A 144,179-nucleotide genomic window follows, 5' to 3' on the forward strand; every position below is an offset into this window, starting at 1 on the left:
CTGTCTAAAGGTTTTACTCACATCGGCTGCGGAGAGCGTGATCACACAGTCTTCCGGTACAGCTGGTGCTCTCATGCATGTTTCAGTGTTATTTGTCCCGTTGGTAGTTTAATCTTCCCTGTAACTCATTGATTTTATTGTCCAAAGATTGCATGTTTGCTAGCAGAATTGAGGGAAGGTGGGGGTTTATTCGATCGCCTCCGAATTCTCCGAAGGCAGCCCGCTCTCCGGCCTCTCTTTCTCAGCCTCCTCTTCACGCAGATCACGGGGTTCGGGCCTGTTCCCAAGGGAGCCGTATATCCTCCACCTCGGGCAAGAAGAAAAATAATTATGCTAGTCCGTGATGAGTTATCGCAGTCCTGATGTCTAGAAGTTATTTTAGGTCATTATGTACAAAATGAGTAAAATTATAAGTTACAAACAACGCAGATAAACAAACAAAAAAACACAATCGGTTGGGGGCAAGTAAAACGTCTGCCTTCTGGTCCGGCACCATCTTACAACATGAACAATGTCTACACTGTATTTCTGATCAATTTTATTTTAATGGACCAAAAATTTGCTTTTCTTTCAAAAACAAGAACATTTCTAAGTGACCCCAAACTTTTTAACGGTAGTGTATGTATATGAAAATCAGCTGCTGGACCAAAGCGAGAGTGGAGGTTGTTGTCCATTTTGAACTACTCTGGTCATGGCGTAGCTATTTTTCTGTTGCTAAAATTATACTAAATTGAGTAAATCGAGCTCACAGACAAATGCTTAAAGGGGAATTTCACCCTGGGGGAATCTGGCCTTGTTTAAATCATTTCTGAGGCATAATTATCCAGGGGAAAGATAGGTCAGGGCTTTGAGCTCTGAATGATACACCATATGATGGCTTCTGGTGTATTGATGGGGGGGGGTCTTAAACTAGTAGTCCTGCTTTGTGGCATTTACTGAAGGATCTATGTTATACTGATTGTACTACACGTTGTTTGTGGTTGTTGATATGGTTGTCCTAGTTCGTTAGAGCCATTGGACGTCTTTAGTGATGTTCCTTTTGGCGGATTCATTGCTATATATACAAGCAGACACATTTTTTCCAGTCTCTGAAAGACTACAACTTCTGTTGGGTGGTGCTTCATGATCTTGCCTCCGTCCTTCCCCCAAGGTGAGCTTTTTTGGCAAGTGATTCACACAAATTTGACATTACATTTACATTTCAGTCATTTAGCAGACGCTCTTATCCAGAGCGACTTACAGTAGAGTGCATACATTTTATTACATTTTTTTAAATTTTTAAATTTTTATTATTATTATTATACATACTGAGACAAGGATATCCCTACCGGCCAAGAGCAGACGCTCTTATCCAGAGCGACTTACAGTAGAGTGCATACATTTTATTACATTTTTACATACTGAGACAAGGATATCCCTACCGGCCAAACCCTCCCTACCGGCCAAACCCTCCCTAACCCGGACAACGCTATGCCAATTGTGCGTCGCCCCACGGATCTCCTGGTTGCGGCCGGCTGCGACAGAGCCTGGGCGCGAACCCAGCCCAGCCTGGGCGCGAACCCAGAGACTCTGGTGGCCTAGACCACTGCGCCACCCGGGAGATGATATGGGGCATCTAAACTCAGCAAAAAAAGTGCAACTGCATTTATTTTCAGCAAACTTAACATGTGTAAATACTTGTATGAACATAACAAGACTCAACAACTGAGACATGAACTGAACAAGTTCCACAGACATGTGACTAACAGAAATGGAATAAGGTGTCCCTGAACAAAGGGGGGGTCAAAAGTAACAGTCAGTATCTGGTATGGCCACCAGCTGCATTAAGTACTTCTTGCTGTGAGATGTCACCCCACTCTTCTACCAAGGCACCTGCAAGTTCCCGGACATTCTTATTTTCTTTACCTTTATTTAACTAGGCAAGTCAGTTAAGAACAAATTCTTATTTTCAATGACAGCCTAGGAACAGTGGGTTAACTGCCTTGTTCAGTGACAGAACAACAATTTGTACCTTATCAGCTCGGGGATTCGAACTTGCAACATTTTGGTTACTAGCCCAACGCTCTGACCACCAGCCTACCCTGCCGCTCCATTTCTTGGGGGAATGGCCCTAGACCTCACCCTCCGATTCAACAGGTCCCAGACGTGCTCAATGGGATTGAGATCCGGGCTCTTCGCTGGCCATGGCAGAATACTGACATTCCTGTCTTGCAGGAAATCACGCACAGAACGAGCAGTATGGCTGGTGGCATTATCATGCTGGAGGGTCATGTCAGGATGAGCCTGCAAGAAGGGTACCACATGAGGGAGGGGGATGTCTTCCCTGTAACACACAGCGTTGAGATTGCCTGCAATGACAACAAGCTCAGTCCGATGATGCTGTGACACACCGCCCCAGACCATGACAGACCCTCCACCTCCAAATCAATCCCGCTCCAGAGTACAGGCCTCGGTGTAACGCTCATTCCTTCGACGATAAACGCGAATCCGACCATCACCCCCAGTGAGGCAAAACTGCGACTCGTCAGTGAAGAGCACTTTTTGCCAGTCCTGTCTGGTCCAGCGACGGTGGGTTTGTGCCCATAGGCGATGTTGTTGCCAGTGATGTCTGGTGAGATCCTGCCTTACAACAGGCCTACAAGCCCTCAGTCCAGCCTCTCTCAGCCTATCGCGGACAGTCTGAGCACTGATGGAGGGATTGTGCATTCCTGGTGTAACTAGGGCTGTTGTTGTTGCCATCCTGTACCTATCCCGCAAGTGTGATGTTCGGATGTACCGATCCTGTGCAGGTGTTATTACACGTGGTCTGCCACTGCGAGGATGATCAGCTGTCTCCCTGTAGCGCTGTCTTAGGCATCTCACAGTACAGACATTGCAATTTATTGCCCTGGCCACATCTGCAGTCCTCATGCCTCCTTGCAGCATGCCTAAGGCACGTTCAGGCAGATGAGCAGGGACCCTGGGCATCTTTCTTTTGGTGTTTTTCAGAGTCAGTAGAAAGGCCTCTTTTGTGTCCTAAGTTTTCTTAACTGTGACCTTAATTGCCTACTTTCTGTAAGGTGTTAGTGTCTTAACGAACGTTCCACAGGTGCATGATCTTAACCTGTCTAGGATGAGAGTGGCGCTAGCGGCACTCCCCCCCCACCCCCACTGAAAAACCAGTGCCGCGAAATTCAAAAAAAAATTTTTTTTTAAATATTTAACTTTCACACATTAAAGTCCAATACAGCTAATGAAAGACGCAGATCTTGTGAATCCAGTCAACATGTCCGATTTTTTAAATGTTTTACAGGGAAGACACAATATGTAAAGATGTACACATTAGCACCTAAAAACACATTAGCATAATCCACCATCTTTTATTTGTCCACCAACACCAGTAGCTATCACCAATTCGGCTAAACTAAGATATTTATAGCCCCTAACCAAGAAAAAAACTAATCAGATGACAGTCTGATAACATATTTATGGTATGGGATAGGTTTTGTTAGAAAAAAGTGCATATTTCAGGTAGATGGCATCGGTTACAATTGCACCCACCGTCACAAATGGAATAGACAAACTACTTAGAGCAACGTGTTTACCTACTTACTAATCATCAAACATTTCGTAAAAATACACAGCATACACGAATCGAAAGACACAGATCCTGTGAATACAGACAATATTTCAGATTTTCTAAGTGTCTTACAGCGAAAACACAATAAATCGTTATATTAGCATAGCACATAGCACATAGCAGCCCAGCATTGATTCTAGCCAAAGTGAGCGATAAAAGTAAACATCGCCAAAATATATTAATTTTTTCACTAACCTTCTCAGAATTCTTCAGATGACACTCCTGTAACATCATATTACACAATCCATATAGAGTTTGATCGAAAATGTTTATATTTAGCCACCAAAATCATGGTTAGACAATGTGGAATGTAGCTCAGCTGGTCAGAAAAAGTCTGTGCGCCACTTAGACAGTGATCTACTCTTATACATAAATACTCATAAACGTGACTAAAAAATATAGGGTGGACAGGGATTGATAGACAATTTAATTCTTAATACAATCGCGGAATTACATTTTTTAAATTATCCTTACTTTTCAATACAGCTTGCGCCAAGCGATGCTACGTCAAAAAACATGGCGTCCGAAGCCACTAAAATGTTTCGACAGAAACACGATTTATCATAATAAAAATGTCCTACCTTGAGCTGTTCTTCCATCAGTATCTTGGGCAAAGGATCCTTTCTTGGGAGAAATCGTCTTTTGGTGGAAAGCTGTCCTCTTGCCATGTGGAAATGTCAACTGCGTTCGGGATGAACTGAAAAGCGTGCCCAACTTTTCACATCGTTGCAAAAATAAATGTCCCAAAATCGCACTAAACGGATATAAATTGCTATAAAACGCTTTAAATTAACTACCTTATGATGTTTTTAACTCCTATAACGAGTGAAAAGATGACCGGAGAAATATAACAGGCTAAACTAACGCTTGGAACAGGTGCGCGCCGGTGTCCTCTAGGCTCATGACGCAGCTCCCAAAGAATGACTAGCTTCAGGGTTTTTTCATTTGTAGGTCCTGTGAACGTGCAATCGACCCCGTTGGAATCGTCATCACGTAAAGGCATCCAGGGGAAGACGTAAGAAGTGTCCGTATAGTCATAGCAAAATCAGTGCCCTTTTAACTGACGTCAGAACAGTGGCCAACATTTCTGAAATCTGAATCCATGTCAGGGAAATTGCTGTAGAATGGGCTCTGTTCCACTTAGAGACAAAATTTCAACTCCTATAGAAACTATAGACTGTTTTCTATCCAATAATAATAATAATATGCATATTGTACGATCAAGGATTTTGTGGGAAGCCGTTTAAAAAATTAGCCAAGTTAGCATAAATAGTCTAAACAGCGCCCCCATCCCCAACAGTTTAATTGTTTATGGTTCATTGAACAAGCATGGGAAACAGTGTTTAAACCTTTTACAATGAAGATCTGTGAAGTTATTTGGATTTTTACGAATTATCTTTGAAAGACAGTGTCCTGAAAAAGGGATGTTTATTTTTTTGCTGAGTTTATTAGCTACATGATGACATTCAACCATGCATGTTTCAACCGGAAAATATAGTGAAGAGCATTCGAAACAAAGAGTTGGATTTAGCTAACGTTAGAAGCTCAGTTAAAGCCGATACAAGCACCAAGAGGGCAGATCACATATACAGTTCCTAGCTAAGTAAGTTATTTTTCCTATAAGATGTCGGCAAAAATCGTTGGATAAATCAGATTATCTGGTGTAACAATCTGGAGCTAGTAATCTCTGTACTTGTGTGTCTCTACACCTGAGACACACTCGGACACACTGAACTGTACTACACTGTTCATATAATTTTTGTTTGTTTGTTACTTTTACCATATAACATTGTTATTGAATACACAGTTCTCTTGAGTTAGCATTAAATAATGTACAATCTCCTGTATTTTAGTTTTGACAAATAAAAAAACATTATTTGGATATTTGAATGTCTGTCACGCAAGCATCCCACATGGCCAACATCCAGTGAAAATGCAGAGCGCCAAATTCAAATAAATTACTCTAAAAATAAACTTTAATGAAATCAAACATGCAATACACCAAATTAAAGCTACACTTGTTGTGTATCCAGCCAACGTGTCATATTTCAAAAAGCACACCAAACGATTATGTTAGGTCAGTACATAGTCACAGAAAAAGACAGCCATTTTTCCAGCCAAAGAGAGGAGTCACAAAAACCAGAAATAGAGATAAAAGGAATCACTAACCTTTTATGATCTTCATCAGATGACACTCATAGAACTTCATGTTACACAATACATGTATGTTTTGTTCGATAAAGTTCATATTTATATCCAAAAATCTCAGTTTACATTGGCGCGTTACGTTCAGTAATGTTTTGCTTCCAAAACATCCGGTGATTTTGCAGAGAGCCACATCAATTTACAGAAATACTCATCATAAATGTTGATGAAATTACGACTGTTATGCATGGAAGTTTAGATAAACTTCTCCTTAATGCAACCACTGCGTCATATTTCAAAAAAGCACACCATGCAATAATCTGAGTACAGCGCTAAGAGCCTAAACAAGCCATACAGATATCCGCCATGTTGTGGAGTCAACAAAGTCAGAAATAGCATTATAAATATTCACTTACCTTTGATGATCTTCATCAGAATACACTCCCAGGAATCCCAGTTCCACAATAAATGTTTGATTTGTTCGATAAAGTCCATCATTTATGTCCAAATACCTCCTTTTTGTTCGCGCGTTTAGTAAACAATCCAAACTGATGACGCGCGGGCAGGTCCAGGCGAAAGTTCAGACGAAAAGTCATATTACAGTTCGTAGAAACATGTCAAACTAAGTATAGAATCAATCTTTAGGATGTTTTTATCATAAATCTTCAATAATGTTCCAACCGGAGAAGTCCTTTGTCTGTAGAATTGCAATGGAACGCAAGCTACCTCTCACGTGGACAAGCGTGACCAGCTCATGGCACTCTGCCAGACCTCTGACTGATTCAGCTCCCATTCCGCCCTCCTTTACAGTAGAAGCATCAAACAAGGTTCTAAAGACTGTTGACATATAGTGGAAGCCTTAGGAAGTGCAATATGACCCCATTTCCACTGTATCTTGGATAGGCAAAGAGTTGAAAAACGACAAACCTCAGATTTCCCACTTCCTGGTTGGATTTTTTCTTAGGTTTTTGCCTGCCATATGAGTTCTGTTATACTCACAGACATCATTCAAACAGTTTTAGAAACTTCAGAGTGTTTACCATCCACATTTACCAATTATATGCATATTCTAGCTTTTAGGACTGAGTAGCAGACAGTTTACTCTGGGCACCTTTTTATCCAAGCTACTCAATACTGCCCCCCTGTCCCAAAGAAGTTAATGCTACCCCTGTACAGCTTTTATAAATATATTCTGTGAATCCATAAGGTCAAGTCAAATTTAGAAGATTAATAGAAAAGATCCATATTTATTTTATGGTGGTTCTACATCAGGGCTCTCCAACCCTGTTCCTGGAGAGCTACTGTCCTGTAGGTTTTCACTCCAACCTGATTCAAATAATTAGCTTATTTATAAGCTTAACCAGGTTAGTTACAACTGGGGTTGGAGCAAAAATCTACAGGAGGGTAGCTCTCCAGGAACAGGTTGAAGACACCTGTTCTACATGATCTTATGGTGAGCAGCCATAGTCCTTTATCCGGCTTCGGTACACTGGCAATGGTGGGCTGGGGAAGCTGAGACTATTTGTGTTTATGGCGATGGGCCTGTCTGCGGTTAACGGCCAGCTGGATAAGATTGTGACTGTAGTGGTGTAGAGCTTCTTAAAACCTTTACAGGCCCGGCGTTCCGCTAGCGGAACTCCTCCCACATTCCACTGAAAAGGCAGAGCGCGAAATTCAACAAATATTTTTTTGAAATATTTAACTTTCACACATTAACAAGTCCAATACAGCTAATGAAAGATACACATCTTGTGAATCCAGCCAACATGTCAATTTTTTTAAATGTTTTACAGGGAAAACACCACGTATATTTATGTTAGCTCACCTCCAAATAGAAAAAAAGCACAGACATTTTTCACAGCACAGGTAGCATGCACAAAACCAACCAAACTAACCTAGAACCAACCAAACTAACCAAGAAACAACTTCATCAGATGACAGTCTTATAACATGTTATTCAATAAATCTATGTTTTGTTCGAAAAATGAGCATATTTGAGGTATAAATCAGTTTTACATTGCAGCTACCATCACAGCTACCGTCAAAAATAGCACTGAAGCAGCCAGAGTAATTATAGAGACCAATGTGAATTACCTAAATACTCATCATAAAACTTTTCTGAAAAATCGATGGTGTACAGCAAATTAAAGACAAACATCTTGTGAATCCAGCCAATATTTCCGATTTTTTAAGTGTTTTACAGCGAAAACACAATATAGCATTATATTAGCTTACTACAATAGCCTACCACACTACCGCATTCATTCATCAAGGCACGTTAGCGATAGCAATAGGCACGTTAGCGTTAGCGAATAAACCAGCAAAAGATATTAAATTTCACTAACTTTCATAAACCTTCCTCAGATGACAGTCCTATAACATCAGGTTATACATACACTTATGTTTTGTTCGAAAATGTGCATATTTAGAGCTGAAATCCGTGGTTATACAATGTGCTAACATAGCATATTTTTCCCAGAATGTGCGGATATTTCTATTAGACTCTCACCTATTCTGACCAAATAGCTATTCATAAACATTACAAAAAAATACATGTTGTATAGGAAACGATAGATCCATTAGTTCTTAATGCAATCGCAGTGTTAGAATTCTAAAAATATCTTCATTACGACATAAGACTTAGTTATGGTAAGGGAATAACCAAAACCTGAGCGCAAAGCTACTAGTACACAGTTCGACAGATATATGAAATAGCATCACAAAATGGTTCCTACTTTTGCTGATCTTCCATCAAACAAAGACGGTCCTTTGTCCAGAACCGTCTTTGTTTGGATTCAGAACGTCGTTTTTCCCTCTTGAATTAGCAAGCACACTGGCCAAGTGGTGCTAAGCTCTCCTTCGTGAACAAACGCAAACAACGCAACACGCCTAACGTCCCGAATAAATTTCAATATTCTAATAAAACTATATTGAAAAAACATACTTTACGATGATATTGTGACATGTATCAAATAAAATCAAAGCCGGAGATAGTATTCGCCCATAACGACAGCTTTCCAGTAGGCAATAACAGGTCCCTCCACGCGCCTTGCAGAAAACAGAAAATGGCGTACACGTCGTTCCAAGAGGGTTTATTCCACCTCAGACCGAGATAATCAACTAATTTCTTCTCTCACTTCCTCTTGACATCTAGGGGAAGGTGTATGACGTGCACGTATAGTCATACGTATCACGCCCATTTTTAAGCAGGCCCTTGAACACAGCATCGATTTCAGACTTTCCACTTCCTGGTCAGAAAGTGTGCTGCCAAATGAGTTCTGTTTTACCCACAGACAAAATTCAAACGGTTTTAGAAACTAGAGAGTGTTTTCTATCCAATAGTAATAATAATATGCATATTGTACGAGCAAGAATTGAGTACGAGGCCGTTTAAATTGGGTACGATTTTCCCCCAAAGTGAAAACAGCGCCCTCTGGTCCTCATCAGGTTAACCACCAACTGTTTGGTCCTCTTGCAGAAGGTTTACTGGTACTGTGCATCTCCTGGAAAGACATGGTTGTGGTGTTAGCATTTTACACTTCTGGTGGAAGAGACGTAGGGCAACACACCTTTGTTGGTAAAGGTATCAACCAGCGTATTGCTTAGGGACAGTGTGGGAGCTGCTTTTGAGAGGAAAGATCAGTCAACAAAGTGAATGGGCTGGGGGGTTAAAGAAGGTGTGAAACGTTTTAGGAAGGCACCGTATGAATTGTTGTGTATGGGAGATTGAGGAGAAATGGCACCTCAATTGCTCTCATACAGCAATTAAATGTATGGTCTAAGCACAACCCTGCACAACCAACACCCTTTTCCTCACCTCAAAGTACTGTCTAAACCTCCCCCAGCTCACTGACTATGACAGTGTCTCTTGCTGGTTTCTGTTCCACAATCATGGTGTGCTCCATAACCGCAAGGTGTGTCCGCTCCCTCATGCTTGTGTACCCAAAATGCCCCCACTTTGGGGAATTTGTCATCAGGGCACTGTGGAATGACTCCAGATAACCTGAGTTTTACAAAAGGAAAAGGTAAAAAGAGAAGAGGGGTAGACCATTATTACATGGTCTGGAAGGTACTTTGTGGTCCTCAGGCTACCTCTAACCACCTGTAAACCCATTACACAAACGCAAACCATACAAACACTACCTAATTAATGATTATACCATGCTTACTGTAAATGTAGCTACAGTATTCTTAGCCGTCAGCTTGTAAATATTTGAATCTTGTGCAGAGCTAGGGGTTGGAAGTACATGTTGGTGGAATCACATACAACAAAATATACAACAATACGCAATTTAACTAATTGTATTGATCTCTATTAGACTGGCTAGCTAAGCATATCTAACATGAACATTTCAATATCGTCAGCTTGCTGTTAGCTAACTAGCATCACTAAATTGGCAGCAAGATTGCTAGCCAGCTGAGAACCAACCATAGGCAATTAATACAGGGAGGCAGGTAGCCTAGTCGTTAGAGTGTTGGGCCAGTAACCGAAAGGTTGTTAGATCAAATCCCTGAGCTGGCAAGGTAAAGATCTGTCTTTCTGCCCCTGAACAAGGCAGTTAACCCACTGCTCCTAGGCCATATATTTTACCCTTGTTTTCCAAACAAGGGTAAAATAGATGGCTACCAAATTTAGATAAAATTTTTTGGTAACATTAGCTAGCTTATGTTAGCTAATGTCAGTCAAACTTAGAACAAACAAACATGTTTACTCTGCTGAAGGTAGCTACCAGTCTAGCAGTGACTACCACGGCATAGGCAAAATTGATTGAAAGTGTGAAAACCAAAAGATAGCTATATGATTTAGCTGATGGCTTTCAGAGTTCAATACAGGACGGTAAAGTTAGCTAAGATAGCCGCAAGCCATTGGCAGAATCGGTTGAATCTCTGGCACGTAGAATGGTGGTAGATAACTCATTATCACACTTGTTTGTAATCAGCACAGCCAGGCATAGAACACCACACGGGCATGATGACAGTGAAAAACCAATGTTTTCCAAAAAATCTTTCCTAGAGAAATTCTGAGATTACTTGTCGTTTGAAGTAAACAATGCCATTATTCAAGTTTTTGAGCACACCCGCTCTAGTTAGCGGGCTATATCAGCATTCTCTATGACTGCCGGACTTTGTGGTTCACTATGAGCAGACAATTAACTTCCCGATTCTACCAGTGAAATGAAAATGTGCTAGTTCTAGCTTGTGGTTTGGATAATTGTGATGTTCATATTAAAATATAATATTATATTTAATATAATAATGACTATTTTCAGTGTCGTTTTTAATCAACTCTCTTGCCATTTTAGACTTTTCTGTGTTGTTTTGAATTAACAATCAACTCCAGCAGAGCACTTTCACTTTAATTACTTTGAGTTCTAAGGCTGTAAAGCTTTATTTGAATGTTTCTTAATGTGTCACATTATTGTGCTTTGAAATATGATTCCCAATCTCTTTTAGATCCAACTTGCAGGAAGATATCCATCACTTTCACATTAGCCCCAAACTTCCATTTAGAATGCCTGTCAGAGTAGAGAAGAAAAAAAGGAAAATAATCACCGAAACCCTAATTTATATTTACTGGAATAACTATCTCACTAACGGTTGCTATAAATTAAAGTACTTCCAGATTGGATTAATTTATAAAACTCTATGTTTCTCATTTTGGTGTAGCATAAGATCAAAAACAGTCAATGTACCTGCGAAAACAGAGATTTGAAAGAAACAATTTGAAATATCAACCTACAACAAAGCATGCTGGGTAAAATTGAAAATGAGGCCCCTCCCACATCTGTGGTTAACTCCATGAATGTATTTCCCCATCTCTCGTTACTCTTAATGGAGATAAAAGTACACTATCCCAATGATCTCCATTTATCAACACTAACTCCAGGGAGCGTATTACTCTCTTGAGGGTTAAGCTAACTCCCAGTAGAGTCAATATAACCCTAATATTTTTAACACTGTAATTTAAACTATCCTTGATATACTGTGTATGAATTATTTCGAGAAAGTAATTGATCTTTCTATTTCAGAATGCATAAGAAATACAGTGAAGAATAAATGGAGGAGAATATGAGAAATGGAGAGAGAGCGCTGGAGAGATTGTGCAGTTTCAGAGAGGGTTTTCTCGACATTGCCTATGTAATTTATCCCTTCAATCAAATGGCTGTGACAGGCCTATCTCACTCTTTTTGACAGCTTTAGGAGGGTGGATTTGACTTCCAAAACTCAAGTCTAACAAGGTTTCTCAATCATTTCCCTGAACTGCATCATTTTGGTTCCAACTCAGCACAAGCTCACCTGATTCAACCAGATATGCTTGTTTAGTTTAGTTTATTTGTATATTCAATCCGTGACAAGCACAGTTAAAGTGATAGATCGAAATCTTGGCATTTAAAACCCTTTTTTCTAGCTACCCAGTGATTGCGCTAACGTTACTTAGCAAGACCTCCAGTGCGTCTCCACAGTCCAGTACGTCCTGTGCCTCTGCCCCGCACTCGCCCTGAGGTGCGTGTCACCAGCCCGGTGCCACCTGTACCAGCCCCACGCATCAGGCCTCCAGTGCGCCTCCCCAGTCCAGAGCTTCCGGCGACAGTTCCCAGTCCAGCGCTTCCGGCGACAGTTCCCAGTCCAGAGCTTCCGGCGACAGTTCCCAGTCCAGAGCTTCCGGCGACGTTTCAAAGTCCGGAACCTCCAACGACGGTCCACAGTCCGGAACCTCCTACGACGGTCCACAGTCCGGAACCTCCAACGATAGTCCACTGTCCGGAACCTCCTGAGACGGTCAACGGTCCGGAACCACCAGTGACGGTTGGCGGTCCAGAGCCTCCAGCGACGGTCTGCGGTCCAGAGCCTCCAGTGACAATCTGCGGTCCGGAGCCTCCGGCAACGATCTACGGTCCGGTTCCTCCGGCAACGATCCACGGTCCGGAGCCCCCGGCGATGATCCACGGTCCGGAGCCCCCGGCGACGATCCACGGTCTGGAGCCCCCGGCGACGATCTACGGTCCGGAGTACCCAGCGACGATCCCCGGCACCGGAGCCGCATCCGACGGTAGATGTCCACCCGGACCCTCCCCTATTGAGTCAGGTTTTGCGGTCGGAGTCCACACCTTTGGGAGGGGGTACTGTCACGCCCTGACCATAGAGAGCTGTTTATTCTCTATGTTGGTTGGGGCATGACAGTGACTAGGGTGGGTTATCTTGGTGATTAATTATCTATGTTGGCCTGGTATGGTTCCCAATCAGAGGCAGCTGTTTATCATTGTCTCTGATTGGGGATCTTATTTAGGCAGCCATTTCCCCATTGTGCTTTGTGGGATCTTGTCTAGGTATAGTTGCCTGCGAGCACTACTTTGAGCTTCCCGTTTCGTTTTTTTCGCTTTATTGTGTTTTCCTTTGAGTTTCTCTTCCAAATAAAAAGGATGGAAACATACCACGCTGCATCTTGATCCACTCCTTATAACGATCGTGATAATAGCTCCAGAAACTACCTTCAACTTCCTTCATACTGCACACAGAGACATAAAAATGGTATACATGATTTCATCTGCGTAAGTAGAAAAAGGGGCCTGATTGGCAAAATCGTGAAAAATCTCTTTAAATCAGATGTGATCGTGTTGGACGAGAGAAAATATGTGAAATGTGTGTGTACTCGAGTCATGGACTGGGGAGGAGAAGGGAATTACTATTTTGAACACACAAGAGACCAAAATGTTACCATAAAAAGAAGCATGCAACAATGTACATGCACACAGGGGTGGAAAGCATACTGAAATATCCTAATACTGTTACTTTAATTAAGTTTTACTCAAGTACAAATAAAACTGCTGGTGTAAAAAATTACTCATGTAAAACTAAAAAGTAGGTTCATTTAAAAAGTACTCAAGAGTAAAAGTAATATAGTTACTTCTCCCCCCCAAATATGTTGCTAAGGTTACCTGGACGTTGTTACACAATTACTTTGTACCCCTGCACATCGACTTGGTACTGGTACCATGCGTGTAAGTATTATTTGTGTTATTATATATATATTTTTTAAATTCTCTCTGCATTGTTGGGAAGGGCCCGTAAGTACGTTTTTCACTGTTAGTCTACACCTGTTGTTTATGAAGCGTGTGACAAATACATTGGGATTTTATTTGAAGAAAGAACAGAGGAAATTAATGTACAGAAGGGGTCTCCTACCTTTCCTACCATGAGAGCTACTTGTAAAAAATGTAACATGTAGCGAGCTACACATTTTTGTCTAGCTTTCAAATGGGCACATTCTCCTCTCCTCTGCAACTCTTCCCCGGGTCCTTAGTGTTCAAGAGAAAGTAATGCACTATGTGTTCTATCAATATACTGTACTTGGTAAAATAATGGTTAATAAACTATTCTAAAGGGGGCCCTATAATATCTGGGATTTTTTCCCCCTGAATTATGTTTTATATTTTCCCAAATTATGCTTTCTTAGTTTACATTTTTCCTGGTTTCAGATATTTTTTTTTACTCTCAAAATAACAATTGTTCATGTAGAAGCAACGGGATTGGATGTTCTGAGTCCATGTTAATGTTAATCAAATCATAAGGCAGACTTTTTTTCTCGTTCTTGAACAAAACCAACAATTTAGATTGAGTGTAATTTCCCTTTAATTGAGCATCTGGCCATTTAATTGTGCATCTAACAAGTGACGCATGTGCCGTCTAATGTGCCAGTCTAGTGATTGGTGTACTGCTGCTGCTCATTTTATGGCAAAGTTTGCAAATAACAAATAATAGACTCAAATAATATACTGGACTTACTCATGATATAATGTACTTCTGTAGTAAACATTTAATTGAAAAGGTTATGGGGGAAAGTATTTATGTCAACCCAAGACTGTTATCACATCAACTGGCTTTCCCTAGCCCTCCTGGTTTTGACCCTTGCCTGTCCTGACGCCACATCTGCCTGCCTCACCACTATGCCTGTTCTGACCTCAAGCCTGCCTTTCCCATTGTTTTCTTTGGACTCGGACCTAGTTTATGAACTCTCGCCTGTCCCCGACCTGCCTTTTGCCTTCCACTTTGGTTATAATAAATATCGAAGCTCAACCATCTGCCTCCTGTGTCTGCATTTGGGTCTCGCCTTGTGCCGATATAAATGTTGCACTGTTCAGATTATAGCCGGGAACTTGCGGTGTCGTACTTGTGAAATTTGTGAAATTTGTTTGCGGTGGAACACGTGACAATTGCATGTACTTTCAGTTGTTTGTCGTGTTACTGATAGGTGGGAGGCCAGCTACTGGTAGCTCGCGATCGAGCTGTTAGAGACCCCTGATGTACAGTATGAACTACGTTCATTTATTGTTTAAGTTGCAGCAAAGCACTTCTGTAAATAAAAAAATGAAGAATTTGTCAATACTATTAATATTTGAAAATAAATTAAATATTCCAAGCTATTAAAATATATTGAATTATAACCAAATTTTCTATTTCTTAAGTAGTGTTCCTTAAGCAAAAGCAGTTATGTTCTAATGCTTTCACTTCTCTCTGAATTTGCTGTTCAGTTTCAGCAGGCGCTGATTTTCAAAGAGAATCTAGTCTATCCTGGCTCGCTTTGCAGTGAAGAGTAGTCCAACACAGCTAAAAAGACGCTCACGGGTGGCAGAGGCAGATAGGCCTGTGTTGATTTTGAGGGTCAGCTCCTTTATGTATGGCAAAGAAATGAAGCAAGTGTATCTTGTCTGACTCACAGGCAAGGTACCCATCCAGCTCCCCTGTATCTCATGACCTTTTGGGCATCAGTGATGAGGAGAAATCCTCTTCATCAGATGAATGCTGCCTCTGTTGCTTTGTCTCGTCACCTGTTGCTGTGTCAAGATGAGGCTTCAGGTAGACAACTTGTATAGTGGCAAATACACAACATACACATATTGAATATTTCTGCTAATTATGCTATCTGTGGCAACTTTGTTCATCATATCACTGAAATTACAATATCCTGAACACAGACCTAGAGCACCATTAAATCCATTATTAAAAAATGGAAAGAATATGGCACCACAACTAACCTGCCAAGAGAGGGCAGCCCCCCAAAACCTCACAGACCAGGCAAGGTGGGCATTAATCAGAGAAACAACAAAGTGACCAAAGATAACCCTGAAGGAGCTGCAAAGCTCCACAGCAGAGATTGGAGTATCTCTCCATAGGACAGCTTTAAGCCGTACACTCCACAGAGCTAGGCTTTACGGAAGAGTGGCCAGAAAAAAGCCATAAGCAAACACATTTGGTGTTCGCCAAAAGACATGTGGGAGAATCCCCAAACATATGGAAGAAGGGGTAGTCTGATCAGATGAGACTAAAATTGAGCTTTTTGGCCATCAAGGAAAACTCTATGTCTGGCACAAACCCAACAACTCTCATCACCCCGAGAACATCATCCTCAGTGAAGCATGGTGGTGGCAACATCATGCTGTGGGGATGTTTTTTCATCATCAGGGACTGGGAAACTGGTCAGAATTGAAGGAATGATGAATGGTGCTAAATACAGGGCAATTCTTGAGGGAAACCTGTTTCAGTCTTCCAGAAATGTGAGACTGGGACGGAGGTTCACCTTCCAGCAGGACAAGGACCCTAAGCATACTGCTAAAGCAACACTAGATGTGCCAAGCTTATAGAGACATACCCCAAGAGACTTGCAGCTGTAATTGCTGCAAAAGGTGGCTCTACAAAGTATTGACTTAGTTATGCACACTCAAGTTTTCAGTTTTTTTGTCTAATTTCTTGTTTGTCTCACAAGAAAACATATTTTGCATCTTCAAAGTGGTAGACATGTTATGTAAATAATATGATACAAACCCCCCCCCAAAATCCATTTTAATTCTAGGTTGTAAGGCAACAAAAAATGAAAAGGAAAAATGCCAATGGTGGTGAATACTTTCGCAAGCCACTGTAAGTTAGAATATTAGATAGCTTGCTATACTAGCTTCTAAAGCCATCCATAGCTAAATAATTTTAGCTTGTTATCTTACCTCTACAATGTTTCCTCCAGTTTGCGGCAGAGTTTTCATACACTGCCACCTCTGCCATCCTGGGGAAGCAAAGCTTGCATTGCATCACCGCTTTGAAAAAAAACGTTCCTCTCTTTCACGATACTTCTAGAACTAAACTAGCTGAATTAGTTTTACCTGAAAAATCTTCTCACCATTATTGTTCAGTTTGTGTGCACAGCTTGATTTGATTGGACTGTATTGGGAAAATGCGTGAAATTTGATTTGATTGGTCACTGACTAAACAATGATGACCATTTTTTTAATGGTTCCGAGGGGCTCTCGCAAACTTTCTGTGCTCTTAGATTTACTATTATGGATAGCCTACAAAATTGTAATGCATGGTTTAAAAATGTAGCGAAGTGCAATACTTCATTCAAAACAAACTTAAGTAAAAGTAATAATACTCAGCAAAAGTACAAGTTGTCACGTTCCTGACCTTGTTTTCTTTTTGTATTGTTGTGTTTAGTGGGTCAGGACGTGAGATGGGTGGGCAGTCTGTGTTGTTTGTTCTATGTTAAGTGTCAGGTTTAATTGACCTTGTATGGCTCTCAATCAGAAGCAGGTGTTTTCGTTTTCCTCTGATTGAGAGACATACATAGGGAGGTTGTTTCACATTGTTTGTCGTGGGTGGTTGTCTCCTGTGTCTGTATGTATGTTCGTGCCACACGGGACTGTAGCGTTTGTTTGTAGTCGTGTACCTGTTCGTGCGTTCTTCACGTTATATGTAAGTTCGTGTCCAGGTCTGTTTTCATCGGTTATTTGTTTTGTAGTTTATTCAAGTATAGTTCGTTTTCTGTCTTCGTTGTTTTGTCGTGTCTTAAATAAATCATGTCATCATACCTCGCTGCACATTGGTCTTCAGATCCCTCTCTCCTCTCCTCGTCTGAGGAGGAGGAGGATTTAGAGTATCGTTACAGAACCACCCACCAAATTACCAGATCCAAGCAGCGGGGAAAAGGGAGAGCTCAACAGAGCAACCAGGACTTGTGAACTTGGGAGGACGAGTTGAACGGGGAAGGACCCTGGGCACAGGCTGGGGAGTATCGCCGCCCCAAAGCTGAGCTGGAGGAAGCGAAAGCTGAGCGGCGGCGATATGAGGAGGCAGCACGGCAGCGGGACAGGTACGAGAGGCAACCCCAGAATTTTTTTGGGGGGGGCTAGAGAGGAGTGTGGCTAAGCCAGGTAGCAGACCTGAGCGCACTCCTCGTGCTTATTATAAGCAACGCGTCACTGGTCAGGCACCGTGTTATGCGGTTAAGCGCACGGTGTCGCCAGTGCGTGCCCATAGCCCGGTGCGCTATAGGGCAGCCCCCCGAAAGTGTCAAGTGAGTGTGGGCATCCAGCCGGGGCGTATTGTGCCTGCTCAGCGCGTCTGGTCTCCGGTACGCAGTTTCGGTCCAGGGTATCCTGCGCCGGCTCTGCGTGCTGTGTCTCCGGAGCGCTGGGAGGGTGCAGTGCGTCCTATGCCTACGCTCCGCTCGTACCGGGCAAATGTGGTAGTGGAGCCTAAGAGAGAAGTGTGCGTAGTAGGCACTAGATCTCCAGTGCTCATCCACAGCCCGGTTCAACCTGTGCCTGCACTCTGGAGGGTACGGGCTGGTGTAGTATTCCAGCCTGGGGGAGTGGTGCCAAGGCTGCGCACCAGAGCTCCAGTACTCCCCCACAGCCCGGTCCTTCAGGTGCCTCTTAACATCAAGCCTCCTGTAGGTCTCTCCAGCCTGGTGGGTCCTGTGGCAGCCCCACGCACCAGGCTGTCTCTCCGTCTCCTCCCTACAGGTGTGCCCGTCTGCCCAGCGGCGTCTGAACTGCCCGTCTGCCCAGCGGCGTCTGAACTGCCCGTCTGCCCAACGGCGCCTGAACTGCCAGTCTGCCCAACGGCGCCTGAACTGCCCGTCTGCCATGAGCCTGCAAAGCCGCCCGTCTGCCATGAGCCTGCAAAGCCGCCCGTCTGCCATGAGCCTACAGAGCCGTCCGCCAGACAGGAGCCGCTAGAGCCTTCCTCCAGACCGGATCAGCCAGAGCCTTCCGCCAGACCGGATCAGCCAGAGCCTTCCGCCAGACCGGATCAGCCAGAGCCTTCCGCCAGACCGGATCAGCCAGAGCCTTCCGCCAGACCGGATCAGCCAGAGCCTTCCGCCAGACCGGATCAGCCAGAGCCTTCCGCCAGACCGGATCAGCCAGAGCCTTCCGCCAGACAGGACCTGCCAGAGCCGTCCAGTCATGACCAGCCAGAGCCGTCCAGCCAGGACCAGCCAGAGCCGTCCAGCCAGGAGCTGCCAGAGCCGTCCAGCCAGGACCAGCCAGAGCCGTCCAGCCAGGACCAGCCAGAGCCGTCCAGCCAGGGCCAGCCAGAGCCGTCCAGCCAGGACCAGCCAGAGCCGTCCAGCCAGGACCAGCCAGAGCCAGCCAGCCAGGATCCGCCAGCCAGTCCGGTGTTGTCCCTCAGTCCGGAGCTGCCGTCCCTCAGTCCGGGGCTGCCCCTAAATCCAGCGGGACCCATGTCTAGGGTTCCCAGTCCAAGGTCGGTGGCGAGGGTCGCCACCTTGAGGAGGCCACAGAAGCGGGGATTTATTATGGTGGGATGGGATCCACGTCCTGCGCCAGAGCCGCCGCCGCGGACAGATGCCCACCCAGACCCTCCCCTAGACTTTTTTATGGTGCGTCCGGAGTTCGCACCTTAAGGGGGGGGTTCTGTCACGTTCCTGACCTTGTTTTCTTTTTGTATTGTTGTGTTTAGTGGGTCAGGACGTGAGATGGGTGGGCAGTCTGTGTTGTTTGTTCTATGTTAAGTGTCAGGTTTAATTGACCTTGTATGGCTCTCAATCAGAGGCAGGTGTTTTCGTTTTCCTCTGATTGAGAGACATACATAGGGAGGTTGTTTCACATTGTTTGTCGTGGGTGGTTGTCTCCTGTGTCTGTATGTATGTTCGTGCCACACGGGACTGTAGCGTTTGTTTGTAGTCGTGTACCTGTTCGTGCGTTCTTCACGTTATATGTAAGTTCGTGTCCAGGTCTGTTTTCATCGTTTATTTGTTTTGTAGTTTATTCAAGTATAGTTCGTTTTCTGTCTTCGTTGTTTTGTCGTGTCTTAAATAAATCATGTCATCATACCTCGCTGCACATTGGTCTTCAGATCCCTCCCTCCTCTCCTCGTCTGAGGAGGAGGAGGATTTAGAGTATCGTTACACAAGTACTTTTAACTGGGTTACTTCCACCCCTGCATGCACAACAGACCAGTAAACTCATAAGGGGGCAAACTGACCCTGGAAGAGAAATTAGCAACTATGTAAACTATAGCTTGCATTTTCCATAGCTGCAAAACAACATTATAGACATTGGAGTTTATGATTTCTATGAATATTTCATTCTATCTACAGTATATTAAAAACATTTAAACATTTGGTGGACTCTGTTGGCCTGTATAGCACATTAGGTCAAGTGGTAGGTTACGCACAGATGCCTTCAGAAAGTATTCACACCCCTTGCCTTTTACACATTTTGTTGTGTTACAAAGTGGGATTACAATTGATTTAATTGAGGGAAAAAATTGTCAACGATCTACACAAAATACTCTGTATGTGAAAGTGGAGGGAAAAAATGTATTTGTTGAAAAATTATGGAAAATAAAGCACTATTATATACATGTTAGAATTGCAGTGATTACAGCTATGAGTCTTTCTGAGTAAGTCTCTAAGAGCTTTGCACACCTGTATTGTACAATATTTGCCCATTATTCTTTAAAACATTTTCAAGCTCTGTCAACTTGGTTGTTGTGCATTGTTAGACAGCCATTTTCTAGTCTTGCCATAGATTTTCAAGCTGATTTAAATCACAACTGTAAGTAGGCCCCTTAGGAACATTCAATGTCATCTTGGCCTTGTGTTTTGGGTATTTGTCCTGTTGGAAGGTGTTTTTGTACCCCAGTGTCTGTTGCAAACTTGACTGAACCAAGTTTTCTTCTAGGATTTTTCCTGAGTTTAGCTCTATTCTGTTTCTTTTTATCCTAAAAAACTACCTTGCCAATGACAAGCATACCCATAACATGATGCAGCCACCACCATCCTTGAAAATATGAATAGTGGTACTCAGTGATATGTTTGGGGCCAATCCAACACAACACTTTGCATTTAGGACAAAACATGAATTTCTTTACCACATGTTTTGCCGTATTACTTTAGTGCCTTATTGCAAACTGGATGCATGTTTTGGAATATTTTATTCTGTAAAAGCTTCCTACTTTTCACTCTGTCATTTATGTTGTGGGGTAACTACAATGTATTTGATCCATTCTCAGATATTTCCTATCACAGCCATTATTAAACTCTGCAACTGTTTTAAAATCCCCATTGGCCTTATGGTGAAATCCCTGAGTGTTTTCTGTCATCCAGCAACTGAGTTAGGAATGGCACCTGTATCTTTGTAGTGATTGTGTGTATTGATACACCAACCAAAGTGTAACTTCTAACTACACCATACTCATAGTGATATTCAATATCTGCTTTTTTTACCTTTCCAATAAGTGCCTTCCTTTGCAAACCATTGGAAAACCTATCTGGTCTTTGTGGTTGAATCTGTGCTTAACATTCACTGCTCGACAGAGGGACCTTACAGATAATTGTATGTGAGGGGTACAGAGATGAGGTAGTCATTTAAAAATCATATCATCTTAAACACTGTTATTGCACACAGAATGAGTCCATGCAACTTATTATGTGAATTGCTGAGCACATTTGAACTTATTTAGACTTGCCATAAGAAAAGGGTTGAAACTTATTGAATCAAGACATTTCAGCTTTTCACTTTTAATTAATTTGTAAAGATAAAAAAAAAAAAAAAATCCACTTTGACGTTATGGAATATTGTGTGTAGATCAGTGACACAACATTTAAATGTTATATTTTTTTGATTCAGGCTGTAACACAACAAAATGTGGAAAAAGTCAAGAGGTATGAATACTTTATTAAGGCACTGGACAATATGTCTCTGCTGAGTTAGCCATGTCTCTAGTGTACTTCTATGTTCTCTGTATTTAGCTTCTGCTGCATTTTTGAATGACAAAAGCTTTCTCAAGACAAACGCCCCTTCCATCCACACCTACACACACTTCCTGTTGCTAAGAAACTTAACCTGCTACTTATTTATCTCTCCAATTGCTAAGCAACCACTCAGCATTGTCAATTTATGGACGTGATGTTTGAGTGGGAGAGTTTAAGAAATCTTTACTAGTTTGGCTTAGAATGCAGTACTCCAGTCATTTGACTGAGATGATTTTGACCGAGATGGATCTGATTGAGATGGATTTATATTGGAGTGAGACTGTGTTAACGAGCCTATAGTAATTACCCAATTAGATATCTGCTATGAAAGACAAAAAAAGGTCCTAATTGGAATGCAAATGCAATACAAAAATCTAAAGCTTGACAGTCCAAAAATCTTTTACACACATTATGTACAGTTGAAGTCGGAAGTTTACATACACCTTAGCCAAATACATTTAAACTCAGTTTTCTCAATTCCTGACATTTAATCCTAGTAAAAATTCCCTGTATTAGGTCAGATAGGATCACCACTTTATTTTAAGAATGTGAAATGTTAGAATATTAGTAGAGAGAATGATTTATTTCAGCTTTTATTTCTTTCACCTCATTCCCAGTGGGTCAGAAGTTTACATACACTCAATTAGTATTTGGTAGCATTGCCTTTAAATTGTTTAACTTGGGTCAAACGTTTCAGGTAGTCTTCCACAAGCTCCCCACAATAAGTTGGGTCAATTTTGGCCCATTCCTCCTGACAGAGCTGGTGTAACTGAGTCAGGTGTTTAGGCCTCCTTGCTCGCACATGCTTTTTCAGTTCTGCCCACAAATGTTCTATGGGATTGAGGTCAGGGCTTTGTGATGGCCACTCCAATACCTTGAGTTTGTTGTCCTTAAGCCATTTTGCCACAACTTTGGAAGTATGCTTGGGGTCATTGTCCGTTTGGAAGACCCATTTGCGACCAAGCTTTAACTTCCTGACTGATGTCTTGAGATGTTGCTTCAATATATCCACATAATGTTCCCACCTCACGATGCCATCTATTTTGTGAAGTGCTCCTGCAGCAAAGCACCCCCACAACATGATGTTGCCACCCCCGTGCTTCACAGTTGGGATGGTGTTCTTCGGCTTGCAAGCTTCCCCCTTTTCATCCAAACATAACGATGGTCATTATATCCAAACAGTTCTATTTTTGTTTCATCAGACCAGAGGACATTTCTCCAAAAAGTACAATCTTTTTCCCCATGTGCAGTTGCAAGCCATAGTCTGGCTTTTTAAATTTTTACATTTACATTTAAGTCATTTAGCAGACGCTCTTATGCAGAGCAACTTACAAATTGGAAAGTTCATACATATTCATCCCGGTCCCCCCGTGGGGAATGAACCCACAACCCTGGCGTTGCAAGCGCCATGCTCTACCAACTGAGCCACACGGGACCACGTGTTAATCGCGGTTTTGGAGCAGTAGCTTATTTCTTGCTGAGCGTCCTTTCAGGTTATGTTGATATAGGACTCGTTTTACTGTGGATATAGATACTTTTGTACCTGTTTCCTCCAGCATCTTCACAAGGTCCTTTGCTGTTGTTCTGGGATTGATTTGCACTTTTCGCACCAAAGTACATTCATCTCTAGGAAACAGAACGTGTCTCCTTCCTGAGCGGTATGACTACTGCGTGGTCCCATGGTGTTTATACTTGCGTACTATTTTTTGTACAGATGAACGTGGTACCTTCAGGTGTTTGGAAATTGCTACCATGGATGAACCAGACTTGTGGAGGTCTACAATTTTTTTTCTGAGGTCTTGGCTGATTTTTTTAGATTTTCCCATGATGACAAGCAAAGAGGCTCTGAGTTTGAAGGTAGGCCTTGAAATACAACCACAGGTACACCTCCAATTGACTCAAATGATGCCAATAAGCCTATCAGAAGCTTCGGAAGCCATGACGTCATTTTCTGGAATTTTCCAAGCTGTTTAAAGGCACAGTCAATTTAGTGCATGTGAACTTCTGACCCACTGGAATTGAGATACAGTGAATTATAATTGAAATAATCTGTATGTAAACATTTGTTGGAAAAATTACTTGTGTCATGCACAAAGTAGATGTCCTAACCGACTTGTCAAAACTATAGTTTATTAACAAGAAATTTGTGGAGTGGTTGAAAAACAAGTTTTAACTTCTTATGGCTGCAGGGGCAGTATTGAGTAGCTTGGATGAAAGGTGCACAGAAGTGCCCAGAGTAAACGTCCTGGTCCTCAGTAATAGTTGCTAATATATGCATATTATTAGTAGTATTGGATAGAAAACACTCTGAAGTTTCTAAAACTGTTTGAATTATGTCTGTGAGTATAACAGAACTCATATGGCAGGCAAAAACCTGAGAAGTTCCACTTCCTGTTTGGATTTTTTCTGAGGCTGGTCATTTTTCAACCAAGCTCCCATTGAAATTACAGCGAGATATGGATGAGTTTTCACTTCCTACGGCTTCCACTAGATGTCAACAGTCAATAGAACTTTGTCTGATGACTCTACTGTGAAGGGGGGCCGAAGGAGACAGGAATGAGTCACCACTGCCATGAGGCGACCATGCTTTGACCACGCGGGTTCACGTGAGAGGCAGCTCCGTTCCATCGCTCATCTGAAGTCAATGTAATTCCCTGGTTGGAACGTTATTCAAGATGTATGTTAACAACATTCTAAAGATTGATTCAATACATCGTTTGATATGTTTCTACTGACTGTTACGGAACTTTTGGACATTTCGTCACGTTTTAGTGAACGCGCTTTGTGACTTTGGAATTGTTTACCAAACGCGCTAACCAAAGTAGCTAATTGGACATAAATAACGGACATTATCGAACAAATCAAGCATTTATTGTGGACCTGGGATTCCTGGGAGTGCATTCTGATGAAGATCATCAAAGGTAAGGGAATATTTATCATGTAATTTCTGGTTTCTGTTGACTCCAACATGGCGGCTAATTTGACTCTTGTTCTGAGCTCCGTCTCAGATTATTGAATGGTTTGCTTTTTCCGTAACGTTTTTTTGAAATCTGACACAGCGGTTGCATTAAGGAGAGGTATATCTATAATTCCATGTGTATAACTTGTATTATCATCTACATTTATGATGAGTATTTCTGTTGAAACGATGTGGCTATGCACTATCACTGGATGTTTTTGGAACTAGTGATTGTAACGCGCCAATGTAAACTCCGATTCTTTTATATAAATATAAACTTTATCAAACAAAACATGCATTTATTGTGTAACATGAAGTCCTATGAGTGTCATCTGTTGAAGATCATCATAGGTTAGTGATTAATTTTAGCTATATTTCTGCTTTTTGTGACTGCTATCTTTCGCTGGAAAAATTGCTGTGCTTATTGTGGTTTGGTGTGACCTAACATAATCGTTTGTAGTGCTTTCGCTGAAAAGCATATTTGAAATCGGACACTTTGGTGGGATTAACAACAAGATTACCTTTAAAATGGTATAAGAAACATGTATGTCTGAGGAATTGTAATTGTGAGATTTCTGTTGTTTTGAATTTGGCGCCCTGCACTTTCACTGGCTGTTGTCACATCATCCCGTTACCGGGATTGCAGCCATAAGACTCCAACATAAGTGTATGTCAAATTCCGACTTCAACTGTGTATGCTCTATCCATCTGATATGACCTGCCTTCCATAGGTTGAGTCTTAGATGGGAATTTTAGCACACATGCACACACACATTTATTATTCTATCCTCGTGGGGGATCTAAAATTGATTTCCATTCACAATCCAATTTTCTCTAACCCTAACCCTTAAGTTTAAAATAGCCTTACATACATCCCTTGAAACCTAATTTACCAATAGCTTCAAACCAAGGCATGTTTTGACTAAACTATTTTGTATGTACATACAGTACCTGTACATACCTGTACATACCAGAAACATTTTCATTGATTTCCTATCCCTGTGGGAACTTTGGGGATTTCCTATCCCTGTGGGAACTTTGGGGATTTCCTATCCCTGTGGGAACTTTGGGGATTTCCTATCCCTGTGGGAACTTTGGGGATTTCCTATCCCTGTGGGGACTTTGGGGATTTCAGGTCCCCACGAGGATAGAAGAATAAGGACACATTAATCAGCGTTATTCTGTGAGTTGAGTGGACTTCAAAGTGACAAGAATTTGAGCTAATGTGTTAAAGTTTACTCAACAAACTCTGCTTGAAACTTATTCCAGTGCCTGCCTGCTGAAAATCTTTACTTGCGTAGGCTACCTGTCCCTCCCCTACAAAGCATAATCTAGTAGCCTACTGACTTTACAAGCGTCATTCAGAAATTAGGGAGAGAGTTTTCTAATTAGAGTAGAATGGATTAGCCTTTTCAATGCTGGTTAAGCAAACTATAGTTATCACATTTCACTTTGGATTTATTAACTACAAAAAAGTAAGATGTGTTTTTTATTTAATTATGGTGCCTGTCTGCACACACAACTTGCTATTTAGCTAGCGGGTCCAACGTTAAGCCAACTCTCTGAAGTTCAAAGATATTCAAAGTTCCTTCAGAGATCGCTCCTCCGTAGGTATAATTCAGAAGGCCTAATTCAGATAATGCATATCATAACAACAAGATGCCCAACGCTTTAAGCCAAGCCTTCTCCTCTACCCTCTCTTGCTCTCTCCCTACCCGCAAAATTTCAATTACATCTCGCGCCCTATACTTGTCTGTCCAATGCATGCAAATAGCTTACCCGCTCCATAGCGATCTGCTCTATCCCCACTGATTGGAGAAGTAATTTAAAATTGATTTCAGAGGTTTAAAAAGGAAAAAAAAGAAACCATATAAACTGTTACCTTTTTTGAGTTCCAACCTGTTCAGAACTTTATTTTTCTGGACGGAAAAGCGTGGGGGGAAAAAATGGTTACGTTCAGAACGAAACGATAGGAAAATGATTTAGGTTTCAAACCCTAATCAAAACCCCTCAAAACCACACCCATCATTATAATCAGAAGGCTCTATTGCAGGTCAAATAAATGCTCTATGATATTTGACTCGTTTCAGGAAACTAGGCATATGTCGTGCATCACTACTTCACAGGAAAGCCATTTGAATGTAAACTTTTGAAGAAATGCCTCCTGGAACATGTGAACTTTCATGTGCCTTAAAAACAAAAGGGTATGCCATCTGTAAATACGAATACAATTGTTAAATTATGCGCCTAGTTGGTTTAACCACAGAAAAAGGAAGTAACCTTCCCGCTAGCCATGATTGGCTGAGATAATGGATGGGCTGGACATACCGAGAGATAAGTTCAGATTGGTCTGCCATGTAGTATGGTTCTGTCTATGACATGAGCTGGTCAGTATGTGTAGGTAATCCTTTCTAACGCAGGTTTTTTGAAAGATGTCATGTAGTAGAACTGGAAAAGTGTTGCTCTCCACTTTCTGGAGAACCGAGTTTTGAAATCAGTGGAGTGTCCAGTGGAACTGGAGTATGATAGCTGAGGAGATGGAGAAAATTCTGTCTGTCAATTGATTGCAAATATGCAGAGGGAGTTGAAAAGAGAACACACAGAAGGCTATTGAACAAAACACCTGTCTCCGGATTACATTTTCAAACTAAGGGCAATTATGGCATCCGTGACAGAGAGGGAGAAGCGTCCATCCTTGTAAGATAGACTGGCTAGCTACTTTTCCAGATATGACCCGTTTCTAATTTTGTCAAAGTCGTTTTCATTTCAAGTTAAAGCGTACTGTTAGCTATCTAGCTAACCTTAGCTGGCTGGCTAGCTAAAGTTATGTGTAATTTGTGTAGTAATATTATTCGTAGCTCAGAGCCATTTGTATTGCTAGTTCTAGCCTAATGTTAGTTAGCTAACATTGAAACTGGTTGGTTAGCTACCTGCAGATTAATGCAGGGGGTTAACGTTATGAGTTGGGATCATGGTTCATTGTTTAGCTAGTTAGCTAGCTACATGTCTAAACAAGAGACTCCACTATGCAAGTAACCACATCAATAGAATGTTCATGATGTCACTGCAACAACTGTCGATAGACGTAGTTGGTAAATTCGCTCAGGCTATCTTCTCCTATTTCAGAGCACTCTCGTCTGAGTGTGCCAGAGCGCAGAATAACTGACAAATTTATGAACGCTCAACACCCGTTGAATATGGCCGGTGTCAGTAAGCGTTGGCTAAAAAGCGTAATTAAATTGTTACCAGCAGCACAGTTAGTCACCAACACCCTGGATAACATAAAAACAGCCTAACCATCTCTGCTAGGGTGAGTAAAATGGTCAGAGTGAGCTGTTCTCTCAATTGTGTTTGGAAATAGCTAGCAAGCTAGTCAACGTTAGCCAGTCAGCTTGGGTGCTTGACTGCTGTTGTTTGGTCAGAACGCTCGGATCAACCCAGCTCCCCTGCCAGAGCTTCCAGTGTAAGTTCTGAATGTTCCAAGAGCGAAACATTCTGAATTTAGGAATGCCCAGAGCGCACTCTGAGCGCACTCTGGCACACCCATAGTATAAACCAGCCTGAAGTCTTGAAATCTTTGTATGTTAAGTACATGGCCTCACATGTGAATCCTTGAAGAGATGGGTGGGACTAAGGCTTAAGCAACAATGCTGAACGGGTGTAGACAAAGAAGAACTCTCCAGTAGGTTTACCAAAACATTAAAAGGCAATTTTCTCAAAAGTGTGTTACAAGTTATCCACTTTCCAAGCATAATTACTTTCCCATTGTTCCTCAACTGTAGTGTATGATATACAATTCTCTAGTTCTGAGTCTCTACCTTTATCTACAATTTCAATTTTTTTCTACATCAGACCGAATCGTACCAGTCGGTCACAGTGCCTTCGGAAAGTATTCAGACTCAGAATTATTATTATTATTATTTTTCCCGCTCATCAATCAACACACAATACCCCATAATGACAAAGCAAAAACATATTTTTGGAAATTTTTGCTAATTTATTAAATATAAAAACTGAAATAATACATTTGCATACAGTACCAGTCAAAAGACTGAACACACCTTTTTCTTTATTTTTAATATTTTCTGCATTGTGGAATAATAGTGAAGACATCAAAACAATGAAAAATCACATATGGATTCATGAAGTAACCAAAAAACTATGAAATAACACATATGGAATCATGTAGTTACCAAAAAAGTGTTAAACAAATCAAAATATGATATATTTTAGGTTCTTCAAAGCAGCCACCATTTGCCTTGATGACAGCTTTGCACAATCTTGGGGTTCTCTCAACCAGCTTCATGATGCATTTCAATTAACAGGTGTGCCTTGTCAAAAGTTCATTTGTGTAATTTCTTTCCTTCTTAATGTGTTTGAGCCAATCAGTTGTGTTGTGACAAGGTAGGGGTGGTATATAGAAGATAGCCCTATTTGGTAAAAGACCAAATCCATATTATGGCAAGAACAACTCAAATAAGCAAAGAGAAATGACAGTCTATCATTACCTTAAGACCTGAAGACATGAACATTTTAACAGTGGAGTCGCAAAAACCATCAAGTGCTATGATGAAACTGGCTCTCATGAGGACCGCCACAGGAAAAGAAGACCCAGAATTACCTCTGCTGCAGAGCAAAGTTCATTAGAGTTAATTGCACCGCAGATTGCAGCCCAAATAAATGCTTCACAGAGTTTAAGTAACAGACATGTCACAACATCAACAGTTCAGAGGAGACTGCGGAAATCAGGCCTTCATGGTTGAATGCTGCAAAGAAACCAATACTAAAGGACACCAATAGGAAGAAGAGACTTGCTTGGACCAAGAAACACGAGCAATGGACATTAGACCGGTGGAAATCTGTCCTTTGGTCTGATGAGTCCAAATTTTAGATTTGTGGTTCCAACTGCCATGTCTTTGTGAGACGCAGAGCAGTTGAATGGATGTTCTTCGCATGTGTGGTTCCCACCGTGAAGCATAGAGGAGAAGGAGGTGTGATGGTGTGGGGGTGCTTTGCTGGTGACACTGTCAGTGATTTATTTAGAATTCAAGGCACACTTAACCAGCATGGCTACCACAGCATTCTGCAGCGATGCACCATCCCGTCTGGTTTGCGCTTAGTGGGACTATAATTTGATTTTCAACAGGACAATGACCGAAAACACACCTCCAGGCTGTGTAAGGGCTATTTGACCAAGAAGGAGAGTGATGGAGTGCATAAGATGACCTGGCCTCCACAATCACAAGTTGGGATGATTTGTGACCGTAGAGTGAAGTAAAAGCAGCCAACAAGTGATCAGCATATGTGGGAAGTGTTTAACACTTTTTTGGTTGCTACAAGATTCCATATGTGTTATTTCATAGTTTTGATGTCTTCATTATTGTTCTACAATGTAGAAAATATTGAACATAAATAAAAACCCTTGAATGAGTAGGTATGTCCAAACTTTTGACTGGTAGTGTACATTTCAACTTGAGAATGTATGTTGGTTCAGCTATATGCCCAAATGTTGAGAAAACTCACAATTCTATTGCAGCTGGTAGCCTTACATGTATGTTGAATCAACTTTTTTTTTTTTTTTTACAGTGCACACACACACACATTCACACACCACCAGCACCACTGTGGTATTGGGAATAAAATACACATTTTGTGGTCAACATAGATACAAAATGACTCACCATTACACTGATGGGTTATGATTTATAAACTTGAAATATCCTTCATCAAGTCACTAAGGGAGAGAGGGGATTGCACAACGTTTACGTTCTGGCAGAACATGTTATTGTTAGACATCAGGTATCCTATGGAAAGAAAATGGCCACAGTCTTGTTTCATTGTTGGGTTGTAATTTGAAATACTTGCTACACCAGAAGTTAATGGTTATGGAGGAATTTATATGGTGGGGTCAATAAAGGTTTGATATGAGCCAGGGGCTTGGAATGTTACTGAGTAAGGGAAAGGCAATCACATGTTTGAGGTCATTGATAATGGTGGAGAGCTGTGGATTAGTGAGGAATGGGGACCGAGGTCAGGTCAGGTCAGCACCCTGCCTAGCAATAAATATGTAATATTTAGAGTAGAGGAGGAGACTTTACCTAAAGTGGGGTATATATACTTGTGATGGTGGGAACATGTCTTTGTCTGTTCAGCTGTCTGACCCATTGGGTGAATATTCTTGATTTGAGCTTTTCATAGTTGTCCGTCAGTTTTTACTCTGTTATTTAGAACCTAACAACACATATGAAAACTACACACAATTACCTCTGCACACAGTTACCTACACACAATTACCTCTGCATGTTGTCACCATTATGACATACTGCCATTTCTTTGGCAGATAGAGCTTCCGTATGCCTGATGTTTCTTCCTACACTTCCTGTATTATTCACCATAAATCAGTTGAATGTATTCTATGAATAGTGAGGGAAGTATCCCTGATTATGTATATGACCTTGTAAAAGGAGTAAGGGACAGGTGCGCAGATAAAGATTATTTCTTTTTTTTATCATTCCTTTAAAAATCTATAATTTTCCATCCTTCTGGTAACCGAGGTGATTTGTGACAGATGCTGGCTAATGCTAACGTTTACGGTAGCACCGGTGATTCAGCTGTCGAACTCTGATTGAAGTTTGTACCTGAGAGAGAAGGCACGTCGCTAGGCAGGCACCCAGGTGTCACACCCCACCACCAGCTGTTCTCCATTGTCAAGGAGATGTTTCCTTTTCAGTTGCAGCGTGACGTCTCTCTCAACACCTGCTGTCCTGTTAGAGTTACACATCTCTCAGCCATCGCTGCTCTCAGCCAATAATGTTAGACTGTCACTACAGAGTACAACTACAGTAGACTAGACATTATAACTTTTATAAGGTTTCTATAGTCAACCAGCGCTGATCTTATCCAATAATGATACAAGAAAATAGTTGTATCTACAGTATCACTACAGAATTCATCCACTGCAGGCTGTACAATACTATGTGTCAGCGGGGGTCGACCCTCCTCCAGGAGAGCTACTGTTTTTGCAGGCTTTTGATCCAGCTCTGCACAAACACACCTGATTCACCCAATCAAAGTCTCAAGGACCTTGTTGATTAATCGAATCAGGTGTGTTAGAAAATGCTGCAGGAGGGTAGCTCTCCATGAGGAGGGTAGGACACCCTTGCTTACAGTATACTGTACGTACCTACAGTAGTGTCTGTATGCCTACTATTGAATGTAGGGTTGTATGTCATCCTGACTGCAAACTACATTTCCCTATCGGACTATAAACATTGAGTTGACTGCAGTAATCTTAGACAGATGAGTTTGAATCCTCTCAAGCAATCTACAGTATTTTGATAATAGAACCGTCACTTTCTCTACCACATTGACAGAGTGAAGATATCTTGAGTGACATTTAATGATAAGACGTTGTCGAAGTCTTATAGTGTTGATGTTCAGTTGGAAATGCTTCTTATTGTCACTGAGTGGAAAATTATTTCTCATGCAGTTTGAAGAGAGTATACACTTAAAAAAAATACTGGTTTGCTTGGATGATCCAACTGATGTGTTGCAGACATTGGGTCAATTAGTTGGGTTGTTTTCTTTAAAAACTGCTGGGTTATTGATGCTGGATTATTGATGCTGGGTTATTGAGATATGACCCAGTGGGTCAGATAAGAAGCCTGAGTAGGGACGTGGCTTTCAGATAGTTATTTTTGGCCACCAGTGAGAGTTAATCTGTTCTGTTGCATTGGCATAATATGTTAAAGGTCCCAAATAGTCATTCTGATTCCCATGTAAAATAGACTTTTAAGTGACTAAAACCCATTATATTTTTGGAGGATAGAAATGCTCAAAAATTGAGAAAAAGTACTTTTGGTCTCATGGCTAACTACTAAGTATTTTGAAAAAACAGGCTATGGGCAGGGAGCTAATATTCATGAGCTCGCATTGACTGACAACTCTTTGAAACACCGGTCAAGAAACTTGGATGCAGTGAGCAAGCAATGTTGCAGTAAAGTTAACTCAAGCTAATTTGTGACTAGTTTCAGGAAACTAGGTGTATGTCGCGCGTCACTACTTCACATGGCAGAGGTGAGGAAGGTGTTTGATTCTCTGGTATCCGGGAGAGAGGCGGCCAGTAAACTTATTGAATTACATCAAGACTCCCGTAGTGTGGCAGTCTACACTGTTGACTATCGCACGTTGGATGCCGAGAGTGTCTAGAATCCGTAGTCCCTTTTCGATACCTTCCTTCACGGACTATTTGAGGTGATAAAGGATGAGCTAGCTACTCGGTAATTACAGGTGGACCTCGATTCCCTCATCGCCTTCACCATTAGAATTGATGAACAGCTAAGGGAACGCAGGAGTGAGAGAAGGTCTGGCCTGGGTCACACTCGTTCATCCGCGGTGGCTCGCTCATCTTCGAAGAAATCCGGAAGTCCCCAAAGGTTTTTTCAGAGGATCCGAAGCCACCCGAGCTTCCTCGAGAATCATCGATGACGGGTAAGCCTGATACACCAGAACGTATGCAACTGGGAAGGGCTAGGTTATCGCCTAGGGAACGTTCCCGCAGGCTAAGCTCCAATTGTTGTCTGTGTTGTGGAGCTATAGGGCATTACATAGCCACGTGCCCAGTTATGAGACCTGAAGCCTTAGTAGGTACAAATAATCTGGTGAGTCTGACTGGGAATCCTCTCAGTCCCATTACCCAATCTCATTTTTATGTGATCTTGCTGTGGGGAGACCAGTCTAAGTGCTTATTGAGTCTGGAGCAGATGAGTTTCATGGATGCTACCCTGGTATCAGAACTAAGTATCCCTACTCAACTCCTCTCTGTTCCTATAGATGACAGGGCACTGGACGGCCGCTTCATTGGTAGAGTCACGCACAGCACAGTTCCCATTAATATGCGGGCATCTGGAAACCACATTGAGTCAATTCAGCTCCTCCTCATTGAGTCCCCCCACATACCTGTTTTGGGTTTTTCTTGGCTCCAAAAACACAACCCAGATATTGACTGGACTACGGGTTCCATTCTGGGTTGGAGCTCATTTTGCCATTCACACTGGGTAAAGGCGGCACAGCCATCTCCAAAACATCTGTCTCCAGGATTAAGTATGGCCTCGGATCTCTCTGCCGTTGTCACGTTCCTGACCTTATTTCCTTTGTTTAGTCTTGTTTAGTTGGTCAGGACGTGAGCTGGGTGGGCATTCTATGTTATGTGTTTCTATGTTGGGTTGTCAACTAGCCTGATATGGTTCTCAATCAGGGGCAGGTGTTTTACGTTTCCTCTGATTGAGAACCATATTAAGGTAGGCTGTTCTCACTGTTTGTTTGTGGGTGATTGTTCCTGTGTCAGTGTTTGTGCCACACGGGACTGTTTCGTTTCGTTCGTTCGTGTGTTCCTTCCTGTTCGTGCGTTCATGTTGTATGTTCTCAAGTTCAGGTCTGTTCACGTCGCTTTGTTATTTTGTATTTTGTCAAGTGTTTTGCGTGTTCGTCTTTCTTTAATAAATCATTATGTATTCACACTACACTGCGCTTTGGTCCGATCCTTGCTCCTCCTCAGACGAGGAGGAAGACGAGCGTTACAGCCGTGCCCGCAGAGTATTATGACCTCCTGGAGATTTTCAGCAAGGCTCGTGCTACCTCCCTTCCTCCACATCATCCTTACGATTGTGCTACTGACCTATTTCTGGGCACCACAACGCCTCGAGGCCGGCTATATCCCATATCTGGTCCTGAGACCAAGGCCATGGAGGAGTACATCGAGGACCCACTGGCTGTTGGGAGAATTCGCCCTTCTGCCTCTCCTGCTGGTGCAAAATTCTTCTCTGTGGGGAAGAAGGACAAGACCCTGCGTCCATGTATTGCTTACCGGGGCATCAATGATATTACGATTAAAAATCGGTACCCTCTACCACTCCTCTCCTCAGCTTTCGAACCTCTCCAGGGGGCTACTATATTTTCCAAACTGGACCTTCGGAATGCCTACCACCTTGTGCGGATATGCGAAGGAGACGAGTGGAAGACAGCTTTCAACACTGCCAGTGGACACTATGAGTACCTGGTTATGCCATTTGGACCCACCAACGCACCTGCTGTCTTCCAAGCTCTGTTCAACGATGTGCTCTGTGTCACGATCGTCTTGCGGTGAGAGAGAGGACCAAGGCGCAGCGTGTGAAAAATACATCTTCTCTTTATTTTAGAAGATGAACAAACAAAACAAAACAACAAACAGACGAACGTGAAGCTAAGAAAGAACTAAGTGCACACATGCAACATAGAACATAGACAATTACCCACAAAACCCAAATGCCTATGGCTGCCTTAAATATGGCTCTCAATCAGAGACAATAAACCTCAGCTGCCTCTAATTGAGAACCAATCTAGGCAGCCATAGACATACAAACACCTAGACAAGACGATAACGATTGACAGCTGTCTCTGATTGAGAATCATACCAGGCCGAACAGAAAATCCCAACATAGAAAATCAAACCTAGACCAACCCACCCAACTCACGCCCTGACCAACTAAAACAAATACAAAACAAAGGAAAACAGGTCAGGAACGTGACAGTCCTTCAGCGCCTCTTGGAGAATCAGTTGTTTGTAAAGGCTGAGAAGTGTGAGTTCCACCGCTCCAATATCTCCTTTCTGGGATACATTATTGCTGAGGGGAATGTACAGATTGATCCGGAGAAGTTGAGAGCGGTGATGGATTGGCCCCAACCCACGTCCAGGGTGCAGCTCCAACGGTTTCTGGGTTTTTCAAATGTATACCACCATTTCATTCGGGGCTACATCAACTTGGCGGCTCCCCTCTCTGCACTCACCTCTCCCAAGGTACCATTCACATGCTCTCCAGCAGCGGACAAAGCTTTTGGGGCTCTAAAGCAGTAATTTACTACTGCTCCCATCCTCATCTATTAGGAACCAACTCGTCCGTTTGTGGTGGAGGTGGAGGCTTCCTACGTGGGAGTAGGGGCCATTCTTTCCCAGCGACCATTCCAGGACCAAAAGCTTAATCCCTGTGCCTTCATGTCCAATCGTCTCAACTCTGTGGAGAGGAACTATGATGTTGGGAACCGGGAACTGGTAGCACATTTGATGTGGGGATGTTTTTCAGCGTCAGGGATAGAGACTAGTCAGGATCGAGGGAAAGATGAACAGAGCAAAGGACAGAGAGATCCTTAATGAAAACCTGCTCCAGATCTCTCAGGACCTCAGACTGGGGCGAAGGTTCACCTTCCAACAGGACAACACAGGGGTGGCTCCGGGACAAGTCTCTGAATGTCCTTGAGTGGCCCAGCCAGAGCCCGGACTTCAACCTGATCGAACATCTGTGGAGACCTGAAAATTGCTGTGCAGCGACGCTACACATCCAACTTGACAGAGCTTGAGAGGATCCGCAGAGAAGAATGGGAGAAACTCCCCAAATACAGGTGAACCAAGCTTATAGCCTCATACCCAAGAATAATCGAGGCTTTAATCGCTGCCAAAGGTGCTTCAACAAAGTATTGTTTAAAGGGTCTGAATACTTTCGTAAATGTGATATCAGTTTTTTATTTGTAATACATTTGCAAAACAAAAAAAAAAAAATTGCTTTGTCTTTATGGGGTATTGTGTGTAGATTGATGAGGGGAAAAAATTATTTAATCCATTTTAGAATAAAGCTGTAACGTAACAAAATGTGGAAAAGGTCAAGGGGTCTGAATACTTTCAAAATGCACACTATTCTATCTAATAGAATGCATTCCATTCCAAAACTGGCATCTCCCACTCTGACTGCCCTTGTCCACTTTTCTTTCAGGGTAGAAACCTTTTGGAATGAAACACAGGGCCTCACTGTTTGACAGTTTAGTTGAGTAGTTTCAAAACTGTCTTGATCAAATGACTACCTCCCATATTGACTAGCTGTTGTTCCTTCAATCTTCTTAACAAATAAGCCATGTTGGCTGACCTACTATAGACCCAGTTTATAAACCCACCTGACCCCTAGAATCTGATTCAAGATCAGAGAGACCCTTCTAGTCAATACCTTCTTAATCTGTTTTTTTTTTCAAATCTGACCCCAGGCCAGATTGACCAAATGTTAAACAAACAGCAGGTACCCAAAGAACGCTTAGGAAGTACATAGGAAGCAGCATGTGATCGATAGAGTTAATCATGTGATCAATCATATAGGTCTTCACAAGCATGGTGACAAGCACACAACATTATATCTGTGTGTGTGTGTGTGTGTGTGTGTGTGTGTGTGTGTGTGTGTGTGTGTGTGTGTGTGTGTGTGTGTGTGTGTGTGTGTGTGTGTGTGTGTGTGTGTGTGTGTGTGTGTGTGTGTGTGTGCGCTCACCTCTTTGGCTCTCTGCACAGCATCGCTAGAGGGGTTTCTGATCTGGGGGGAGGACTTGGTGTTGATCTTGTCGTAAAGCTGAAACAACACGACACACAACACTGAACAACAATGAATGGCTCATGGTGAATCATTTCAATGGCTGAATGATACATTTTGTTCCTTCTCTCTGTACTCAGAATGACCGGTTGTCTTTAGTGCCAGGCTCTCGTCAATGTGGACAATTGCTTGCTTTCATTTAAGCATTACAGAAGATTTACAATGTAGGGAACATGTATTATATAGTTTCTGATGCACAGAAGATTTACAATGTAGGGACATGTATTATATAGTTTCTGATGCAGACTGAAAGAGGAGCAACACTTTGGTTCTGTTTGCAATGAACCAGCTGGCTATACAAGATCAACTGTTGAGGTTGTGTGTATGAATCAGTGTGGAAAACACAATGTACACACAGTGAGTAGTCTCCACTAACCAACCAAGACAAGCAGAGGAGTTGTGTGTAAGACACAAAGAAAAGTCTGGTTCATTGTTCACACTATTGAGAGGAGGAAAAGAGAGCTCGGTTGAAGAGTCAGTGATAAAATAACTTAGGATAGAAAAATTTAACTCATGATCTTCATAAGAATGTGTGTTGGATAATGTACGAATTTTTCTGGACATCAAAGGAGAGCAGCTGACATCATGAGACAGCACGTACATGTACAGGTGCACACACACACACACACACACACACACACACACACACACACACACACACACACACACACACACACACACACACACACACACACACACACACACACACACACACACACACACACACACACACACATTTCCCCATAGCTCATGACCAGAGACACAAGGCAGACCAATAGTACTACCACAAGTAGCATAGTTCTCAGCCACTGGTTTAGGCAACAATCAGAAACATGGTATGAAAACAGCTAACAGTGAAGCAGCTAACATTTAGTTAATGTGTATTTCTCATTTAGAAGTCGAAACTACAGCTGGGAACAGTCCCGTTTTTCTAGAAATGTACATTCTGTGGCTATCCTTCCGTGAACTTATTTGACTAAATATGTGTGTTATTTGTATGAACACTAACACAGTGATATTCAGACAGTATTATCATGCTAAGTCTGCTGTGTGTGTCATTCCTGAGTATGTGATGGGAAAAGGAGGAGTGGAGACTGGCTGGACGTGGCGGAACATCCATTTCTGGTATGGACGGATCATAAGAATTTAGAATACCTCCGCACTGCCAAGCGCCTCAACCTAAGGCAAGCTTGTTGGGCTCTGTTATTTACCAGGTTCAATTTCACCATGTCCTACCGCCCAGGGTCAAAAAACGTAAAGCCGGACACTCTATCCCGTTAACCTCTAACGAGTCACAACCCCGGATCCGGGATCCCCCCCATCAAAAAAGCTGACTAGCATAGCCTAGCCTAAAGCCACAGGGATATCATATAATCAAATGTTCATGAAATCACAAGTCCAAGACACCAAATGAAAGATATAGATCTTGTGAATCCAGCCATCATTTCCGATTTTTTTAACGTTTTACAGGGAAGACACAATATGTAAATCTATTAGCTAACCACGATAGCAAAAGACACAACTTTTTTTTCTCCACCATTTTTTTCCTGCATGGGCAGCTATCACAATTTCGATTAAATAAAGATATATATAGCCACTAACCAAGAAACAACTTCATAAGATGACAGTCTGATAACATATTTATGGTATAGCATATGTTTTTTTAGAAAAATGTGCATATTTCAGGTATAAATCACAGTTCTACATTGCAGCTGCAATCTGAAATAGCGTTGGAAGCAGCCGGAATAATTACAGAGACCGACGTCAATTACCAAAATACTCAACCTAAAACATTTATGAAAAATACACAGCATACAGCAAATGAAAGCCCAACATCTTGTGAATCCAGCCATCATTTCTGATTTTTAAAATGTTTTACAGGGAAGACACAATATGTAAATCTATTAGCTAACCACGTTAGCAAAATACACCACTTTTTTTACTCCACCAGTTTTTTACTCCATCAGTAGCTATCACTAATTCGACTAAATAAAGATATATATAGCCACTAACCAAGAAACAACTTCATAAGATGACAGTCTGATAACATATTTATGGTATAGCATATGTTTTTTTAGAAAAATTTGCATTTTTCAGGTATAAATCACAGGTTACCATTGCAGCCACTATCACAAAACTCACCCAAAGCGACTAGAATAACTACAGAGAGCAACGTGTATTACCTAATTACTCATCTTAAAACATTTCTGAAAAATACACAGCGTACAGCAAATGAAAGCCCAACATCTTGTGAATCCAGACAATATTTCAGATTTTCTAAGTGTTTTACAGCGAAAACACAATATATCGTTATATTAGCATACCACATGAGCTAACATCACCCCAGCATTGATTCAAGGCAAAAAGCGCGATAACGTTATCACCACCAAAATATATAAATTTTTTCACTAACCTTCTCAGAATTCTTCAGATGACAGTCCTGTAACATCATATTACACAATGCATATAGAGTTTGTTCGAAAATGTGCATATTTAGCATCACAAATTGTGGTTATGCTATGTAATCAGTCAAAACATGGCATGCATTCTGGCCGGCGCCATCTTGGAAGGGCACCTAAGTTTACGATTATTTATCGATTAGATTGACTAAAAAAATACAGGTTGGACAGCTAATGAAAGATGCATTGGTTATTAATGCAACCGCTGATTTAGATTTTTAAAATTAACGTTACTAGACATACAGCCAGACTAGTGCCGCAATAATGGCCGAAAAATGCGTTTACATTTTTCCACATAAATACGGAATAAAATCATAAATAGCTCTTACTTTTGGACGAGCTTCCATCAGAATCTTGGGCAAGGTGTCCTTTTGTCCAAAAGAATCGTTGCTTTGTTGTAAAACGTCCACTTCAACTTCGGAACTAGCAGCTAACAGTAGCTACATGGCACACACATGTCCAAATCCTCAAACGCAATACGAAAATTCGAAAATAGCAATATACTCGCATAAACTGATATAAATCGGTTTCAAATAACTTCGTTATGATGTTTCTAACACCTATACCGAATTAAATTACAGACGGACATATCTAAGGCCGATAACTGAGCGTTTCAAAATGCTATCCTGAGATCTTGCGTTGCGTAATGGCGGAAGTCGAAAAGAGAGCGCACCTCGTTCCTTGCCCTTTTATAAGCTCTGAGAAATACGTAGAAACACCATTCCACTTCTCATTGGTTACTGACATCCAGGGGAAGGCGGGTGCAGTTCATTTCGATCCATAGGGCACACACAGAGCTTTAAACTGATCCGAGATCAGAGCCTAGTTTTCAGACCTTCGCATGTCCTGTCATGATTTTCGCTGTAGAAAGAGTTCTGGTTCACCCACAGACATAATTCAAACGGTTTTAGAAACTAGAGATTGTTTTCTATCCAATAGTAATAATAATATGCATATTGTACGAGCAAGAATTGAGTACGAGGCAGTTTAATTTGGAGACGCAAAATGTCGAAGTTGAAACAGCACCCCCTGTAGTGACAAGAAGTTAATACAGTTTCACTGCCACTCCCTCTGAATCTGAGACCATCCTCCCTGCCTCTTGTTTGGCGGCTTCTGTTGTATGGGGAATTGAGGCTCTGGTCCGCAAGGCACAGCTTTCCCAGTCGGACCCTAGGGGGGGCCAGGCTAACCGTCTGTTTGTTCCTGATTCGGTCCGGTCTCAGGTCCTGGATTGGGCTCACTCTTCCAGGCTTACCTGTCATCCTGGTACTTATTGAACTCTGGCTTTCCTTCTTCAACGCCGCATACATGGTGTGAGCGCAAAGCAAGACTCCGCGTTAAGCTCCATCTGGCCTCCTACAGCCACTCCCTGTCCCTCATCGCCCCTGTTCTCATATTTCCCTGGATTTTGTTACTGGGCTTCCTCCGTCAGATGGCAACACCACCATCTTGACGGTGGATGACCGACTGTCCAAGGCCGCCCATTTCATCCCTCTTCCGAAGTTACCTTCAACCAAGGAGACGGCCCAGCTTATGGTACAGCATGTCTTCCGAATCCATGGACTCCCGGTTGACATTGTCTCGGACCTGGGTCCTCAGTTCTCTTCACAATTCTGGAAGGCATTCTGCACTCTTATCAGGTCATCAGCCAGCCTGTCATCTGGGTTTCATCCCCAAACGAACTGCCAGTCGGAGCGAGCCAATCAAGATATGGAGACGGTACTCCGGTGACTTGTTGACAGTAACCCCACCACCTGGAGTCAGCAACGGGTCTGGGTGGAATATGCCAGGAACACTCTCCCCTGCTCGGCTACTGGACTATCACTCCATGGTGCATTCGAAGGGGATCAGCCCCCACTCTTCCCACAGCAAAAAGTTGAGGTCAACATACCTTCAGGCCAGATGTTCGTGCACCGCTGTCGGCGTACCTGGAGAAGAGCTCGGACAGCTCTTCTCAAGACCACCTCCAGGTATCGTCGACAAGCGACCGCCACCGGACTCCTCGCTGTCGGGCAGAGGGTATGGTGGTCCACTCGGGACCTGCCTCTTCGGGTAGAGTCCCGCAAACTGTCCCCCCGTTTCATTGATCCGTTTCCCATCTCTAGAGTCACTAGTCCCACTGCTGTCCGCCTGCTGTTGCCTCGTACTTTCCGTGTTCACCCTACTTTTCATGTTTCCAGGATTAAGCCCTTGTCTCACAGTCCTATGTCTTCTGTTTTCTAGGCCCATCCCTCCCCCCATGTCATCGTTGGCCAGCCAGCGTATACAGTGAGACGCCTCCTGAGGGTTTAACCACGGGGCAGGGGTTTCCAGTACCTGGTTGACTGGAAGGGTTCTGGCCCGGAGGAGAGGTGTTTGGTTCCTGCTAAAGACATCCTGGACCTGGTCCTCATCTCCGGTTTTCACCGCCGACACCCCGGTCAGCCAGGTATGCGCCCAGGTAGGACGCCTAGAGGAGGGGGGTTACTGTCACGCCCTGATCTGTTTCACCTGTCCTTGTGATTGTCTCCACCCTCTCCAGGTGTCACTTATTTTCCCCGGTGTATTTATCCCTGTGTTTCCTGTCTCTCTGTGCCAGTTTGTCTTGTCAACCAGTGTGTTTTCCCGTACTCTGGCTTTTTCTATTCTCTTTTACTAGTCCTCACATTTTTTACCCTTGCCTGTTTCTGGACTCTACCCACCTGCCTGACGTTTCTGCCTGCCATGACCTCGAGCTTGCCTGCCACACTGTACCTCCTGGACTCTGAACTGGTTTTGACCTTTTGCCTGTCCACGACCATTCTCTTGCCTACCATTTTGGAATATAATAAATATCAAAGACTCAAACCATCTGCCACCTGTGGCTGTGCCTTGTGCCCTTATAAGGTGAGCGAGTGTCGGAGACCTTAGGTTGGCAAGGGGAGAAATGTCACTTTGGACAATTTCATAACTTCACAAGGGGGGCATTGAGTTCTCAATATTAGTCAGGTACATCAGAAGATCATCAGCAAATAAGTTTAGATGTATGTTTAGTTTATATGTTTACTGACACTTGTTATGTTTACTTTTTTAAATTTTACTAGGCAAGCCAGTTAAGAACAAATTCTTATTTACAATGTCGTAGCTGAATCAGAATTAGTTAGGTAACATAGATAAATAAGATGTTTTATTTACTTTCATAATATGCTTATGTGAGATACTTGTCATTAGAATGTCTCTTTTTGACTATACTGTCGGCAGTTGCATTTTCCTTTCTTCTCTAGGGAAAAGTCACTTGGAGCCCAGAGAGGGGAGAGGTCAGGCTTGTCTTTTACATGTCTGGTAATATGCAGAATATCAGAATGGAACATTGTCTTCATATGTGAACAGGTTTGAACATTGTCTTCATATGTGAATGTATCTGTTGAACCATGTGAAGGGCTCCACAATGTCTGTACGCCAGTCACCCTCCTTTTCCCATTGGGGGGAGGAGTATGGCAGTGTCTGGAACCACTGTGTTACCCCTCTGATGTTGAACTTATCTTGACCTAGTATATGACCTAGAGGCTCACTCCCCTCAGTGAGCTTGTCCAGGAGGGTGTGTATTTGAGATGGGAGAATCTAAAGTTGAAAATTGATATACGCCATTGGATGAGGTAATGTTTTGGTACTATAAAGTACCAAGAACGAGAAGTAGAACCTCGTCTTACAGAGCAAACTGAACGATAATTTATAGCTTATGCTATCTGGCTATGGGATACTCCTCTCTCAAGTAAAAGGCCCTTTGTGAAGTTTCTGAGATCTGTGGTTCGTCATGTAAGTTGAGAGGGGTGTATCTTGGCTATAAAATATCTTTGTATTCTCTTATAGGCACTCTCAGAATTCATTTATAGACACTGAATTGATCTGAGAGTCAAAGGGCTATGGTGAAGCTCATTTGATTAAAGATGGAGTTTAAATATAACTCTGACTTGTGTGTGGTTTGTAAACTCTCCTCATTTAGTAACAGGAAATTACCACAACAACAATGACGGCCAAACCCTAACCCGGACGACGCTGGTCCATTTGCGCGCCCCCCTATGGGACTCCCAATCACGGCCAGTTGTGATGCAGCCTGGAATCAAACCAGGGTCTGTAGTGACACCTCTAGCACTGAGATGCAGTGCCTTAGACCGCTGCACCACTCAGGAGGTCCTGTCTATTTAATTCTGAAAGCGGTTCAATTGCCAGTGCAAACAGGAGAGGGGAGAGAACATCCCTGTCTTGTGCCCCTTTCTAAAGCAGATTCATCACATATATTACACATGTATTATTTGTGTGAATATTTGCTTTAGGATATTTATATAATATTTTTAAATGATAAGGCCATTACTACTGAATAGTGTTTGTTCCAGGTGCGTAGGACCCGCACACTGTCGCAAAAAGGAATAAACCCAAAACGTATAGTTTTATGAAATGTATTATTTTGGCTGGAAAGTTGAAGACTTCCAAATTTGGATAAAAAAAAACATTCAAGATGATCAAAAGCCTTTTCTGCATCAACAGCCCTTTTAAATAAATCTACATCTTGTTTTTTAGTGTCTATTTAGAGGTGTAGTGTCTATTTTTAATAAACCATGTTCTATTTAATATGAATCAATTCTGGTAATACTTTTGACATTCTGTTTATGAGTTTTGTTATTTTATTGTCGCTATTTATTAAACTGAAGGGTCTGTAATATGCAGGGGACTCTCAAGATTTTCCTGGTTTTAATATAACTGAGATAAATGTTTGATAAATGGAACTAGGACGCGTTGAATTGAGTGACGTGTGTTGTCATTTGAGTAAATAGGGTCGCTACTTTGTCCCAGAAGGATTAACAAAGTTCTATGGGGAAGCCATATCTGGTGCTTTTCTCCGCACAAATATTTTGAGTGTCTAATATTTTTTCTGCTGATAATTGCTTCAGGATTGAGTCAAATGTTGTTTGAGTCTGATTTATATAGATTTTAATAGAAGCTTTGAAAATTGTCATTATTACTCCCAACAACCCAACATGTTGGATTATTCACGCAACCCAACTGGCACAATACCAAATAACCCAAATTGGGTTGTTTTCAGCCCATCATTTTTTTGACTGTACAAGACCACAGATGGCTCAACTCTTTCCAGACGAGCGTGCAGACACACACGCTTACACGCGCGTGCACACACATGCACACAATAAATGATGGGACACCCATGGGGTTCCTCTAATCTGGGTTCAATAGTTCCTCTCCTTCACTCTACCAGTCTATAGTAGGCTTATGACGTTAACCAAATAAAAATTGATTTGTCACATGCGCCGAATACAACAGGTGTAGTTGACCTAACCGTGAAATTTTTACAAAAACATTGAAAATAAGATAACAAAAACGAGGCTATATGCAGGGGTACAGGTTAGTCAAGGTAATTTGTACATGTAGGTAGAGGTAAAGTGACTATGGATAGATAAACAACGAGTTGCAGCAGTGTAAAAACAGGGGGGGGGGGTCAATGTAAATAGTCCTGGTGGTACCAAGTCTATGACTTGGGTGACTGGAGTCTTTGACAATATTTTGGGGCCTTCCTCTGACACCACCTAGTATATAGGTCCTGGATGGCAGGACGTTTGGCCCCAGTGATGTACTGGGCCATACGCACTACCTTCTGTAGCGCCTTACAGCCGGATGCCAAGCAGTTGCCATACCAGGCGTTGATGCAACCGGTCAGGATGCTCTTGCCAAAAATGTTCATTCTCCTGAGGGGGGAAATATGTTGTCGTACCCTCTTCAGGACTGTCTTGGTGTGTTTGGATCATGATAGTTTGTTGGTGATGTGGACACCAAGGAACTTGAAACTCTCGACCCTGTCCACTACAGCCCCGTCGATGTTAATGGGGGCCTGTTCGGCCCGCCTTTTCCTGTAGTCCACGATCAGCTCCTTTGTCTTGCTCACATTGAGGGAGAGGTTGAGGTCCTGGCACCACACTGCCAGGTCTCTGACCTCCTCCCTATAGACTCTCATTGTTGTTGGTGATCAGACTGTTGTGTCATCAGCAAACTTAATGATGGTGTTGGAGTTGTGTTTGCCACACAGTCGTGGGTGAACATGGAGTACAGGAGGGGACTAAGCACACACCCCTGAGGGTAGCAGCGTGGCAGACGTGTTGCTGCCCACCCTTACCACCTGGGTGCGACCCATCAAGAAGTCCAGGATCCAGTTGCAGAGAGAGGTGTTTAGTCCCAGGGTCCTTAGCTTAGTGATGAGCTTTGTGGGTACTATGGTGTTGAACGCTGAGCTGTAGTCAATAAAAGGCATTCTCACATAGGTATTCCTTTTTTCCAGGTGGGAAAGGGCAGTGTGGAGTGTGATTGAGATTGTGTCATCTGTGGATTTGTTGGGGCGGTATGCGAATTGGAGTGGGTCTAGGGTCTCCGGGATGATGGTGTTGATGTGAGTCATGACCATTCTTTCAAAGCACTTCATGGCTCCCGACGTGAGTACTACGGGGTGGTAGTCATTTAGGTAAGTCAGGGAGAGGTTGGAAATGTCAATGAAGACACTTGCCAGTTGGTCCGCGCATGCTCTAATTACACGTCCTGGTAATCCATCTGGCCCCGCAACCTTGTGAATGTTGGCCTGTTTAAAGGGCTTGCTCACATCGGCTAAGGAGAGTGTGATCACACAGTCATCCGGAACAGCTGGTGCTCTCATGCATTCTTCAGTGTTGCTTGCCTCGAAGCGAGCATAAAAGGAATTTAGCTCGTCTAGTAGGCTTGCGTCACTGGGCAGCTCACGGCTGGGTTTCCCTTTGTAGTCCATAGTAGTTTGCAAGCCCTGCTACATTCGTATTGCATCAGTGTAGTAGGTGTAGTAGAATTCAATATTAGTCCTGTATTGACGCTTTGCCTGTTTGATGGTTCGTCTGAGGGCATAGCGGGGTTTCTTATAAGCGTCCGGATTAGTGTCCCTCTCCTTGAAAGCGGCAGATCTAGCCTTTAGCTAGAGCTCGCTTCTGGTTGGGATATGTACACACAGTCACTGTGGGGATGATGTTGTTGCTGCACTTATTGATGAAGCCGGTGACTGAGGTGGTATACTCCTCAATGCCATTGCATGAATCCCGGAACATATTCCAGTCTGTGCTAGCAAAACAGTCTTGTAGCGTAGCATTCGCCTCATCTGACCACTTCCGTATTGAGCGAGTCACTGGTACTTCATACTTTAGTTTTTGCTTGTAAGCAGGAATCAGGAGGATAGAATTATGATCAGATGTGCCAAATGGAGGGCAAAGGACAGCTTTGTATGCGTCTCTGTGTGAGGATAAAGGTGGTCTAGAGTTTTTTTCCCTCTGGTTGCACATGTGACGTGCTGGTAGAAATGAGGTAAAATGGATTTAAGTTTGCCTGCATTAAAGTCCCCGGCCAATTAGAGCGCCACTTCTGGGTGAGCATTTTCCTGTGCTTATGGCCTTATACACCTTGTTTAGTGCCAGCCTCGTTTTGTGGTGGTACGTAGACGGCTACGATTAATATACTGTAGATGAAAACTCTCTTGGTAGATAGTGTGGTCTACAGCTTATCATGATATCGAGATAGTCCTCAGGCGAGCACTACCTCGAGACTTCTTTAATATTACATGTTGCGCACCAGCTGTTATTGACAAATAGACACACCCCTCATCTTACCAGACATAGCTGTTCTGTACTACCAATGCATGGCAAACCCAGCCAGCTCTACATTATCCATGTCGTCGTTCAGACTGGTGAAACATAAGATTTTACTGTTTTTAATGTCCCATTGGTGGGATAATCTCGAACGGAGATCATCCAGTTTATTTTCCAATGATTGCAGGTTGGCCAATAGAACGGATTGTGGAGGCGGCTTACCCACTCGCCGACTAATTCTCACAAGGCACCCCGATCTCCGCCCCCTGTATTTCCGTCTTTTCTTCACACGAATGACGAGGATTTGGGCCTGGTCTCGGGGAAGCAGTATATCATTCGTGTTGGACACACTAAAAACAATCTTTGTCCAGTTCGAGGTGAGTAATCGCTATTCTGATATCCAGAAGCTGTTTTCGGTCATAAGAGACAGTAGCAGCAACATTATGTACAAAATAAGTTACAAACAATGTGAGAAAACAAACAAAATAGCACAATTGGTTAGGAGCCCTTAAAACGGCAGCCATCCCTCCAGCGTCATTATTAATCTACCTCCAACACACGTCATCAACCACATAGACACAGGAGACATGATGCCAGGTAAGTGTGTTGATAGAGAGTAGAAGAGAGAAAAGTTGTAGTGCCCAGATAAAGATAGAAATAGATGGAGAAAGAGTTAAAGGGGGAAGATCCCAGAGGATCTAGGCAGATATAGCCCTGAATAATAAACACAATGCCCTATGGAGCTTCCTCAGAGATGAAACACTCAACCTCATTGGGCAGGAGTAGTTATATTTCATCCAATGGAAACTTGCTGCCTCCTCCTCCAAGGGCTTTGATTGGTTGTACTTCTCAGAGACGGTATACAGGAAACACCCTGTGGCGTGTTATGTACTGTATACCCAATGTAGTATGGTCTATGGTTTGTGTTGGCCAATCCACTGTATATACTTGGTTGGTTAGTCTCCCATTAACACAAACACATGTACCCTTTAGCTAATCTGGATTGATCAGAGGGAAAGATAGGCCAATAAAACTGCATTGATTTATGCAGTGTCTGTTTCAATTAATTAACTTCCAGAAGAGTTGAGCTACTTTACAAATATACTTATACTATCAGGTTGAGGGTTTTCAGAAAAATAACTGTGTTTGCGTGTAGCAGGTTACAAACAAAGACTTACAGCAGGTTGGACTGAATTCCAACCTCTGTCATTCTGAGAGGCAGCCTGATCGGAGGCCAACAGACATCTAAGCAGCTCATCCTCCTGGTCTCTTCCTTATGCATCACACCCGTGTCCTCCTGTTTTAGCATGTCATTTCACTGTGGCTGTTGGGACAGGAGCGTTTGCACCGGCATATTGGGGATCTGTGACGAGTTATCATCCTCCTTCAGGTTGTTACCAGGACTTGGACCCTTCGCTTGGCAAATCACTGTGAAAGGAAACTTTCAATCTATTTATTTCTCTCTACCTCTTATTTTCTCTTTACGTCTCTGCCTCTTCTTTTCTCTCTCTCTCAATCTCTACCTCTTCTTTTCTACCTCTCAATCTCTACCTCTTCTTTTCTACCTCTCAATCTCTACTTCTTCTTTTCTACCTCTCTCTCTACTTCTTATTTTCTACCTCTTCTTTTCAACCTCTCTCTCTTCCTCTCGCTCTCTACCTTTTCTTTCCTACCTCTCTCTCTCTACCTCTCTCTCTCTACCTCTGTCTCTACCTCTTCTTTTCTACCTCTCTCTACCTCTTTTTTTCTACCTCTCTCTCTCTACCTCTTCTTTTCTACCTCTTCTTTTCTCTCTCTCTCTATCTCTTCTTCTTCTCTCTCTCTCTACCTCTTCTCTCTCTACCTCTTCTTCTTCGATCCAAGTCCGGACTCTGGCTGGGCCACTCAAGGACATTCAGAGACTTGTCCCGAAGCCACTTCTGCATTGTCTTGGCTGTGTGCTTAGGGTCATTGTCCTTTTGGAAGATGAACCTTCGCCCCAGTCTGAGGTCCTGACCGCTCTGGAGTAGGTTTTCATCAAGGATTCCTCTGTACTTTACTCTGTTCATATTTCCCTCCATCCTGACTAGTCTCCCAGTCCCTTCCACTGAAAAGCATCCACACACCATGATGCTGCCACCACCATGCTTCACCGTAGGGATGGTGCCAGGTTTCCTCCAGACGTGATGCTTGGCATTCAGTCCAAAGTGTTCAATCTTGATTTTCATCAGACCAGAGAATCTTGTTTCTCATGGTCTGAGAGTCTTTATGTTCCTTTTGGCATACTCCAAGCTTTTTACTGATAATTATTTGTATTTGTATTTATTATGATCCCCATTAGCTGCTGCCAAAGCAGCAGCTACTCTTCCTGGGGTCCAGCAAAATTAACTTCTAATTGCACACCATCCCGGATCCGGGAGCACCCCCATCAGTAAAAAAGCTGACTAGCATAGCCTAGCATAGCGTCACAAGTAAATACTAGCATCTAAATATCATTAAATCACAAGTCCAAGACACCAGATGAAAGATACACATCTTGTGAATCCAGCCATCATTTCTGATTTTTAAAATGTTTTACAGGGAAGACACAATATGTAAATCTATTAGCTAACCACGATAGCAAAAGACACAACTTTTTTTCCCACCATTTTTTTCCTGCATAGGTAGCTATCACAATTTCGACCAAATAAAGATATATATAGCCACTAACCAAGAAACAACTTCATCAGATGACAGTCTGATAACATATTTATTGTATAGCATATGTTTTGTTCGAAAAATGTGCATATTTCAGGTATAAATCATAGTTTACCATTGCAGCCACCATCACAACTCTCACCAAAGCAACTAGAATAACTACAGAGACCAACGTGAATTTCCTAAATACTCATCATAAAACATTTATGAAAAATACACAGCGTACAGCAAATGAAAGACAAAGATCTTGTGAATCCAGCCAATATTTCAGATTTTTTAAGTGTTTTACAGCGAAAACACAATATAGCATTATATTAGCTTACTACAATAGCGAACCACACAACAGCATTGATTCAAGCCAACAATAGCGATAACGAATAAACCAGCAAAAGATATAAATTTTTTCACTAACCTTCTTCTCAAACTTCTTCAGATGACAGTCCTATAACATCATATTACACAATACATATAGAGTTTGTTCGGAAATGTGCATATTTAGCGGCACAAATCGTGGTTATACAATGAGAAAAGTAGCCAAGCTGCCAACAATATGTCAGAAGAAATCTTGGGAGAGGCACCTAATCTAATCAGTAACTAATCATAAACTTGACAAAAAAATACAGGTTGGACAGCAAATGAAAGATACATTAGTTCTTAATGCAACAGCTGTGTTAGATTTTTAAAATTAACGTTACTAGACATACAGCGTGCGTTACAGCGAGACCGTGCCGAAATTAATGGCGGAATAGGAGTTTTACATTTTTCAACAGAACAACGAATTAACATCATAAATAGTTCTTACTTTTTGATGAGCTTCCATCAGAATCTTGTGCAAGTTGTCCTTTGTCCAAAAGAATCGTTGCTCGGTTGTAGATTGTCGCCTTCAACTTTGGAATTAGCTGTAAACATTAGCCATGTGGCGAAGACGTGCCCAACTCACTATTGCGCAGCACAAAGAAAATTTAGAAAATCGCAATATACTCACATAAACTGAAATAACTCGGTTTAAAATAACTACGTTATGATGTTTCTAACACCTATATCGAATAAAATCAGAGCCGGATATATCTAAGGGCTATAACGGGAGCATTCTAGAACGCCATCCTGAGGTCTGCTTTGCGTCATGGCGAACGAAGGAAAGAGGGGACCTCACGTTCCGAGCCTATTTATAAGGCCTCAGATCTGCCTAGCAACTCCATTCCAATTCTCACTATTTGCTGACATCCAGTGGAAGGCGTATGCAGTGCATCTCAACCAATAGAAGACAGGCAAATGAATAAACCGACCTCAGAACAGCCTGCATGATTTCAGACTTCTCACTTCCTCACAGGAAAATTGCTCCAACTCGAGTTCTGTTTAACTCACATATATAATTCAAACGGTTTTAGAAACTAGAGACTGTTTTCTATCCAATAGTAATAATAATATGCATATTGTACGAGCAAGAATTGAGTACGAGGCAGTTTAATTTGGGAACGAAATTTTTACAAAGTGTAAACAGCACCCCCTATTGAGAAAAGGTTTTAAGGCAGTTTATACAATTTTAAAAACATTACAATACATTCACAGATTTCACAAAACACCGTGTGCCCTCAGGCCCCTACTCCACCACTACCACATATTTACAGTACTAAATCCATGTGTATGTATAGTGTGTATGTTATCGTGTGTGTGTGTGTGTGTGTGTGTGTGTGTGTGTGTGTGTGTGTGTGTGTGTGTGTGTGTGTGTGTGTGTGTCAATGTTTGTGTTGCTTCACAGTCCCTGCTGTTCCATAAGGTGTTTTTTGTCTGTTTTTTTTATCTAATGTTACTGCTTGCGTCAGTTACTTGATGTGGAATAGAGTTCCATGTAGTCATGGCTCTATGTAGTACTGTGTGCCTCCCATAGTCTGTTCTGGACATGGGGACTGTGAAGAGACCTCTTGTGGCATGTCTTGTGGGGAAAGCATGGGTGTCCGAGCTGTGTGCAAGTAGTTTAGACAGGCAGCTCGGTGCATTCAACATGTCAATACCTCTCATAAATAAAAGTAGTGATGAAGTCAATCTCTCCTCCACTTTCAGCCAGGAGATATGTTATTAATATTAGCTCTCTGTGTACAACCAAGGGCCAGCTGCCCTGTTCTGAGCCAAATACAATTTTCCTAAGTCCTTTTTTAGGGCCTGTAAGACCTGCCTTGTTGATAGTGTTGTTAAGAATGCAGAGCATTGCTTTATTATCGATAGACTTCTCCCCATCTTAGCTACTACTGCATCAATATGTTTTGATCATGACAGTTTACAATCTAGGGTTACTCCAAGCAGTTTAGTCATCTCAACTTGCTGAATTTCCACATTATTTATTACAAGATTTAGTTGAGGTTTAGGGTATAGTGAGTGTTTTGTTCCAAATACAATGCTTTTAGTTTTAGAAATATTTGGGGCTAACTTATTCCTTGCCACCCACTCTGTAACTAACTGCAGCTCTTGTTGTGTTGAAGTCATTTCAGTCGCTGTAGTAGCTGACGTGTATAGTGTTGAGTCATCCGCGTACATAGACACTCTGGCTTTACTCAAAGTCAGTGGCATGTCGTTAGTAAAAACTGAAAAAGCAAGGGGCCTAAACAGCTACCCTGGGGAATTCCTGATTCTAAATGGATTATATTTCTCTGTGTTCTGTTAGACGAGTAACTCTTTATCCACATTATAGCAGGGGGTGTAAAGCCATAACACGTATGTTTTTCCAGCAGCAGACTATGATCAATAATGCCAAAAGCTGCACTGAAGTCTAACAAGACAGTACCCACAATAATTTTATCATCAGTTTCTCTCAGCCAATCATCAGTCATTTGTGTAGGTGCTGTGCTTGTTGAGTGTCCTTCCCTATAAGCATGCTGAAATTCTGTTGTCAATTTGTTAACTGTAAAATAGGATTGTATCTGGTCAAACACAATTTTTTCCAGAACTTTACTAAGGGTTGGTAACAGGCTGAATGGTAGGCTATTTGAGCCAGTAAAGGGGGCTTTACAATTCTTGGGTAGCGGAATGACTTTAGGTTCCCTCCAGTCCCGAGGGCACATGGTCTCCAGTCGGCTTAAATTGAAGATGTGGCAAATAGGAGTGGCAATATCATCTGCTATTATCCTCAGTAATTTTCCATCTTGATTGCCAGAACCCGGTGGCTTGTCATTGTTGATAGACAACAATAATTCTTTCACCTCTTCCACACTGACTTTACGGAATTCAGAAGTACAATTCTTGTCTTTCATAATTTGGTGCGATATACTTGGATGTGTAGTGTCAGCGTTTGTTGCTGGCATGTCATCCCTAAGTTTGCTTATCTTGCCAATGAAAAAGTCATTAACCTTTCACGAGCCTCTACCCCGGGTCCGGGATCACCCCCCACCCCCCCCCCCCACACACTGATTAGCATAGCTAGCATAGCTTCACAAGTAGATAGTAGCATCTAAATATCATTAAATCACAAGTCCAAGACACCAGATGAAAGATACAGATCTTGTGAATAAACCCATCATTTCTGTTTTTTAAAATGTTTTACAGGGAAGACACAATATGTAAATCTATTAGCTAACCACGTTAGCAAAAGACACCACTTTTTTTACTCCACCAGTTTTTTACTCCATCAGTAGCTATCACAAATTCGGCCAAATAAAGATATAAATAGCCACTAACCAATAAAAAACCTCATCAGATGACAGTCTGATAACATATTTATGGTATAGGATAGGTTTTGTTAGAAAAAAGTGCATATTTCAGGTAGAAATCACAGTTTACAATTGCACCGACCATCACAACTCGACTAGAATTACTACAGAGAGCAACGTGTATGACCAATTTACTCATCATAAAACATTTCATAAAAATAGACAAAGCATAGCAATGGAAAGACCCAGATCTTGTGATTTCAGACAATATTTCAGATTTTCTAAGCGTTTTACAGCGAAAACACAATAAATCGATAAGTTAGCATACCACATGTGCAAACGTTACCAGAGCATCGATTCAAGCCAAAGAGAGCTATAACGTAATCATCGCCAAAATATATTAATTTTTTCACTAACCTTCTCAGAATTCTTCCGATGACACTCCTGTAACATCATTTTACAACATACATATAGAGTTTGTTCGAAAATGTGCATATTTAGCCATACAAAACCGTGGTTATACAATGAAAATAGTAGCAAATCAAGCCTCAAAATGTCGGACGTCATCTTTCAGAGTGATCTAGTTTAATCGAAAGCTAATCATATACTTGACTAAAAAATACAGGGTTGACAGGAATCGAAAGACAAATTAGTTCTTAATGCAACCGCTGATTTACATTTCTAAAATTATCCTTACTGTGCAATACAGGGTTCGCCAAGTGAAGCGATAACAAACAAAATGGCGGATTATGCGTTTAAAATATTTCGACAGAACAACGATTTATCATATTAAATATTTCTTACTATGAGGTGATTTTCCATCAGATTCTTGGGCAATGTATCCTTTCTTGGGTCTAATCTTCTTTTGGTCGATAGATGTCCTCTGTCCTTCGAAATGTCCACTAACATCGACCGAGACCCCGAAACGTGCCCAAAGCTTCAAAGTGCACGACAAAGAAATTCCTCAAAATCGCACTAAACGGATATAAATTGCTATAAAACGGTTCAAATTAACTACATTATGATGTTTTTAACAACTATAACGAGTAAAAACATGACCGGAGAAATGTTACTGGCTAAACAACCATTTGGAAGGAGGCAAGTCCGATGTCCATCTTGCGTAAGACGCGCGAAGGGAAAGAACGGTACTTCCACGTTTTGTTGTTTTATAGTGGCTCTGATTGTGCAATCGACTCCATTCAAAACGTCATGACGTACTGACACCCAGAGGAAGACGTAGGCAGTGTCGGTTTCTCCATAGCATTTACAGGCACCTTAAAACCGACCCCAGATCAGGGGTCAAAATTTCTGAAATCTGACTCCCTGTCAGGAAAAGTGCTGTAGAAGTAGTTCTGTACCACTCAGAGACAAAATTCCAACGGCTATAGAAACTAGAAAGTGTTTTCTATCCAATAATAACAATAATATGCATATTGTACGATCAAGAATTGAGCACGAGGCAGTTTAATTTGGAGACCAAAAAATGCTAATGCGGAACAGCACCCCCTATAGTTGCAAGAATTAAAGTAGTTTTCAATATTAGTGGACTTTGTGATGAATGAGCGATCTGATTCAATGAATGAAGGAGCCGAGTTGGCTTTTTTCCCCAAATTTCATTTTAGGTGCCCCAAAGCTTTTTACTATCACTATTTATATAATTTATCTTTGTTTCATAGTGCAGTTTATTTTAATTTTTATTTAGTCTAGTCACATGATTTCTTAATTTTCAGTACGTTTGCCAATCAGTTGGGCTGCCAGACATGATTGCCATACCTTTTGCCTCATCCTTCTCAACCATGCAATTTTTAAATTCCTCACCAATCCAAGGGAATTTAACAGTTTTTACAGTCATTTTCTTTTAAATTAGGCTAGGGTCCTTTTTTCTCAATTTCCACCTGACGGACGTGCCCAAAGTAAACTGCCTGTTACTCAGGCCCTGAAGCCAGGATATGCATGTAACTGGTACCATTGGATAGAAAACACTTTATAGGTAGAAATGTTAATAGATAGAAATGTTAAAATAATGTATGAGACTATAACACAATAGATATGGTAGGAGAAAATCCAAAGAAAAACCAACCAGAATGTTTTTTTTTTTTGAGAGCCCATGCTCTTAAAATGGAAAGTATAAGAGCATATCCAAATCCAGATTGCAATTCCTATGGCTTCCACTAGATGTCAACAGTCTTTGTTCAAGGTTTCTGGCTTGTTTCTTCCAAAACGAGGAAGAATAATGAGTTTTAGTACTGGGATGCAGACTTGGAAATTTGTGTATGCGCGCGTGACAAAGAGGACGCACACCTGCTATTATCGCTTTCCTATTGAACATACTTCTTTCAGTATGAAATATTATAGTTTAATTACATTTTAGGGTATCTGAGGATGAAATAGAAACACATTTTGACTTGTTTTAACAAAGTTTAGTGGTAGCTTTATAGATTCCTTTCTCTACACTTTGAACGAGCGGATTACTTAAATCGATGGCGCCAACTAAACTGACTTTTTGGGATATAAAGAAGGATTTTATCTAACAAAACAACACTACATGTTGTAGCTGGGACCCTTTGGATGACAAATCAGAGGAAGATTTTCAAAAAGTAAGTGAATAATCGCTATTTACATTTGTGAATTTATGAAACCTGTGCTGGTGGAAGAAATATTTTGATGTGGGGCGCCGTCCTCAAACAATCGCATGGCATGCTTTCGCTGTAAAGCCTATTGTAAATCGGACAGTGCAGTTAGATTAACAAGAATTTAAGCTTTTAACCTCTCTGGGATATCCAGTGAAAATGCAGAGCGCCAAATTCAAATAAATTACTATAAAAATTAAACTTTCATGAAATCACACATGCAGGACACCAAATTAAAGCTACACTTGCTGTGAATCCAGCTAATGTGTCAGATTTCAAATAGGCTTTTCCGCGAAAGCAAACGATGCTATTATCTGAGGATAGCTCCCCAGTAAACAAACACAGATAATCCTATTTCAACTCTCCAGGCGCGACACAAAACGCAGAAATAAAGATATAATTCATGGCTTACCTTTGACAAGCTTCTTCTGTTGGCACTCCAATATGTCCCATAAACAACACAAATGGTCCTTTTGTTCAATTAATTCCGTCCATATATATCCAAAATGTCAATTTATTTGTCGCGTTTGATCCAGAAAAAACACTGGTTCCAACTCGCGCAACATGACTACAAAAGTTACCTGTAAGCTTTGTCCAAACATTTCAAACTACTTTTGTAATACACCTTTAGGTATTTTTTAACGTAAATAATCAATAAAATTGAAGACGGGATGATTTGTGTTCAATACCGGAGGAAAACAAAGTGTAGCTAGCTTTCAGGTCACGCGCATCTATCAAAGAGTACACTTCCCTCGAGCCTCATTCTGAACAGTGCTACTTCTTCATTTCTCAAAGGAAAAACCTCAACCAATTTCTAAAGACTGTTGACATCCAGTGGAAGCGATAGGAACTACAAGAAGGTCCCTTAGAAATCTGGATTCCCAATGAAACCCATTGAAAAAAGAGTGACCGCAAAAAAAAATCTGAATGGTTTGTCCTCGGGGTTTCGCCTGCCAAATAAGTTCTGTTATACTCACAGACATGATTCAAACAGTTTTAGAAAGTTCAGAGTGTTTTCTATCCAAATCTACTAATAATATGCATATCTTAGCTTCTGGACCTGAGTAGCAGGCAGTTTACTTTGGACACGCTTTTCATCCGGACGTGAAAATACTGCCACCCATCGCAGAGAAATTAACCGATATAAGACACTTGTATGTTCCTAAATGTTTAATATCCATAATTTTTATGATTATTTATTTGAATTGCGCACCCTCCAGTTTCACCCGAAGTTGTCCCGCTAGCGGGACGCCTAGTTTGGGTGCGTGCTTATTAGGAACTGGAATAAGTCGTTTCATAAATGCATCTAGTGCACCGTCTGGTTGCTCCTCATTACACACCACAGACCAGCAAATATTCTTTACATCATCAACATATGAATCAATATAACACTTCTTGTATGACCTCTTATACACTATATTAGGCCCAGCCTTTGGAACTTTGGTTTTCCTAGATTTTTTATTTTTTTATTTTTTTAACCTTTATTTAACCAGGTAGGCAAATTGAGAACACGTTCTCATTTACAATTGCGACCTGGCCAAGATAAAGCAAAGCAGTTCGACACATACAACAACACATAGTTACACATGGAGTAAAACAAACATATAGTCAATGATACAGTGAAAAAAAATAAGTCTATATACAATGTGAGCAAGTGAGGTGAGATAAGGGAGGTGAAGGCAAACAAATATATGTATAAATAAATAAAAATATAAAAAGGCCATGGTGGCGAAGTAAATACAACACAGCAAGTAAAATAAAAACTAAAAAACACTGGAATGGTTGGTTTGCAGTGGAAGAAAGCGCAAAGTAGAGACAGAAATAATGGGGTGCAAAGGAGCAAAATAAATAAATAAATACAGTAGGTAAAGAGGTAGTTGTTTGGGCTAAATTATAGATGGGCTATGTACAGGTGCAGTAATCTATGAGCTGCTCTGACAGCTGGTGCTTAAAGCTAGTGAGGGAGATAAGTGTTTCCAGTTTCAGAGATTTTTGTAGTTCGTTCCAGTCATTGGCAGCAGAGAACTGGAAGGAGAGGCGGCCAAAGGAAGAATTGGTTTTTGGGGTGACCAGAGAGATATACCTGCTGGAGCGCGTGCTACAGGTAGGTGTTGCTATGGTGACCAGCGAGCTGAGATAAGGGGGGACTTTACCTAGCAGGGTCTTGTAGATGACCTGGAACCAGTGGGTTTGGCGACGAGTATGAAGCGAGGGCCAGCCAACGAGAGTGTACAGGTCGCAGTGGTGGGTAGTATATGGGGCTTTGGTGACAAAACGGATGGCACTGTGATAGACTGCATCCAATTTATTGAGTAGGGTTTTGGAGGCTATTTTGTAAATGACATCACCGAAGTCGAGGATTGGTAGGATGGTCAGTTTTACAAGGGTATGTTTGGCAGCATGAGTGAAGGATGCTTTGTTGCGGAATAGGAAGCCAATTCTAGATTTAACTTTGGATTGGAGATGTTTGATGTGAGTCTGGAAGGAGAGTTTACAGTCTAACCAGACACCTAGGTATTTGTAGTTGTCCACATATTCTAAGTCAGAGCCGTCCAGAGTAGTGATGTTGGACAGGCGGGCAGGTGCAGGCAGCGATCGGTTGAAGAGCATGCATTTAGTTTTACTTGTATTTAAGAGCAATTGGAGGCCACGGAAGGAGAGTTGTATGGAATTGAAGCTCGCCTGGAGGGTTGTTAACACAGTGTCAAAAGAAGGGCCAGAAGTATACAGAATAGTGTCGTCTGCGTAGAGGTGGATCAGAGAATCACCAGCAGCAAGAGCGACATCATTGATGTATACAGAGAAGAGAGTCGGTCCAAGAATTGAACCCTGTGGCACCCCCATAGAGACTGCCAGAGGCCCGGACAACAGACCCTCCGATTTGACACACTGAACCAGGCGAGGCAATCATTAGAGAAACCAAGGCTGTCGAGTCTGCCGATGAGGATGTGGTGATTGACAGAGTCAAAAGCCTTGGCCAGGTCAATGAATACGGCTGCACATTATTGTTTCCTATCGATGGCGGTTAACCTTTCACGAGCCTCTACCCCGGGTCCGGGATCACCCCCCACCCCCCCCACATACTGATTAGCATAGCTAGCATAGCTTCACAAGTAGATAGTAGCATCTAAATATCATTAAATCACAAGTCCAAGACACCAGATGAAAGATACAGATCTTGTGAATAAAGCCACCATTTCAGATTTTTAAAATGTTTTACAGGGAAGACAAAATATGTAAATCTATTAGCTAAACACGTTAGCAAAATACACCACTATTCTAACTCCATCAGTTTCTTACTCCTTCAGGTGCTATCACCAATTCGGCTCAACTAAGATATTGATAGCCAATAACCTATAAAAAAAACCATCAGATGACAGTCTGATAACATATTCATGGTATAGGATAGTTTTTGTTAGAAAAAAGTGCATATTTCAGGTAGAAATCACAGTTTACAATTGCACCGACCATCACAAATCGACTAGAATTACTAGATAGAGCAACGTGTATGACCAATTTACTCATCATAAAACATTTCATAAAAATAGACAAAGCATAGCAATGGAAAGACCCAGTTCTTGTGATTTCAGACCATATTTCAGATTTTCTAAGCGTTTTTCAGCGAAAACACAATAAATCGATAAGTTAGCATACCACATGTGCAAACGTTACCAGAGCATCGATTCCAGCCAAAGAGCGCTATAACGTAATCACCGCCAAAATATATTAATTTTTTCACTAACCTTCTCAGAATTCTTCCGATGACACTCCTGTAACATCATTTTACAACATACATATACAGTTTGTTCGAAAAGGTGCATATTTAGCCATACAAAACCGTGGTTATACAATGGAAATAGTCACAACTCAAGCCTCAAAATGAGGAACGTCAGCTTTCAGAGTGATCTAGTTTAATCGAAAGCTAATCATATACTTGACTAAAAAATACAGGGTTGACAGGAATCGAAAGACAAATTAGTTCTTAATGCAACCGCTGATTTACATTTTTAAAATTATCCTTACTTTTCAATACAGGGTTCGCCAAGTGAAGCTATACCAAACAAAATGGCGAAATATGCGTTTAAAATATTTCGACAGAACAACGATTTATCATATTAAATATTGCTTACTTTGAGCTGTTCTTCCATCATATTCTTGGGCAATGTATCCTTTCTATGTTATAAACGTCTTTTGGTCGATAGATGTCCTCTGTCCTTCGAAATATCCACTAACGATCGAACGGGACCCCAAAACGTGTCCAAAGTTTCAGAGTGCACAACAAAGAAATTCCTCAAAATCGCACTAAACGGATATAAATTGCTATAAAACGGTTCAAATTAACTACATTATGATGTTTTTAACAACTATAACGACTGAAAACATGACCGGAGAAATATTGCTGGTTAGACAAGGATTTGGAATGAGGCAAGTCCGATGTCCTTCACGCTTCAGGCGCGCGACGAGAAAGGGCGGTCCCTATACATTTTGTGGTTTTATAATGGCTGGGATTGTGCAATAGACTCCATTCAAAACGTGATGACGTACAGACACCCAGAGGAAGACGTAGGCAGTGTCGGTTTCTTCATAGCATTCACTGTCGCCTTAAAAACAGACTCCAGATCAGGGGTAAAAATTTCTGAAATCTGACCCCTGTCATGAAAAGTGCTGTAGATATTGTTCTGTACCACTCAGAGACAAAATTCCAACTTCTATAGAAACTAGAAGGTGTTTTCTATCCAATAATAACAATAATATGCATATTGTACGATCAAGAATTTAGCACGAGGCAGTTTAATTTGGAGACCCAAATATGCTAATGCGGAACAGCACCCCCTATAGTTCCAAGAAGTTAAGATATCGTTTATGACCTTGAGCGTGGCTGAGGTGCACCCATGACCAGCTCTGAAACCAGATTGCATAGCGGAGAAGGTATGGTGGGATTCGAAATGGTCGGTAATCTGTTTGTTGACTTGGCTTTCGAAGACCTTAGAAAGGCAGGGTAGGATAGATATAGGTCTGTAGCTGTTAGGGTCAAGAGTGTCCCCCCCTTTGAAGAGGGGGATAACCGCAGCTGCTTTCCAATCTTTGGGAATCTCAGACGACACGAAAGAGAGGTTGAAAAGGCTAGTAATAGGGGTGGCAACAATTTCAGCAGATAGTTTTAGAAAGAAAGGGTCCAGATTATCTAGCCCGGCTGATTTGTAAGGGTCCAGATTTTGCAGCTCTTTTAGAACATCAGCTGACTGTATTTGGGAGAAAGAGAAATGGGGAAGGCTTGGGCGAGTAGCAGAGGGGAGGGCAGTGCTGTTGTCCGGGGTAGGGGTAGCCAGGTGGAAAGCATGGCCAGCCGTAGAAAAATGCTTATTGAAATTCTCAATTATAGTGGATTTGTCGGTGGTGACAGTGTTTCCTATCTTCAGAGCAGTTGGAAGCTGGGAGGAGGTGTTCTTATTCTCCATGGACTTTACAGTGTCCCAGAACTTTTTTGAATTTGTGTTGCAGGAAGCAAATTTCTGCTTGAAAAAGCTAGCCTTGGCTTTTCTAACTGCCTGTGTATATTTGTTTCTAGCTTCCCTGAAAAGTTGCATATCACGGGGGCTGTTCGATGCTAATGCAGAACGCCATAGGATGTTTTTCTGTTGGTTAAGGGCAGTCAGGTCAGGAGAGAACCAAGGGCTATATCTGTTCCTGGTTCTAAATTTCTTGAATGGGGCATGCTTATTCAAGATGGTGAGGAAGGCATTTTAAAAAAATGTCCAGGCATCCTCTACTGACGGGATGAGATCAATATCCTTCCAGGATACCTCGGCCAGGTCGATTAGAAAGGCCTGCTCGCTGAAGTGTTTCAGGGAGCGTTTGACAGTGATGAGTGGAGGTCGTTTGACCGCTGACCCATTACGGATGCAGGCAATGAGGCAGTGATCGCTGAGATCTTGGTTGAAAACAGCAGAGGTGTATTTGGAGGGCAAGTTTGTTAGGATGATATCTATGAGGGTACCCGTGTTTACGGAATTGGGATGGTACCTGGTAGGTTCATTGATAATTTGTGTGAGATTGAGGGCATCAAGCTTAGATTGTAGGGTGGCTGGGGTGTTAAGCATGTTCAAATTTAGGTCGCCTAGCAGCACGAGCTCTGAAGATAGATGGGGGGCAATCAGTTCACATATAGTGTCCAGAGCACAGCTGGGGGCAGAGGGTGGTCTATAGCAGGCGGCAACGGTGAGAGACTTGTTTTTAGAGAGGTGGATTTTTAAAAGTAGAAGTTCAAATTGTTTGGGAACAGACCTGGATAGTAAAACAGAACTCTGCAGGCAATCTTTGCAGTAGATTGCAACACCGCCCCCTTTGGCCGTTCTATCTTGTCTGAAAATCTTGTAGTTGGGGATGAAAATGTCAGAATTTTTGGTGGTCTTTCTAAGCCAGGATTCAGACACGGCTAAAACATCCGGGTTGGCAGAGTGTGCTAAAGCAGTGAACAAAACAAACTTAGGGAGGAGGCTTCTAATGTTAACATGCATGAAGCCAAGGCTATTACGGTTACAGAAGTCATCAAAAGAGAGCGCCTGGGGAATAGGAGTGGAGCTAGGTACTGCAGGGCCTGGATTCACCTCTACATCACCAGAGGAACAGAGGAGGAGTAGGATAAGGGTACGGCTAAAAGCTATGAGAATTGGTCGTCTAGAACTTCTAGAGCAGAGAGTAAAAGGAAGTTTCTGGGGGCGATAAAATAGCTTAAAGGAATAATGTACAGACAAAGGTATGGTAGGATGTGAATACAGTGGAGGTAAACCTAGGTATTGAGTGATGATGAGAGAGATATTGTCTCTAGAAACATCATTGAAACCAGGTGATGTCATCGCATATGTGGGTGGTGGAACTGAGAGGTTGGATATGGTATAGTGAGCAGGGCTAGAGGCTCTACAGTGAAATAAGCCAATAAACACTAACCAGAACAGCAATGGACAAGGCATATTTACATTAAGGAGAGGCATGCTTAATCGAGTGATCAATAAGGGTCCAGTGAGTAGAGGTTGGTTGGGGTCACGGCGATCCAGACAGCTGGCCGGGTAGATGGCTATCGGTAGCAAGATAGCATAGGATGGAGGTCTATTTGTAGATACCTCGTGCGTTTCCGTCGGTAGGTTAGTGGGGTTCCGTGTGGTAGAGGGGATCAATCCAAATTGGCAAAATAGATATAGTGACCCAAGAAAAAATAATAAAAAAATAATAATAATGATAATTGTCCGATATACTTATTCAGATAGCAGCCGATAAGACAGCTAACGATTAGCGGGCCCCAGATGAGCGTTCAGGTAACGTCGGGACGGAGGTGCCAGTTGGCAGTCAGTCGTGAAGGCCCGGTGGGGCTCCGTATCTGCGGCAACAACAAAAAAAAAAAAACGGGTCCGGATAGGTGACTATAGCCCAGGAATGGCTGATGGAACTCCTCAGCTGGCTAGCTCCGGAATGATTTGAGTTTGCTCCGGGATCGACGTAAGCCAATAGTCACACGGTTTGCAGCTAGCTAGCTGCGAAATCAAGGTGCAAATGTCCAGAGCCTGCGGCTGAAATCCGGGGAAACTGAGAGAAAAAAAGTCCCGGAATGCTCCGGTCCGAGTCGCGTTGCACAAAAGTGCCGGTAGATTATCGAGCTAAAGGAATAGCTGATGACCACAAACGTGGGCAGCTGAAACACCAACGCTAGCCAGCAAACCGGCTAATTTCTGGGCAGCTACAGATTAGCTTCTGGCTAGCTATCGGATAGCTTCTGGTTAGCTTTCTGGCTAGCTTCTGAATTAGCCCCTGGCTAGCTTCCACGGTGGATTTTCAGATTTGAGGTAAATAATACTTTTTTGTAATTGGTGAAGCGGGTTGCAGGAAAGCTTTTGCAGGAAAGCTTTTGTAGTTGAGTTCTTGGATAATAAAATATATAAAAGATATGCGAAGAAAGGTGTAAATATATATATATACAGGACACGACAATACGAAACAGAAATGACGTCTGAACTGCTAAGCCATCTTGGAGAAAGATATGGCTATTATATTGTGATCACTACATCTTATGGATTTGGATACTGCTTTAAAGCAAATATCTGCAGCGTTAGTAAAGATGTGATCAATACATGTTGATGACAGCTCTAACTATCCTGGTAGGTTGACTGACAACCTGATCCAGGTTGCAGGCACTGGTTACAGTTTGAAGTTTTTTCCTGAGGGGGCTTATGTCTAGCCTCTCTACCAAAAAGGCCTGATTAATGGAATGCTGCAGAGATGGTTGTCCTTCTGGAAGGTTCTCCCATCTCCACAGAGGAACTCTGGAACACTGTCAGTGACCATCGGGTTCTTGGTCACCTCCCTGACCAAGGACCTTCTCCCCCGATTTGCTCAGTTTGGCTGGGCGGCCAGCTTTAAGAAGAGTCTTCGTGGTTCCAAACTTCTTCCATTTAAGAATGATGGAGGCTACTGTGTTCTTGAGGACCTTCAATGCAGCAAAAATCCTCGATTGTAAACACCGTAGCTAGGGAATACATAGTTGCAGATTTTATCTTGCTTCAAACATTTTTCAGTTTCTGCACAATTGGGTATGGGAACATACCTATCTGAGAATAAGATAAGTATGTTGCTTTTCAAGTAATAGAAATGTTCTCAGAAAATGTTCTTGATCAACCTGTTGGAGGAGAACTTTCCTGCAATACAACAATTTTTGCAGTGTTAAATCAACACGTAAAGAGTTAATTTTAGCACTATCTCAGAGTACATATGGTCCCACTTGACAGAGGGTAAAAAGTACTCTGATTATAATGTTAAATTTTGAGTGTTAATGTAACACTTCGTAGTGTAAAACTGTGGGGTAATTAACACTCAGTGTTATCTATATTCAACACTAGTGTTAATCTAGAGTTAACTTAAATTAGTGTTATGCAAAAACTCTGTTACAGTAAGTGATTTGGGGTATTGTTTTAACACTATACGGGGTAAAGCCAATTAGCATATTTCCCAATTTTGCCTTTTCTTTTCGTTTGAATTGCAGAGTTACCACCAATCACTGTATTTGTTTGTGACAGAGACAGAGAGAAAGAATTCTGTAGAATTCTTTCCTTTTATAGGCCTGTGGCTTTCACCAAATGAGTACCTAGGCAAATGTTATTATAGAAAAATATACTTTATGACAATACATATATCTTAAGACCTTACTTTGATGGCCATGTTTTCCCCTAACACAGTGGTGAAAGGAAAATCCTGTTTTACGAATTACAGGACACATCAGGCCTGAAAATCAAATTATGCTGGTTGTCAAAGTGATGTGTAATTCCTTTTGGAATCAAGCCAGAATTAGGATATCCAACAGTTGGAATTTTTTATTCACCCTCAACCTGCATTCAGAATGATTACCAAGGTTAGGAACACTGTTTAAACCGGAACAACCATTTCAGTAAAGGGCACACTAAATCTAACTAACTGACTGGATTCGTCTGGGAAAATGTATGTTATTTATCTTGGTGTAGTTTAAGATTAATCAATCAACGTACATGCAAAAACCCAGATATTAAAAGCAATCCTAAAAAAATCTATCTGAATAGCAAGCTGGGAAATATGATCATGATGACACTGTTTTACTCTTCATAGTGTAAGACAATGACTTTGGTTACTAACACCAACACTGGACAACACAGTCTAACAGAGTGAATTTTACTCCTCAATCAACACTATAAATGTTACACCGAAAAACCAACACCGGACAATTTGCTGTGTAGTGTATTCGAGGTTCCAAAATGCTTCTGAATTTTTTATTTCCACTTTCCACTTAAGGGGAAATCAAAAAATGAAAAATGTAGCAACTCATACAGAAATGTCCATGAATTATAATCCACTTAATCATTTACATTTCCTGTCGCTGTAGGAATATTTTCCTCCTGTAGCAAACCGGCTCAAATTAAAATCCCACACCATGGACCTTTTCCTGAGTGTTCTTGACATCTCTGTGAATAGAAAGGGCAATGCTGCTTCTTAATGTCGTAACAGGCTAAACTAGAGTATTTCAAAAGCTGTCAAGGAACTATTCCTCTCTCTCTCTCTTCTACCTCTCTCTCTCTCTCTCTCTCTCTCTCTCTCTCTCTCTCTCTCTCTCTCTCTCTCTCTCTCTCTCTCTCTCTCTCTCTCTCTCTCTCTCTCTCTCTCTCTCTCTCTCTCTCTCTCTCTCTCTCTCTCTCTCTCTGTGGTATGAAATATCCTTCTTTGTTCAGGTTTATGTAAGGACAATTCTGCCTCTTTCAGTTCTGGGAAAGCCACAGCAGAATATCCTCTTATAAAAATTTGGAAATAAATTCCATTCAACATTTATTTTTAAAATCCAAGCACCCGGGGTGGAGTTTGAAGTTCATGTAAGTTTTCATCATCCTTTTAAATATATCAGAATTGACTGTTGGATTGTTCAATGATAAGAAATACAAATGACTGACAGACATAGACGAATGGACGGACAGACAGACAAGATGCAAGATTAATACATTTAAATATACATTTCTTAAAATGCTGTCATAATACTGTAACCCACGTCATAAGTGCACAACACACAGATGTCGGCCAGAGATAACAACACCACAAAGCCACAATGCAACCACAGGATTCGACCAATAATGTGACTCCATGTTTTACCTAATTAATTGGCTCATTATTTGGTGGTGGTAGAGTAATTAGTCTCTAGCATCCCCAAGTGTTTAATGTCACTCTGTCCCTCTCCTGCGAGACCGCCGTTAATTAAAATAAAAAAATAAAATCAAACCGCCTGTTTATTAGACACAATGGCGGGTTGCCGTAGCGCCAAATTGAGGTGTAATTATAACGCCAGGTTGAAAGGCACCATCTCATTGCCACGGTTATGCTCGCTGCAGTAATTATTTGTGTTTTCATTTGGTGACGCAACGGAAATGATCAATGGTCACTTCAGAATCCAAAGGATGAGAACTGGAGCCACTTACATGGTAAATATGAGCCCTAGAGAGGGGTGTGCTTGAATGAATGTACTTTATTGAATCCCCAGGGGTGATTATAGGTTTCAGTTGGCTACCATCAGCAGTCTACATTAGACAAACTGGCATACAGTATGTCAGAACATGGCCATCAACATGGGTTCTGAAACATAACAAATGTTTTTCCTGATAAATTATTATTTGACAGCTCATCTACTGTCGAGCTTATTTGGAAAGATCATCCAGAAGATACAGGGCTACAGTATTAAGGATATGTTATGTAGGGCCTGGAGTGTTTTCTGGTCAGGTAACATGGTGAGGAAAAACTCTCCAGCCTACCCATTATTCAGAAGGGGAGTATTTTTATATTCCACAATTGTGCTGATCGTCTGTGTTGTTTTCTACTGATAACAAGGCACAAAGGGAGGGTGAAACAGGAACATGCAGTATCCTCTCCTGATCATGACTCACACACACAAAGACTTCCTCTATCCCAAGGTATATTATTAATATATTCTGTACACAACATTAGAGGCTTCTCAGAGGAGGAAGGGGAGGACCATCCTCCTCAGTGAAATGTAATAAAAATAAAAATAGTGAAACATTAAAAAAGTCATCCTTTTTCGATAAAACTATACTAAATTAATTAATATGTCACCAAATAATTGATTCAAGTACACTGTTTTGCAATGAAGGTCTACAGCAAATTCAACAGAACTGTCTGGGGTAGCACCATGGTATAGCCGGAGGACAGCTAGTTTCCGTCCTCCTCTGGCTACACTGACTTCAAAACCTAGGATGCTCGTAGGCCTCACCCCCTTCCATAGACATACATGGCAATTATGACCACTTCCGGAGGACGTCCTCCAACCAATCAATGCTACGGCAGTATATACTGAATTTTTTTCCATCCAATCATAGAATTAGGATCAGAGAATAGTGTGTTGTATTCGGATTGTACCACAGAGCATTATGGGGGTTCTATGTGTTGAGCATTTTGGTGACATTGTTGGATAGAGATTGAAGAGTGATAGTTTTGCATTTTTTAAAATTGTTTTCTTGGTTTTAGAACTGGATTTTGTGTCCAGTTAGTGCAACACAAGCTAGAAGAAACAGGGATGTTATCAAGCTGCTTATTAACACCACTGCGTTTTTGGGCATGCAATAAATAGCTTTTAGAGGACATGACGAGAGGGAAAGTTCCTCCAACAAGGGCAACTACATGGAGCTTGCAGAGGTAATTGCATGTTACGTTGCTTTACTTGCTGAACATATGGAACTTTCTTCTGTCTTTTCTGGGATGTCGAAAATGTTCCCGAATGATTTGATAGCTTCCATCGCATCATCCATTAAAAGTTAGATTAAAGAGAGCCGTTGACGCAGCGCATTTTGTCTTGTGCACTCAAATAGACTCCAGTATTAATTTAGCAAAGATGATAACACAATCACTCCGGACAGACACAAGCAAAAACTCATGACATAAGTGTTGCAGCAGCCTAGGCTACACCTAAACATTAGAAATCTGACATGCTGTATGGGATGAAAACAATACTATTTTTCAGTCTGATCAACTGTAATCTACTAATAAGAGCAGCTACATACAGCTTATGCACCTTGTCCATCTGGTCAGGGTAAACTAATTGGTAATGTTATGTATTTACCGTCTATTTGTGTGTCACGAGAAAATGTGTATGTGATCAAATTTTGTTTATATTCAAAATTGGGCTGGCTAGGCTGCCTATACGTTTTAATTCAGAATGATTCACTGGAATTAATCAATCAATATAATAAGACCTACAGTTGCATAGGCCTGCATGATGCAAACATACATAAAGCAAGCTCAGCCCTGTGAGTTCTACTGAGTATCAGTTGTTGTCTATATGTCTGGGTAGAGGAAATCCCCCTTCTAATCTGGTCTAAATATAATTTATATGAACAAATATAAGGTAGCTGCAGATTGACAGGGTTTTAATCCCCCCCAGGGCCAGGAGTTTTTTTCAGGAATATTTTATAACCATGTGACCTGATTAGGAAAGACTAGTCCCATCGTAGCCCATATAAAACCTTTTTACAACTGATGAATAACTGTCACACCTTATAGTGCCCAGAGTTTTCATAGTTAGGTTAACATATAAGGAAAAACTCCAGGCCCCAGGGGGTAACAATTGCCCCACCGTTCTGGGACCTATGGCGCCACCAGTCTGCTTGCAGTTGTCAGTAATCGTCAGGTATGTGGATGATCAGGGCTTTATTCAGGGAGCCTTTGATGTGTCACGTGAGCGAGATGTGTAGTCTGTGTTTGACTTTATGAATTTTTAGATGTCCGAGTTCAAAACCTCTCAAGAATCTGACCTTTTTTGCCTTAAACAACATACCCAAATCTAACTGCCTGTAGCTCAGGACCTGAAGCAAGGATATGCATATTCTTGATAACATTTTTTATTTTACTTAACTAGGCAAGTCAGTTAAGAACAAATTCTTATTTTCAATGACAGCAGGTTAACTGCCTTGTTCAGGGGCAGAACAACAGATTCTTACCTTGTCAGCACCGGGATTTGATCTTACAACCTTTCATTTACAAGTCCAACACTCTAACCACTAGGCTACCTGCCATCCTTTGAAGTTTATGGAAATGTGAAATGAATGTATGAGAATATAACAAATTAGATCTGGCAAAAGATAATGCAAAGAAAAAAACATGCATTTTCTACTATTTTTTTTTTATGTTCAAAATGTTTATCAAGTCTGCCCAAATGTGCCTAATTGGTCAATTTATACATTTTCAAGTACATAACTGTGCACTCTCCTCACACAATAGCATGGTATGTTTTCACGATAATAGCTACTGTTAAATGGACAGTGCAGTTAGATTAACAATAATTTAAGCTTTCTGCCCATATAAGACATGTCTATGTCCTGGGAAATGTTCTTGTTACGTTGTCCAAACCTACGATGGCGCAGCTGTAATGGAATGCATCTGCTATTTTTATTTACAGCTAAGTCCCCTCCTGTTCCCTGTTTAAGAGGTGATGACTACTTCCCCTCCAAGCACTGTGAGTACCCTTATCAATTGTCTCTCATTACTGTATGTAGAGTCAATCACATAAATAAACACAATCACATTATTACACATCAATGATTTTACTCCTTGCTTGGACTAACTCATTCTTAGCTCGTTTGTAACTGTGTAGTGTGTTGTGTTATTGTTTTTTGTCTTTCAATCAAATCCTGTCCTGCACAGTTCAAGCCTCTGAACATACCCATACCTTCATACCCTCATTCAATCACTGCTGTGATCCCTTTCCAACACTGTGTAAGTAGCCCTTTCATTCCCATTCCCCATAATATTGTACTATAAATGTCTTTATTAAATGCTTTAAGTTAAACTTATTAGTCTTTAACGATTTTGAAACACACTTTGTCGTCTCCATGCATTCTGTGCCTATACCGTGGGTCTCCCATCCTCCTCAATTATTCAAGTCACCAGCCACCACTGGTACACAAGGACGGTGGTACACCAAACAGAGAGAGGAGAAGATTATGTTTATTGTGATTTGAAATTAAGTTATCTCTGGTTGCTATATTTACTTCCTGATCCTCAGAGGTAGAGAGAGGGGGGGTGGGGAGAAAAGGAGAGAGAGAGAGAGTAAGGGATAGAGGAGTAAGAGAGAGAGTGTATGCATGTGTGGGCGTGTGCATGCGTGCATGTGTTTAAAATTGTAGGCCCAGAGACAAACACAGATTTCAAGGGGGAAGATGGAGAGAAAACTTCTAAAAGAGAGAAAGAAAGAGAGCATTTGTACCCCAGGTCATCCCAGCTGATATAGCCCTAAATATCAACTCACAGAGGCCCTATGGTGCATCAACTATTGATTGTAAATTTCGATACACTGCCAATACTGAAACGACACACCAAGAACAATGAAACTCCAAGGTGTGAAAATACACAATATGTACTGTATTCTGAGGATCCTAACAGGGAATGCCCTTCCTTGAGAATGTTATTGAGGTTTGAGTCTTATCTTGAATATGAAACTGTGATTGACTGATTTATTCATATTTGCTATGAAGATTGATCTAATTCCTAGAAAGAGACATGTTCTGTCAGTGTTTCTTCATCCATTCCTGAGAGACCTCAAAAGAGGTGCACATTTTTGCTCTAGCCCAGCACCAACACACCAGAGTCAACAATTCAAGGTCTGGTTGATTGATTGATCAGTTGATTCAGGCTGCCCTTGGTGATCCACCAGGAATCGATTGAAAAACAGTGCTGTTGGATTTCAAACCACCTCTCCTTTCTGCCTTACATTATACTGTAGTTCTACCATATCATTTCATCCCTGGAAAAGTTAGCTGTCTGTGTGTTTAATCAATGAATTGGATTCCAATTCATTGGAATGCCAGCATCCCAGAGTCACTTCTTCACTGTTGACATTGAGACTGGTGTTTTGCGGGTGCTATTTAATGAAGCTGCCAGTTGAGGACTTGTAAGGCGTCTGTTTCTCAAACTAGACACTCTAATGTACCCAATCCTCTTGCTCAGTTGTGCACCAGAGCCTCCCACTCCTCTTTCTATTCTGGTTAGAGCCGGTTTGCGCTGTTCTGTGAAGGGAGTAGTACACAGCGTTGTACGAGATCTTCAATTTCTTGGCAATTGCTGGCATGGAATAGCCTTAATTTCCCAGAACAAGAATAGACTGACGAGTTTCAGAAGAAAGTTATTTGTTTCTTTTCATTTTGAGCCTGTAATTGAACCCACAAATGCTGATGCTCCAGATACTCAACTAGTCTCAAGAAGGCCAGTTTTATTGCTTCTTTAATCAGAACAATAGTTTTCAGCTGTGCTAACATGATTGCAAAATGGTTTTCTAATGATCAATTAGCCTTTTAAAATGCTACACTTGGATTAGCTAACACAACGTGCCATTGGAACACAGAATTGATGGTGGCTGATAATGGGCCTCTGTACGCCTATGTAGATAGTCCATAACAAATCTGCCGTTTCCAGCTACAATAGTTATTTACAACATTAACAATGTCTACACTGTATTTCTGATCAATTTGATGTTATTTTAATGGACAAAAATGTGCTTTTCTTTCAAAAACAAGGACATTTCTAAGTGACCCCAAATTTTTGAATGGTAGTGTAATTACCCATGCTTAATTTTTCACTAATAGTGAGTTAAATCTCTCTCTTTCTCTCTCTCTCTTTCTTTCTCTCCGTCTCTCTCTGTGTAAATGAATGTTAAAATGCCATGGTAATCTTGCCTTAGTCTACCGTGCAGTCGTGTTCTTATTTAGCGCCAGTGACTCCATTTCACACTTCACCTCCCCTTTAATGGTCACCCCCCCCCCCCCCCACACACACACACAGCAGTCCAATCCCATATTTAAGGAATTCAACAGTATGTTTTAGTCACAAACAATCAGGCTAAACAAAAGATGTGGTTATGCGTGGCTGAGTGGAGTGTGATGCGTGCATTGTTGCATTAAACAGCTGTGAGTGATATTTTTCTCCTTAACAATAATTGGTGTTTTATTTTATTTTCAGTAACACTGAGATATTAATAATCAGTGAAATTAGTGCTATTTCAAACCACTCCGGTTCATCTTCGACTTGTAGAACAATGGGTGTCAAACAACTCCAGTCTATTGACTGGGAGTAAAACAAAACTGGGAGTATTTTAATAGTCTTGACACTTTCTTGGTTTATGATTCATTATTTTATTTATCTGTTCCTCGTTAACTTTTTTGGGGTGTACGTCTTCAGAGGCGTGTACTCGAGTCACATGACTTGGACTCGAGTCTGACTCGAGTCAAAAACAAAATAACTTGACTTGGAGACTCAAGACTCAGGACTCAACATTGACTTGAGACTGATGACAGGTTTGTAACGTTTTATCACTCATTTTGTGGCACAGAGTCTTTGACTACTCTCCACGCAGTCAGAGATAATAGCCGCAGCATCATATTTACAAAAAACATTGGCTAGAGAAATGCACACTCGGGCCTCTGATTGCACCAGCAAACTTTCAATCAACATAGGTTGGGTGAGCTAGCGAATAGATTGATGATTTTCTGTACAGCTGTAGGATCAGGTGCAGCACAAACTTGAAATTGTAGAGAGAGAGGATTGCCATAAATATGCAGCTCCAAAAATTGTTAGGTGATCAAAAATATTAACTGTTTACTTTGTAAGCTCACCAGCAATGAGGCATCAAGCAGCCATTGATATCATAGGACTACTGTTCTTGGTATGTAAAAATTGCTTGAAATTGATAATTGTCCCCCACAATGAAATTGTGGAGGGGACTGTGGATCTGTCTCCATCCGTCATACGTTAGTCACATGTGATATCACATAGAGCACTGGGACGATTTTGACAAAATGTGGGGGAATGATGCGCCTCAGAGATCCGGCATTTACAGAAATACACTGATTGGTCAAATGGTGGCACTATAACAAGAGATAGAAAAATGCAAACTTTTAAACGTCACACTCCTCACCCTGTCTGACATGAAGTCATTCAATTCGGTACTATTAAGCTTTGCGGAATTGTTTTAAGAAGGTCCTACCATTGATCATTTAGCAAAAATAATTATTTTGGCCTTACTGCTATTAGCCCATACACACGCATTGAATAACAGATTCACTACACGGAACAACAGATAGTCCCCCCCAAAAAAATCTAAAGGAAGTTTGTTCTGAAGTGTCTGTCCAATATCTGAGAGATATAAGAAAGACCAGAAAACATGTATTAAACCCCTTATTTTTGGCACTAAACAGTCTAAGCCATGTCTAAGCCAGGGGAGAGGTTATACCAAGGATCATTTTACTATTTGATTTAGAATTTTAAGACACCTTGAAATACCCCCCCACCCCCCAAAAAATACAAAAATATATTTACAGTACCAGTCAAAGTTCTTTATTTTTACTATTTTCTACATTGTAGAATAATAGTGAAGACATCAAAACGATGAAATAACATTTATGGAATCATGTAGTAACCAAAAAACTTTTAATAAACAAATTAGGCACATTTGGGCAGTCTTGATACAACATTTTGAACAGAAATGGTTCATTGGATCAGTCTAAAACTTTGCATATACACTGCTGCCATCTAGTGGCCAAAATCTAAATTGCACCTGGGGCAGGGATAATACATTATGGCCTTTCTCTTGCATTTCAAAGATGATGGTACAAAGAAACTACAAAGGAACGGTTGTTTTTTTCTTTGTATTGTCTTTTACCAGATCTATTGTGTTGTATTCTCCTACATTCCTCTCACATTTCCACAAACTTCAAAGTGTTTCCTTTCAAATGGCCAGCAGCATACCACCCTGCATACCACTGCTGGCTTGCTTCTGAAGCTAAGCAGGGTTGGTCCTGGTCAGTCCCTGGATGGGAGACCAGGTGCTGCTGGAAGTGGTGTTGGAGGGCCAGTAGGAGGCACTCTTTCCTCTGGTCTAAACAAAGATCCCAATGCCCCAGGGCAGTGATTGGGGACACTGCTCTGTGTAGGGTGCCGTCTTTCGGATGGGACGTTAAACGGGTGTCCTGACTCTCTGAGGTCATTAAAGATCCCATGGCACTTATCGTAAGAGTAGGGGTGTTAACCCCGGTGTCCTGGCTAAATTCCCAATCTGGCCCTCAACCATCACGGTCACCTAATAATCCCCAGTTTACAATTGGCTCATTCATCCCCCTCCTCTCCCCTGTAACTATTCCCCAGGTCGTTGCTGCAAATGAGAACGTGTTCTCAGTCAACTTACCTGGTAAAATAACGGTAAAAAAAAAAAAAAAAAATGGTATCAAGAATATGCATATCCTTGCTTCAGGGCCTGAGCTACAGGCAGTTAGATTTGGGTATGTCATTTTAGGCAAAAATTTAAAAAAGGGGGCGGATCCTTAAGAACAGCTCAAATAAGCAAAGAGAAACGACAGTCCGTCATTACTTTAAGACATGAAGGTCAGCCAATATGAAAAATGTCAAGAACTTTGAAAGTTTCTTCATGTGCAGTTGAAAAAACCATCAAGCGCCATGATGAAAGAGGCTTTCATGAGTACCGACACAGGAAAGGAAGACCCAGAGTTACCTCTGCTACAGAGGACAAGTTCATTAGAGTTACCAGCCTCAGAAATGGGCAATTAACTGCACCTCAGATTGCACCTCACAGAATTCCAGTAACAGACACATCTCAACATATGTTCAGAGGAGACTGCATGAATCAGGCCTTCATGGTTGAATTGCTGCAAAGAAACCACTACTTGCTTGAGCCAAGAAACACAAGCAATGGACATTAGACCGGTGCAAATCTGTCCTTTGGTCTGATGAGTCCAAATGTGAGATTTTTGGTCTATCCGCCGTGTCTTTGTGAGAAGCAGAGTGGGTGAACTGATGGTCTCTGTATCTGCGGTTCCCACCATGAAGCATGGAGGAGGAGGTATACTGGTGACACTGTCAGTGATTTATTTAGAATTCAAGGCACACTTAACCAGCATGGCTACCACAGCATTCTGCAGCTATACGCCATCAGTAAGAGCCATTACCCTTTGGGTCCAACCCATGCCGTGTGAGAGAGTGTGAGAAAAAGAGAGATCGTGATGAGAGAGGCCTGCCAGATGGATGTCAAATGGTGTATGTCCTGTCATGGCGTTCTGAGAGGCCACATGACAAAAGCCTCAGGGGGATGATTTTCCTCCTGTCCTCGCTGACCTGGGAACAGTGACATCACACTGAAGCACACAGGGAGAATCATCCTCCACGAAGACATACTGTGTTAAAAGTCCCTTGGTTGCCCTTGGGGTGTGTTTTGGGTAGGGGGGTGTCTCATATGGAGCCTAGAGGTGTGTGTGTCTGTCCTTGAGGCTGTGTGTATCTGTGTCTCTCGCCATCTGTGGCCTGGTCACCCGCCTAGCTAGCTGTTGCCAAGGGCCCCCTCAAAGGGGGTGTTGGGGACAAATTGGGGCTCTTCCCTGTTCATCACACACACACACACACACACACACACACACACACACACACACACACACACACACACACACACACACACACACACACACACACACACACACACACACACACACACACACACACACACACACACACACACACACACACACACACACACACACACACACACACACACAATGTGACATGAATGAACTGACATGCCAATGTGTCATTGTAAAAGCATGTCGCCCCTGCCTGTAGAACATGACATTGAAACAGTTGGTAATGAATGGGTCAGTGTTCATGTTCATCTCTCTCTCTCTCTCTCTCTCTCTCTCTCTCTCTCTCTCTCTCTCTCTCTCTCTCTCTCTCTCTCTCTCTCTCTCTCTCTCTCTCTCTCTCTCTCTCTCTCTCTCTCTCTCTCTCTCTCTCTCTCTCTCTCTCTCTCTCTCTCTCTCTCTCAATTCAATTTGCTTTATTGGCATGACATAACAATGTACATATTGCCAAAGCTTATTTGGGATATTTACAATCTAAAAATGAGAATCAAAATTGTCAACGGGACAACACTAACAACAATAACCAAGTGTCAAAATAACCATACATTCAACAATAACAATAAGCATACAGTAGAGTACATGTGCAGGTTGATTGGTCTGTCAGACACTGTCCCTCAACTTATGGCAGGCAGCAATGTAGTGCCATGCCAACCCACAGCTCTCTGCGTCCTCCCCCAACAGGACGGGTAGCCTACTCTCATCAGCGAGGTCTTTATTTATCCTGATTGATTGGATGTTCTGGTCCTGAGGCTTCAGTGTGTTAGTAGAACAGGTTTGTGAACTCAGCCCCAGGACCAGCTGGATGAGGGGACTCTTTTCTTTGCTCAGCTCTTGGCATTGCAGGGCTTGGTAATGATATTAGAGGGGGTATTTTAGATGTTTCCAAAACTTAATTGCTCTTTTTTGAGTTTTTATTATTAGTGGATATTGGCCTAATTCTGCCCTGCATGCATTGTTTGTAGTTTTCCTCTGGACATGTAGGAGAATCTTACAGAACTCTGCATTCAGGGTTTCAATGGGGTGTTTGTCCCATTTGATGAAATCTTGTTTTGCAAGTGGACCCCACACCTCGCTGCCATAAAGTGCAATTGGTTCAATGACATATTCAATTAGTTTTAGCCTAATTTTAATAGGTATTTCAATTTGAATTTGCTTTTTAATGGCGTAGAATGCCCTGCGTGCTTTCTCTCTCAGTTCATTCACTGCCTCATTAAGGTGTCCAGTTGAGCTTATTTTTAAACCTAAGTAATTGTAGTGTGTGCAGTACTCTATATATTTTGTACCAATTGAGAACTTTGGTCTAATTCCCTGAGATCTGGATCTTCTCTGGAAAATCATTATTTTAGTATTTTTGGGGTTTACTGCCAGGGCCCAGGTCTGGCAGTACTGCTCTAGCAGGTCCAGGCTCTGCTGTAGGCCATGTGCTGTGGGTGACAGCAGGCATAGGTCATCTGCGAAGAGTAGGCATTTAACTTCTGAATTGTGGAGACTAACACCAGGGGCTGAGAACTTTTCTAGAATAGTGGCCAATTCGTTGATGTGCAGGGCTCAGATTGCAACCCTGACGAAGGCCCCGCCCCTGGTTAAAGAATTTCGTTTTTTCTAGCCAATTTTAATGCTGCACGTATTGCCAGTATACATTGATTTAATTATGTCATATGTTTTACCCCCTACACCACTTTCAATAACTTTGTAGAACAGTCCTGTATGCCAAATATAATCAAATGCTGGGTCCTTGATTCCAGATGTCAGGGAAATAACCTACACTCAGGATCAATATATAGCCAATTGAAATTTTGCACTAGTTTGCGCATCTCATTTAGGATGCCATCAGGTCCGCATGCTTTTTTAAATTTGAGAGTCTGAAGTTTCTTATAGAGCTCCTGGTCAGTAATTGGGGAGTACAATGGATTTTGATTGTCCTTTATAGCTTTTTCTAATCCATTCAACTTCCCATGAATTTGGCGTTGTTCTGCGTTTGTGTCAATTTGAACGGTGTTGTAGAGTGTTTTAAAATGGGTTGTCCATATGTCACCATTTTGTATCGCTAATTCCTCTTGTTTATATTTTTTATTTTTTTCCAATTTTGCCAGAAGTTGTTTGTGTTTATGGACTCCTCAATTAGTGTCAGCTGCTTGCTGTTGTACTGTGCTTTTTTGGTTCTGAGTGTACGTTTATAGAGTTTCAAAGTCTCACAGTAATGAAGGCGTAATTCACCATTATTTGGTCTCTGTGCTTTTGGTTGGATAGTGTTCTAAGTTTTTCCCTTATCATTTTACAATCTGCATCAAACCAGTTGTCATCTGTGATCTTTTTTATTTTGTTTTTTATCAATTTCAATTGTGCTTCTTTTGCCGTTTGCTTGAATATATAGTTGATGTTTTGTACTGCTAGATTGATGCCTTCTTTACTGTGAGTGAATGTGGTATCCAGAAAGTTATCTAAGAGTGTTTGGATATTTTGTTTACAGGTTGCTTTCTGGTATTCTTCTGTGCTGTTTTGGGCCCATCTGTATGAATTGCTGATGTTGTACAGCTTACTGGGCTGTGAATGTGTGGTTGTTTCCATGTCTGTTCTTTTGAGGAACAACGTAATTTGGCTGTGATCAGACAGAGGTGTTAGTGGCTTGACAGTGAATGAGCTGAGAGAGAAGGGGTCAATGTCTGTGATCATATAGTCTACTGTACTGTGGCCAAGAAGTGAGCAGTAGGTGAATCTCCCCAAAGAGTCCCCCGTAACCTACCATTGACAGACCCAGGCTTTTACAGAGCTGCAACAGATCCCTTCTGTTTTTGTTGACGGTGCTGTCACTGTTGTTTCTATGGGGGAGATTAAGACAGTTAGAAACAATATGGCCTGTAATAAAGCTGTCCCCTCGTGTGCTCGTTAGATCAGGTAGTGTTCCTGTGTGCGCATTTGTATCCCCACAGATGAGCACATTTCCCTGGGCCTGGAAATTGCACGTCTCTTCCTCAAGGGTGGGGAAGATCTCCTCTGAGTAATATGGGGTTTCTGAGGGGGGGGTATATATTGCGCAAAGGAACACGTCTTTTTCTTTCAGTACAAGTTCTTTTTTCAGTTTTAACCAAATGTGATATTTACCAATTTTGAGGGGATCAATTCGATTTTGTAGTTTGGATTTGTACCAAATGATCAATCCTCCAGAGTCTCTGCCTCTATTGGCAGAACTGTGTTTCTGTGATGGCACAATTACCTCTCTGTAGCCTGTGAGACAGTGAGTGACAATGTTAGCCTTACACCATGTCTCCTGCAGAATGATGATGTCAACATCTTAAGATTTTTGTTGAACTCCAGTGCTAAACTCTTCAGTCCAAAGGTGGATGAGTTTAGGCCCTGAATGTTCCACATGCTAACTGATAGCGATTTCATGCTCCAAAAGAAAGAATAGCAGTCAGAAATACAGTAACTACTAAATAATAAATTATTGAGAGTGAGATAAACAGGATAACAGCTAACATTCTTTCTGTTATATATATAAATATTCCTATTCATTGAACAAGTAAATTCTAGTACAATAGGTATGTGTGTGTGTGTGTGTGTGTGTGTGTGTGTGTGTGTGTGTGTGTGTGTGTGTGTGTGTGTGTGTGTGTGTGTGTGTGTGTGTGTGTGTGTGTGTGTGTGTGTGTGTGTGTGTGTGTGTGTGTGTGTGTGTGTGTGTGTGTGTTTAGTGCAGATGGTGCGGGGTAGTAGGCTGGGCCCGGTACGGTCTGGCTAAGCCGATGGAAGTGGTGATGCTCTGGTGGTGGGTGGGGCCTGTGGGGTGCGCTGGGTCTGGTGTGGCGTTGAAGGGGCCTGGGGCTCCTTGGTGGTGCAGTGGTCTGGTAGGGGTCTCTGGGTGGTCCTCTGTGCAGTGCGGCATGGGGTGTTTGTCTACCAAGTACCACGTCCTTTAGAGACTTGGCAAACATCCCTACTGTCTGCTTCCTCTGGTGGGAGTGGTCGTGCAGACGCTCTGGAGTGATTGTTGGGTGGTGAGCAACGTGCACATTGGGGAGTAGGCCACACCCTCTGGTGATGCCAGCGTTGACTTTCTGAATGGTACGGGGATGAACATCGTTGCGGGGCAGCAGAGTGGAGATGGTGATGTGGGAGTTGGGGAACCACTCAGAGGCCCTCTCTGCTACTCTGTTGACCAGGCTGCCTACTCTCTCCTGCTCCTCTCGCAGATTGTTGGTGCCGGTGTGAATACTAATGTGGCCTGGTGTGCCAAAGTCAGGCTGGGACAGGATTTGGAGTGCATCCTGTGTTTTTAGGCACCATATTTTGCACACCTTGTGTTGGGGGAAGAGTTTATCTTCTTGGATGAATTTCCCATTTGAGTCAATGAGGATGGCCACCTCAGTGGGTTTTACCAGATTAGTGCGTTTACGGTCGGGGGCTGGAGTACACAGGGCCTGTGTACATGGAGGGGTGTGTGGGGGTGTGTCAGGGGGGGCCAGAAAGCTTCTCTCTGTAGTAGGTGTCCCCATGTGAGTCTCTTTGTTGACTGGGGGTGTGGGTAAAGTGTTGTCGGTATGGAGGGGGGTTGTGGGTAAAGGTGGGTCAGTGGGGTTGTAAGGGGTGGTGAGGGGCTGCAGCTTCTCTCTAGGAGTCTCTACAGTCTGCTCTTTGTGCTGTAGCACTCTCTTGATGACAGATAACTCCTTTTCCATCTCCTCCTTTACCTGCACCAGCTCTCTCCTCATGGTGGCCTTTACCTCCTCAAGCGCTGTGGTAAGGCTATCTCTCAGCTCCTGGACAGAGTTCTTCAGCTGGGTCCTGCACTGGTTGATCTGGTCCTGTAGAAGCTCTGTGTCTGGGCTGGTGGTGGTGTAGCTGGGGGGCTGCTCCTTTAGCTCAGTAACCCATACCTCTAACAGAGCCAGCCTGTCTCTCAACAGGCTGATGGTAGTGTGGTCTTGGGTCTGGTGGTTGTAGGCAGGCAGGGGGGAGGATGGCACTGCTGTTGGGGTGCCTGAGGTGAGGGGAGAGGTCGGGGTGCTATCCTTTTCTTTTTTGCTTTCCGCTATCTTCGTTAGGGTGGTGAAGTCCTGCACAACAGAGCTGAGTGCAGCCTCACTGCCCTGACAGCCTCACTGCCCTGGACCATGACAGTGCCGTTCTGATACATGTTTACCGTCAGAAACCTGTTTTCCTGGTCCTTATCGCTGTCCTCAAAAATGTGGATTTGCAGATGACTTTTTTTTGTGGTATAGCTGAAATGCCTGGTTACAGCTGTATGCCAGGCAGTAGTGTGGTCTGTGTAAAATAACAGGTTTGTAACAGTCCTGTTTTGTGAGCAGTCGGCAAACAAAGTTTCTGGGCTCTCCCTCAGAATTATGTGTTTAAAATTGATTCTTCCCTTCTCTGATTTGATTTCTGCTGGGTATTAAAAAAAAGGGGGGAAAGTCTCTCAGTCTCTGCTGCTGCTGCCTCAGTGGCCATGTTGCTATGGTTACCACCAGTAAACAGTTGGCGCTAGACGGTAAGCTAGCTGACAGATTTGAATTTGGCTAGCTACCAGGATGAAGATTGGTCTTTTAACTCACTCTCTGTCAATCTTTTCCTCCTGTGTCGATCTTCAGTTGTACAATTTGATTACCTATACATTTTTTGCTAATTTAATCGTGTCAATCTCGCTCTTAACAACCAAAAAGTTATAACAAGTCAGGAGCCGTTCTTCTGCATGACTTCTCTCTCTCTCGCTCTCTCTCTCTCGCTCTCAGTATGAGCCGCAGCGAGAGACAAAGTGTCAGGGTTTTACCCATCTCTTCCCATCAGATCAAAGAGAAGATGAGATTTGTAAATGGTCCAGCCCTCCAGATTCCCCCTTAGCCCTCTGCAGGCAGAGCTATCATGACAGCTCTGAGACACTACTGCAAGTGTTTCACACCGGAAGACACAGTGAAATCGCCCTGTAATACTGTCTGCTTCTAAATGAAATAGGAGCTAAGAGCTTATTCTTTTAAAGCAGAATTGACTAAATCAAAGAATGGAGAACATTTCATTTATAATACATAACCCTAACTCTGGTTGATTTCTTGAGACAAGTGTCTCTTGTGAATGTATCATCTCAATGAGATCCCCTTTGTACAGAAAGGATAGATGTATAGATAAATGGCATGCATATAAAGGTGGTAATGGGAGTGTTACAATGTGGAAGAATTTGGAGGTAGTGTAGGCCTATCTCTCATGGAGAGAGTTTTTGTGTTTTAGATATTCTAGTATGCTAATATCCATCTGGTGGTGCATCAGTGCAGTAAACTGCCTCTGATGGTCAAACAAGAGGCAGTGTACAACACACACACACACACACACACACACACACACACACACACACACACACACACACACACACACACACACACACACATAGACACACACACAGAAACAAACACACACACTGGTGTTATTCTATTGTAGATGAGCATTTAACAAAGTCCTGCTGAGTGTCTGTCATGTTATATTCCATCCATGACTGGACATACAGTGCCTTCAGAAAGTATTCACAGCCCTAGACTTTTCCACATTTTGTTGTGTTACAGCCTGAATTTAATAATGATTAAATTGAGATGTTGTGTCACTGGCCTACACACAATACCCCATAATGTCAAAGTGGAATTATAATTTCACTATGAGGCCAATGTTGACTTTTAAACAGTTACAGTGTCTGAAACTCACTTAGATAATTAATTTGATGATACAGCAGTATCAATACAAGGATATATTGCTGTATATATTCAGAGCCATGTTCCTCTAATGCTTAGAGAAGATCTTATGTTAAGTGTTGTTGGTTGCCGGTTCACTTAGCACATCTAAAGTTTTTTATTTTGGGGTATTGTTAAAGACCACCAAATGCTAACAGTCAATATCTAAATAATATGTGTGAAATGCTTGATAGTGTATGTGATGAAAACAGAGAGGTTGACTTTCTTGTGGAGCTGAATATTGGCTGGTTTTCATCAAGCTGTCCGCTCTAGAGGAAGCTTTTCACTGTAACCAGTGCCTGTAATCTGGTTCAGGTTATTAATCAACCTAACAGGGTGTTTACAAACACTACAGGAACAAGATCATCCACATGTGTCAATCACATTTTACTAATATTGTAGAACTTTGTTCTAAAGCTGTATCCGTACCCACTGGATGCAGTGATCACAATATAGTGGCTATATCCAGGAAAGCCACATTTCCCAAATCTGGTCCTAAAATAGTGTATAAGAGATCATACGAAATATTTTGCTGTGACTCTTATGTGGATGATGTTAAACATATTTGTTGGTCTGATGTGATTAATGAGGAGCATCCAGATGCTGCACTTGATGAATTTATGAAATTGCTTCGTCCAATTATTGATAAACATGCACCTGTTAAGAAACTGACTGTTAGAACTGTTTAAAAAAAACTATTTAACCGTTATTTAACTAAGCAAGTCAGTTCAGAACAAATTCTTATTTACAATGACGGCCTACTAAAAAACAAAAGGCATCCTGCGGGGACGGGGGGTGTGGTTAAAAATAAATATAAATGAGAAAACACATATCACGACAAGAGAGACAACACTACATAAAGAGAGACCTAAGACAACAACATAGCAAGGCAACAACACATGACAACACAGCATGGTAGCAACACAACATGGTAGCAGCACAACATGGTAGCAGCACAAAACATGGTACAAACATTATTGGGCACAGACAACAGCACGAAGGCAAGAAGGTAGAGATAACAATACATCACACAAAGCAGCAACAACTGTCAGTAAGAGTGTCCATGATTGAGTCTTTGAATGAAGAGATGGAGAAAAAATTGTCCAGTTTGAGTGTTTTTTGCAGCTCGTTCCAGTCACTAGCTGCAGCGAACTGAAAAGAAGAGCGACCCAATGAGGTGTGTGCTTTGGGGACCTTTAAGAGACTGTGACTGGCAGAACGTGTGTTGTATGTGGAGGATGAGGGCTGCAGTAGGTATCTCAGATTACAGGGGAGTGAGGCCTAAGAGGGTTTTATAAATAAGCATCAACCAGTGGGTCTTGCGACTGGTATACAGAGATGACTTTGGCCTTCCGGATAGCCTGAGTGCACTTATTTCTCATTTGCCTTAACGAGAGCCAGTCAGCCTGAGTATGGGTGTGCCTAGCCTTTCGCCAAATGGAATTCTTAAGGTGGAGTAACTCTGCCAGATCACAGTTGAACCAGGGGCTGAATCTGTTTTCAATTCTCATTTTATTTATGGGGGCATGTTTGTCAACAATACCATTGAAAATATCAAAAAAGAAGATCCAAGCTGATTCTATACCAATTTACAGAGACCAGGGGCCTCATTTATAAAACTGTGTGGAGGATTTACATAAAAAGGTGGCATACGGATGAAACACAGAAAGTGCTTACGCACAAAAATATTCTCATTTATAACAGTTTCCCTTTTCTTATTTATAACCAGTTTCCTTTTATAAATCACAATCAACTCGAAATTTGGTGCACGTGAGCGAGCATTTTGTCCCACCCTTTTAACGCCCATAGTTGCCTATAAATAGTCAGTGAAACACCCCTAATTAATATTCATCCATACTAACTGCATGACGACAAATCCCGACAGAAAGGCTAAAAAAAGAAATTTCACCCAGTGTGAAATGGAAGTTCTTGTATGGGAGGTTGAAGCAAGAAAAAATATATTTTTTGGTGGACACAGTGTGGGCATAACAAATGCCAAAAAGGAGTTAGAGTGGCAGCATGTGGCGGACGCTGTGAATACTGCTGGCTCAGAAGGTCTGACCCTCTCAGAAATAAAAAAGACGTGGTCCGACATAAAAGTGGAGGCCAAAAGGGGCATGGCCTTACACAGACAAAGTGTTTGTGCCACGGGCAGGGGAAACGGGACACTGGAGCTCAACCCCCCTGATGAGCGACTTTCCAGTATTATAGGGCAATCCCTCCTGATTGGAGTAGTGATGGAGGGGGACACAGACATGCAAGACGCACCGGATGATCCAGGTATGTAATTAGTATTCCCTCGTTTGAAAAGAGTAAACCAAATTTATTGAAGTTGTGTTTAAACACTTATTTACACAAACAAGTGACATTTTCTATTGTTTTTAGTCGCTGCAAATTCCAGCGGGGTTGGGGGTGCTGCAGCTGAGCAGGAGTTGAGTGCGCCCAGTCCCGGTGTATCCACTGCACGTTGTGCGTAACAACCCTCCAGCGCAGCGCCCGTGTCCTCACAGATGTAGCCCTGCAAACTCAAAGAGAAACCATCGAAGCTATTAACGAGGTTGCCAAGGAGTTGAAGTGGGACAGGCACGGCTTGGTTTCTGCGGGTGTTTCTCTGTAAAGCTGGGCCCACTGCAGCACAGAGATCCAAGAGAACAGCTCTTGGTAATCGGAACTGGCTCATAAGCCACTCATCATCATTGGCCAGTAAATCTTGCTGGTCTCTGAAAATTCGCTCACTTTGAATTCTTCCATTCGCCAAATCTTCCAACAGTGCCAAAGCAGCCATTGTGCGTCATTACGCATTGTAATTGCATGCCTTTTTATACCCACCCATTTGATTGTCAAAGCTCCCCAATTGCGTAACACCTTCAGGTGTGGTAATTACCCTGATTGTAACTGACAATGACAGGGCCATTATCACATTGACAGTTCTGCGCAACGAACATGTGATAACAATATATGAAACTGTGCACTCGTATCTGCCCAACTGAGGCATCGAAAACGGCATCAGTTAAACGTAATTTGTCTTACTGTTTATGTCACGCCCTGGCCTTAGTTATCTTTGTTTTCTTTATTATTTTAGTTAGGTCAGGGTGTGACATGGGGGATGTTTGTGTGTTTTTGTCTAGTCGAGGGTGTTTGTAGTGTCTAGGGGGTTTTGGTAGAGTTTATGGGGTTGTGTTCAGTGTAGGTGTCTAAGTATGTCTATGGTTGCCTGAGTGGTTCTCAATCAGAGACAGCTGTCTATCGTTGTCTGTGATTGGGAGCCATATTTAAGGCAGCCATAGGCATTAGACAGGTTGTGGGTAATTGTCTATGTCTAAACGTTAGTAGCTTGTGTCTGCACTTTCGTTTTGTAGCTTCACGGTCGTTTTTTGTTAGTTTGTAAAAGTGTTTCGTTTCGTGTTCATCTTCTCTAAATAAAAAGGAAGATGTATTCGTATCACGCTGCGCCTTGGTCCTCTCTTCCACAGAAAGACGATCGTGACAGTTTACCTTATCATTAATGAGAATGCATTTCATAACATGCAAGTACTGTTTAATAATTACAGTTCCAATTAAATATGATTCCCAATTAAACTGTACAACATATTTGAGGGGTTATTTTGCAAGAACAGATATATCCGTTTGTATTTATTATCCTAAAACATGTTTTTTTGTGTGCACTCCAGGGAACTCTTCATATATAATAGATGAGAGGTAATATTTCGATTTATTTTACACAATGGTATCAATATCAGTGTTTCTCGAGTTTCATCCTTCTGCCATCGGAGTCGCAGTTTCTCATTTCTCCAGGTTATGTGCGTACATATGGAGGACCGCACATTCTCCCGTCAAGTTTTTTAAAAATAAATCCCAAAGTTTGCTTAGAAAATGGCGTACGCCTTCTTTTGTGCCTGCGTAAAGTTTATATATGAGGCCCCAGGTCATGAAGGAGGCTTGCTCATTAAAGGTTTTTAGCAAGTGTCTATGACAAATCAGGAAAGGTCGTTTCACTGAGCGGCCATTATGAACACAGGCTGATAAACAGTGATCACTAAGGTCATTACGGAAAACACCAGACTGATACCTACGCTACCGTTCAAAAGTTTGGGGTCACTTAGAAATGTCCTTGTTTTTGAAAGAAAAGCACATTTCTTGTCCATTAAAATAACATAAAATTGATCAGAAATACGGTTTAGACATTAGAGTGTCTAGTTTGAGAAACAGGCAAGTCCTCAACCTGCAGCTACATTAAGTAGTACCCACAAAACATCAGTCTCAAAGTCAAGAGTGAAGAGGCAACTCCGGGATGCTGGCCTTCTAGAAAGAGTTGCAAAGAAAAAGCCATATCTCAGACTGGCCAATAAAAATAAAAGATTAAGATGGGCATATTAACACAGACACTGGACAGAGGAACTCTGCCTAGAAGGCCAGCATCCCAGAGCCACCTCTTCACTGTTGACGTTGAGACTGGTGTTTACTCGATAGCACTTGTCCTCTTGCTCAGTTGTGCACCGGGGCCTCCCACACAGTTTGCGCGGTTCTGTGAAGGGAGTAGTACACAGAGTTGTACGAGATCTTCAGTTTCTTGGCAATTGCTCGCATGGAATAGCCTTAATTTCCCAGAACAAGAATAGACTGACAAGTTTCAGAAGAAAGTTATTTGTTTCTGGCCATTTTGAGCCTGTAGTCGAACCCACAAATTCTGATGCTCCAGATACTCAACTAGTCTAAAGAAGGCCAGTTTAATTGCTTCTTTAATCAGGACAACAGTTTTCAGCTGTGCTAACATAATTGCAAACGGGTTTTCTAATGATAAATTAGCCTTTTAAAATGATAAACTTGGATTAGCTAACACAACGTGCCATTGGAACACAGGAGTGATGGTTGCTGATAATGGGCCTCTGTACGCCTATGTAGATAGTCCATAACAAATCTGCCGTTTCCAGCTACAATAGTTATTTACAACATTAACAATGTCTACACTGTATTTCTGATCAATTTTGTGTTATTTTAATGGACAAAAACAATGACATTTCTAAGTGGCCCCAAACTTTTGAACGGTAGTGTATCAGGATTATTTGTGAGTATAACATCAAGGAGAGTAGCCTTTCCTGGGTGTTTGGAGTCATACCTTGTGGGATTGGTTATAATCTGAGAAAGGGAGTCCCATTGCTTTAGGACTTGGTCAGGTGGTTTAAGGCTCCATGGATTGGTGATTAATTTAAAAACTGTATGGTTAAATTAAATTATGGGCAGAAATACATTCAACTCAGATGGCTTGTTCATCACAAAACCATTTGATGTTGCCAATTATTTTAATGATTACTTCATTGGCAAAGTGGGCAAACTTAGGCAGGAAATGCCAACAACGAACAGTGAGTGATTGTATTCATGCATTAAAAAAACAAATAACTCTGACTATAGCCACTCCTATCTGTCATGTCTGTAATCTAAGCCTAGAGGAAAGTCTTTGTCCTTAGGCCTGGAGGGAAGCCAAAGTAATTCCGCTACAAATTAGTGATAAAGCGGCCTGGTTCTAACAGCAGCCCTATTAGATTACTGCCAGCTCTTAGCAAACTGTTGGGAAAAAATTGTGTTTTACCAAATGCAATGCTATATCTCTGTAAACAAGAAGATTGTGGGAGCTGTACTATTAGATTCAGTGCAGCCGTTGATATTATTGACCATAACCTGTTGTTGAAAAAACATATGTTATTATGACTTTTCAACCTCTGCCATATCATGGATTCAGAGTTATCTATCTAATAGAAGTCAAAGGGTTTTGTTTAACTTCTCTAGGGTATGTGGGACGGTAGCGTCCCACCTCGTCAACAGCCAGTGACTGCTGGGCGCCAAATTCAAAACAACAGAAATCTCATAATTTAAATTCCTCAAACATACAAGTATTTTACACCATTTTAAAGATACACTTGTTGTAAATCCAGCCAAAGTGTCCGATTTCAAAAAGGTTTTACGACGAAAGCACACCAAACAATTATGTTAGGTATGAGCCAAGTTACAGAAAAAGACAGCCATTTTTCCAGCCAAAGAGAGTAACAAAAAGCAGAAATAGAGATAAAATGAATCACTAACCTTTGATGATCTTCATCAGATGACACTCATAGGACTTCACGTTACACAATACATGTATGTTTTGTTCGGTAAAGTTCATATTTATATCCAAAAATCGGAGTTTAGGCGGGACGCTACTGTCTCACTTGGCAAAAAGCCTGAGAAAATGCAGAGCGCCAAATAAAAATTACTATAAAAATCTAACTTTCATTAAATCACACATGAAAGATACCAAATTAAAGCTACACTGGTTGTGAATCCAGCCAACATGTCAGAATTCAAATAGGCTTTTCGGCGAAAGCAAACGATGCTATTATCTGAGGATAGCACCATTGTAAACAAAGAGAGATAAGCATATTTCAACCCTGCAAGCGCGACACAAAACACAGAAATACAAATATAATTCATGCCTTACCTTTGACGAGCTTCTGTTGTTGGCACTCCAATATGTCCCATAAACATCACAAATGGTCCTTTTGTTCGATTAATTCTGTCGATATATATCCAAAATGTCAATTTATTTGGCGCGTTTGATCCAGAAAATCACCGCTTCCAACTTACTCAAACGTGACTACAAAATATCTCAAAGGTTACCTGTAAACTTTGCCAAAAAAGTTCAAACAACTTTTGTAATACAACTTTAGGTATTTTTTTTACGTTAATAATCGATCAAATTGAAGACGGGATGATATATGTTCAATACAGGATTAAAACCAACTACAGCTAGCTTTCTGGTCTCGCACCTCTAACAAACAGGACACCTCGAGTGACTCTCGTTCAAGATGGCCGTACTTCTTCATTACACAAAGGAATAACCTCAACCAATTTCTCAAGACTGTTGACATCCAGTGGAAGCGGTAGGAACTTGCAAGCAGGTCCTTTAGAAATCTGGTTTCCCAATGAAAACCTATTGAAAAGAGAGTGACCTCAATTTTTTTTTATCTGAATGGTTTGTCCTCGGGGTTTCACCTGCTAAATAAGTTATGTTATACTCACAGACATGATTCAAACTGTTTTAGAAACTTCAGAGTGTTTTCTATCCAAATCTACTAATGATATGCATATCTTCTGGGGATGAGTAGCTGGCAGTTTAATTTGGGCATGCTTTTCATCCAAAATTCCAAATGCTGCCCCCTACCCTAGAGAAGTTAATGGAAGCTTCTCTAATGTCAAACATGTGAAGTGTGTTGTAGCTCTTTAGGGCCTCTACTCTTTTCAATTTTTACCAATGACCTACCCCTGGCATTAAACAAAGCATGTGTGTCCGTGTGTCATGACTTTACATTCATTAATCTGATGACTTTTATTTATTTAATCCACTAACTATGTTTAATTGTTACCCGATTAAAATAATCATGTAACAATTAACTCATTAGGAATTTGGGGCACCACGGAGGAGGTTGTTTAAAGAGTTCCCAACTCTATAAGGTATATATCTATTTCATCGATAAACAGTCATCTTATAAATCATTGCCTCCTATCATATCATCATTCCGAATGTCGTATTCTCATGCATCTGCAAAAAAAAACAACCTTACTCATTATTCAGAACTAGACCGAAGGGGTCCCCCCATTTCTTTCTTCTTACGTCTGATCACTCTGGACGATGCTCCTAGGGTGATGGTTAGCCAGCTGTGTCAACGGTTCCCCTCGGTGATGATATTAGAGGCATAAAGGGATTTGAGACTCGTAGTAGGAGGGGATGGTTTGAAAAATAGTAGAATGGTCCAACTTCGATTCACTTTTCTCGATATCTGACTTCGGGCAGCAAATCAGCCTTACCAGTGATTGTCTGGGAGGTGAGCTTCTAGCCTACACCTCTTGTTGATTATTCAGGCTTCAGGATTCAGACCACTTTACACACACAGCAGCAACCTGGCAATGTTCTGGTCTGGTATGTTAATTCTTAGCTAGTCCTTTTAAGTACTCTGGTTGAAAAGAACAGTTCCATCACACTGACACGCTCTTCTGACCTCAATCGGGGCATGGCTACTTAATGTGCAAAGGATATGATTAGACGTTATCTCTTATGACTCCTAAAATCACATTCATATCTTGACAAAAATACTTTCATATCATATGCACAACATATTGGATGGAAACTTGACAGATAAAGGGGGTATCCTTTCCAAGTTACACTATTTCATCCATACAGTTCTTAATGACATCACAAAATGAAAAACAATATGACATTTGCTTTCTCCATATCCCCACTGACTATTCCCCACATTCTTTATGTTAGAATTGTTGTTCCATTATCCACTTTTTGGACGTCTCTGTCTCTGGAGACAAAGGACATTCCTTTGGCCAATACTGGAGGGTAAAGAGAGAAAGTCTCCCTCTCTTGTAATTTACAACAGGGTGTGAACAGCTGCTCCCCCAGCAGCTCCCCCAGTAAAGGCCTGGTTACTGACCCCCCCCCAGTCTGATCTGACCACAACTAATGAAGTCACTGCATGGTCACCTCATGGCAGTGGTGACTAATTCTCCTCTCATCCGGCCCGCCTTCACAGTAGAGTCATCAGACGAAGTTCTACAGACTGATGACATCTAGTGGAAGGCGCAGGAAGTGAAAACTCATCCATATCTCACTGGGATTTCAATGGGAGCTTGGTTGAAAATCCACCATCCTCAGAATTCACCCTCCCTGTTTGGATTTTTTCTCAGGTTTTTGCCTGCCATATGAGTTTTGTTATACTCACAGACATAATTCAAACAGTTTTAGAAACTTCAGAGTGTTTTCTATCCAATACTAATAATAATATGCATATATTAGCAACTATGACTGAGGAGCAGGCCGTTTACTCTGGGCACCTCTGTGCACCTTTCATCCAAGCTACTCAATACTGCCCCTGCAACCATAAGAAGTTAACAAATAGTTGCAATCTGTTTTGGAATGGGTGGCCAGTGTGATAGAAAAATTACGTATTTACCTGATTTATTTGATATTAATGGTTAACAATTAATATTTAACTAATAGTAAGTCATTTCTGTTCTACTAATGCTGTGTCTTTATGGTCTCCACTCCCTGCAGCTAATATGGGCGTATGTGTCACTAGAGATGGCTTGAGCTGACAAATTAGTTGAAGACTGCATTCCATAGACAAGATCTGGTGGGTGTAACCGAGATAGTGATTGCCTGGAAGAGTTTAGAACAATCCTTCTAAATCATCCTGGCATCTGGGAAACTAAGCCAGGGTGGGGATAAGACAACAACCCCCGTGCAGATAACGACAGGATGAACCCAGAGTGGCTTATGATGCCACTTGGTCTGCACTGGAGGGGTGGAACCAGCCATGACTAAGCATTCTTAGTGTCAGCTTTTTAAAGAACTCTGCATTCTTTTAAAGGTTAGACTCTCGGTCCAACACTCAAGGGTGTTGGGTCGACTAGCCTCATTATTGCAATAATTAATCGATATTGAATAAAGATGATTGTTTGAAGAAATTACAAAGTCTCTCACTTGACTAGAATATTCCACCACACCAGTAGTAAACTGGTCCTGAACATCTCTAAAACAAAGAGCATTGTATTTGGTACAAATTATTCCCTAAGTTCTAGATGTCAGCTGAATCTGGTAATGAATGGTGTGACTGTTGAACAAGTTGCAGAGACTAAATTACTTGGCGTTACCTTAGATTGTAAACTGTCATGGTCAAAACGTATTGATTCAATGGTTGTAAAGATAGGGAGAGGTCTATAATAAAGAGACGCTCTGCTTTTTTGACACCACACTCCAAAAAGCAAGTCCTTCAGGCTCTAGTTTTGTCTTATCTTGATTGTTGTCCAGTCGTGTGGTCGAGTGCTGCAAGGAAAGACCTAGTTAAGATGCAGCTGGCTGAGAACAGAGCGGCACGTCTTGCTCTTAATTGTAATGAGGGCTGATATAAATACTATGCATGCCAGTCTTTCTTGGTTAAGAGTTGAGGAGAGACTAACTGCATCACTTCTTCTTTTTATAAGAAACATTAACGTGTTGAAAATACCAAATTGTTTGCATAGTCAACTTACACACAGCTCTGACACACACACTTACTTCACCAGACATGCCATCGGGGATCTTTTCACAGTCCCCAAATCCAGAACAAATTCAAGAAAGTCTACAGTATTATATAGAGCAACTAGATAGTTTGTGTGTATGTATTGATATGTAGGCTATGTGTGCCTTTTGTAATATAAAAAATATATTATGTAGTTCTGTCCTTGAGCTGTTGTCTAGTCATGTTCTGTATTATGTAATGTTTCATGTTTTGTGTGGACCCCAGGAAGAGTAGCTGCTGCTTTGGGCAACAGCTAATGGGGATCCTAATAAAATACCAATACCAAAAACCTAAAACACAAGGCCAAATATACACTAGAGATGCTTACCAAGATGACATTGACTGTTCCTGAGTGGCCTAGTTACAGTTTTGACTTAAATTGTCTTGAAAATGTATGACAAGACTTGAAAAAGTCTGTCTAGCAATGATCAACAACCAACTTGACAGAGCTTGAAGAATTAAAAAATAATAATGTGCAAACATTGTACAATCCAGGTGTGCAAAGCTCTTAGAGACTTACCCAGAAAGACTCACAGCTGTAATCAGTGCCAAATGAGACTCTAACATGTAATGACTCAGGGGTGTGAATATTTACGTAAATTATATATTTCTGTATTTAATTGTCAATAGATTTGCACAAATTTCTAAAAACATATGTTCACTTTGTCATGATGGGTTATTGAGTGTAGACGGGTGAAAAACATACATTTAATCAATTTTGAATTGAGGCTGTAAAACAACAAACTGTGGAATAGGTCAAGGGGTATGAATACTTTGTTGTTTTTATGAATTTTGTCTTGCTGCTTTTTGTTCTATGTTGCTCTGTCTGTATGCTACGTCTTGCTTGTCCTATGTTGCTCTGTCTGTATGCTATGTCTTGCTTGTTCTATGTTGCTCTGCGTGTGCTCACTGCTCAATGATTGTCTATATTGTAATTGTTTTTAATAACCTGCCCAGGGATTGCGGTTGAAAATTAGCCGGCTGGCTAAAACCGGCCCTTTTACTGAAACGTTGATTAATGTGCACTGTCCCTGTAAAAATAAACTCAAACAAACAAACTCAAACTTTAAGGCACTGTAGGTCCTCTAGAACCATCTGACGTGTGTGTGCTTTTATGTGTGTGATTGTGTGTCTGTGTGTGTCTAGTCTTTTCCTGTAGAATCTGTCAGGGCTCTGGGGGAAACAGTTTGGGGACAGACAGGGGTTAGGGGTGTGGTGAGGGGGATGACAAGGGATCCTGTAGAATGCCAGGGGAGCATGTGTGACCTTTTCTTACTCTGCTCAGTGCACCTGAAAATACATGAACACACCTGGTATCCCAAACACATCTCAGCTAACTTTAACAAGGTTTGCGGAATGCTAATTAGAGGGTTCTAATTAGCATTCTAGCCAAACACAAACACACAAATATACACACATAAACAGACATATGCATACACATATACACCCACAAATGCACACATGCATAAACACTCATACACTGACTCACATAGTATGACACAAACAGTTCACAAGGTGTATGAGAATGGAAAAATTGCCTGAAAAAGTATCTTCCATTCTGAACCACAATTACTGTCATCATATTCACAACAACCTTTGTTCAGAGAAAAGCCATTCCACAGAGAACAGTGTGTTCCTCAGGTCACAGGGAAATGTATTTGTGTTTTTGCAGTATTCACAAAACATATTGTATCACTAATTAGCTTCAGTTATCTTGCTTATATTTTTTTTTTTTTTTTATTTTTTATTTTATATAGCCCTTCGTACATCAGCTAATATCTCGAAGTGCTGTACAGAAACCCAGCCTAAAACCCTAAAAAGCAAGCAATGCAGGTGTAGAAGCACGGTGGCTAGGAAAAACTCCCTAGAAAGGCCAAAACCTAGGAAGAAACCTAGAGAGGAACCAGGCTATGAGGGGTGGCCAGTCCTCTTCTGGCTGTGCCGGGTGGAGATTATAACAGAACATGGCCAAGGTGTTCAAATGTTCATAAATGACCAGCATGGACAAATAATAATCAGGAGTAAATGTCAGTTGGCTTTTCATAGCCGATCATTAAGAGTATCTCTACCGCTCCTGCGGTCTCTAGAGAGTTGAAAACAGCAGGTCTGGGACAGGTAGCACGTCCGGTGGACAGGTCAGGGTTCCATAGCCGCGGGCAGAACAGTTGAAACTGGAACAGCAGCAAGGCCAGGTGGACTGGGGACAGCAAGGAGTCATCATGCCCGGTAGTCCTGACGCATGGTCCTAGGGCTCAGGTCCTCCGAGAGAGAGAAAGAAAGAGAGAAGGAGAGAATTAGAGAGAGCATACTTAAATTCACACAGGACACCGGATAAGACAGGAGAAGTACTCCAGATATAACCAACTGACCCTAGCCCCCCGACACATAAACTACTGCAGCATAAATACTGGAGGCTGAGACAGGAGGGGTCAGGAGACACTGTGGCCCCATCCGATGATACCCCGGACAGGGCCAAACAGGAAGGATATACCCCCAGCCACTTTGCCAAAGCACAGCCCCCGCACCACTAGAGGGATATCTTCAACCACCAACTTACAATCCTGAGACAAGGCCGAGTATAGCCCACAAAGATCTCCACCACAGCACAAACCAACGACAATGCTCCTCTATTTCATTGGCACAAAGAGTACTATGTCATTATAAATCTCTTTAACTTACTCTGTGATATTTGCATAGAGCACACACTTTAAACTAATGAAGATCAGTTAGGGCACAGGAAGAGAGTCTGAAGCCTTATTTGTGAAATGCAGGAGCGAGACAGCTAATGAGATAGATATCAATGACTGAGAAATCACTGTGTTAGCACAAAGAGCTGATATAACAAACAAGTCAATATCCACCGTAACATTTGATACTTTATGTGAAATTATTAATTAGCTCCAGCTCTTAACCCTTGGCCTACAATTTTTGTGCCCCTGTGGAAATCTAATTAACGTAATAAAAAAATCCCCATCAAAATCATTCTGTTTAAGCTAGAGATCTTTTTTTGTTGTTGCATGGGCTGCGCCTTTTAATCCACCGCATCAGAAGACATCGCCCTTCCGCATCTACCTTGAAAGGTGGCAGAGCTAGAACGGTGTTTGACAGACCATGAGACATCCGTCTATAGCGTCCGAACGGTTGGGCTTACAAACTATTATGACCACTTCATTGAAAGATGAAAGACTCTTATGAACACAAAGCCTCACAAGACTCGTCTGAAGTCATACAGCCTCTTCTGCCAACGTCTGTCTGTAGCGCCTGCACGGTTTGGGCTACACACTAATACAAGCCTCACAAGACTCGTCTGAAGTCATACAGCCTCTTCTGCCAACGTCTGTCTGTAGCGCCTGCACGGTTTGGGCTACACACTAATACAAGCCTCACAAGACTTGTCTGAAGGTCCCTGCTACAAGTTTAAAAAATAAATGGAAGTATATATGGAGCTAGTTTAATGCCTAAAATAAGGGGATAGATACATGTAAATATATACAGTATATATATATATATATATAAACTCAGCAAAAAAATAAACATCACTTTTTCAGGACCCTGTCTTTCAAAGATAATTCGTAAAAATCCAAATAACTTCACAGATCTTCATTGTAAAAGGTTTAAACACTGTTTCCCATGCTTGTTCAATGAACCATAAAGAATTAATGAACCATGCACATGTGAAACTGTCATTAAGACACTAACAGCTTACAGACAGTAGGCAATTAAGGTCACAGTTATGAAAACTTAGGACACTAAAGAGGCCTTTCTACTGACTCTGAAAAACACCAAAAGAAAGATGCCCAGGGTCCCTGCTCATCTGTGTGAATGTGCCTTAGGCATGCTGCAAGGAGTCATGAGGACTGCAGAAGTGGCCAGGGCAATAAATTGCAATGTCCGTACTATGAGATGCCTAAGACAGCGCTACAGGGAGACAGGACGGACAGCTGATTGTCCTCGCAGTGGCAGACCACGTGTAACAACACCTGCACAGGATCGGTACATCCAAACATCACACCTGCGGGACAGGTACAGGATGGCAACAATAACAACCGGAGTTACACCAGGAACGCACAATCGCTCCATCAGTGCTCAGAATGTCCGCAATAGGCTGAGAGAGGCTGTACTGAGGGCTTGTAGGCCTGTTGTAAGGCAGGTCCTCACCCGACATCAACGGAAACAATGTCGCCTATGGGCACAAACCCACCGTAGCCGGACCAGACAGGACTGGCAAAAAATGCTCTTTACTGACGAGTCACAGTTTTGTCTCACCAGGGGTGCTGGTCGGATTCGCGTTTATCGTCGAGGAATGAGCGTTACACCGAGGCCTGTACTCTGGAGCAGGATCGATTTGGAGGTGGAGGATCCGTCATGGTCTGGGGCGGTGTGTCACTCTCAGTGCTGTGCGTTACAGGGAAGACATCCTCCTCCCTCATGTTGTACCCTTCCTGCAGGCTCATCCTGACATGACCCTCCAGCATGACAATGCCACCAGCCATAATGCTCGTTCTGTGCGTGATTTCCTGCAAGACAGGAATGTCAGTGTTCTGCCATCGCCAGCGAAGAGCCCGGATCTCAATCCCATTGAGCACATCTGGGACCTGTTGGATCAGAGGGTGAGGGCTAGGGCCATTCCCCCCAGAAATGTCCGGGAACTTGCAGGTGCCTTGGTGGAAGAGTGAGGTAACATCTCACAGCAAGAACTGACAAATCTGGTGCAGTCCATGAGGAGGAGATGCACTGCAGTACTTAGTGCAGCTGGTGGCCACACCAGATACTGACTGTTAATTTTGATAATGACCCCCCCCCCCCTTTGTTCAGGGACACATTATTCCATTCCTGTTAGTCTGTGTAACTTGTTCAGTGTATGTCTCAGTTGTTGAATCTTGTTATGTTCATACAAATATTTACACATGATAAGTTTGCTGAAAATAAACGCAGTTGACAGTGAGAGGACTTTTCTTTTTTTGCTGAGTTTATATGGTTTCCTGATCTTTCTAATATCTCTCAGATATAGGACAGACACTTCAGAACAAACTTCCTTTTTTGGGGGGGACTATCTGTTGTAGTCCCCCCCATGTAGTGAATCCGTTATTCAATGCGTTTCTATTGGCTAATAGCAGGGGATATACTCTTTAGGGTTAAGTGTTTATTAGAGCAACAGAGGCTTTATTTGTATATTAATGGTCTATATTAATCATTATTATCCTAACATATCTAATTATGTGGTGTTGAAGATGTAATCAGTATACATATGATGTCACATGAAATTATTGAGAATGAATCAAACCAAATTGTCATTGCCACACTTTCTTCCAAATATGAACTGATTTCAGAGAAAAAAAATCTAAAAAGAGCAGGCATAAATTGGTGTGGACAGGGGAGCCAGGTTTATGTAATATCTGAATAAGCAGACTCTGTTTCAGCCTAGTGCTCCAAGCTTTAGAGGCCTCCAGGTAATCTGATAAAGGCTGCTGTGAGTGACAGGGGGCTGGGGGAATGCTAGGGCTTTTCACCACACAAGAAAGTGTTCACCAGATAAAGAAATATATACAGCGAAGAATATTCAATATGAATGCAATGAGAAGATAATAATAAGACTTAGAAATAGTTATTGTATAGGCAATATTTGCATGTGAAATCTGATAACTCCTGATTTGAATTGGATATTTGGGGGATTTGTCGCTCATATACGTTGTGATATATTGCCTTGATGTCAACAGATCATTGTTTTACTTGTTTGATTATTAGATAAGGCTGATACTTATTTTCGAGTGGAGGTCCATCTTTTTATTTTCACCTCTTTCCTTTCTTAAGTTTCATCTCCCACTCTCTCCAAACTCTCATTCTATCTCTCCTCTCCCCAACCATCTTCTACCCTTTCTGCCCCCTAAAGTTATATTCTCCATCACAGTTAGGCTCATATCTCAGAGTGCTGCTGTAGTTGTAATATGGTAGTTGTGGGTTCAAACCCCTTCCAGACCACATAGAATAAAGCAAAGCCAGTTAAGAAAGGGAACCCGAGTGCCCGCATCAGCTGAGCTTGCACCAATTAGATGCTAGTAACAGTCAAGCCTACCTTATTTGGAGGTATATTTAGGCTGACTGGTTCTGCTCACACATCCTGCTGCTGCTTGTGCTAATTCATGCCTTGGCTGTTATGTTCTGTATCATCTGCATACATCTGCATGTTTGCTATTATTGCTATTTCCAAGAGCACACGGTGAGGTCGTGGTGACTTAGAGGTCAACCCTAGCTACCCCTTCCACAGCATCTTGGCAGAGGCCAAGACCAAAAAAGACTTTGTCTGAAATGGTTCTTAAACAGTGTGTTTGTACTGTCTTACTTACATCTTATATTAATCGTCTACGTTCCAAGATGGCTTAGCAGTTCAGACGTCATTTTTGTCCTCGTATTGTCGTGTCCTGTATATATTTACACCTTTCTTCGCATATCTTTTATATATTTTATTATCCAAGAACTCAACTACAAAAGCTTTCCTGCAAAAGCTTTCCTGCAACCCGCCTCACCAATTACAAAAAAAAAGTATTATTTACCTCAAATCTGAAAATCCACAGTGGAAGCTAGCCAGGGGCTAATCAGAAGCTAGCCAGAAAGCTAACCAGAAGCTAGCCGAAAGCTAGCCAGAAGCTAATCTGAAGCTGCCCAGAAGTTAGCCGGTTTGCTGGCTAGCGTTGGTGTTTCAGCTGCCCACGTTTTGTGGTCATCAGCTAGCTGGTCAGCTGGTCATCAGCTATTCCTTTAGCTCGATAATCTACCGGCACTTTTGTGCAACGCGACTCGGACCGGAGCATACCGGGCCTTTTTTTTCTCTCAGTTTCCCCGGATTTCACCCGCAGGCTCTGTACATTTGCACCTTGATTTCGCAGCTAGCTAGCTGCAAACCGTGTGACTATTGGCTTACGTCGATCCCGGAGCAAACTTAAATTATTCCGGAGCTAGCCAGCTGAGGAGTTCCATCAGCCATTCATTTTTTTATTTTTATTTTTATTTTATTTTTTTATTTTTTTTGCTGCAGATACGGAGCCCCACCGGGCCTTCACGACTGACTGACGACGTTATCTGCCCGAGGGAGTTATCCAACTGGCACCTCCGTCGCGACGTAACCTGAACGCTCATCTGGGGCCCGCTAATCGTTAGCTGTCTTATCGGCTGCTATCTGAATAAGTATATCGGACAATTTTTTTCTTGGGTCACTATATCTATTTTGCCAATTGGATTGATCCCCTCTACCACACGGAACCCCACTAATCTACCGACGGAAACGCACGAGGTGTCTAAAAATAGACCTCCATCCTATGCTATCTTGCTACCGATAGCCATCTACCCGGCCAGCTGTCTGGATCGCCGTGACCCCAACCAACCTCTACTCACTGGACCCTTATTGATCACTCGATTAAGCATGCCTCTCCTTAATGTAAATATGCCTTGTCCATTGCTGTTCTGGTTAGTGTTTATTGGCTTATTTCACTGTAGAGCCTCTAGCCCTGCTCACTATACCATATCTAACCTTTCAGTTCCACCACCCACATATGCGATGACATCACCTGGTTTCAATGATGTTTCTAGAGACAATATCTCTCTCATCATCACTCAATACCTAGGTTTACTTCCACTGTATTCACATCCTACCATACCTTTGTCTGTACATTATTCCTTGAAGCTATTTTATCGCCCCCAGAAACGTCCTTTTACTCTCTGTTCTAGACGTTCTAGACGACCAATTCTCATAGCTTTTAGCCGTACCCTTATCCTACTCCTCCTCCTACTGTTCCTCTGGTGATGTAGAGGTGAATCCAGGCCCTGCAGTACCTAGCTCCACTCCTATTCCCCAGGCGCTCTCTTTTGATGACTTCTGTAACCGTAATAGCCTTGGTTTCATGCATGTTAACATTAGAAGCCTCCTCCCTAAGTTTGTTTTGTTCACTGCTTTAGCACACTCTGCCAACCCGGATGTTTTAGCCGTGTCTGAATCCTGGCTTAGAAAGACCACCAAAAATTCTGACATTTTCATCCCCAACTACAAGATTTTCAGACAAGATAGAACGGCCAAAGGGGGCGGTGTTGCAATCTACTGCAAAGATTGCCTGCAGAGTTCTGTTTTACTATCCAGGTCTGTTCCCAAACAATTTGAACTTCTACTTTTAAAAATCCACCTCTCTAAAAACAAGTCTCTCAGCGTTGCCGCCTGCTATAGACCACCCTCTGCCCCCAGCTGTGCTCTGGACACCATATGTGAACTGATTGCCCCCCATCTATCTTCAGAGCTCGTGCTGCTAGGCGACCTAAATTGGAACATGCTTAACTTCTTGAGAATACAGGGGGTGCTATTTTCCCATTAGCATAATTTGCTCTACAGATTAAACTGCCTCTTATTCAATTATTGCTCTTACTATATGCATATAAATAATACCATTGGAAAGAAAACAATCTCTAGTTTCTAAAACCGTTTCAATTTTGTCTCTGAGTGATACAGAAGTCATTTGACAGCACTTTCCATGACCAAGAAGAAAAAAGCAAGATGTGTATGCCAGCTTCAACGCTCTGCCTATATATGGTCGTGCCCCCTATGACCCGAAACACACCTCATTGGCCTTCCTCTGGGTGTCAAGAGGACGTCAGAGGAAAAATATCTTGTTTATCTGGGACTGACGTGAAATGAGAGCTAATTCTTTGGCGTGACCGACAACTTCCGGTTGTCTAAATCGTGCGACTTGTAGCTGCGATTGTCTTCTGTTGTGCGGCCATTATGGATGAAAACTATCTCCGTCTCGAAGTTTGTTTGATACATGTGACCAGATCATCGTAATGTATGTTTTTTCAATATAGTTTAATCAGATTATTTGAATTTTTTCGGGAGTTTTGTGGTGTTCCGTTGTCTGATTTTATTTACGTTTGAGAGATCCGTGCCACTCGACCAGTACCTGTGCTAAATGGAGTGGGAAAGGAACAATTCTGAACGGAACCAACGACTCATCTTGACAAAGGACACTTTGATCAACATTCTAATGAAAGATCAGCCATAGTAAGACCCAATTTACGATGTTATATCATATCTGTTGTGCATGTGAACTGGCCGTGGGCGCCTAGCCGAATCTGCCTGGTATAGCTATGCTAATTTAGCGCTACATTTTGTTTTCGTTATAAAACATTTAATAAATCTGAAATATTGTTTGGATTCACCAGATGTTGGGCTTTCAATATCTGTACGCTGTGTATTTTTCTGAAATGTTTTAAGATGAGTAATTCGTTATATGACGTTGGTCTCTGTAATTGTTCTGGCTGGGTCAGCACTATTTCAGATTGCAGCTGCAATGTAGAACTGTGATTTATACCTGAAAAATGCACATTTTTCCAAAAAAAAACTATGCTATACCATAAATATGTTATCAGACTGTCATCTTATGAAGTTGTTTCTTGGTTAGTGGCTATATATATTTTTATTTAGTCGAATTAGTGATAGCTACTGACGCAGGAAAAAGCTGTTGGGAGTAAAAAAATTGTGTCCTTTGCTAACGTGGTTAGCTAATAGATTTACATATTGTGTCTTCCCTGTAAAACATTTTAAAAATCTGAAATGGTGGCTTTATTCACAAGACCTGTATCTTTCATCTGGTGTCTTGGACTTGTGATTTAATGATATTTAGATAATACAAGTTACTTGTGACGCTATGCTAGCTATGCTACTCAGTGGGGGGGGGGGGGGGGGTGCTACCGGATCAGGGTTGGTGACTCGTGAGAAGTTAACACCCCAGCCATCCTACAATCTAAGCTTGATGCCCTCAATCTCACACAAATTATCAATGAACCTACCAGGTACCACCCCAATTCCGTAAACACGGGAACCCTCATAGATATCATCCTAACCAACTTGCCCTCCAAATACACCTCTGCTGTTTTCAACCAAGATCTCAGCGATCACTGCCTCATTGCCTGCATCCGTAATGGGTCAGCGGTCAAACGACCTCCACTCATCACTGTCAAACGCTCCCTGAAACACTTCAGCGAGCAGGCCTTTCTAATCGACCTGGCCGAGGTATCCTGGAAGGATATTGATCTCATCCCGTCAGTAGAGGATGCCTGGATATTTTTTTTAAATGCCTTCCTCACCATCTTGAATAAGCATGCCCCATTCAAGAAATTTAGAACCAGGAACAGATATAGCCCTTGGTTCTCTCCTGACCTGACTGCCCTTAACCAACAGAAAAACATCCTATGGCGTTCTGCATTAGCATCGAACAGCCCCCGTGATATGCAACTTTTCAGGGAAGCTAGAAACCAATATACACAGGCAGTTAGAAAAGCCAAGGCTAGCTTTTTCAAGCAGAAGTTTGCTTCCTGCAACACAAATTCAAAAAAGTTCTGGGACACTGTAAAGTCCATGGAGAATAAGAACACCTCCTCCCAGCTTCCAACTGCACTGAAGATAGGAAACACTGTCACCACCGACAAATCCACTATAATTGAGAATTTCAATAAGCATTTTTCTACGGCTGGCCATGCTTTCCACCTGGCTACCCCTACCCCGGTCAACAGCACTGCCCTCCCCTCTGCTACTCGCCCAAGCCTTCCCCATTTCTCTTTCTCCCAAATACAGTCAGCTGATGTTCTGAAAGAGCTGCAAAATCTGGACCCTTACAAATCAGCCGGGCTAGATAATCTGGACCCTTTCTTTCTAAAACTATCTGCTGAAATTGTTGCCACCCCTATTACTAGCCTTTTCAACCTCTCTTTCGTGTCGTCTGAGATTCCCAAAGATTGGAAAGCAGCTGCGGTTATCCCCCTCTTCAAAGGGGGGGACACTCTTGACCCTAACAGCTACAGACCTATATCTATCCTACCCTGCCTTTCTAAGGTCTTCGAAAGCCAAGTCAACAAACAGATTACCGACCATTTCGAATCCCACCATACCTTCTCCGCTATGCAATCTGGTTTCAGAGCTGTTCATGGGTGCACCTCAGCCACGCTCAAGGTCATAAACGATATCTTAACCGCCATCGATAGGAAACAATACTGTGCAGCCGTATTCATTGACCTGGCCAAGGCTTTTGACTCTGTCAATCACCACATCCTCATCGGCAGACTCGACAGCCTTGGTTTCTCTAATGATTGCCTCGCCTGGTTCACCAACTACTTCTCTGATCGAGTTCAGTGTGTCAAATCGGAGGGTCTGTTGTCCGGGCCTCTGGCAGTCTCTATGGGGGTGCCACAGGGTTCAATTCTTGGACCGACTCTCTTCTCTGTATACATCAATGATGTCGCTCTTGCTGCTGGTGATTCTCTGATCCACCTCTACGCAGACGACACTATTCTGTATACTTCTGGCCCTTCTTTTGACACTGTGTTAACAACCCTCCAGGCGAGCTTCAATGCCATACAACTCTCCTTCCGTGGCCTCCAATTGCTCTTAAATACAAGTAAAACTAAATGCATGCTCTTCAACCGATCGCTGCCTGCACCTGCCCGCCTGTCCAACATCACTACTCTGGACGGCTCTGACTTAGAATATGTGGATAACTACAAATACCTAGGTGTCTGGTTAGACTGTAAACTCTCCTTCCAGACTCACATCAAACATCTCCAATCCAAAGTTAAATCTAGAATTGGCTTCCTATTCCGCAACAAAGCATCCTTCACTCATGCCGCCAAACATACCCTTGTAAAACTGACCATCCTACCAATCCTCGACTTCGGTGATGTCATTTACAAAATAGCCTCCAAAACCCTACTCAATAAATTGGATGCAGTCTATCACAGTGCCATCCGTTTTGTCACCAAAGCCCCATATACTACCCACCACTGCGACCTGTACACTCTCGTTGGCTGGCCCTCGCTTCATACTCGTCGCCAAACCCACTGGCTCCAGGTCATCTACAAGACCCTGCTAGGTAAAGTCCCCCTTTATCTCAGCTCGCTGGTCACCATAGGAGCACCTACCTGTAGCACGCGCTCCAGCAGGTATATCTCTCTGGTCACCCCCAAAACCAATTCTTCCTTTGGCCGCCTCTCCTTCCAGTTCTCTGCTGCCAATGACTGGAACGAACTACAAAAATCTCTGAAACTGGAAACACTTATCTCCCTCACTAGCTTTAAGCACCAGCTGTCAGAGCAGCTCATAGATTACTGCACCTGTACATAGCCCATCTATAATTTAGCCCAAACAACTACCTCTTTACCTACTGTATTTATTTATTTATTTTGCTCCTTTGCACCCCATTATTTCTATCTCTACTTTACACTTTCTTCCACTGCAAACCAACCATTCCAGTGTTTATTTTTTTATTTTTTTTACTTGCTATATTGTATTTACTTCGCCACCATGGCCTTTTTATATTTTTATTTATTTATATATATATTTTGTTTGCCTTCACCTCCCTTATCTCACCTCACTTGCTCACATTGTATATAGACTTATTTTTCACTGTATTATTGACTGTATGTTTGTTTTACTCCATGTGTAACTATGTGTTGTTGTATGTGTCGAACTGCTTTGCTTTATCTTGGCCAGGTCGCAATTGTAAATGAGAACGTGTTCTCAATTTGCCTACCTGGTTAAATAAAGGTGAAATAAAATAAATAAATAAAATAAATCTGCTTGGAGCATAGCAGAACAACAGCACACACAATTTTACCCAGGTGCAAAGCAAATGTTTTCGCAGATCTTTACCCATATGCTGTGAGGCTTTCAAAATGAAGACTTCATTTTTACGTTCATTGATGATGTGCTGCTTTTAGTGTCTGTTAGTCTTTGGATTTTTTTTTTGTGCATTCATTGTGATGCATTTATTGGCTGGTGAAATCAATTTCCCCTTTGGGGGATTAATAGGGATTGATCTTATTTAGCCTACTAAAACATTATGGGGTTTTACTGTCATCCATAGCTGTCTTTTACATTTAAAGGTCACTTTCTCCAGATTCTCCCAAGCTAGTTATCTAATAGTGGTGGAATAATCTCTCTTGGTTTATCCCTGATTACCCCTTCCAGGATAAAACATGTATTCTTGCAGTTATCTATGAATTTGTTCTGTCATCTTTCATTCTCAATGTAGTGATCATACGCATAAGGTTAGGCAATATCTTCTGTGTACTATATTTTAGGATAGTAGAAAGCAAGTTTGCGTGCATTATCATGCATGCTTGTACATTGTGTGTATGCAAGGCAGTTTATACACTGATGCAGCTCAATCTGCTACAGTCGCTTTAGCTGAGCATGACTCATATCAACCATCATTGTGCTGGCCCAAATGCTGTGGTCCGCTAAATATGCGCTGATCAGCAGTCGACCAACGTCATATCTTTGCCTATTCGGATGGCGTCTGTCGTCGGCTAAACATTACTTGGTTTTTCCATCATTAAGCATATATTCACAGGACCTTTATTCCTCAGATTTAAAGTTATCACCTTGGACCTTAGTGGGGCAGCTGACACTCGATAGCTGTGCGATTACCATCAAGGCTCGCTATAGTTTCAGCCGTGTTGGATGGTATGTTGATATTAGCATTGCCTAGCATACGGTGGGCTTGCTAAACACCCACATAGTGATCAGCTGCTGGCGATCAAGCGCCATTGCCCCTAAAGGAAACGTCTGTTATAGAGCTAATTTCAGACACTCTTATATGCAGGTTGATTCTAGTAATCTATGGGGTCTTTTTCTCGCTTTATCAGGTCGTCATCTATTCTTCTATCATGGCTTACCAACATATAACGTTAGACATAAGCTTAAGGTCAGGTACATTAGTTTGTAGGTCTAAGTTTTCAATTATTATGTCACTCTTACAGTGCATGCTGTGCATGCTGCAGATGCATTAGCTGAGCAGTATCAGTAGGATAATAGGCTATTTAGATAGTACAGGTGGTTATGTAGCTAACGTTTAGTTCTGGTTTTGTTGGGTTTGTTAGTAGTACTGTATGTTGTTTTATGCTATGTGATGGTATTTCATGGCTGATCTATGTCGCTCTGTAGCAATTGTCATTCTTGAGTGAAAGAAAAGATACCTTCATAGAAAAGTACTCAAGTAAAAGTGAAAGTCACCCAGTAAAATACTACTTAAAATATACTTAAGTATCAAAAGTAAATAAAATAATTTCTAATTCCTTATATTAAGCAAGCCAAACGGCACGATTTATTTAACAATTATTGAAGATATGGATTGCCAGGGGCACACTCCTACACTCAGACAACATTTACAAACAAAGTATTTGTGTTTTTGAGTCCGCCAGATAAGAGGCAGTAGGGATGACCATGGATGTTCTCTTGATTAGTGTGTGAATTGGGCCATTCCTGTCATGCTAATCGTTCAAAATGTAAGCAGTACTTTTGGGTGTCAGGGAAAATGTATGGAGTAAAAATTATATTATTTCCTTTGAGAATGTAGTGAAGTAAAAGTAAAAGTTATCAACAATTTAAATAATAAAATAGAGTACAGATACCCCAAAAACGAATTAAGTATTACTTTAAAGTATTTTTACTAGTACTTTACTAGAACTAGTACTTCACACCACTGGTCTGCTCTTCTCTCAGTACAATGTCTTCTGTTATATAACCATGTATGCCTTTTCAGTTCCAATTTCAGTCAGGCAAATGCAGCCTTTCTTATCATGGTCCGATAGCAGGGATTCAGTTCATATTGGGTGTCAGGACCCTTCGGCATGCAGTCTGCTCAGGAATACATCTGTCCGCCTACTCTTCATCGCCTATGGAGAAGTAACCGACATTATAATCAAAGAGTATCTCTCCTCTCTCAGTAGCACAAGTTTGAGTTCACGTTAAAGCAACTGTGTTGGGTTTACATTACACTTCTCCAGAGGCGGTAGGATGGCTTTATGTTTTTTTCAGAGTGAAATACACAAAATGTTCGTTCACTTTAATCTTGCATGATCTCATAAGTTCTGTTTGCATTATGGACACTCACATGTTAACCGTAATCTCATACACCGTTAGATAAAATAATTACTATGGAACAGCAGTTATCACCAGAACTTAAACTGCTTTGTCCTCTCTAACAAGTTACGCTATCTGCATGCTGAGCATGGGCAGTACCTGGTGAACCTCTGTTCAACATTGATGCTGGCAACTAATGACAAGATACTGGAACTCATCACAGCTCTGATTCCTTCGTCAGCGCTGCCGGCTTGCTCTGAGCTATGGGCCACCCAATTCTGCATCGGCGCTGCTACTGCTTCTCAATCAGTCCCGGCTTCACCCTAAAAATCATGGGCCCATGATCCTCTGCTAATACGATGTTACATTTGATTGATTCTGAGATTGTGGTGCCTACATGAGTTTACCTGCCAGTACCATGCCACATTAGTTTTGTGATGACTGCGTTAGCCTACATGTTGCCGTCTTTGCTGGTTACTTGATATAAAGTGCATTGCATATAGCTTGAGGTGGTTGGCAGTGGCGTGTATTCATGGATGCCAAGAGAAGCCAGGCTTCCCCAAAAAAGTGAGAAAAATACAATGAAAATAAAGATGTTTTGTCTCTCTGTGTTTCATAATTGTTCTTCAAATCGCAAGAGGCTGAATGTATCTCACATGAGAACGCCTCTGAGCAAGTGAAACAACCCCCCTCTGTGTCTCTAAGTGGAGGCCATCTATCTGATGCTGTCTGGTCCAAACAAGTATGACAGACATTGTTGCCACCCGGTCACATTGAAGGGAAGTCAAGGGGTCTGAAAGTACTATTTCCACATTTTGTTACGTTACATCCTTATTCTAAATTTGATTAAAAACATTTTTTCTCTCAGAAATCTACACACAATACCCTGTAATGACAAAGTGAAAACAGGTTTTTAGAATTTTTTGCAAATCTATTTCAAAATAGAAAACAGAAATACCCTATTACATAAGTATTGAGACCCTTTGCTATGTGACTCGAAATTGAGCTCAGTTGCATCCTGTTTCCATTGATCATCCTTGAGATGTTTCTACAACTTGATTGTGGTAAATTCTATTGATTGGACATGATTTGGAAAGGCACACACCTGTCTAAATAAGGTCCCACTGTTGACAGTGCATGTCAGAGCAAAAACAGAGCCATGAGGTCGAAGGAATTGTCCGTAGAGCTCTGAGACAGGATTATGTCGAGGCACAGATCTAGGGAAAGGTACCAAAACATTTCTGGAGCATTGAGGGTGACCAAGAACACATGTGGCCTCCATAATTCTTAAATGGAAGAAGTTTGGAATCACCAAGACTCTTCCTAGAGCTGTCCACCCGGCCAAACTTAGTAATCGGGGTAGAAGGGCCTTGGTCAGGGAGGATACCAAGAAACCAACGGTCAATCTGACAGCACTCTAGAGTTCCTCTGTGGAGATGGGAAAACCTTCCAGAAGGACAACCATCTTTGCGGCACTCCACCAATCAGGTCTTTATGTTAGTGTGGCCAGATGGAAGCCACTCCTCAGTAAATGGCACATGACAGCCCGCTTGGAGTTTGACAAAATGCACCTAAAGACTCTCAGACCATGAGAAACAAGACTCTCTGGTCTTTTTTAATATTTCTCCTCAATTGGTAGTTACAGTCTTGTCCTATTGCTGCAACTCCCGTACGGTGAGGCGAAGGTCGAGAGCCGTGCATCTTCCGAATCACAACACAGCCGAGCCGCACTGCTTCTTGACACAATGCCTGCTTAACCCGGATGCCAGCCGCACCAATGTGTCGGAGGAAACACCGTACACCTGACGACCGTGTCAGCGTGCATTGCGCCCGGCCCGCCACAGGTGTCGCTAGTGTACGATGGGACAAGAACATCCCTGTCAGCTAAACCCTTCCTTAACCCGGACAATGCTGGGCCAATTGTGCACCGCCCCATGGGTCTCTCCCGGTTGCAGCCAGCTGCGACAGAGCCTGGACTCTAACCAGGATCTCTATTGGCACAGCCAGCACTGCGATGCCTTAGACCACTGCGCCACTCAGGAGGCCCTAGATTCTCTGGTCTGATGAAACCTAGATTGAACACTTTCGCCTGAATGACAAGCGTCACATCTGGAAGAAACCTGACACCATCCCTATAATGTGGGGATGTTTTTCAGCGGCAGGGACTGGGAGACTAGTCAGGATCGAGACAAAGATGAATGGAGCAAAGTACATGAAAACCTCAGGACCTCAGACTGGGGTGAAGGTTAATCTTCCAACAGGACAACAATTCTAAGCACACAGTCAAGACAACACGCTTCGTGTCGCTTCGGGACAAGTCTCGGAATGTCCTTGAATAGTCCAGCCAGAGCCCGGACCTGAACCCAATCGAAAGTCTCTGGAGAGACCTGAAAATAGCTGTGGAGCAACACTCCCCATCCAACCTGACAGAGCTTGAGAGGATCTGCAGAGATGAATGGGAGATACTCCCCAAATACAGGTGTGCAAAGCATGTAGCGTCATAGCCAAGAAGACTCGAGGCTGTAATCGCTGCCAAAGGTGCTTTAACAAAGTACTGAGTAAAGGGTCTGAATACTTATGTAAATGTGATATTTAAGTTTTATATTTTAATCTATTTGCATACATTTCTAAAAACCTGTTTTTGCTTTGTCATTATGGGGTATTGTGTATAGATTGATGAGAGAAGGAAACAATTTAATACATTTTAGAATAAGGCTGTAATGTAACAAAATGTGGAAAAGTCAAGGAGTCTGAATACTTTCCGGAGGCACTGTAGCTAGATATAGAAGGCTAATGTTAACTAGCTAAAGTTGCCCGTGAATGGAAGTTAGGCTAGTGAGCAAGCATTTTAGCCAGGTAGCTTAGGACAACAAAAAATAAAAGTGTGTACTGTATGACAGAGTGACCGTTTCATCGACATGGAGGATGGCGTTTCTCTACAAATAGGGCGAGTCAACATGTTTTTGTACTTGCACGAACGCGCACGCACACACACAGAAATCAGAACCATGGACAGCCACATTATGTTTAGCTTACGTTTGTTGGAATAAATTGTTTTTGGTATCTTTTTGCTGTCACTGTATCAGACTGGAAGCAGAGGCTTCCCCAGTGATTTTACCCTTGCACCGCTAATGGTGGTTGGCTGGGTCATATTCCTTAAACTATGGCTGGGTGTCACGTTCCTGACCTGTTTTTCCTTTTTCTTGTATGTATTTAGTTGGTCAGGGCGTGAGTTGGGGTGGGTTGTCTATGTGTTATTTTCTATGTCGGGTTGTTTGTGTTCGGCCGGGTATGATTCTCAATCAGAGGCAGCTGTAAATCGTTGTCCCTGATTGAGAATCATACTTAGGCAGCCGGGGTTCACGTGTGTGTTTGTGGGTGGTTGTATCTCGTGTCAGTGTTCGTGCCACACGGGACTGTTTTCGGTTTTGTCACGTTTGTTGTTTTGTATCGTATCGTGTATTGTTTTCGTTTTCCTTAAATAATGACCACTTTCCACTCTGCGTCCTGGTCCGATCCATGCTCCTCCTCGTCTGAGGAGGAGAACGACTTCGACAACCGTTACACTGGGGGTGCTATTTTCACGTTCAGGTGAAAAGCGTGCCCAGAGTAAACTGCCTGCTACTCAGGCCCAGAAGCTAAGATATGCATATTATTAGTAGATTTGGATAGAAACCACTCTGAAGTTTCTAAAACTGTTTGAATGATGTCTGTGAGTATAACAGAACTCATATGGCAGGCAAAAACCTGATAAAATTCCAACCAGGAAGTGGGAAATCTGAGGTTTGTAGATTTTCAAGTATATGCCTATCCAAGATACAGTGTACATTTGGTCCGATTGCATTTCCTAAGGCTTCCACTAGATGTCAACAGTCTTTAGAACCTTGTTTCTGGCTTCTACTGTGAAGGGGGAGCGAATAAGAGCTGTTTGACTAAGGGGTATGGCAGAATGCCATGAGCTAAGTCACGCGCACAGCCGTGAGAGCGAGCTGCGTTCCCTTTCATTTCTAAAGACAAAGGAATTGTCTGGTAGGAATATTATTGAAGATTTATGATAAAAACATCCTAAAGATTGATTCTATACATCGTTTGACATGTTTCTACAAACTGTAATGGAACTGTTTTGACTTTTCGTCTAGACTAAGTGCCTGCGCCTTGTGAATTTGGATTTGTGAACTAAACGCATGAACAAAAAGGAGGTATTTGGACATAAATGATGGACGTCTCTAGGGCGGCTGGGTTCGTACTGCTTAGTTAGATAAGTAGACTATTCCCATATACCAAGATGACAGCTCATCTTGCCTCAAGCAATGGTACCCGGCGGTGCGTCATATGATAAATATAAGACTTAAGTTGCACAGTTCAAGCTGCTCATGGTTAATATTAACACATACAGTGAGCTCCAAAATAATTGAGACAGTGACAATTTTGTTGTTGTTTTGGCTCTGTACTCCAGCACTTTGAATATAAAATGATACAGTGACTATGAGGTTGAACCTTTAATTTGAGGGTATTTTCATCTATATCGGGTGAACCGTTTAGAAATTACAGAACTTTTTGTTCATAGTCTTCCCCATTTTAGGGGACAAAAATATTGGGAGAAATTCACTTAAACACTTATTCAGACCCCTTGACCTTTTCCACATTTTGTTACGTTACAGCCTTATTCTAAAATAGATTTAATTGTTTTTCCCCCCTTCATCAATCTACACACAATACCCCTTAATAACAAAGCAAAAACAGTTTTTTATGAAAAAATGTAAAATGTAAAAATGTATAAATATTCCATTTACAAAAGTATTCAGACCCTTTACTCAGTACTTGGTTGAAGCACCTTTGGCAACGATTACAGCCTCAAGTCTGGGATATGATGCAACGATCTTGGCACACCTGTATTTGGGGAGTTTCTCCCATTCTTCTCTGCAGATCCTCTCAAGCTCTGTCAGTTGGATGGGGAGCGTCGCTGCACAGCTATTTTCAGGTCTCTCCAGAGATGTTTGTTCGGGTTCAAGTACGGGCTCTGGATGGCCAACTCAAGAACATTCAGAGACTTGTCCCGAAGTCACTCCTGTGTTGTCTTGGCTGTGTGCTTAGTGTCGTTGTCCTGTTGGAAGGTATACGTTTGCCCCCGTCTGAGGTCCTGAGCGCTCTGGAGCAGGTTTTCATCAAGAATCTCTCTGTACGTTCATCTTTTCCTCAATCTTGACTAGTCTCCCATTCCCTGCCGCTGAAAAATGGGCTTGGTTTTTTGCTCTGACATGCACAGTTAACTGTGGAAACTTATATAGACAGGTGTGTGCCTTTCCAAATAATTTCCAATCAATTGAATTTACCACAGGTGGACTCAAATCAAGTTGTAGAAACATCTCAAGGGTGAACAATGTAAACAGGAAGAGCCTGAGCTCAATTTCGAGTCTCTTAGCAAATGTTCTGAATACTTATGTAATAGGGTATTTCTGTTATTATTTTTTAATACATTTGCTAACATTTATAAAATCTGTTTTCGTTCTGTTATAGGGTATTGTGTGTAGATTGATGAGATGTTTTTTTATTGAATCAATTTTAGAATATGGCTGTAATGTAAGAAATGTGGGAAATGTCAAGGGGTCTGAATACTTTCCGAATGCACTATATGTGTTTTAAAGTAGGTAAAGTTAAGTATTTGTTCCTATATTCATAGCACGCAATGACTACATCAAGCTTGTGACTCTACAAATTGGTTGGACGCATTTGCTTTTTATTTTGGTTCTGTTTCATATTATTTTATGCCCAATAGAAATTAATGGTAAATAATGTATTGCTTCATTTTGGAGTCACTTGTATTGTAAATAAGAATAGAATATGTTTCTAAACACTTTACTGTGGATGCTAGCATGATTACGGATAATCCTGAATGAATCATGAATAATGATGAGTGAGAAAGTTACAGACGCACAAAGGAGAAGGGTATTTCCATGTAAAAGGACCCATGAGCACCAACGTGAAGTTCATAGAAGCACATCAAATTGGGTGACAAATGAAAGAGTCAATATTTTGGGGAAATTAAGACAGAAATACATTTTTCAACCATTTTCCATCTTAAAAGGTATCAGAAATACGTTTAAACAAAATTATGTTGACGTAAAGACCCCTGTCAACACATATTTATTTTTGGAGAGATTGTTTAGCTTCTGTAATTGCCTTGTGCCTTGTAATTGCTTAAACTTAATTGGCTACAACGGGAAATCATAATAGTCACACACCATAGTTAGCTCACCTGCTGTCCTACCTTCCAGTGGCATACTGTTATGTTCAAGCTCATAACTGTTGTCTTTGTCTTTTGTCGTCTTGTGGTCAAAGCAAGAGTCTTAAAACAGTCTGGACACCCCCCCTCTCTCTCTTTCCCTCTCTCAACCTATCTCTCTCACTCTCCATTTAATGTAATCTCTCCCAGCTCTTATTCAATACCTGGAGGAGGTCTTTAGGAGTGGCTACCGGGCTCTCCTCCAGGTACAATGACAGCGGCGGACAAACATCTGAGCAGAAGGTACGCCGGCCTCTGCCTCCTGCTCTGGGAAGAGCGGGGGCTGATACCCCAGGGAACACTCCAACTGCCTGTGGCAGAGCAGGGAAGGGTGTTGCAGGCGTACTCGACCCACACCAGCTGCTGGCTCCAGGATATGTGGGACCAGGGATGGTGAGGGACAGACAGTGATTGCAGAAGACCAGCCGGAGCTTGCCGAGGAATCTTATTCTGAGCACAGACCGTGCAGGCGGAGACAAACGCTGCGACATCTGGACCCATCGTAGGCCACCAAAAGCGTTGTCGCACGAAGGCCAGGGTCCAACGGGAGCCCGGGTGGCAGGCAAGCCTGGAGGAATGGGCCCACTCCAGGACCGCAGAGAGGACAGCGCCCCCCCAAGGTTCGGCCGAGACCGCTGCGTCTCCCGGACCTGTTTCCTTATACCCCAGTTGAGTGCCCTCACCAGGCACGAGGTGGGAAGGATGGTCTCGGGCTCCGGGATAGTATCCGTGGGGTTATAGCGGTGGGACAGTGCATCCGGTTTGACATTCTCGGGCCAGTACGAGAGGGAGAAGTTGAATCATGTGAACAGCAGAGCCCATCTGGCTTGCCTGGAGTTTAGGCGCTTGGCGGTGTGGAGATACTCCAGGTTCTTGTGGTCGGTCCACACGATGAATGGGTGTTCCGCCCACTGCAGCCAGTACCTCCATTCCTCAAACGACATCTTCATCGCGAGAAGCTCACGATTCCCCACACCGTAGTTATTTTCTGTGGCATTGAGGCAGTGGGAAAATAAGGCGCAGGGATGTAGCTTGAGGTCCAGGGCAGAACGCTGGGACAGGACCGCCCCCACTCTGACATCAGAAGCATCGGCCCCCAAAACAAACTGACGGGAAGGGTCCGGATGAACCTAGATGGGAGCTGTGGTGAAGCGATGTTTGAGGTCCCGGAATGCCTGGTCAGCAGCTGGAGACCACGCGAACGGAACCTTGGGTGAGGTGAGTGCGGACAGGGTTGGAACCCAGGGTGCTCTAACCCCGGATAAAGCGGTGATAGAAGTTGGCGAACCCCAGGAAGTGTTGCAGCTGCACCCTGGAAGTAGGCCGAGGCCAATCCACCACCGCTCTCAACTTCCCGGGATCCATTTGCACACTCCCTGCAGCAATGATGGAACCCAGAAAAGGGATGGTGGAACAATGGAACTTGCACTTCTCTGCTTTTAAAACCAGCTGGTTCTTCAACAGGCATTGGAGAACCTGTCGGACGTTGAACACATGTTCTTAGGTGGAACAGGAAAATATGAGGATGTCATCTAGGTAGACAAAGATGAACCGGTTCAACATGTCATGGAGAACATCATTGACCAGAGCCTGGGACACAGCAGGGGCGTTGGTAGGGCCAAATGGCATGACCAGATACTCGTAGTGACCGGTGGCCGTGTTAAAGGTGGTCTTCCACTCGTCCCCTTCCCATATCTTCACCAGGTGGTAGGCGTTCCATAGATCCAGCTTGGATAACACGGTGGCCCCCTGGAGTGGCTCGAAGGCAGAGGAGATGAGTGTTAGCGGGTAGCGGTCCTTCACCGTTATGTCGTTGAGACCCCAGTAGAAAGATGCACGAGCGCAGTGTCTTCTCCTTCTTCTTCACAAAGAAGAACCCTGCGCCGGCGGGAGAAGAAGAAGGATGGATGAATCCTGCAGCAAGGGAGTCCCCAATGTAGGTCTCCATCGCCTTGGTCTCTGGTCCTGACAGAGAGTACAGTCATCCCCGGGGCGGAGTCGTGCTAGGGAGAAAGTCAATCCCACAGTCATAAGGTCAGTGCAGCGGGAACGAAGTGGACCGGGCCTTGCTGAACACCTCCCGGAGATCTTGGTAATCCGCGGGAATGGCGGAGAAGTCCGGGGCACCTTCCTAGCCCCCAGGAAGACGTCCCGGGGCAGGTTGTGCTGACTTCAGGCAATGGGCGTGGCAGAATGGGCTCCAGCCCATGATGGCACCAGTAGACCAGTTAGTGAGGGGATTGTGTCGCTGGAGCCAGGAGAATCCCAATACCACGGGAATCAGTGTAGACTTGATGAGCAGGAACTGGATAGCCTCGCTGTGGTTCCCTGACACAAGTAGGTTGATGGGAATGATGTTGTGGGTGACTCGGCCTATAGAGCGCCCGTCCAGCTCTCTAATGTCTATTGGAATGGAGAGGGGCTGAGTGGGGATGTTCAGCTCGGACCCAGGGTATCGTTCAAAAAGCTCTCGTCGGCCCCAGAGTCAATGAGAACCCGGAGAAATTTGGACTGGTCTCCCCACAGCAGAATGGCATGAAAAGGGGTGCGAGCAAGGGCAACAGCAACTTTCTCCATATGGCCCACCAGAGTACTCGCTCTTACCGGTGAGGCTGTTTTTTAAGGGACAAGAGGACACGAAATGACCAAGAGTCCCGCAATACAGACAACTCTTCGTGTCGATCCTGTATTGCCGTTCCGCTGGAGACAGCCCAGCTCTACCTAGTGGCATAGGCTCAGGAAGCGGTGACTCGACCGTCTTCGGCAGCCCTCGGGGCAGGTCGGGAAGCCTCGGGTTCTCTCGGCAACAAGACCGTCGGGGGCTTCCGTGATGACTCAGAGGCAATGTGGAATCCCTGGCGTGCGAGCGAAATCCAATTTCCTCTCCCTCTGTCGTTCCCGTAATCGCCCAACGATACGGATGGTCAGAACGATGAGGGAATCGATCTCCGTAGGTAACTCCCGGGCTGCAAGCTTGTCCTTGACCTCCTCCGAGACGCCATGCAGGAACATATCGAACAGTGCCTCTTGATTCCAAGCCTTCTCCGCTTCCAATGTGTGGAAATCCACCGCATAATCAGCTACACTGCTGGAGTCCTGCCGAAACTGGATTAGCTTCCCGGGAGCCTCTCGCCCAGAGAATGGGGCATCAAAAACCTTCCTCACTTCTCCCCCCAGAACCCCTCCAGACTAGCGCATATGGCTGGCTGTTGTTCCCACACGACAGTAGCCCAGGTGAGAGCCCTACTGGACAACAGCGTGATGAGGTAGGCTATCTTGGAGCGATCTGAGGGTAGGAGGAGGGCTGAAGCTCGAAGACGAGGGAACAATGAGCTAGGAATGCCCGACAGGTGCTCGGCTCTCCATTGAAGCATTCTGGAGGAGCATGTGGGGCTCCCGAGAAGGTGGAGTGACCAATGAGACGGTGCTGCTAGCAGCTGAGTCACTGAGGAGCTGTGGGGTTACCATTGTGGTAGGCGGCCTCCCAGACAACCCATGGAATTGCTCCAGCAAACTGTCCAATGCCTGGTCAAGGCATTCAACCAACGTTTTTACCCTCTCCACAAGGCCTCGTGCCAGCCGATGGTGCCTCCCTGGGAGGAGATTGCGTTGCGCGTCTGGCCCGGGTCTGCTGGGTCAGTCATGGCCAGTTCGTACTATCAGGAGTCAAGGTAAGATCCAGATGCAGACACATTGACTTGACAATGGTTTAATATTCCAACAGGGCCAGGCAATAGACAGGTCAAGGCAGGCAGGGGTCAATAAACCAGAAGTAGGACAACGGTATTGAACAGCAGGCAGGCTAAGGGTCAGGGTAGGCAGAGGTCCACATTCCAGAGGTGAGGCAAAGGTACAGGTTGGCAGGCAGGCTCAGGGTCAGGGGCAGGCAGAGTGGTCAGGCAGGCGGGCTCAGAGTCAGGACAGGCAAGGGTCAAAACCAGGATGGCGAGAAAAAGAGAGTCTGGGAAAAGCAGGAGCTGAGAACAAAAACGCTGGTTGACTTGACAAACAGGACTAACTGGCAACGGTTAAACAGAGAACACAGATATAAATACACAGGTGATAATGGGGAAGATGGGCAACACCTGGAGGGGGGTGGAGACAATCACAAGGACAGGTGAAACAGATCAGGGTGTGACATTAACAATACAAACACACAAACAGCACTCGCACGCACAATACCATACTGAAGGTAACTGCATGCTCCTTAAAACCTCTACCACTTCTCTCTCCCGGATCTGGGATCCTCCTCATCAAAAAAGCTGACTAGCATAGCCTAGCCTAACGGGACAGGGATATCATATAATATATTTTTCATGAAATCACAAGTCCAATACAGCAAATGAAAGATAAACATCTTGTGAATCCAGCCATCATTTCCGATTTTTAAAATGTTTTACAGCGAAAACACAATATGTATTTCTATTAGCTAACCACAATAACCAAAGACTCAACCGCATATTTTCACCATGTTTCTACCGCATAGGTAGCTATCACAAAACCGACCAAATAGAGATATAATTAGTGACTAACCAAGAAACAACTTCATCAGATGACAGTCTTATAACATGTTATACAATAAATTTATGTTTTGTTCGAAAATGTGCATATTTGAGGTATAAATCATAGTTTTACATTGCAGCTACCATCACAAATAGCACCGAAGCAGCCAGAATAATTACAGAGAGCAACGTGAAATACATAAATACTCATCATAAAACATTTATGAAAAATACATGGTGTACAGCAAATGAAAGATAAACATCTTGTGAATCCAGCCAATATTTCCGATTTTTAAAGTGTTTTACAGCGAAAACACAATATAGAATTATATTAGCTTACCACAATAGCCAAACACACAAATGCATTTATTCACCGCAAAAGGTAGCTATCGCAAAAACCATCAAAAGATATAAAATTAATCACTAACCTTGACCAACTTCATCAGATGACAGTCTTATAAAATCAGGTTATACAATACATTTATGTTTTGTTCGAAAATGTGCATATTTAGAGCTGCAAACCGTGGTTATACATTGTGAATATGTAGCGTCGATTCACCAGAATGTTCGGAGCTATTTTGGACACTCACCTAATCTGACCAAAGAACTCATCATAAACTTTACATAAAAATACTTGTTGTATGGCAAATGAAAGATACACTGGTTCTTAATGCAACCGCCGTGTTAGATTTTTAAAAATAACTTTACCATAACAAACAGCTTGCGTTATTGCGAGACAGCGCTCCCAAAACGGCAGAGAATAGGAATCAACATTTTCCACAGAAATACAAAATAACATCATAAATTGTTCTTACTTTTGCTGAGCTTCCATCAGAATCTTGTACAAGGAGTCCTTGGTCCAGAATAAATCGTTGTTTGGTTTTAGAATGTCCATTTCTTCTGTCGAATTAGCAACCTTAGCTAGCCATGTGGCGCGAACATGCCCATCTTCTCTTGACGCAAAGAACGGAAAATTCCAAAAGTCCCAATAAACGTTGAATAAACTGATAAAACTCGGTTGAAAAAACCTACTTTATGATGTTATTATCACATGTATCAAATAAAATTAGAGCCGGAGATATCTGCCGTGTATACCGAACGCTTATCAGAAGACAATGTCGACGTACTTCGCGCGCCAGAGAAGACAAAGAAATGTCCAGACCTGTCACTCCAAAAGCTCTTGTTCGGCCTCAGATCAAGCTAGACACCCCATTCCACCTTCCACTGCCTGTTGACATCTAGTGGAAGGCGTATGAAGTGCATGCATATCGATAAATATAAGGCAATTGAATAGGCAGGCCCTGGAACAGAGCATCGTTTTCAGATTTTTCACTTCCTGTATGGAAGTTTGCTGCAAAATGAGTTCTGTTTTACTCACAGATATAATTCAAACAGTTTTAGAAACTTGAGAGTGTTTTCTATCCAATAGTAATAATAATATGCATATTGTATGATCTAGAATAGAGTACGAGGCAGTTTAATTTGGGCACGATTTTTTCCAAAGTGAAAACAGCGCCCCCCTATTGACAAGAATTAAGTAATACAAACAAATATGTTGGGCCTCGACAGACAAATACATATACAGTCATATGAGCCCAGAGAGAGTTACTCACATGCACTTTCTGCTCCCTTTCCTATCCAGTGATTTAATTATGTCAAAATAACCACACAATAAAAAATGGCTGCTGCAACTGGTTCTCATGTACCTACACTCAACACCCTATTCTCTTTGTAGTCCACTACTTTTGATGAGAACCACATAAGCCACAGACATATGACGGGAGGAGAAAGAGAGAGAGAATGTGTTCGAAAAGAAAAGGAAGATCAGAATGAAGGAAGGAATTAGGGGAGGCCATTGGGGGAGAGGACTAGAAATTATGGAGTCTGATTTCCCAAGGTGCACCTCTTACCAGAGCGCTGCTTATTGTGTTCCATGGCATGACACTAGTTTACCTGTGATAGACCCTGCTTCCAGACCTGAGGACACCCCCTCTCCCTATTCTCCCCTTTCCCTCCCTCTACCTCTCATCCTCTCTCACCCCCTCTCACCACCCCCCAAAACCTAATCCTCCACCATCCTTTTCTTCTCTCCCCTCTCTCCTCCTCCCTACCCCTACCCTGTACCTCCCCACCCCCATATCTCCTCATCCCTCTCTTCTCTCCTCCCTACCCCCACCCTGAAACTCCCCACCCCCAATGACAGGACATGTGAGGTAAGGGGATGTGAGGTGAATCTGAGCAGGGTAAACAAAAACGACACAGTTGTTAAATTATATGGAAAATTTGGGAACAGGCAGCAGGCCGGGGGGGAGAAGAAAGAGAGGAGAAGAGGAGAGTATGGGAGGAGGGTGTTAGGGAGTTCCTATCTCCTTTTGGTAAACATACCCAGCATCCCTTAGCTCTAACACGCATAATTGTGCATACATAATTGCCGTGGTTACGCAACTAAGTGGGTTACTGGTACATCAATAATTTGTGTTTCAGACTCAGCTCTACGGCTCTGTTTTCATTCTTTCACATTGTTTTCTTTCTCATGTCTCTGCTATTCAGATCCTTTCTCTTTTCTTTATTGGTAACAATGAAAAGGAAACACTAAGACATTCTTTGTGATGATTTACCTATGTACCGTAGGCCTATTTATTCATAGTTTGAAAGGAAATATATAGAGTGGGGAGAACAAGTATTTGATACACTGCCGATTTTGCAGGTTTTCCTACTTACAAAGCATGTAGAGGTCTGTAATTTTTATCATAGGTCCACTTCAACTGTGAGAGACGGAATCTAAAACAAAAATCCAGAAAATCACATTGTATGATTTTTAAGTAATTAATTTGCATTTTATTGCATGACATAAGTATTTGATCACCTACCAACCAGTAAGAAATCCGGCTCTCACAGACCTGTTCGTTTTTCTTTAAGAAGCCCTCCTGTTCTCCACTCATTACCTGTATTAACTGCACCTGTTTGAACTCGTTACCTGTATAAAAGACACCTGTCCACACACTCAATCAAACAGACTCCAACCTCTCCACAATGGCCAAGACCAGAGAGCTGTGTAAGGACATCAGGGATACAATTGTAGACCTGCACAAGGCTGGGATGGGCTACAGGACAATAGGCAAGCAGCTTGGTGAGAAGACAACAACTGTTGGCGCAATTATTAGAAAATGGAAGAAGTTCAAGATGACGGTCAATCACCCTCGGTCTGGGGCTCTATGCAAGATCTCACCTCGTGGGGCATCAATAATCATGAGGAGGGTGAGGGATCAGCCCAGAACTACACAGCAGGACCTGGTCAATGACCTGAAGAGAGCTGGGACCACAGTCTCAAAGAAAACCATTAGTAACACACTACGCCGTCATGGATTAAAATCCTGCAGCGCACGCAAGGTCCCCCTGCTCAAGCCAGCGCATGTCCAGGCCTGTCTGAAGTTTGCCAATGACCATCTGGATGATCCAGAGGAGGAATGGGAGAAGGTCATGTGGTCTGATGAGACAAAAATAGAGCTTTTTGGTCAAAACTCCACTCGCCGTGTTTGGAGGAAGAAGAAGGATGAGTACAACCCCAAGAACACCATCCCAACCGTGAAGCATGGAGGTGGAAACATCATTCTTTGGGGATGCTTTTCTGCAAAGGGTACAGGACGACTGCACCGTGTTGAGGGGAGGATGGATGGGGCCATGTATCGCGAGATCTTGGCCAACAACCTCCTTCCCTCAGTAAGAGCATTGAAGTTGGGTCGTGGCTGGGTCTTCCAGCATGACAACGACCCAAAACACACAGCCAGGGCAACTAAGGAGTGGCTCCGTAAGAAGCATCTCAAGGTCCTGGAGTGGCCTAGCCAGTCTCCAGACCTGAACCCAATAGAAAATCTTTGGAGGGAGCTGAAAGTCCGTATTGCCCAGCGACAGCCCCGAAACCTGAAGGATCTGGAGAAGGTCTGTATGGAGGAGTGGGCCAAAATCCCTGCTGCAGTTTGTGCAAACCTGGTCAAGAACTACAGCAAACGTATGATCTCTGTAATTGCAAACAAAGGTTGCTGTACCAAATATTAAGTTCTGCTTTTCTGATGTATCAAATACTTATGTCATGCAATAAAATGCAAATTAATTACTTAAAAATCATACAATGTGATTTTCTGGATTTTTGTTTTAGATTCCGTCTCACAGTTGAAGTGTACCTATGATGAAAAGTACATACCTCTACATGCTTTGTAAGTAGGAAAACCTGCAAAATCAGCAGTGTCTCAATACTTGTTCTCCCCACCGTATATTGACTGCTTGATAAAAACTGTGCCATATATGGCAAATGAAGGCATCATTTTAGAACCTTCCAGGGTCAGGATTATTAGCAGCCTGTGTGTGCGTGTGTGTGTGTGTGGGTGTGTGGGTGGGTGGGTGGGTGGGTGGGTGGTTCCACAAGAACACTAAACGAACAAAAATGTTACCAACTGGGTAACTTTTGTTAGTCCCCACAAGGTCAACTGCTATTTCTAGGGGGTTTAGGGTTAAGGTTAGAATTTGTGTTATTTAGGGTTAGGTTTAGGGTTAGGTTTAAGAGGGTTTCTGTTTATGCTGGTATCAAACCTTGGGTTGCACGGGCCTATTGCAACGTTCTGCCCTGTTTCTATATTGTACATCTGACCGGACTGGAGATGGTGAGAGAACATGAAAGGCAACAGGAGGAAGACAATTGTTGATAAAGTGTTGCGGGTTAAAAAGTTTCATTAAAAAAAAAATGTTATATAATAAAACCATAATAAAACATACAAACTGGATCAATGAAATAAATAAATAAGTACATAATTGGAAATCCCCCCCAAGGGATGAAGGGATTAAGTTCTCCAAAGATAAGTGCTATGTTAAAGTGCTTGATATAATAACATTCAATATAAAATATAAAAAAGACAAAACCAGATTAAGCAAGTAAATACATTATTTTAGGTTTAGGGTTAAGGTTAACATTAGGGTTAGGGGTAGGGAAAATACGATTTTGAATGGGACTGAATTGTGTGTCCCCACAAGGTAGTTTAGTTAAAAAGACTGTGTGTGTGTGTTTGTTTCTTTGGCATTGAGGTTTTGTAGGGTGAGGGAATGAAATTGATTATCAACAAAAATGTTAGGTGTCAGCAAAATTGCATGTGACACACACACACAGTCTAAGAGCGGAGGTCCCAGCCTCTCCCGATGCAGTAGGTAATTAACATAACCATGTATGTTGAGGCAGACAGAAACATGCTGATAGAGAGAGAGAGATGGGGTGGATGGCCGGACAGAGAGAGAGACAGAGGGATAGAGAGAGATGGGGAGCTATAGTTAGAGGTCTAAGCCGTAGCCAACAAAAGACAGACTGAGTGAGCAGAGAAGTAGAGAAGCCAAGGGGGTGGAACACAGGGAGGATTTGGGTCACAAAATACCAAGAGGGAAGGCTGAGGTAGGGTCTGTGTGTGTGTATATACAGTGGGGAGAACAAGTATTTGATACACTGCTGATTTTGCAGGTTTTCCTACTTACAAAGCATGTAGAGGTCTGTAATTTGTATCATGGGTACACTTCAACTGTGAGAGACGGAATCTAAAACAAAAATCCAGAAAATCACATTGTATGATTTTTAAGTAATTCATTTGCATTTTATTGCATGACATAAGTATTTGATCACCTACCAACCAGTAAGAATTCCTGCTCTCACAGACCTGTTCGTTTTTCTTTAAGAAGCCCTCCTGTTCTCCACTCATTACCTGTATTAACTGCACCTGTTTGAACTCGTTACCTGTATAAAAGACACTTGTCCACACACTCAATCAAACAGACTCCAACCTCTCCACAATGGCCAAGACCAGAGAGCTGTGTAAGGACATCAGGGGTAAAATTGTAGACCTGCACAAGGTTGGGATGGGCTACAGGACAATAGGCAAGCAGCTTGGTGAGAAGGTAACAACTGTTGGCGCAATTATTAGAAAATGGAAGAAGTTCAAGATGACGGTCAATCACCCTCGGTCTGGGGCTCCATGCAAGATCTCACCTCGTGGGGCATCAATGATCATGAGGAAGGTGAGGGATCAGCCCAGAACTACACAGCAGGAACTGGTCAATGACCTGAAGAGAGCTGGGACCACAGTCTCAAAGAAAACCATTAGTAACACACTACGCCGTCATGGATTAAAATCCTGCAGCGCACGCAAGGTCCCCTTGCTCAAGCCAGCGCATGTCCAGGCCCGTCTGAAGTTTGCCAATGACCATCTGGATGATCCAGAGGAGGAATGGGAGAAGGTCATGTGGTCTGATGAGACAAAAATAGAGCTTTTTGGTCTAAACTCCACTCGCCGTGTTTGGAGGAAGAAGAAGGATGAGTACAACCCCAAGAACACCATCCCAACCGTGAAGCATGGAGGTGGAAACATAATTCTTTGGGGATGCTTTTCTGCAAAGGGGACAGGACGACTGCACCGTATTGAGGGGAGGATGGATGGGGCCATGTATCGTGAGATCTTGACCAACAACCTCCTTCCCTCAGTAAGAGCATTGAAGATGGGTCGTGGCTGGGTCTTCCAGCATGACAACGACCCAAAACAGACAGCCAGGGCAACTAAGGAGTGGCTCCGTAAGAAGCATCTCAAGTTCCTGGAGTGGTCTAGCCAGTCTCCAGACCTGAACCCAATAGAAAATCTTTGGAGGGAGCTAAAAGTCCGTATTGCCCAGCGACAGCCCCGAAACTTGAAGGATCTGGAGAAGGTCTGTATGGAGGAGTGGGCCAAAATCCCTGCTGCAGTGTGTGCAAACCTGGTCAAGAACTACAGCAAACGTATGATCTCTGTAATTGCAAACAAAGGTTTCTGTACCAAATATTAAGTTCTGCTTTTCTGATGTATCAAATACTTATGTCATGCAATAAAATGCAAATTAATTACTTAAAAATCATACAATGTGATTTTCTGGATTTTTGTTTTAGATTCCGTCTCTCACAGTTGAAGTGTACCTATGATAAAAATTACAGACCTCTACATGCTTTGTAAGTAGGAAAACCTGCAAAATCGGCAGTGTATCAAATAATTGTTCTCCCCACTGTATATTTGTGTGTGTGTTATTGGGTTTACTATCCTTCAGGAGAGCAGAAGTCCATCCTCACAAGGATAATAAAACAAGGACATTTCGCACAAGTGGGGACATTTCGGCGGTACCCACAACAAAAAATGCTATTTTAGGCTTAGGGGTTAGATTTAGGGTGAGGCTTTAAATGTGTGAATTAGGGTTACCGTTAGAATTAGGGGTTAGGGGTTAGGGTTAATGAAAATGATTATCAACAAAAATGTCAGGTCTCAACAAAATTGCATGTGACACACACATGCACACTGCCACAGTGCCAGTCTAAGAGCACAGGTCCCAGCCTCTCCCAATGCAGTAGGTAATTAACATAACCATCTGTGTGTTAAGGGCAGAGGCAGACAGGCACATACTGAGAGATAGAGAGAGAGAGAGAGAACTAGAGAGAGAACTAGAGAGAGAACTAGAGAGAGAACTAGAGAGAGAACTAGAGAGAGAACTAGAGAGAGAGAGAACTAGAGAGAGAGAACTAGAGAGAGAACTAGAGAGAGAGAGAGAGAGAGAGAACTAGAGAGAGAGAGAGAACTAGAGCGAGAACTAGAGCGAGAACTAGAGAGAGAACTAGAGAGAGAACTAGAGAGAGAGCTAGAGAGAGAGAGAGAGAGAACTAGAGAGAGAGAGAGAACTAGAGAGAGAACTAGAGAGAGAGAGAGAGAACTAGAGAGAGAGAGAACTAGAGAGAGAACTAGAGAGAGAAAGAGAGAGAGAACTATAGAGAGAACTAGAGAGAGAACTAGAGAGAGAGAACTAGAGAGAGAGAGAGAGAGAGAGAGAGAGAGAACTAGAGAGAGAGAGAGAACTAGAGAGAGAACTAGAGAGAGAGAGAGAGAACTAGAGAGAGAGAGAACTAGAGAGAGAAAGAGAGAGAGAGAACTAGAGAGAGAACTAGAGAGAGAACTAGAGAGAGAGAACTAGAGAGAGAACTAGAGCGAGAACTAGAGAGAGAACTAGAGAGAACTAGAGAGAGCTAGAGAGAGAGAGAGAGAGAGAGATAACTAGAGAGAGAGAGAGAACTAGACAGAGAACTAGAGAGAGAGAGAGAGAACTAGAGAGAGAGAGAACTAGAGAGAGAAAGAGAGAGAGAGAACTAGAGAGAGAACTAGAGAGAGAGAACTAGAGAGAGAACTAGAGAGAGAACTAGAGAGAGAACTAGAGAGAGAGAGAGAGAGAGAACTAGAGAGAGAACTAGAGAGAGCGATAAAGGTCTTCCAAAACAGGTCTAATTGCCAGTACCACAAATATAAATTCCATCTAAACAACGTTGCCCTAAACCACACAAAAAAACTTTACCTACCTCTACCTAAACATCAGCACCACACGACTTCAACAAAGCTGTGAACGATCTGAGAGACAAGAAGGGCCTTCTACGCCATCAAAAATAACATAAAATTTGACATCCCAATTAGGATCTGGCTAAAAATACTTATAGAACCCATTACACTTTATGGTTTTGAGATCTGGCATCCACTTACCAACCAAGAATTCACATAATGGGACGAACACGAAATATAGAATTCTGCAAAAACATCCTCCGTGTACAAAGTAAAACACCAAATAATGCATGCAGAGTAGAATTAGGACGCTACCCTCTTATTATCAAAATCAAGAAAAGAGCCGTTAAATTCTACAACCACCTAAAAGGAAGCAATTTCCAAACCTTCTAAAACAAAGCCATCTCCTACAGAGAAACTAACCTAGAGAAGTGCCCTAAGCAAGCTGGTTCTGGGGCTCTGTTCACAAAGCAAACAGACCCTACAGAACCCCAGGGCAGAAACACAATTAGACCCAGCCGAATTATAAGATAATTACTTGACACATTGGAAATAATTAATAAATAAAAAAACTGAGCAAACTGGAACGCCATTTGGCCCTAAACAGAGAGCACACAGTGGCAGAATACATGACCACTGTGACTGACCCAAAATTAAGGAAAGCTTTGACTATGTACAGACTCAGTGAGCATAGCCTTACTATTGAGAGAGGCAGACCTGGCTCTCAAGAGAAGACAGGCTATCTGCACACTGCCCACAAAATGAGGTGGAAACTGAGCTGCACTTCCTAACCTCCTCCAGCGACATTAGAGACACATATGTGACCGACCGGTTCAAATCGGTCTTATGTAGCAACATTTTTAATTGTGTTGTTTACATTGGATAAAAGTAGAGACTCAGAGCTACAAAATGGTATATCAAACACTACAGTTGAGGAACAATGAGGAAGTAATTTTGCTTTGAAAGTTGATAAACTTGTAAACTCACTTCTGAGAAAATTACCTTTGAATATTTTGGAGAGCCCTTCTTTGTCTACACCCATTCAGCATCGTTCACACCCTCTGTCTCGCTAACTTGCTAGCTACTTGCAGACATCTAAGTGAGAGAGAACAGCTCACTGAATATTACTCGCTCAACAGAGCTGGTTAGGCTGTTATGTTATCCAGAGTGTTGGTGACTGCAACTGTGCTGTCAGATTGTCCATGTGTAACGCGTTCAGAGCGCACACTGGACGCTTTGGTCGATGAGTAGTGTTGATCCGAACGTTCTGACCTCACAACGGCAGTCAAGCACCCAAGCTAACTGGCTAACATTGGCTAACAGACACATAATGAGAGAACACCCCACTCTGACCATTTTACTCGCCCTAGCAGAGCTGGTTAGGCTGTTTTCATGTTATGCAGAGCATTGGTGACCGTAACTATGCTGCTGGCAACAATTTAGTTACGCATATTTGCCGACGTTTACTGACACTGGCCATATTTAACGGGTGTTGAGCATTCGTAAATTCATCAGTTATTCTGCGCTCTGGCACACTAAGATGAGAGTCTTTTGTTAAGACATGTAGTTAGCTAGCTAGCTAGGTAAACAATTAACCATAATCCCAACTCATGACGTTACTACCCTGCATGAATCTGCAGGTAGCTAACCAACCAGGTTTGAATTTTTATATTATTTAACCAGGTAGGCTGGTTGAGAACAAGTTCTCATTTGCAACTGCGACCTGGCCAAGATGAAGCAAAGCAGTTCGACACATACAACAACACAGAGTTACACATGGAATAAACAAACATACAATCAATAATACAGTAGGAAAATCTATACACAGCATGTACAAATGAGGTAGGATAAGAGAGTTAAGGCAATAAATAGGCCATGGTGGCGAAGTAATTACAATATAGCAATTAAACACTGTAATGGTAGAATGTGCAGAAGATGAATGTGCAAGTAGAGATACTGGGGTGCAAAGGAGCAAGATAAATAAATAAATACAGTATGGGGATGAGGTAGATTGGATGGGCTATTTACAGATGAGCTATGTACAGGTACAGTGATCTGTGAGCTGCTCTGACAGCTGGTGCTTAAAGCTAGTGAGGGAGGTAAGAGTCTCCAGCTTTAGTGATTTGTGCAGTTCGTTCCAGTCATTGGCAGCAGAGAATTGGAAGGAGAGGCGGCCAAAGGAAGAATTGTTCAATGTTAGCTAGCTACATAACTAGTGGCTCTTAGATGTGAATTATAAGATCATACATGTAACGTTAGTTAGTGAGCCAGCCAGCTAATGTTAGCTAGCTAGCTAACAGTACAATTTAAATTGAAATTAAAGTACTTTATGTAAAAATTATAAACGTGTAATATCTGAAAATGTAGCTAGCTAGGCTATCTTACCCGTGGTCTGAAATTGGAGTAGATAGCCAGAGCGAATGTACCAGCTAGTATGTCTATCAACAATTGTTGCAGTGACATTCTATTGAAATAGATACTTGCATAGTGGAGTCTTTTGTTAAGACATGTAGCTGGCTAGCTAGCTAAACAATTAAATATAGTCCCAACTCATGACGTTACTACCCTGCAGGAATCTGCAGGTAGCTAACCATCCAGGTTCAATGTTAGCTAGCTAAAATTAGGCTATAATTAGTCAAGCAAATGTGTCTGAGATACGAAGAATAAGATCATACACATAACGTTAGCTAGCGTGCAGGCCAGCTAATGTTAGCTAGCTAACAGTACACTTCAACTTGTAATGAAACCACTTTCTGTCAAAATTAGAAACGTGTAATATCTGAAAATGTACCTGTATACATCATGGTTGGCGTCTCCTGTCGCCCTTAGTTTGAAGATGTAAACCGGAGACAAGTGTTTTCTCCATCTACTTAGCTATCATACTCGAATTCCACTGATTTCAAAACTTCCTCCAGAAAGTGGAGAGCAAACACATAACGTTAGCTTGCGAGCCAGCCAGCTAAGTTTAGCTAGCTAACAGTACACTTTAACTTGACACTAGGTTTATGCAGTTTTACTATCCGATACATATTTTTTTTAAAGCCGCGTTAGACAGGAGTACCTAGACTACCTAGACTCAAATAGACAGAAGCATGCTATATGGCAGACCAACCCAAACTCATCTCTCGGCATGTCCAGCCCAATCATTATCTTACCCAGTCATGACTAGTGGGAGGTTGCTGCCTTTTTCTGTGAAAAAACCCCAACAAGGCTCGTAATTTAACAATTTTATTTGTATTTACATATGGCATACAAGTTTGTTGTTAAGGCACATGAAAGTTCACATGTTCGAAAAGGCATTTCTGCCAAAAAAACGCATTTTGATCAACACCAAAAAAGTTGAAGTTCAAACGGCTCTCCTATGAAGTAGAGACCCGCGATATACGCGTAGTTTCCTGAAACAGGTCACATATTTCCCTCAGATTACGCAGACCCACAAAGAATTTGAAAACAAATCCAATCTTGAAAATCTATTACTTGAAATATCACAATGTGCCATCACAGCAGCAAGATTTGTGACCTGTTTCCACAAGAAAAGGTCAACCAGTGAAGCACAAACACCATTGTAAATACAACCCATATTTGTATATTTATTTTTCTTTTTGTACTTTAATTATTTGCACATTGTGACAACACTGTACGTAGGCATAATATAACATTTGAAATGTTTCTATTCTTTTGAAACTGTGTAATGTGTAATGTTTACTGTTCATTTCAGATTTTTTATTTCACTTTTGTTCATTATCTATTTCACTTGCTTTGGCAATGTAAACATACAGTAGTTCTCAGGCCAATAAAGCCCTTTGAATTGAATTAAATTGAGAGAGTTGTGAAAACTGTCCATCCTCATTTACATAAGTGATAATGACAGAGAATCCGGTGTTTAGAGGATATATTAGCATGGGTGTTGTTAGGCCCGAGACCATGCCAATATCTCTTCCAAATGCTATCTTAGAGGGCATTTTCACTTTTATACAACGGGTTACCAGCATATTCAAATAATGATTGACATATTTTAATTAAAAACATTATCTTGATTCATTTATTCATACTATTCCATCCTTCAAGGAGATATAGTTCCGACACAAATCCTAGGGTTGCTACCTAAGCCGGCTGGTCGTTTGTTCTATCAGTTCAGTTTACAGAAACACAACCCAGTTGTTAAGTTTTTTTGTTCTGTATTTATGGACTTGACTCAGTTATTCATTCCAAATGTTCTATTGCTATACTGGCTGGCAACATTCTTATCCCTTACTTTCTAGCTAGCCAACTACGGCTAACTTACAGTCACGTCAATCAGTACAGCCAGAATAATAGCAAAGTAGCTGCATTTGCATTTGTTTAACCTGTCTAGCCCCAGCGTTCCGCTAGCGGAACTCCTCCCACATTCCACTGAAAAGGCGAAATTCAAAAAATATTTTTGAGAAATATTTAACTTTCACACATTAACAAGTCCAATACAGCAAATGAAAGATACACATATTGTGAATCCAGTCAACATGTCCGATTTTTAAAATGTTTTACAGCGAAAACACCACATATATTTATGTTAGCTCACCACCAAATACAAAAAAGGACAGACATTTTTCACAGCACAGGTAGCATGCACAAAGCCAACCTAACTAACCAAGAACCAACCAAACTAACCAAGAAACAACTTCATCAGATGACAGTCTTATAACATGTTATACAATAAATCTATGTTTTGTTCGAAAATGTGCATATTTGAGGTATAAATCAGTTTTACATTGCAGCTACCATCACAGCTACCGTCAGAAATAGCACCGAAGCAGCCAGAGTAATTATAGAGACCAACGTGGAATACCTAAATACTCATCATAAAACATTTCTGAAAAATGCATGGTGTACAGCAAATGAAAGACAAGCATCTTGTGAATCCAGCCAATATTTCAGATTTTTAAGTGTTTTACAGCAAAAACACAATATGGCATTATATTAGCTTACCACAATAGCCAGAAACACAAGCCAATTACCAGCAGCAAAAGTTAGCGATCGTAACAAACCAGCAAAAGATATATAATTTTTGACTAACCTTGATAAGCTTCATCAGATGACAGTCCTATAACATCAGGTTATACATACACTTATGTTTTGTTCGAAAATGTGCATATTTAGAGCTGAAATCAGTGGTTATACATTGTGCTAACGTAGCATCTTTTTCCCACAACGTCCGGATATTTTTCTGACACTCACATATTCTGACCAAATAACTATTCATAAACATTACTAAAAAATACATGTTGTATAGGAAATGATAGATACACTAGTTCTTAATGCAATCGCCGTGTTCTAAAAATAACTTCATTACGACATGCAGTTTACGTTATGGCGAGAGCGTGCCCAAAATCTGGGCGCAAACTACTAGTTCACATGTTCGACAGATATATGAAATAGCATCATAAAATGGGTCCTACTTTTGATGATCTTCCATCAGAATGTTGTACAAGGGGTCCTTTGTCCAAAACAATCGTTGTTTGGATTTAGAATGTCCTCTTCTCCAGTCAATTAGCACGGAAAGCTAGCAAAGTGGCGCGAAGCTCTCCTTCCTGAACAAACGCAGACAAAGCAACACGCCTAACGTCCCGAAAAAAATTCAATAATCTAATAAAACTATATTGAAAAAACATACTTTACGATGATATTGTCACATGTATCAAATAAAATCAAAGCCGGAGATATTAGTCGTCTATAACGACAGCTTTACAGAAGGCAATACCAGGTCCCTTCTCGCGCGTTCCAGAAAACAGGAAATTGGGGTCACGTCATGCCAAGAGCTTTTATTCGACCTCAGATCATGTTATACACTCCATTTCTTCTCTCACTGCCTGTTGACATCTAGTGGAAGGCGTATGAAGTGCATGTATACTAATAAATATCAAGCACATTTATAGGCAGGCCCTAGAACAGAGCATCAATTTCAGATTTTCCACTTCCTGTCAGGAAGTTTGCTGCAAAATGAGTTCTGTTTTACTCACAGATATAATTCAAACGGTTTTAGAAACTAGAGAGTGTTTTCTATCCAATAGTAATAATAATATGCATATTGTACGAGCAAGAACAGAGTACGAGGCCGTTTAAATTGGGCACGATTTTCCCCCAAAGTGTAAATAGCGCCCTCTATCCTCAACAGGTTTTAAGCTGTTTTGTCGTGACATGTATTTGGATACATTCATAAGAATGAGCTAATGATGTGCAATTCAACCTTGCATAGAACATTTGGACTCTCGTTAGGACACTGTTGTTCAACGGAGCTAGCCAACAACATAGCTATCACAATCACTTCACACTGAAGCTGGAAAGACTGCACACTAGCTGCATTTCAGTTTGTTTTGCCTGTTTTCTATTTATATTTCTTTGTATATGTCCATAAAAAAGATGCTGATTCAAGATTTCGACTGGCTGAGAAAAGCTGCCTGCCTGTCTGTCTCGTCCCAACTCCCGACCCCTACACATTCATTACTATGGGACAGCTAGAGAATGAATTTCAATATTGAAACAATGTTGCAAATGTCAGAGAGACAGACCAATTGCTAGTCTAAAAGAAACGTGAGATAAATGTCTAGATGCTTTTTACAGTGGAGATCAAGTTTATAAATTGTCTGGCTGGGCTGATGAGATAGTGGATTGCGCACTGAGATGGAACAGAGTAAATAGGCATTTCAACGTCATAGCTTTAGCTGGTGGTAACTTGTGAAATAGACACCAGCTGGAATGTGTTTTTAAAATCAGTGTCCAGGATTAGACCCACCTGGTGTATAAACTCCAATAATCACTGCGATCCATTTATCTTTTTTATTACTTTTCTCTCCTTTTTCTCCTTGAACATGCAGTTTGAGATTGAGCTATCATCTCCTTACCGCTCTATTTCATCACTGTAGCCTAGTAGCCTAGTAGTTTAGTTTTCCTGGTTTCTTTCTCTTTCTTGCTCTCTTACTCTCATTCTCTTTTTTTTATTTTGTATACCCTCCTTGACCTTATTCTCCCTCCCTCCCTCCCTCCCTCCCTCCCTCCCTCCCTCCCTCCCTCCCTCCCTCCCTCCCTCCCTCCCTCCCTCTATCTTTATCTTCTCTTTCTTTCTGTCTTTCTTTCTATATTTATGTATTTCTCCCTCCCTCCCTCCCTCCCTCCCTCCCTCCCTCCCTCCCTCTATCTTTTCTTTCTTTCTATATTTATGTATTTCTCTCTCTCTTTCTTTCTCTCCCTCTTTCACTCACTCTTTCTCTCTCTGGCGCTCTCTCACTCTCTCCCTCCCTATTTATCTCCCTTTTTCCTTCTCTCTTTCTCTCTCTCTTACTCTCACTCTCTCACTCTTTTTCTCTCCCTCTCTCTCTCTCGCTCTCTCTCTCTCTCTCTCTGTATGTTATTAGACTGCTCAGAGTGGGATTACAGCTCAAGGTGGTTCGGCAGCTAATTAGAAGAATCCTCAGTGACCCCGTAAACGAGCTTGTTGTTTAAACTTGCTCCACTCCACCAAAAGTTCAACACTACAGCACCTCACCTGAAAGAGGAGGGGGAGAGGGGAGAGGGGAGAGGGAGGGTGAGATTGAGAGAGAAAGAATACACACTGCCGTACTGCACTACCAGAGATGCCAGTGACATGATAACCAGCACACTACAGACACGACTAGTAGAGGAGCTTGTCTTGAGATGTCTAGATTGCTACCAGAGGGCATAGAAAGATTGTTGCCAAGTGCTGAATGTTTATACAATGTGAACATTTCTCATTGACATCAATGCATGATTTACACAAATGCCTGAGTAGCATTCATACACGTATCTAAAGTTAGAATTGTCTCTATGTGGATTGTGATAGCAACATCATGAAGCCACTCTACGTCCATCAGGTTCCCTGTACAGAAGCTCAGGCAGGTTGAAGTAAAGTCGAGAAAGTACATAATAGATTCATACAAACACTTGTGATTGCTATGAGTTGCTGTCCATGGTCCCGGAGGTGCTGATCTCTTGTCAGAGGTGGCTACTCAGGTTGACAAGGTGCAGAAAGGACAGCTCCCATGTCTATATAGTATTTATGCTTCACTAGTCCATAATTTTTTTGTGTCTATAGACTGGAGTACCTCACTCCTTTGAGCACATTTTCCTTACCTTCTGGACACAAGCATTACAGTCATGCATGAGCACTGGTTGAACCCAAAAGCAGTAATTTACAGTTATGAACAGTATACTGAAGTAGATGCTGCATGTCAATGAGGTCAATTGATTCTCTCTGTGGTAGACCATTGGTCTTTCAGCAACAGTAATGTACTGTTCCTCATCTTGTTGATGAGTAGATAGAGGCTTTGAGAACAGCTTGTTGATGAGTCACACATGTCCTCCATTTTACGTAACGCAGAATGACACTTGTCACATGATACGTGTTTAACATTAATATCAGCCTCATTATTAATCACAACTCATTAATTACGCAATAAATAATTAAAAGCAAAAAGTATACCCAGATTTATGTAATTAAAGTACACTAATTAATGCATTAATTGATTTTATGTTAATTTAATTTTCTGTGAAATTGGAGGAATCTGCCGAGAATTGCGCGGGGCAAACTCTTAGGGCCCTTGGACAAGGTCGATGTGGTTTACTATGATTAAAAATTCACTGAGATACTGTACCGCGAGCGCCTGGCAACCTTGGAACCACACAGTAATGGGGAATAGGTGTGTAGAGGCCTACTTTTACTGCTAATCCCAGAAAGAACTTAATACAACTTGAACATCATGTAAAAATGGCCCTCCAATAGGCCTAGATTATACATGGAGAAATAGCCTAAATATGTATTCTGAAGCAGTTTCTCCTAATTGGAAAGCTTGCTGAACTGGATGATGTTCTTTCATCAGTTACAGTTTTTTCCAACTGCTTATACACAAAATCTTTTCATGTCACACGATTTTTGAAACCTCTCACTCAAAGTGCAAAACTACACACGAAATATCTAAAACCATAAGCTATTTCTCAGCCTTTGACTCAGTTGTCAATTGCATAAAACACTTTTTTCAAAACACTACACACAATTCTCTACCTAAAACACAAAAATCTAACAGGAAGTGACTTGCTTTACTTTTCCAAACACAACCAATCAAAATGCTACACTTATTCACCAGGTCACACACACTCCTCACATGCGCAAACACTAATAGCTTAACTGATCACTAACCAATCACTGCTTTACTGTAGTATAGGCCTATAAATAGGTCAAAGGTCAGATGACCTGTTTTGAACAATGGATGCCAACAATGGACAGAGAGCAAGAGGAGTAGGAGGGAGAGGAAGAGGAAGAGGAAGATGAAGAAGAGGACGAGGGCAAAGAAGAGAAGGAAGGAGAGCCATCTCTGATGAGATTAGGGCAACACTTGTTGATCATGTGATCAACCACGGTTTGACCATGAGAGAGGCTGGACTGAGAGTCCAGCCCAACTTGAGTCGATTTACAGTGGCGTCCATAATTCGAACCTTCAGAAATGAGAACAGGTATGCAACTATCTAATGACTATTTTAGCATTACAGTAATGTACTGTAAAATACGTATGACTGCATAGTATTGCATAAACATTTGTAACTCTAAGCCATCCATTTACTGCACTGCATTGAATGAATGTGGTTGGTTATCATGATGTACTAAATTTTTTTGTACATTGTTTACAGTTCCTATGTTGAACACATACTGTGTTTGAATTCTGTACAGAGTGGAAAGGCAAAGACATCATGGAGGACGAGGACGCTTGTTTACAGATGTACAAGAGACTGCAATTATAAATTTGGTTTTGGCCAACAATGCAATTAGGATTGGAGAGATAAGAGAGCATATCTTGAATAATGACACCATATGTAACAACATCAATGCTGTAAGCCCGTCGACCGTACAACGCATCCTCCAACGGCACCGAGTGACGATCAAACAACTTTACAAGGTGCCATTTCAGAGAAACTCTGACAGAGTCAAGAATATATGACATGACTTTGTAGAGGTATGTATGCAACACTACTTCCAGTACTTCAGACATACCATATTTACTCATCTGTATATCATTTTGTCTGTTACAGAGAGTATTGGAGCTGGATGCCCATGTAATTCGCCATTAATTTATTTATGTGGATGAGGTTGGCTTCAACCTCACCAAAACCAGGCGCCGCGGAAGAAATGTAATAGGACAGAGGGCAATTACCAATGTCCCTGGTGTCACGACTTCCGCCGAAGTCGGTCCTTCTCCTTGTTCGGGTGGTGTTCGGCGGTCGACGTCACCGGCTTTCTAGTCACCATCGATCCATTTTTCAGTTTCGTTTTGTTTTGTCTGTATTAATCACACCTGGTTCCAATTCCCCTATCATGTTCCCTATTTAACCCTCTGGCTTTCATTTGAATATGGTCCGTGATTCTGTCAGGGTTGTGTGCGGAGAATTATCGGAGTCAAGCGCAGGACACAGGTGTTGAGCGAAACCACAGTGTTTACTCACGATTAATGGCAAAAATTCCACAAATGGAAATAATCACAAACACAATGTATAAACCACAACCACTAACGCACAAACAATCACGGACAAAACAGAAATGAAAGCCAGAGGGTTAAATAGGGAACATGATAGGGGAATTGGAACCAGGTGTGATTAATACAGACAAAACAAAACGAAACTGAAAAATGGATCGATGGTGACTAGAAAGCCGGTGACGTCGACCGCCGAACACCACCCGAACAAGGAGAAGGACCGACTTCGGCGGAAGTCGTGACACCTGGACAGCGTGGGGGTAATATAACTATGTGTGCTGCCATCACTCAAAACGGGGTCCTCCATCACAATGCCACACTGGGTCCGTACAACAACGGCCATATGCTCACTTTTCTGGATGCAATTTACACAATGCTTGTCCCCGATCCAGATCAGGAGCCTGCTAGATTTGTGATTTTATGGGACAATGTTAGTTTTCACCGGGCTGTTCTGGTCCAAAACTGGTTTGCTACCCATCCACAATTTGTAGTTTTGCACCTACCCCCATATTCACCATTTCTAAATCCCATAGAGGAATTCTTCTCAGCCTGGCGCTGGACAGTGTATGATCGCCAACCCTATGCCCGCATGCCGCTTCTCCAGGCAATAGAGGACGCATGTGGGGACATAGAGGTTGCCTCTGTCCAAGGTTGGATACGCCATGCTAGGAGATACTTCCCTCGATGTTTGGCAAGAGAAAACGTATCTTCTGATGTGGACGAAGTATTGTGGCCAGACCCAGGCCGGGGAAGAGATGAATACAACAGTAATGTTTGGCCTAATAAATATTTTCTGTTTCTACATTGTATTGGTGTTTACAGTGTACTTGTTACCCCTCTCAGCAGATGACTTTCACTGTAGAACATTGTATTGAAATGTAGATATAAGCCGATGAAAGACCAAAGAGCTTTAGATTTAGAACAACAGTGTTTACGTGGTATATCCAAAAATGTACTATTATGAAAGCAGTGTTTGCCATTTGATGCAAATGCTTCATTCTGACATGTGTTTATGGCATTTTGAATGCAGTGTTACATTTTGAAGGAGATGTGAGGCATTTTGCATTTTGTGTGTGCAGTTTTGGGAATTATGTGTAGAGTTATGAAAAAAGGAGGCAGTTTTGAAAATGTGTGTAAGTAGCTGTAAATTCCACAGAGTTTCTAGTCTCAACACAAAACACAGCAAAGTAGAAAATGGTGGAAATGCACAAACGAGTGGAATGGAGGCACATATCTGAGGGCTACTGTAGATGAGCCTTTGTTAGAGAGAGAGAGAAAGAGAGAGAGAGAGATTAAAGTCTTCATATACTGGGATCTGGGTCAGAGCTGCTTGTTTCTGTATTGGGTGTCTTCTATCTGACTATGTACTAGAAGTCTTGTCTCTGGATAGTGCTACTAGATCACTACAGGACTGGTCTACCTAACAATGGCCCCTTGGACTAGATCACTGTCCACAACCTACTATAATATGCAAACAGACAGTAATTCCTTAAAGTAGTTTTTTTCTCTGGTCATGATAGACTAGTATGATTCAGAATTAATGAGGCACACTGTGAGAGAATGAGGGCTCCATCTGAGACTGAATGTTCCTCCTGCCACTCCAACTCGTTTTCCTTCAGTCCTCCTCATCACCCATTTCCTCTGAAAGCCTATGAGCGAGGTTGTAGTCAGCAGCCAAGCTAGTCTTTCTATTCTCTCTTACTCTCTTTCTCCCTCTATCTGTCTCTCTCTCTCCAACCTCAGATCTTCGTGGCTTCCTGGCGTCAAGAGAAAGAGCTAGTTAACTCCTGCTCTAAATTACATTAGGACACGTCATTATGAACAGGCATGTCTTCATAAGCCTGCGCTTTTGTGGGTCACCGTGCTCATTTTCCTGGGTGAAACTGAAACACACGCACACAATCACAAATTCATACACACACAACACACACACAGCAGCATATACACACACGTAGCCATTATTGTATAATTAATGCAGTGGAGGTGTTTGATTGACATTAGCGGTGTGCCTGTAGATTTAATTGTGTGGGGTTGATGGAGAGGAACAGGAACGGGGAGCGTGTTCAATCAGCCTGTCACTCAGAACTGCTACCAGTCTTTGTTTCGTGAAAGGACCGTTCAACAGCCCTACGGAAGGAGACGTTTCGATGGCGCTAAACTACTGCGGAAATAACAGCTGCACAAAAGACAAATCAAAATTATCGATGCAGTGGATGAACAGTTCTAGAAACGCTCAGGTTTGATGTCCGTCAACTGTCTGATGCTGGCTTTGTTTCAGCTCACTCCTTCCAACATATAAGTGAAGAAAAAATGCAATATGGGAAGAGAGTGGACAAAGAGTTGGCACTGAATACAGACTTTTATCTTGCCTATCCCCCTGATTGCTTAGGAATGGGAATTCATTAATTCATTGTTTCTTGAAAGTACTACAAGGTAGGTTGTGCAATACCCAATATTCTTTGACAACAGTAGCAATGCAGCCTAAAGCAACTACAAAATAGATGAGCAATAACATTCAGACTAACGTCAGAGAAGTCTATCTCACCACATCTATTGTTATAGTTGGAGAAAGATTCAAAGTTTTCTTTTCACTAGACATGAGGTTATCACTGGAGCAGAATTTAGTTTATTGCTTGAACAGAATGTAGGTTATCGTGCCCAGTTTATTTGCAAAGCGCAGGATCCTCGAGGGGAGGGAAAGGTATATCAAATCGATTCAGATTCATACGGTATAGAAATACGCTGCACTAGGATGAAGTCATCTATATTATAGCAGGGCCTGAGGGGGTAAGTGTACGAAGATTTCTCACTAAAGTTAACATCTCTGGTTTATTAACAGGAAGAGGAAGACAGGCCATTGTGTCACGTATTACCGATGGAGTGGAATATCGCTGGACATCTTCAGCGTCTGTTTTATTTTATCAATGAGATAAACAAGGAGGCCCTTTCAAGAATGTAACAAAACACCTCCCAGGTCCTGAGAGCACCCCATCTTTGTGAGGTATTGTTTGTGTTTGACACACGTCTCTTCGGAGCTCTGTTTTTCCCATAATTTACTCCTCCCGTGTATGATAGTTTTTTCCTGCCTCACTAACGACTCCTTTTGCCTATTCCTTGCCTGTACTTTATTTAGCCTATTGGATTTCCTGTTATTCACCTATTGCCTGATCTCCCAGACGACGTTACTAGCCTTTTCCCTGCCTGTACTGTTGCCTTTTGGACCCCCTGTGCATGACCTGCTGCCTGCCCCTGGACCCAGCTACTTGCCTCCTCCTGTGGTCCTTTACATTAAACACCTGCTGCGCCCTGCGCTTGAAACCAGCTCTCTGTTTCCCTTGTGTTCATTACAATTCCATTTGTTTGTTCCATTTTGAGGATCCACAGTCACAGGCGACCACAGGTGAAGGACATCCTCTCTTTCCTTCTCTCAATCCTTAATTTTCTTCTCTTTTTAATTCTCTCGTTCATTAAGTCTAGAAAGGTGAGGATTGAGGGCCCTAGCTGTGGGATGGGTCCCAGAAAAGGAATGCCAAGTGGTTTTAGAATCTCATTTAAAAATCTAATTTATTGTTTCTAGTTTTAAGAGGATCCAAAATAACTTAGGACTAACAGTTGAAGGGCATCTCCTTTGGACTGAACCAAAAAATAAATTGTTCCATTGTCTCTAGATAGACTGTCTCTGTCTCTAGACTCTCTCTGTAACTGGTGAGAGAATGCACGTTCTTTCATGCATAAAAACATATATGAAAGAATCTGTGTTTGTGTGTGTGCATGTCTGTGCACATTTCTGTGCATGTGTGTCTATGCGTACACGTGTGCATGGCTGCATGCATGTGTCCTTTCTTCTGTCCTGTGCATTATCGATGTCTATAAAACACATGTCCTTAACTCCCTAACACACAGTGTGACATAGTCGTTGACCTCTGACCTCATTAACATTTGGGTGTGTTCCATCCATCGTTGGCATGTAGATCTCCTGCAGCACGGTCCCATAGAATAGATGAGACATGGGTCAGGGCCCTGCTGATGCAGAGAGGGGAGAATATCTCATTAAGACTAAAAGCCTCTGGGATAGCAAAGCAATTTGGCTTGCCCTCTGTTCCTCAGAACCAATTAAAACATTAGCCCAAACCCAAGAGGTACTCACAGATGTTGATACATGCGAGGTGACGGTTTTGCGTCTGACACTGAAAAGTTCAGTCAAGGCTTTGATAGTGACACCCAGGGCTACTAGAACAATTTAACAGTGTGTCAATTACAGGCTCTGGATAAATTAGAGCTGACATGAGGAGCACAGGAGTGTGTGTGTGTGTGTGTGTGTGTGTGTGTGTGTGTGTGTGTGTGTGTGTGTGTGTGTGTGTGTGTGTGTGTGTGTGTGTGTGTGTGTGTGTGTGTGTGTGTGTGTGTGTGTGTGTGTGTGTGTGTGTGTGTGTGTGTGTGTGTGTGTGTGTGTGTGTGTGTGTGTGTGTTTCTCTATCCTTGTGGGGACCAAACAATTGATTCCCAATCAAAATCCTGTTTTCCCTTACCTTAACACTAACGTTAAGCCCAACCCCCTAACCCTAGAACTAACCCTAACTCCAAACCCTAACCCTTAACCCTAATTCTAATTGTAACCCTAATTCACACATTTTAAACCTAACCCTAAACCTAACCCCTAAGCCTAAAATAACATTTTATTATCCTTGTGAGGACGGACTTCTGGTCTCCACAAGGATAGTAAAACCAAAACACACACACACACACAGACCCTACCTCAGCCTTCCCTCTTGGTATTTTGTGACCCAAATCCTCCCTGTGTTCCACCCCCTTGGCTTCTCTACTTCTCTGCTCACTCAGTCTGTCTTTTGTTGGCTACGGCTTAGACCTCTAACTATAGCTCCCCATCTCTCTCTATCCCTCTGTTTCGTTCTCTCTCTTCCTCTCTCTCGTTCTCTCTCTCTCTCTTTCTCTCTCTCTCTTGCTCTCGACATCATCCTTTACTTAACTAAGGGAGTGACTCCATTACCTGAAAATAACCATGAGGTAAAGGAGACTAATTCAGTCTCACCTGCAAACACAGTGCAGAGTACAGTAGTGTATGTCTGCAGCTGTGTCATCATTTGGAAAAGCACCAGACGCTGAATCAAGGCCATCCAAAAGAGCAGCAGTGGTTTTTGTGAGGCTTGCTAAGCAGTAAACACAGCCACTCCTAAAACAGTAACAGACTGTACCGTGGCCCCTTTTCTGCCACCATCTCTGTCAACCTCTGGCTCTACCTGTTAGGACCCTATTATCACCAGGGGGTTTTAGGAAGGTGTACTCTGACCCCAGTCATCAGCCCCCCAGTCATTCAGAGAACCCAGTCACCTCATAAGTATATACTGGGTCACCTCACTCTCTCAGTCAGACAGCTCCTCCCCTCCTCTCCCCCCACCTCCTGCTGTGTCACTGTGGTGAGAGGAGACCAGGTGTTTTGGAGAGAGGGAGGCCAGCCCAGGTACAACAGGGTAAAGGCTAGCTCAGACCCCCACTGCTGCTCTCTCTGCTGAGTCCTACAATTACTACCCTCTACCACCGTGACTGCAGTGACACAACGTGACTGCGAACCAGGCAGTACTGCACGGCTGTGGGTATGGAGGGAGACAGGGAAGAAAGTGATTCAAACAGTCTTCTGGGAAGAGGCATATGTTAAAAAGCTTTTTAATGTCTGGGCCTGTATAACATTAGCTGGCTGCCTCTGTGAGAAATTGTAAGTCTTTGACACTCAGGCACTTTGAGTGCCCCAGCTAGATTTCTTCAATGTACTTTCAAGCGTTTGTGAAGAGAAAGGAGTTCTTATGTTGTTTCAATTTGAATATTTGCCTTTATTTGTGAATGTATTATTTATAAGTGACTAACTTCACAAATACTTACTGACATGCATGTTATCGCTTTAAGCATTGCTAATGTGTGCGCACGTGCGCGTTCATGCATTCCTACATTTTTTTTCTCACAAATATTTTGTATGTTTATTGGATAGAGGTGAAAGAGCTCTGAAAGAGCAGTGGGCTGGAATTGAACACATGCTGGCAGCGGTACATTTGACATGTGCTCAGAGGCAGCAGTTTAGACCGCTAGACCACCGCAGGCCACTCCCCCCTACTCTTTTCTAACGCCTGTAGAAACCACGATGCGGTCATTCAGCAAACCTTACCACAACAGAGTCTACCGGAGCCACGCTGAAAGGTCAACATAAATCAACACACAATGAATCATCACACCCGAACACACCTAGACGCAACAATAGAGGCCTAATCAGCCTGGCAGACCTTGAGGTAATGACTTGTCTACATGCAGTGTCTCTCTGATGAACTGAAGAGGAGAGGGAAGATAATACAGTCACACACTCTGTTGTGGGCTTACTAATATCCTCCCCGTATTGGCACTGATGAAGGAGATTCCTGCGCAATGGAGAGATGTATTGAGCGTGGGGTTAGAGTGTGGGGATGGAGAGATGTATTGAGCGTGGCGTTAGAGTGTGGGGATGGAGAGATGTATTGAGCGTGGGGTTAGAGTGTGGGGATGGAGAGAATAGGTAAGAAGATGAGAGAATAGAGGGA

This window comes from Salvelinus alpinus, chromosome 14 (assembly GCF_045679555.1).
Source record: "Salvelinus alpinus chromosome 14, SLU_Salpinus.1, whole genome shotgun sequence".
NCBI lineage: Eukaryota > Metazoa > Chordata > Actinopteri > Salmoniformes > Salmonidae > Salvelinus > Salvelinus alpinus.